We start from the raw sequence: 144,179 nt of genomic DNA, 5'->3' as shown, positions 1-144,179 counted from the left end.
CAAGATAAGCACGATCAACCGAGCCCTCCTCCCCCACCCAGCAGCAGCCTCATGTTCAGCCGCGGACGCGTCCTGTATCGGCAGAGCAAACGTCGAGCACGCGACAAAACGCAGACTATCATAAATTATTCAGCCCGGCTTTCAATAAATAATGAGCAATATTGTACATTTATCGAATTCGATTATTTATGCGGCCGAGCTACGGGTACACGCACCGCGTCCGGAAACAACCCACCATACACACGCACCGGCATGCCCGCACGTTGCACATATTGGCCGTGTGTCCACTTACAACCGGCAAACTAACGCACACACAAGCACAAGCACACGTGGCCGACCAGTAGTAGGAGGATTGCACCGCGTGTGCTTTCGAACACCTTGCGGCCACCCCCGAACGAGCGTCCATCGCTCATAGGAAAAACGCGAAAGCTTGCAGACGTACATGTGGACAGCGATATGATAGCATTATTTATTTTCACCGGCCTCCGGTGGTGTGTGTTTTGTGTCTGTGTGTCGGGTTTGGGAATATTAAAAAAGAGCCTTCCCTGAAACACGAAAGGACACTCTCAATTGATGGAGCTTATCTTTGGCCCGGCAGGACAGAACCCGCGGCTGTCCATCGCGAGCTGGCCAGGAACTCCGGGAATCCGGGATGTGTCCCACTCCTACAACAGGCTACATCTTTTTTTAGTTGCCGGGCCGCTGTTCCGACTGGTCCTTTCCATCCGGGCAGATCCGGCGAATGGACACACGCTAGTGGCTGCAAAATTCATACCCATTTTCGCTTTTAACGCTGCCGGCTCTTTGAACGAATTTAATTATTTTCATTCGAGCGATATTTGTTTCTATGGTCAGGTGGTCTTGCTCTATTTGTTAGATTCTTGTGTTTCTGGCTTCCCTGGTTTAGTTCACCGTTCATTCGCGTTTTGACGAATTGCGGGACATATTGTTTTTCGTTACAGATCGACTCTGGATGTTACAATCCGAGCATAGGGAACAAAATTGACAACACATTGCGAGACCACTCGGACATAGGACAGTAACCAGAGACCATATTATTGCTCGTGAATATTGCAGCAGCCGGTTCACATTGGCGAGTGGTCATGGGTAGGGACGGAAGTGAATGTTTTATGTATTGACCTAGCCTGTTCCGGAGGAAAATCCAAGAATTGTTCATTTTAAACAAGATATATTTACTAAATTTTGAAAACTTGCGTGTTTTTAAATATAATTTAAAAATCATAAATGAAATCAGAGAGAAGAAAGTTCATAAAGATTTTAATATTCCATAATTGATATAAACCAACTTAAAACGTCCGTAGGGTAAGCATTAGTCAATGAAAATAAATTAATTGTGTTAACCAAGCAAAAATAGAAGGATAGTATCGTGAGAAATGAAGCTAGGTCGTTCATAATCCACATTTTTGTTGTTTTCTATTTAACTGTCATTGATGTTCAGTTTGCAAGCTCAAGATGAACCATTTTGCAATCTTGTTATTGGATGAAGTTGTACGTATATCAGTTGGGGTCCGCGACAGCCGAGCGGTAGCGCCGGTTAGAAAATCGGCCCATGGGGCTCACCACCTCGACTCGACGGCGTGGGTTCGATTCCCAACCGAGACCGGACCTCTCGGAAGTCTCGTAAGCCCTTAACGGGCAGGCATGACCAAGAGGTCGTTACGCCAAGAAGAAGAAGAAGAAGAAGAAGAAGAAGTGCGTATCATAAACATATGTGTAATATATAGACAAACTGTTTACATAGACATAGCATTTGAACTGTTATTATTTTTTTCTAAGTAAGACCGATTTATAAAGCCATGTTATTAGTTTTCAGATTTTATAATAAATGTATTTTTGAGCAAGGTTGCTACCATTAACAAGTTTTTAGGATTCCTAAATCACAATAATGGCATTGCATCAAAGCTCTTCACAATTTAAATGAGTAATGAAAGGTAATTTGTGAGATTGTTTCCTTACATTTTGTCACATCGCCAAGAATAGACTGAAACCGAGAAAACAAATAAGACGAAAGATTGCAAAGAAAATAATTGCTTATGAGAAGCTAAAGAAACTACATCGTGTAATATTATGCGCAGAATATTTCTTATTCCTTTTTCATAGCTCACATCAATATTATTAACTCGAGCAAATATAAATCCTCATACGGGGTTTGCACAGTGCATACATTTGGCAAAAAGGAAAAGCAACAATGAAGATGTCAGAATGGCTTTGGCTTCATATTTTTTCTCCTAATGCTCATCCTCACCTTTCATACGGCGGCAGGTTGATTGAGATGGTCGCAAAACCAAGCATTTAGCGATGTGATGAAGTGGTCGGCTTTGACTGAAGTATAATTCATTTCGTGAAACAATGGTGCCTCATCCTCCCCCAGTTTCGTCACAGGATAACAATATACTCCGCCGGGCGTGGTCGGTGCTACTCTGGCAGATCGCGTCGGATCATCTCACCGGCGGTTGGCGGCCTGGGACCGCGGCCATCTATTTGCTCTGCCATCATCAGTATTTGCGATGTGATGATACGATCAGGAGAACCGCCTGCGCCATATGTTTCCCGAGCCCGACCCAGCCGGTGTGCGATTGTCGAATTTGGTGCAAATCTGGCCCCGCACGCCGAACGGACTGAAGCCGTGGGGTTTTCCTGGTTTTTCGCGCCCCATTCATCTGAAACCACATTTGTCTCGCTAACGATATCAAGCGGACGGAGTCCCCATTCTCGCGGGTTTGTTCATTCGATCCTAAGCGAGCGTTCATGGGTAGGAGTGTGTGCTGAATTTCCCAGGGAAGGGGAGGGTTCACCAAATCGCAGACAGACGCTCGTGTTCGTTCACGTATACTTGGTTTATGTGCCGGTGAAAAAAAACCCGAGAATGATTTATTACACTTTTCAAATGATGGGAAACAGCGGATTGTAAATTGAAACATCCATTAATTTACGCTACGCTGCAAATGATTTTTCATGCGATGCGTTTTGCGCAAATGACACAAAATGTACGAGGGTGGGTTCGTAGAGTAGTGGATCGTGGGTGAACTTTGCTTGTTTTTAATTGTTTTTGCTTCGACGTCATTAAAATGTACACTTATAGTGGATAGGAAAAGTCACGTAATCATGTGAAATATTTTTGCTCGAAGAAATTATTGTTTTGCACCTTTTGTGTACGCATTTTACATTTTTATTGACACTCTAATAAGGAAATTGAGTCTGAAATCCATGTTTTGTTATAAAAACTTTGATTATTTTGCTGTTCTTAGTGAGTTTATGAGAGTTTTCAGTTTATTCCGCAGTAAATGTGGCATCAGATCGGCTATTCATAAATCTTGTTTTATGCCTTGGATATTTACCAAATACAACGAAAATAATAATAAAATTTATAATGAGCATACGTTAATAATTTCTCGTAAACATACATAAAACTTTTGAACAGTCTGCATAACCTTGAATCGGACCATTACAAAAACTATTTTCCTCCTTTTTTCTTTTTTTCCATAATAATTTATGTATTTGTTCTATATTACCAAGGGAGGTCTCAACGAGGCGTTTATCAGACACGATTTGCTATCATATCTAACGACGGGAAGGCTTTTAAAGGACACGCGCTGCTGCACCAACGTAGGGTAAAAAGTGTGCTCTTTTGCGAGCGTATGTTTATTTGTTTGCAAATCGCATGCCATTTGGAACAAGGTTCTAATTTTCCCGCTGCCAGTTCCAACCCGGACCACCGTCTTGCTTTTCCGCCTGTTTTCTGCCCCAAACGGTATGAGGCGCTAGCGATCCGGTGGAAAAATACTCGCCGCGTTGAGAGGGGCAGAAAAATAAGGAAAACCGCTGCCAGCTCGTACTAAACAGTTTGTCGAGAAGCCATTTTTCATCGCGTCGCTTCCCGCTCGTTAGAGCCGCTTTTCAACCCCATCCGTTCGGCTGCTGCGGGTCCTTGAGGATCGCTCGCTTAATGCTGACGGGTTGAGGCTGAATATGACGGTAATTAATTTCATGTGTAGCATTTCCAGCACATTTTGTTCGGTGCCTTCGTCCGTACCTTCTAAGTGTTTGTTAGATGTTTGTTTGTTCGCTTTGTAACATCTGGCTCAAGGCCAGATGATGGTCCAGTTTAAAACGGTCAGGTTGGCTTCGTCCGGGGAGAACGGCAATACAGGGGGAATCAAAAGTTAATGAAAAGATTTGTCACCAAAGGTTGCAGAAAACGTGTCAAAATGAACCATTTGTCATAAAAGGGGAAGCATTTGTGTTAATCAAAATGACAGCTGCGTTTCAATTATGAATTCAAATGTGATAGAAATAATGAGGAAATCTTCAGCAGCAGTGCTCCTTTTGCAATTTGTCCTCGCACTATCGCGAACTCGCCCACACCGACACAACTTCACGCATAATGATAGCACCGGAAAAACCACCTCGATCGTGAAAGGCTGAAAAAGGCGTTCGCACTGGAAAAAACCCCATCATTCAAGCTGCACCGGAAGCCTGCACCCGGAAGTCAGCCCGTGCGTCTGCGAACCACAAATAGATAAAACAGTTCCCCGGGTCGGAAAAAACGGAAAAAAGAAAACGGATTTCCAGATCAGCGTGGAAAGCCGTCGGAGCGGTCATTGAGCTCTGGCTTCGGTGAATTTGTCCCCACGGACACCAACAGCATTTCATCTGCGTTCGCCTAACGGCAGGTTAGATTTTCCTACTTTCGCTGCTCCTTTTCTTTCCCCCACCCCCTCCATTCTCATTTCCTGGTACCCCTTTTCATCCATTCATTGGACGAGTGCGCTTAACGGCCTCGGCGCTCGAGACGCGCTGCTTTTTAATTCATTTTAAATTACCTGCGGTTATTTACTGACTGCCACATTTTCCGACTGCAGTCCGACTGGCGTGCGGTTCGGTGGGAGGGGTACGGTGCACGCCATAGTTTTTCCTTGCTTATCCCTTGCGCTAGTGCTCTCTACCCCGCGGAAGCGAACAAAACCAAGCAGGTGGCGCTCGCGCTGGATGGTGATAATTAAAAGTGGTACGTTTATCTTTCGCCGGATTCGCCATCCGACACCACCGACCGGGGTCCGGGGTTTTCGCACCCGCGAAGGAAACGGAAGGGGAGGATAAGTGTACGGTAAGTGCACGTTTAAAATTGTTTGACGTTAATTTACCCAACAACAATGTAATGTTCAATTGACGGAGTGATTATGGTGAGTTCTGCATGAGGAATGCGACCGTTGAGTTTCCCTTGATGTGTGGACGCATTAAACTGGGAAGAGTGTTTAATGCGTTCGCACCTACTCGGTGCAACATCAAGTTTTTCCATTATGTTTTTTTTTATCTATTTATTTTAGTTTTGTTTCACTGACTACGAGAGTTTTCTCGGACGCTTTGGGAATGATTGCTAAAAGCAAATAAAATTAATTAGATATAAAGGAACCTATCCAACAAAAGCCCACAAGCAAAAGCGGCATCATTTTAGTTTAATTTAACACTGCCCTTTTGTTGCCACCCCGAGATGGACGTCAGAGGTTTGTTTTGTCGATTTCTTTTCGCTTCACCGTTCCATTTATCCATTACCGGAAGTGACAAACGCAGCCGAAGGTGATGATCATGGTAAGTAATCGAATTGAGCCGTTTTCTTTCACCTGTAGCGAGGAAATGGCGAAGGTACTAGTACTGCAAGGGTCCCGGGGATACCGAACGGGGTGGAGGTAGTAAAGTAGAGGAAAAGGACCTCTTTTCTCACACACTAGCTTCAATTCAGCGAAGCATTCCCCTTTCCTAAGAAATACTCTTCGGGGGTCCGGAAAATTCTTTTTGCCCCGTTGTTTGCCTTGTTATTTCATAGTTTGCCCGGGTCTAGTGCTTTCATCCTTAATCCTTACACGGTTTGTTCGTTAAGACTGAATCAACAAATAGACAAAAAAGTGAGGAAACACAATGGCAGGAAGTGAAATGTAATGATGAAGTGTCTGGAAACGGGAGAGCAGACAGATCGAACTGTGCTATTTTGTTGCAGTTCTATGAATTTGTTGCTTTCACTTTTTAGATTTACGAAGAAGGGTTTTTTGCTGTCGTGTTTTTAAACATCTTCTAGCAGGATGGAAACACAAAAAAAAAAATAACATGCTGCCTGTTGCTATAGCTATAACTAATGGTTCTACTCTTTGTTGTGAGGACATTCGTGCGTCTCGCTTATTTCTTCTAGTCAGAGTTAAAACAAACAATTCAATAACATTCAACACTATTTGCTAATTGATCTTGATTTTACATTTCTGTTCTCATTCAATTCACATTTACCTTAGCTTCATTTTGCTTGTCATTAAGCTTGTCCGTTTAGTAAACATAAACTGTCGCATCCCTGCATCAGCGTGTTATGCTATCGGCCATCTTTAATGCATCACTCTTTATGCACTCTCTCGCTTGATACGCGCGGGAAAAATAGACCGGCTGTCAGATTGCGCTAATTCATCCCGGTAGAAACCTGCACCACCGAGGGAACTAATTAAACTGTCCCCAATAGCGCCATTTTCGACGAAACAGATGATGCGGCCGGATTCACGCCGCGCTCCGGGCCGCGGCTGGGAAAACTGGGAAACATATATGTGCCAAAAATTTCTTCGAGCTAATCAATTTCCTGTCAGACCGTCGGTGATGGCTATAAATAATGGCATTGCATCGCGCGATTCTCACACTGTTCGGCCTCTCGCCGAAGGCTTACCCCTTCTATCCTCGCCGCTAAAAGTCGATTGTTGTTGTGCTGGATGATGTTGCTTCTAAAACATGTGTCCATTTGGCGGCACGCGATGTTCACTGCACTTCGTATTAAGACGCATTCGTTGCCATCGGATTGTGTAGGCTTTTATTTTTGCATGCTTGAGTTGACTTGAGTTTAGAAAAATTAAAATTAGCATGGCGAATAGAATGGAACATTTCCTATTGCAGTATACAACTATCGTGAAAAGTCCAATGTGATGTGCTGTAAGAAGTCAACACAATGTACCTTGACATTTAATGTCGTTTTCATTTCTATTTTATTTATTTATCGTCGGTTTGATAAAATTCCGCCGGGGGATCCGCGACAGCCGAGCGGTAGCGCCGGTTAGAACGGCATGGGTTCGAATCCCAACCAAGACCGGACCCTCCCCTGTACGAGAGTTATGACTATCCTCGTACACTTGGGTAAAAAGTCTCGTAAGTCCTTAACGGGCAGGCATGACCAATAAGGTCGTTTACGCCAAGAAGAAGAAGAAAAAGAAGAAGAAGAAGTGATAAAATTAACATTAACGAAGGTATTTTATTGAAACGTATTATTATTAATGAATAATTTCAATAATATTTTAAGTAAGTGATTAAACCAAAATATTAAATAATACTCTGAAACGTTTTAAATATAATCTAACTTCTAGCACACCTAGCGGAGTGTTTTGAACGATTCGTGTTATCCAACATTGTACCTAATGTAATCACAGTTTTTATCTACTATTTTACAAACCTCTGCAATTTCTAATATTTTTATCTTGTCGCAACTATGTTTTGTCTCTTTAATTTATCTGATAGCATAATCGGATTTTATTCTTTCATTCACAAAGCACAGTGCCAATGAAGAAGCTTGATAACAGCTCATGTGAGTTTTTACAAAAAAAAAAAGAGGTAAATAGCTCACAATAAAAAAAAAGTTATTTTAAAAGAAGCTTACGAATGATATTCGGGATTCAGTTAAAATGTTAGGAAATATGTAAATCCTAAGTGAATAAAATGATATGAACGAAATGAAAAATAAAGGTAAAAAAAATTTAAGATGAATTTTGGAAGATTTAAGTTTTCAAGAATATTAGTAGTAAGCAGAACATTTCTTGAAATTCAATGGTTAACAGGATCTGGCTGGCAACCCTATTCAGAAGGCATCAGACAAATGTTTACCGTAGCAGTTGACTGAAAAAGGACTTGACCTTCTGCTAACAGCCTTGGCATGTATCCTTGTGAGAGCAAGAGCGTTAAAGGGACACATCCATCGAGAGATTAGAGAGCGAGGAAGCATTTCTTGGAATGCTGAGTTCTACTAACCAAAACATCACCCGGCTGAGCACCCGGAGCTGCCAAATGGAGCTGTCAGGTGTGCCGAAACTTTCAAAACAACGGAACAGGTGCACGCGTCCTCCTCCGGGAGCCGGCATCTCGGGCGCCCGAGCTGCAGCTGTCAAGGAGCCGCGACGTGAGTGCCGCGTGAGTGCGCCGCCCTATAGAGTAAGCAGGTCAACGTGGATGTGTGCGTGACCCGGAAGGATGCAGTTCAGTGGAATGCCGTGGACGGCAGTATGCACGGCGGGAGGGCTTCGATTTCGAGGCCACCGACCAAGAAGGGGAAAACTGTGCAACTGGGCTAGCGCGCCTGCGCTCTCCAGGAAGCAGGAAGTCCTGCCACGCTCCGAGAATGGCGAGCGTTTCGGCCACCGTCGCCCCCCCCACCTGCCGGACCAACTCTTTCGCTCTCTCGCTCGTTCTCGCTCTCCCGTTCGCCCACCGGAAGTGTGCCAGATACCGGCAATGCAGCAGCGCCCGATGATCTTCCAGCACTTCCCAGCTCTTGGCGTTTCCCCGGTCGAAGAGGTTCGCGGGAAAGGCGGGCTGGATGGCACGATGGTCGTGCTATGTTGTGGTTCCGCGTTCCGGCGGCCTCCGGTGTGGTGTCCTTGCGAGAACCGAACCTCCTTTCGCTCACCGCTTCTGCTCCACGATCATCTGATGAGACGCTGTGCTTCTCTTCCGGAATGTTGCCCTGCCGTTCTCTCGGGCGTGCTGTCTCTCGCCTGTCTTGCTCGCGTTCCTGCTGAAGCCTATGGGGTTTGTTTGATGTTTTGGAACGGACCTCCCCACCCACTCCCCCCACCGGTGCAGCCACCGAGCGAGCGCGTCATCCGCAGCGAATCTCCGTGTCGGCGAGATTCAGGCCGACCAGTCATCGTGCGACCAGGAACCAGGTCAGATGTGTTTTAACTTCCGGGTGCGCGCGACCGTTTCACCAGATTCACGCATCGCGGTGTTTGTGTGTGTATACGCGCGCGGGCGTGTGTGAGAGTGTTGCGTGTCCAGTGGAGTTGCTGCTCCAGCTGCTGGAGCCCTCTTCATATAGCGAACGCGGTGCAAACTGCCGTGCCGAAGCGGAAAACGAAAAGTAAATAGGCAAGCTGCTTTTAATTCACTTCCCAGCAGGGGTGTGTTCCAGGATGTTTCCAAATTTTCCTTCACGCCGATAAGCTCGCGTTGCTCGCAGCTGAAATCGCCCAGGTGAGAGCACGACGATGTCGTATCCTGGCGTCGTTGCATGTACAGATCCACCGTCGCCAAAGAGCGAGAGAATGTGCCGGAGAACGTGCGACGAAGAGAAGTGGGAACGGCACCCTTCGGCCCGGTGTCAACCCTGCGCCTAGCGGGTTCAGGTCGGCACGCAAGTGGAAACAAGTTAACCTATGCCACCTGCCGGTGCCTCCCGTTTTCCGGAGGTGTGAAGCTGTCGATCTGAACATTGCACAAGAAAAAGGGAAAACATTTCTTTTCACTTCAAACGAAAACCATCGTCTTGAAGATGCCTTGGGACTGATTTTAACGCTGACAGACGTCGACTTTGCTTATCTGCAACCGTTCATTCGCGTTTAACATTAACTGTGAAGACGAAATGGATTTTCCCACCAGGAAGCCAGTTCAAAGGGGCCCGGAGTTTGTTGTGATTCTTGTTTCTGATTTTTTTTTCGAAATCAGAGAAAGAGTCCCTGCAGTATTATTTCCCTTCCTCACACCCTAGTTCTGCGTGGGAACGAGATGGAAAAGCAGGAAATACGGATGGGCGTACTCGAAATATGACGAAATGAAAATTACGAAAATCTCTCAACCAAACAATATGAAATGGAAAGTAGGTTCATACAGTGGACGAATGAATGGATTTCGACTCGACAGAAGAGAACCAATAAGGCACACAAGTAGCCCGGAAAAACACGTAAAGAAACGCTGTGGTGCTATCTAAGTTTTCCATCTTTCTGCCCTCTGAAGACGTACGAACAAAAAATATTTAAAAAATCTCACCTCATATCAACACACACGCACATGATGGATGATAACAAAAAACATACAATAACAGTGACTGCAATGTCACTTTAAAAAGATGAGATACCGGGAAAGTGAAGGCAACCCGTTAGTGTTTGCTAACGAAGGACCGGAAAGTTTGCTTTTGTACGTAAAAATTCAAGAGAAAAATGAGAAAAACGTTTCCCCGAAAACCCCCAAGTGGCCGACCGGAACACGGAAATGACCATCGACCAGTGCGGCCCAGGAGAGAGAAAAACCAGTGAAACCAGTTCCGGCATGTGCATGTGATCGAAACGGGAAGCCTCGGGGATGCGTTTGTCGGCAAAGTTGACTCAGCTTTTCCAGATTTTTTTCGTTTGCTATTTCCTGTTCTGTTGGTTCACTTCACCCGGGATTCCTTTTCCCTTTAGGGCCGGTGCAGTTTTATGTTGTTTCTGTGTTTTTCTCTATTATTATTACTGTTTTTCCATAATTTAAATCTTTTTTGTGCACGAAACCGGAAACATAATTAATGCAAAAAGCTCCGGTAAAGTACACCCAAATTCCCCGGAGCTGGACTTTTTTTTGTCTTCAATTTTTTTTGTGTGTCTATGCGTCACGGGAGCGTTTTCCTCCGTGGGCGAGAATTATCCCGGCATGCCGGAAACCAAACCAAAAAATCGGTGTGTTGTTGTTCGCTTAAGAAAGGATGGGAAAAAGAAAAGGAACTAACGAAATAATTACACACGCTTTGCTTGCTGAGTGGAAGCGAGTTTTACCGAACGAAAGTAAAACACTACCCCAAAAGTGTTGCAGTACGTGTGTCTGGTGTGTATGTGAATGTATGCTTCATCCTCCACAAAGGAGCTTCTGGTGCTAGAGCAAACTCTATTCACACGGCTCGACTCAACTCAGGTTAGTAGTGTTCACTAAGTTATCTCCTGCATGTTTATTTAGAATCTTCCCTCTCAACCACCTACCATCATTGCAAACTGTTGGTTTATTTTGGTCTACGTGTGTCAGTGTTTTTCTTGTTCTTTCTTTGGGGTGGGAACCACCTACCACTGTCCTTATTTCCCTCCGGGGTTCGCCATACAAAAGTAAAATGAACAAACTTGGAAAGAAACACGGGACAGTTTGTTCGTGCGGTGCGAGCAAACCCAAAAGAACCGAAACGAAAAGACTCGAGCACATGATCAAAAGAGTTCCCGGCTGGAAAATCGAAGCAAGCGAGTTTTTGCTCCGTCAGCTGAAGACGGAAAGATTGTTTCTTTTCCCAACCGAAGGGCATAATGGGCAGGTTTTTTTTGTGCTTCACCCCACGAACTGTGACTTTGGTGTGCCGAAAACGCGATCGAAAGGGTTTTGTACTGGAAAGCCTCCAAAAAAAAGCTACGGAAAACTACGCTCCGCAATGGTGAAAGGTTATCATAATCTAGCAGCATATTCCAAGCATCGAAATGGCCGTTCAATGGTTTTTCATAACGAAAACAGATAGAAACCAAGGTAGTAAAAATGAGAAAGTGAAACGAAACAAAGTGTAAATGATTATGAAAGAAGTGTAAACCACTCTAAAAAAGTGTTGTAATGTGGTCAGTTGTTCTTGTCGAAATAATATTTATAAAATTGAGTTGAGGTGAAAATTAACTTTACTATTTTGTGTGGAAATCTCTTTAAATACCTGCCATGAAAGAAGGTTAAAGTTAGTAACATTCTTTAAAAATGGTTCATCTCCAAAGAAAACGATCTCCGGAACTGTGTTCAGAAATCATTTTTCGCCACGCTCGGAATTCGTTCGGTGAAGGAATAGGTGGCGTCCCAGAATACACCTCGTTCGCCCGACCCAGACCAATTTTCCGGCGCACCGACAGCAAATGCCATTCCGTGTCGTTGCGTTTCGATTGTGGAAAATTAATCAACTGTCACAAAACAATGGGAAATTTGCCACCCCACGTAATCCGTCCGCGTCGTGGCGCAAATCAACTTTTCCATCAAAACTTTCCAAACTGTCAGCCTTCATGACGCTCGCCAGGCGGTTTGGTTGGGAAGCGGGAAAATGGGGAAAACTTTTTTTTTCTGTATGTACTTGGTATTGCTCCTAACCCCGAAGCCACTTTTGCTGGACCGATTTTTCTTCCAACCGTTCGACGGCATCGGGCGGGCCGGTTGCCAAAGTCCCGGAGTCAACATCAATCGCGCTAATCTGAGGTAATGCTCTCGCTTCACTTAGTTTCGTGATCTCTGTCCGAAGTGTGATTTTTGCGGTTCGGCTCGCACCCTCGCCTGATGCTTTTCTCGTGTCGGAGTTTAATCAACAAGTTTTGGGTCATTTGATGAATTTTCCACACGCAGCGCCATCGCGGGGTGAAAGTTGGTGGTCGAGTTTGTTCCCCCCCTTTTTCCCCAGCCTTACCGGGAAACGAAACTGGCAAAAGGTGAAAATTGTAAGTGGAGACTTTATCCTTCCGAAAAGGGGGTCGGGCAAAAAAAAGGTAAAAGCCAAACCCCATCACATCCGCCGAAGCTTTCGTCGCGCACGGTGGTTGCACAATTCAATCCAATTCGTCAACCGGGCGAAAAAGTGCCGGGCGCCCGTGGATGAGAGTGAGGGGGCACATGTTTGTGGAAGTGAAGTCAGAAGTTTAAAGCTCGGTTCGGTCGTTACTTCCGCCCGCGCGAAGGACCCGTGAAACCGAAACGGCCAGCATATGGTGGTGCACTGGCGCGGAATTTTTCCGACTCCCATTGACAGCTGGAACCAGGGAGGGATGAGTTGTGACCAAATCCCAAGCAAACGGGGGAAGAGGGGGGAGGAAATTTGTGTCGTACCCGTTAGCTGTTTGTTTAGGTCGTGCAATTACAGAATGGGGTCTTTTTTGGTGTTTGTTGGTTGCCGCCACTTTTTCGTTCCGTATTTTTTTCACGGGGGAGGGGTTTTTCCATTTTTCGCCGCGCGAAGCTACCTCGGGTGCTAATCGGATTTTTGATCTTTTGCTTGATTGCCGTCTTTTGCAAAACTCGTCCGAGGCAGAGGTTAAGCCGTCCCAAAAACTGGCATCTGTGGAAAAACGAAGTCAGACATGCAAAAACTGTTAGCTTTTAACCGGCCTTTTCCATTCGCTGCTGTATTTTATTTCTCAATGATTAAAATTTCCATCATCATTTATGGATTTATCATGAAATTGTTCTTGTAAGATTTGTTTGTGTGTTATAAGAACAGTTGAAAAAAAAAGAAATAAAAGAAATATTTTGATGCGCTTCTATCTTGTGGTAAGTATCTCGACAAGTGAACATAATGTTTCTCTTAGAAGTTTAGATCTTTACCTTTGATCGTATCATCATCGGGATAATATAAAAAGTTCGATGTTTGATTGTTTGACATATTTACAAAATTGTGAAAATGTGCTACTTGCTTAATCAATATATTTAATTAACTTAAGAAGGATTGTTAAAATGCCAAAAGCTGTGCATTTTTAATGTGACAAAAAAAAACTCGAAGATATAGCAGTCTGATTTGGATAAAATTTCTCTTTTTATATTTTTCATCATCCATGATAGACATTTACTTATTAAATTTTTGTGATTCATCCCGTGCAGTTTTGTATTTGTTTTCCCAAACCATAAAATGATCATCAACTGTCGTTTGAGGTACATATTTGAAACATGCGGCAAAAAACAGAAAAAAATACCTCCAAAAGAAGCATCCGCTTAGGGGGGTCGGTAAAATAAAAGGAAAAGTGAAACAACATCTAAAAGCCCAAAAAACGTGGCATAAATGAATCCATCTCAGAGGGTGAAAGCAGGTGGGAAGCAGCTGTTAGATGGGGGAGGAAAAAAGGTAAACCCGGGGTACCCGAACCCGATGAAAGGATGAAACGAGTCCTTCCGCGCTTTAGTCGCTGGTGCGCAAAATTTTCCGGCATTCCTTCCAAATGGGTAGCTGTTTTTTTCCTCGTTGTTTTCCTTTTTCTCGCAACACTCAATTTTTGTTTGCTTCCGAGCCCAACTGCCGCAATCGTTTGGGAATTTTGACCCGGAAAAGCCCACACAGCGTTACCTTGCACCCGCCGCAAGCCGGTCTTCCCTCTCTCGCACCACTACACACCTGCTGCGCTGGTATTGTGCGGGAGGTGGCAAAGAAAATCGATTTTTCCTCCGTCGGGGCCAGGGCGCGCGACGGTCGGTACGGACGTGTTTCCGGTGTGAATGAGGAGAAAAAAATAATCCAAAATAATTATTAATGGGAAGTGATTATATTGGAAAAGTAAACAAAACGCAGAAATAAATAAAATCAAATCAGAGTCGAAAACCGAATCGGAAAACGTCCGGACCGGGGTGTTGTTTTCGCGTGAAAGAATGCTCGCATAATTTTCCCGGCCCGTCCATTCATACCACTCGGCTGAGGGATCGAACGGTTCGGATTCAAGGTGGGGCAAGGCTTTCATTTAAATTTCAATTCAATTTATAGACTGACTTCATCACCGGGGGTGAAAGTGCCAATCAATGCCAGAGCCGCTGTTTGGCATTTGTAGGTCTAAAGCGGGCGAAAAGGATTTAAACTTTTGGTGATGCTTTTGGATTGGAATTTTGAAAGGAAACATTTTTATCAGTACCACCAAGCGTTCGATTGGATTGGGTGAGGTCTTATGATTCTCGATGGATCTAATAAACTTGATAAGAAATGTTCCTTTCTTCTATCGGTGTGATTGAAAAATGACTGGAACACTATTTTCTACAATTTTAATATTAAACTTTTGTTCCCAAAATTACTGGCATTTCCCATACTATGAAACCATATCTTAGGTCTTTATTAGATTTTAAATTCATTGCTCTATTTTTAAGACATATTTTCTCTATGAAAACCCTATGATTGATGTAGACAAATGTTACTGCCGCTGGTGCGCGGCATGTAAATGAGTCGTTAACGAAAAACCCCATTTTCGCGGTGGCGTCTTTTAATCCCCGTTATGAAATTTGTCACTTTATTTCGGTTCCGCCCCGAGTGGAGGCTGCGTGTAGCCGGATCCTTCATCACGAATCCCCGCTCGTCCTTGCGCCCTGCCTCCCCTCCCCCCGCTCTCCTTGGGCTTCCTGCTTAAAGCCTTTGCCAGCTGCGGAATGTGACAGGCGCGATCGTGAAAACATTCCCCCCTGTTTCCCGTCGTCCCGCCGCCCTTGGACAGCCGAGCGCGTTGGAACGAAAAATAAATGGCATCCAGCGAACAAGGCTGGCAGGCTGGTTGGGCACGAAAATCCAGCGGTACTTAAAGTTTGAAATCCAATAATTTATTCGCCTCGCATTTGGCCGAGCACGGTGTTCGCGGTGCAGGAAAAACATTTGCCTACGTCTTCACGCTGGCCAAAAACCCGACGGCGAACCGAAGTGGAAGGTAAATAAACATTATCACGAAACTTGGCACACTTGGTTCGGCGTCCTTTGCCGTTCGGCGTTCGGTGGATGCGTAGTTTTGCCCACCATGGTGTTCCCCTTTTGCACCCTTCGCTTCGCTCTCCGTAGCGCTCGCGGGCGCAAGTTTGGCCCGGGCAGCCTTTTCCACGAACTAAATCCTTGCCAAGTGCCTGCGGTGCCTGGATGGCAGAAAATATTGAAAATTATGATAACAGCAAATTGATTCTCCTTTTAACTTATCTTTTCGTTTCGTGCCACCATTCGCTTGGTTTCCGGGTCTCCCGTTCTCCTGGGTCGAGAGTTTTCCACTCTCGGGCAAACTGTTTACCCGCGGTGCTCGTGTCATAAGAAAGCGTCCTCGCGGATCACTGTTTGCAGTTTTACATTCATTTGAATCTTTATTTTTTATGCTCTGGCTCTAAAATTTCCTTTTCATTTTCATTTTGCCCTCGAACGCATCATCGAACCGTTGAAAGTAAACACCGCGCAGGTTGACGGGGTAGACAGACGTAAGTAATTTATTGGAGAGGTCCTTTTAGGTGGAAAATTTTCGCTCTCCTCCGATGGCAAATTCAAAAAGAAGTGTTTGAGCCCCTCGTTATGAGTCATTTGTTTGTTATTGTTTTTCCGTTGAGCACGTTGTCAAGAAAATTGAGTGACATAAATAGTATTTTTCGTAAAGTGTTACTGTGCTTCCCACTTTTGCCACTCTTGAACATCATAACAACTCGTTTAAACTGTAAAGAATCTGTTCGTGTATTTCTGTTTATATACAGAGTCCGATCCATATAATGGAATGTTTCACTAGGTAGAGAAAACATTTTAAAAGCATAGGGGATATTTTCGACCGGTTGAGAGAACTTTGCAATCTATTAATTTAATTAATAGTTTTTTGTCTCATCCACTAGCTTACACACGTTTGTCAAGCAACGAATTTGGTACGATAAAGAAGAGTGGAGAACCTTACATCGAATACTTCACATTGATTAGTCACTTGGGGTTTACCTTAGCGCATCGATTGTTTGACAGAACCGTGCTGAAAAATCGGAGAATATTGTTGTAGTTTAGTTGAAAACAACTAATGCGATTTTTTAATATTTGATTATCTAAAGTTATATCATTCCTTCGCATAAAAACGATGAGTTTTGTGAAGTTAGCAGCTCGCTCCATCAATTCCCCAAGCTGTCTGAAACATTCCCTTATATGACAGCAAAGTTCTCTCAACCGTTCGAAGATATCCCCTATGCTTTTGAACTGTTCTCTCTACCTATTGAAACATTCCATTATATGGATCGATACCCTATATGGAAGGTGAAAAAACAGATCAGTTACGTTATTCTTGGTGAATGGTAAATTCCAATGGTAGTAATCCAACTGGTTTGGAATGTGCCAACACATTTCATTGGAATCCTATACCGAATGTCGATTAGCTCTTCAGAAACAGATACAACGGGAAAACCCCTTTTCTTTACAGATTATCACAAGTGAGGTCCGGGTGTTCGTTATTTCCTCGTGGAAGATACTCAAAAGTGTCCACTTGTGCAACACCATCGACGTTCCGCTCGCTGCGAACACCGAATATTTGTTTATCATTCCTTGTTCGACCTTCCGAATCACTTCACCGTTGATCGAGGTTTATTCAACTTCAAACGACGCAGTGACGCAATGGCAAAACCAGATCCGACACCGTTGGTTTTTCTCGGAAAGGAAGAGCTTGGTTCACTTATGCACACAGGATGCCCGGTCCAGTGTAGCCCCCGGGGGAATTACGAGAGAGACGTTACCCGCACAGCCACCCACAGACACACACAAACACACAATTCAGCATTCCGAAGGACTTGCTCTTGGGAAACTTCCGGCGAAACAGTTTCAAGTGAATAGTCGGTTGGAGGGGGAATTTCTATGCGACGGATAGAAAACAAACCTAACCAAACCGACACAATTCGGTCGATCCTTTTCGGGGTGCTTTCACTGGAAACGGTTCCTTGTGTTGTGCTAGGTTTTCCTTCGCCAACGTTTCTTATATTTCTTTCCTCACCATTGTGCTCACTGTCCCGGAAGAGACCGGGAAAGTAAAGGTTAACCGGTCCGGCCCGACGGCTTCCCGAAGGCAGGTCGACATTTTTATGCCAGCTGTCCGGGGACCTTTGATCGCTGCCTGCGAATGCGAGTCCGGTCCTTTCGGTCACCTGCGCGACCGGCGACTTTGGAAACCACTTTTATTCGAACAAAAGTGTCGAGAAGAGGATGTAAGCTAACGGACGGGATTTGCATGATGCGAGTCGAAAGATGGCGGGGAGGCGAGTAGAGATTTTCTATCCCAAGCCATTGCAGCAACCGAATAATCGAACGGTCGGTTTTTTTCCATTTTTTTTGGGAAGCTTGGTTGATATCGGAAGGCGATAAGCGGTGGAGCGGACGGAACGAATGAAATACGGAAATCATGTTGAGATTGAGGTTTTTCCCTCCCCACTTATAGTATCGCTTTTGACTCGCCTCGGCCAGGGGGAACCGGAAGGACTTTCGATTTGAAAATTATTTGCTCACCAACACCGGGCAAAAAGGAGGGAGGGTGGTAGAACCACGAGAAAGGGGGAGAAAAAACACTAAACGAAGGAAAGATGGATGATGTTTTCGGCTGGAGCATTTTATTGTGCTTGCTTAATTGAGCGTGTCGGATCGTTATCGTTAAATTGGGTCCGGTGTACAGGAAAAACAAACGATTAAAGCCAGAGCGGCTTGCCAGAGTGAGCCGGGTGGGGGTTCCGGGTTCCTGGTTCACCCACTTGAGATTCCTTTATCGATGCGACATTGCCATGCATCGGGGCGGCAAAACAACTGATCAAACTTGCACGAAAGTTGCAATTTCATCGAATGCTTGCTGGATGCGGGTTTTCCACCTCACCTCCAGGGACAAGGCAAAGGATAGCTTTGCGGTGGAAACTTTGTACCGGGGATGTTTTGATTGAGAGAAATCGAGATGCCAAAGGTAAAGGGTAGCTAATGGCCGAGTTCTGCACCTTTTGTTTTTTTATGTCGAACCTTTGGTCTTCTATAAATAAATCGAACGGACTGCATTGGGAGCTGGTTGATCTTTCAATTAAGCTCGTTGCTATACTTTTCTCTTGAAGTCAAATAGATCAGAAAAGTATGAGAAATTGCTCAAACCACAAAATTGTCATTACGGTGTTCGGTGGTTTATAAATTGTGATTGTATAACTAATTAAATTTAGATGAAAACATGTATTGAGGAGAATGGTTTATTAGTTTTAGTAAAAATCTAATAGATGTCCATAACATCATATTACTATTTACTTGACTATCAACAACAAGTGTTTTCAAGTTATTTTCATGGTATTTGATATCTTGCATATTTGTTGTACACTGGAGGAAACAAGAATAGCACCACCCTGTTTTTTGCCAATATTTTTTATATTTCCATAAAATTGGAGCTTTTTCGAGTTTGATACGTTATTACAATCAGTTTCACAACTTTCCAGTGGATTACGGTCGCATGAACGTGGGCTAATAACGTTAAAACCCAATAATTCATGAAAACGGGGAGGAAATAAAAATAGCACCGCTTTGGTTTTCTGCTCATCAATTGAAGATATTCTAACAGAACCTCAATTAAAATATAGTTTAATGATTTTATTAGTAAATATAAGAGTATTTATATCTAATCCCTTCAATACGCGGTGATTTAGAGGTACAAAATACATTTTTTTCAGAGAGTTTTGCTCATGGCGCTCCCAGCATTCACGAATACGAATTAGCACGTAATTGTTGCTTCATTGTTTGACATTTGAAGTCAACCACGATGACCATGAATAGGCCAAAGGTTTTTTATGAGATTAGGATACAAAGAGCCTGCTGGCCACCTTGATAGTTCCTTTCTTCTGTCAGGAATCCAACCTGTAGTTAACATCAACTCATGGAATCCGGTATATATTTATTGGAAAACGAAGTCTAAGCTCATCCAAGATTAATTTTGTTCAATTAATCTTGTTTCTAGTACATCAAAATTCATTCTCAGTCAGATGCATGGCAAGGTAAGCTTTCGCTGCAGTGAGAGAGCTCCCCATATCAATGGTTTAACACCACCAACGTTCCGGCTCATTTCAACACCAGGCTCTTGTTGAAGATCTAGCTAAAAGTATTGTCAAACATGTAGGAAACCAAGAATGAACTTTATTTAGCCTGAAAAGAACTTTATTTCATTCGTCGCTGCAACAAGTATACCTTAAAGCGAATTTGAACCGATTCAATGCATGTCACTCTGTCATGTTGGACTTGCGGAATCTTTGTGGCTACTTTTAGTTTTCCCCGCTCAACGTAATTTGCTGCAAATGTCTTATTGGCACCTTAAGTTGAATTCTGCATGATTTAGAATCACTATTCGTCCCTGGTTTGCTCCTTATTTATACATTATTCGCATATCCATCTCCGTAAGCTGGGTTTTACTCCCGCGTTGGTCCTTGTGGCCGTCGTTACCGGAATGTTTCATCAACCCTACTGCTATGATATGTAATCGGAAGGTTTTTAGACCGATAGCCCTCTGCTACCATGGTCAGTTTTGATGTTTAGCTCGGTTTTAACGAAGCGATGCTGTTCCTGACTCATGTCTTCTAAATGGCTTGGAAAATCAAATAACAAACGACTAATAATGTTTAATTTCTATAGTTTAGGTTCCATACTAACTACTAATATCTTAAAAACCCATTTAAAATTAATAGTTTTTAAATATCTTCAATTGGTGAGCAGAAAACCAAAGTGGTGCTATTTTTATTTCCTCCCCGTTTTCATGAATTATTGGGTTTTAACGTTATTAGCCCACATTAAAGCGACCGTAATCCACTGGAAAGCTGTGAAACTGATTGTAATAACGTACCAAACTCGAAAAAGCTCCAATTTTATGGAAATATAAAAAATATTGCCAAAAAACAGGGTGGTGCTATTCTTGTTTCCTCCAGTGTATAAGGTATTTATCTTATGAATAATGCAAATGTGTTATGTAAGTTTCAAATATTCTAAAGGTTGTTTGAAAAAATCTGTTTGTACACTGTTATGAACAATTTTACATTTTTGTTGTTTTTCAAAGCTTTCCTCAAATTTCTCTCTGTATATGAAGGTTGCCCTCAATATTCATTAAATGATGTTTGTTTTTTTAATCCTTCAAGTTTAAATATTACTATTGTTTGTATATTCAATTTAAAAATTACCCATACGCCGTGAAGGCTTCACGAGAACACCGATGGTATAATTATTCTTCTTACAAAATATCTCAATTCTGGGATCGAATAATTTTCTTGAATTTTTCATCTTCACTACTATTAGGATCTTTAGGACAAATTTCTCAACAACCAGTGAAGCTTGTACGCCCTGGCGATGCTCGGTGAAGAAAGAATTGATCGAAGAGTTATGGTTGTAACTATTTAGTTGAGAGTTATGATTTAATTCAATAGCTACAATAACGACATATTTAAAATGATTCCCGGTTGACAGAAATTTAAATTTTTGCTGCTATTATGTAGTTCCAGCAAGAGTCCCAGCAATCTGCCATGGAAAAACTTGCTGTAGCTACATGACAGCTGCAAAAAATTTGAATTTTTGTCAATAGGGTTGATATTTTATCGATTTCCCTGTGTTGTATAAACCTTGTTCTATAACTTTGGTTAGTACACCTTGATTTATTTGGATATGGTTGTCTTGTCGTGTTTTGTAATGCATTACCTCTGTTTTGTTTTTTCAAACAAAGTCTTAGACATTAAACACACGCCCCGCACATTGAAACGTCGAATTACCGGGAAACTTTTGATTATTCAATTCCGTTGTGTAATAAGAAATGATGGTGTTTACATTTATCTTGCGGCTGTCGAAAGGCATCTGGCATCCTTCTAAGAACCTTAACCAACCCCGCAAGTAGACCTTACTCCGCACCTTGAGACCGCCGAAGCCGTCGGACGGATGGCAGACGAATATGTAATCAACCAAACTCACACACTGTTTTTCCATGCCACCCTTTTCCGATCGCACGGAGCCGTGGGATCCGGTAGAAAACTTTCTCCAGCAGAATCTGCCCGGCGTTTTGCGTGCGTGACACATACAGAACACTTATCACTCCCGTGGCCCGGACCCATTTGCGGATTGCACGCCGACCATGGCAGGCGGCAAGTTTTTCCCGGGTGTTATTAGCAATTTGCGCCATCATAAAGCTGAGGGAAAAGCGAAAGTGAGCGGTCCGAAGAAGCTCACGACGAGGAAAATGTCTACACTCAGTTGCAAAAAAAAAACATAAAAATCTCACACTCACACCAATCGGATGCCGAAGCTTGCTGGGGGCTGGTTTGTGTTGGAAAACTTCCAAAGACATTTCTGTTTATTCGCATGTCAAATCTAAATCGCGCTCGCAAATGGCATCGTGGCACGTTGGCGCTGGTCAAACAATCGACCGTCGGAAAATGTTTTACGGTGTGCGGTATGCTCGAAAGAGGACGTGGTGGAGAGGGAAGGTAGTGGGGTGGTTCATTAGCATGTTTTTTTGCGCCCCATTTTTGGACATTGACTACTATGGCGTCCATCTTCGAAGGCGTTTTCCACCACCCCTCCGCTCGGATAGCCTCATTTTCGGGTGGTTTTTAGGTTACGATGTGACACTGTTTTTCTTCGCGGGGAAATGTGCTGTGACGCAGACAAATCCTGACCCCTGCCCGGGTTACTGTTTCATGATAAACAAGTTTCGGAACAACGTTTCCGAGGAAGATGGTGCTAGTAAAAGCAACACGTCCCGCCAGGTGAGAACGAGTGAAATGTATTTTTCAACAGCTTTCCACGAACACCGCCCCGTTGGGCTGGTGGACAGATTCGGACGGACGAATGGTGTCCCGGCGGTTGAGAATGATTTGACAGTTGTTGACTTCGTTGACCGACGCGTAGGAGGAGGTGTTTGATGCATCATTTATAGCCGCGTCGCCTATGGAACATTCGTCTCGTTCCTCACCAGGGGGGGAGGGTGGGGAGAGCGAGAGGGTGGTCGTAATCCCTGTTGGGTGAAAAAACGCGTAGCAATCCGCTTCGTCATCCACCGTTTTGGGGTCCCCCCCCTCATCCCTCGAAGAGACTCGCAGGCGTCTCCCTTGGGTACGTGAGGGTTTTCGAGCGGGCCATGAAAACACGCCATGAGAATAATGTTAATGCGAAATCAATCAAGGCGCATTTGAATAAATCCGTACGCTTCCCGCGCCCCCTTTGCTTGCCCCTCGGGACCGTCGAGAGAGCCTTTCCCGAGATCCTTCGCTGAGGAAAGGACGAGAAAAACTAGCTCCTAGACAAGGAAAGCCGGAGGAAAGGCAACGTAATGTTTATTCAAACAATGGTGGACGCCTGGGGTGTCCATTTGAGGGGAGGAGCTGTGAAAATATGAGCTCGACCGAACCTCGTACCGCCTGGTCAAGCGGCTTCCCGGCCCACCCCCCGCCCAACTTGCCGAGCAACTAAAAGCCATGAGTGGCGAAAAATCGAAGCCGGAAATTGTTATTCGTTCCGAGGCAGAACCGGAAAAGCTTGGCCCGGTGCTGTTTTCCTTCTGTTTGTTTTGCGTTCTTTGTTTTTCTCCCTGTCATCACCGTCACCCCTAGTGGTTGGGAAATTGTTCGGTCTAATTTTCTACTTTCGCTCCGGCTCGATGCTAACTCATTGTCCAGCTGGCGGAAGGCACTAATTGGGTGTTGCATTACGACCGAAGGCCAAATTCTGGGGCAGATGTTTTATATTACTTCTACTTAAAGGTTATTTTTACCAGAATCGCTAGTCGAACCGGTATGTTGCTCAACAACTCGAGGCAAACCACAAATCGATGGCTTTGGGTGCCCCGAAAGATATGCAATTGCACGTACTTTTCAATCGTCCTTTTTTCCTTGCAACTGATCGACTACTTTTGGGTTTTTTGCGCTCAGCAAGGAGGCACTTCCAAAATTGATTCCCGTAGCTACCGTTGCCGGCCCTTCTGGGAACCCCTCGGCAAACGGTTCCAAATGGCGGTACCGTTTGGGAGGAATTTCATTCGGTGCCGATTAATTCACCGAAGCGTACCGCCGGCCCGGGTGAGGGAAAAGCAGGAGCGTCTGCCCTTGGCGAAAGTTCCATTGAACGTGCGAAGTATTTTCAGCGGTTCTCCGAAACGTTCTCGTACGACCGGCGGCTCACCAAATCAGCTAATTGAGTGAATTTCTGTATCGGAACGGTCGGGTTTTGCCGGGGCCGGTTTGCGCCGGAGCGTACGGGCTCTCAATCGCCCACATTCCTCCCGCTCATTCCGGTCAACCCGGTCGGTGGTGGGCGGTTGAAATTGATAATTTATATATTCTGAGCACGCGACAGAATCCAGTGCGCCGTAGGTCTTAACCCACAGTCCCCGTCGGAGGTGGTGGGGGATGGGGGAAGTGGACTGGGCTAATGAGCCCTGCGGAGGCCACCGGGAGGAGCTACACGTTACTGCCGTAAGGAGCCATCAATAACTCCATCGTTAGGGCAATGGGGTAAAGTGCTTCGGGCAGGTTCGCTGATGAAGTTCCGTAAGAAGAGTGGGCTTCCTTTCTCTCCAGTCACTAGATTGGCGCCTAATAGCGTAACCCTCACAGTTCTGGTAAAGCCCTTTCGAGGGCGAGAGGGGGTGGAAGACCACAGAAACTGGCCTGGCGGAGGGTTGGCGGGCCTGTCGAATCAGAGGGGAGGACGGCAACTCGGCTATTAATGTATCTTTAATACCCGATGAAAATGCTGCGGCGGAAGAAAAATTGGCACACTTGGTTGGGGACATTTGGGTTGAGAGGGGGTGGCGCTCCGACACACACACACACACACACACACACACACACACAAATGGTTGACCAGTGTTATCACCCGAAACGGGACACAACCGTTCCGATACCCACCGAATGCCCAGCAGGGTGGACGCCATCGAGAACCGGGGCGACAAATCTTGAATTGTAATGCGGTATTAATTAAGATAAATTACTTCGTTGATCTTGAAAAATGAAGACAAAGGATACGGCCCCCAGACTCAGGCCCGGCCCGTGGCTCTTAATCGTCTTAAGTGTGGCCGGGTTCGCTTCCGCCTGTCCGAGTCAATTATGGCAAAGTATGTTCCAAGCGGCTTTTTTTTTTGCTGGCGACACTCGATAGTTCTTTGTCATACCGGCATTGTTTCATGTTTTTCTTCCGCTTGTGCTTTGCTTTGTCCCGGATTTTGGTTCGGTAGCGTTCCGACAGTGCTCTCCGGTGATTAATGTTGGTATTATGCTGCGAACTATGCGCTGCCCCGACACCAACGGTCGGCCAGGCTGGAAAACTGACAATCGTTTGATTTGTACATCGGTGGACAACGGCTGGTTCATAACGGGGCTTGTGTTAAACTGTTTGACGAAAGGTTTCACAAATGAAGACGAATGGCGCGGTAGTGTTTGGACTAAGAGATAACATCTTGACGATGCTTTGCTTGACAGAAAAGAAGCGAAAAATGACTGTGTGGTGATGGATTCCAAAAAGTAAAAACTATACGATAAAAAAATCTCAATTATCGCCCCAAAAATTTTAATTTCTCACAAGAATTGGGTTCATCAATAATAGTTTATATTTTTAAGCCTGCAAATAAATTAAGAATTGCTTTCGACATTGAAAATTCCAACAAAAATATGTAATTACCAACATTATATATCCAATCATTATTTGTTTTTGGAGAAATAATATCAGTAACATTCTTTGTTCCATCAATATTAGAGTGTTCTTAACACCATCATTTTTAAAAACAAATTAAAACCCCTAAAATCAGCTAGGAACATCATGTTGTACACATGCATAACTCGCCTTTTTCGCTAGCATGTTATAAGCATTACATAAGCTATATTATAAGTAATGAAAGAAAAAGGAAATAGTATATTTTTCGTGTTTTTTAGCAACTGGTGTATATTAAAACAAATAAGATGTAAAATATATTAAAGAGCAACTGTGAACATTCTAATTAAGCAAAACTAAAAGGGTGAAAGTTTTTCGTTTGTAAGAAGAAGTTAAATGAACGGATCTCTACATGAATTATAATCAACTAGACCAACAACTCTTGATTAGGCTTAGCTCAAACACATGCAAAAAAATGGTATTATTAAACTGCTTTCGAGAACTGCTTTGAAGAATTAAGTTGGAATTATTTAAGTTTTTTGATTTCTTGGTTTTTCTGTACATTTCATGACATGTTCTTTAGCTATAATACATCGAATTTGAACCTTCTGGCAGTACGGCTTATCTCAGTTGTTCTGAACCAAAACAATAGTAAATAACATAACCTCCTTATCATACGACGTTACAAAAAATCAATCCTCATAGCCGCAAGGTCGTATACAGTGTAATGCTAAAAAACCGAACCAAAAGTCTCATCCATACACATCTGCAGAAAGTGTAATTTTCTTATCCGCTCATTTTCTTCTCCCACAAAGTGCACGTAAACTTTTCCGCCCGCACTCGCCCGTCCTTTCCGTGCAAGTCAAAACAATCCTGTTTACATTATTTCGACCCATTAACTCCGGACTTCTTCTGCGGCCACGTCTCGTTCGCTTCCGGGCCGAATTCATCATCTCACTTCGCGAAGTTCCGCATGGATCGACAATTTGGTCCGCCGGAATCGGGGAGCTTTAGCCTTCGGCCACATCTTCACCACCACCGTCACCCCCACACAGTACGAGTGGATTCGTTGGTTTGGTTGGGTTTTGGGGGCCGGGGTGGAAAGTACGGCCAGCGAATTAACAGCGCCCGCAAATGTGGCCTCCACGGAACCGCGGCCGCTTCCTCGGTCGTTTTCCTGCGCAAAGTGAAATCAAAATTAATCTTTCCAAGAAATGTGCCAGCGGCACTTGAGGCGCAATGGTTCGTACTTTTTTGTTTTTCCGCTTTCAAACAACATCGCTCAGCAGGAGCTTAAGCAGTGGAAAGGTCATTGGAGAAAGAGGCGGAGAAGGGAAAAGGGAAAAGAAATGAAAGCGATATCGAATAAACTGCCCGAGACGGAAAGAGATGGTACCGGGTGGGTTCTAAAATGCCCCCAATCACAGTTTGGCGAGGCGTAAAAATTGTCCCCACCCGGCAAATCTTCTAATTATTTTTTAATGTAATCCCCTCGTAAGACGCGATGTGCGCGGAAGTCGGCATTAGCGAGCCCGGATTTTCCGTTTCGCTTTTCACGCCACGGCGCTGGTGATGGAAAGCTGCCTTTCTGGCGCGGACCGTGTCGTTGATGGGTTCTCCCTAACTCGAGTTTTTTTTTTCCTAGCCAGCGTCTGGGAAGAGCTGGGAGAGCATGGGTGACGGATGGAATCGAGTGGAATTTGAAACGGATCATCAATGAGTGATGCAGGCCCACCCGGTTGTCGAGGGAGGGGTTGTAGCTTGGAAAGGACAGATGTCAGGCCACCCGTAACGAGACGGAACCCAGCTTTAAACACATTTCAAATCAAAGGATAGACGTCAGACGGTAGATGAAAATGGGGAGAAAAAATGTAATTAAGAAAAGCCACCAACATTGCCAACGCTGAATGAGGGAATATTTTTAATTCACAAGAACTAGCTTGTGCTAGCAGCGAAGGGAGTGGAAAATGGTGTTCCACTTTTCACATTAATTGATTGCAATTAAATTAACCCCGGCTTGAGATGGGACCGAGAAGGAATGAAAAATTAATGAGTTAGTTAACGTGCATTAACCCCCTCGTCGGTCGAATTTAAGAATGAAATCGATCGCAAATAACATCTTAAGTAGAATGGTTGCACATACTGGATATATTCATCCACCACTGGTTCACATTCATTTTGTTTGTATGCACTAAGCCGTTAAACAAAGAACAAACCTGATGACGAATGCGCATTGATCTTGAATAAATTAATGATTTATTATGTTTCATACAAAGCCACTTTTACGTAATGAACGTTTGATATGACTACACAACTTTCACAATTAGGAAAGAAACTATTGTACTTTTAATTTAAAATATGACAAGTGTGGTAGTGAAATTTGTTCAACTAACATAACTTTTTCATTTGCATCGATACACGAGTGCTTGGACACAATCCAGACGATGTGAGTTCCAATCCCTGTAAGAGAAGACTGACTATCTTCCTACGTAAAGGGGAAAAAATTAGTAAACGCAAACAAAGAAGAGAGCTGATATTGAAATTAGTAAAGTTTTGTGAAACTGAGGGAAAATAAAACATCGTGCAAAAACAAAACACATACCTCAGTTTGGTATATTTCCAGTTCTTTTTCAATATGTTATCAAACTGGTGGTATAATTTTATATTTGATTGTTTGGCTACGATGTTTTCGCAGTGAGCAAGCTTATTTTGCATTAGTTTAACGCCCCAGCGATGCTCAGTTAAGAAAAGGTGGGGAAAAGAGTAATGGTTTTTTAGGTTTTACTTGAGTGTTGCGGGTTTACGCTTGTCTTAAAACTATGTTTTCAACCATAGTTCAAGTATCTTTCTATTTTATGATATTTAGTTATTTTGATTGTGGCACATTCGAAATCATTGATATTTCTTCGATTTCCCTGTGCAGTGTAAACCTTGCTGTATACCTTTGATGGATACACCTTGACATATGTCGCTGTCGTTGGATTAGAATGGTAGCCAGTGATGCACACATACGCGAATTGAGGTTTATCTTTATTCGAACCATGTATGAGTCTCAATATTGTACATTCTTTAGTTTGTGGAACACAAATGCAGATTTTTTATGATGTGTTTTTTTTTTGTCAAGAAGTGTGGGAATCGTACATGTTTGTTTTGTTCGTGTTAGTAAAATGTGAGGAAAGTTTTACAAGCGACGGTTTAGTATTGATCGAGTTTTTAGTGAACACGAACCTCCATGCGAAAATTTTTAACACATTAGAACTAAACGAAACAAATTTGCATAAACCAGCAACAGGTGTCTTTTTTGAAACAATTTTCAAACTATATTCAAAACTTACACATTTTGCTTTCTATCACCGCAAAACACCGGCCGGAGTTATCAATTTTCACTAATGGAAGGCACACACTGAAATCGTCGCATATCTCCATTCATCCAAGGCCAAGACTCGGCTGAGTTCGGGAGATATCCCACCGTTTGCTTACAATTTCCCAACCAGCGACAAATCGTGCCACGTGTGTACCGTTCTCAACCGAGGACGTGGTCAACGATATTCCCCGGATGTGTCCCCCACGGACAGTGTCTGTGTGAGTGTGTCGGCTAATGCTGGGCAAACGTCGTTCGTCTTGTCGAAGGTTGGCTGGACGCTATATGGCCCCGTCCGTACCGTCCGTACGTGTGCGGGCCAAGAAATAAATTATATTTGAATTAAATATTATTTTAAACTTTCCCGCATCCGGCCATCCGGTTCCGGTCGGTTTGGTACCGGGACCTAGTTTCATCGACGATCCGACGAAGGGACGTCCCTTTTTAACGATGGCTCTACGGAGACTGACCATCGAGACTTTTGGCGCTGCGGTGCGAGGAAGGTCCGGGCGAGGTTGAAGCCGGTGATGGGGGTGGATTTGTAGCATACTTCAGCTCAGCTATTCCCTACCCCCGGCCGTCCGGGTCGTCCAGGATCCGTTTGGATTTTGCAGCAACTCCTGAAAGGTGCGCCACAGAATGGGTCCGGCGAGTTTCGCCGGCTGTCGTACGGATCGGATGGATCTGTCCCAAAAGAGTGCTTATGCGGCACTCGAACCTGCCGGCCGATTCGAACCTCGTTGCGAGATGTGGAGTGGTGCGCACACAGCCACACACAAACACGCTGGATATTTGCCACACCCGTCCCGTAGCAGGTCTGTCTCCGGCTGGATGCGGATCCATCTATTGGCACTCGACTCGTCAGCATTGCAGAAGGATACCGGGTCTGTTCACGCTACCCCCACGTGTCCCATTAGGGTCTCGGGTCCGTGTCGGCACAGGGAACAGGGTGCGGGACCGGAAACCGGACCGAATACCGGGGCGCAATAGCTTTGGGGCCCAGCAGAGCGCCGCAGTTATTCTACAATTAAGTACGAAGGATAATTATGATTTAATGGATAGAGCCAGAGCCCGGCTTAAGCGGAGCGTGAAGCAAACCCACCGGGACTGCGAGGCCGGCACGTGGGGGCCGAGCAGCTCAAGGAGCGGGGTGCCATGGACAGAGACGGCTCGACACGGTGCGATGCTTTAAGAATCCATTATTTCTAAAGTTATCACCAATTAAACGATAACCTGATTTGTGTGAGGTATTTTCTGCAATGGCTGCATTCACACGATGAAAGAACCACGCCATTGAGACAGTGTTGCACGATTCCCCGGCGACAGGTTCGTTGCGCACTCCCATCGGTCATTCCATCGTAATTAATACATTTGCAAAAGCTTTTTAAGGAGATTGTACATGATTGGGTGCATTCGGGTGGTGATGATGAGACGGCTTTTAATGCACACCCTGAAGAGGGTAGCAATTTGCTTCCTCAATCAAAGAAGATATGCCTGATTGTACGGGGCTGAAGAGAAATGAAAAGAAGTGGAATCATTAAGGAGATTTGCATCAACTACTCAAAACCGTAATCTTACGTGTGTTGAAGAAATGATAGTTAGCAAAGTGCACTTCGTTTTAAAAAGAGATGCAAAATAAAAAAGAGCGGTAGAGTGAAATTAAGTACTTTAAGATATAATACCCATGTTATTAAAAGTACAAACATGGAAAGAAGGTTTTCAAAACATCATGTTTGAAAAAATCATAGAAAACATGTTAATCCTATCTAGAATCATGTAATCTAAAGCTAAAACTGTTTTTGTGAAAATAAAATAATGATAAACTAAAGAACATTATAATGAATGTATAAAAGATTGTACTTGAATACAGAAAAATATGAAGTCATTTCATTTATTAACATTTTTAATCTATATTCAATTGTGTGCTTAAGAATAACATTTCTTTATTGTATTGTTTACTTACAGGTAATATCGTCGAGCAGCTTAAGGAACTTATTCTTCGAACTTATGGATGATGTGAAATGCATGTGAATAGATTGTGAGTACAAGTTGCAACACAATATCCTACTCGTGCAAGCACCTCCACGTTGGATGCCGTTTCCGAATGCATCATGGCAAACGTTCTCTGACCACAATCGGATTTCTTCATCTTCCAATGACGTGCTCCTTCGTACCGACGTGTAGATACGATTCGGAAACCTTAAACAAGCTCTCCGGCTCCTTTGATGCCCGTAGTTTCCCGCTCGGTGGTGGGTGGAATAATAATCTCCCCGAGGAACATTCGGCGCGCCGGCTGGGCAAGAAAGTACCGCCGTTTGCTTTGCTCAAGGAATCGTCGACACCCGGGATCGGAGCGGTCAATACATATTTCCAGATGGAATTTCACCTGAAGCAGCTTTTCCGATGGTTCCGATCGGCGGCGGGACTTTCGCCGCCGCAAACGGTTTCAATTCTGTCGACCGCAGACGGCGCAGTGCTTCTGCTGCTGTTTTTGCTTCCAGTTTCTGCTTCAGTTGCCTCCGCTGCCGTTGCTGCTGCTAAGCCAACATCAAAGGCCCGGTTTTTGGTGGGAGGTAGCTAGTGTGCCTCGGATGCCGTTCGGATGGAAATGCTCGGGCGGTGGCTGGTAGAGGTAGAATGTTTGAGCAAGTGTGCCAAGCTGGCGAGAGGCTGGCTGGAAAGCTGAACAACACGCCGACACATGAACCGGCGAGTCGAGATTGTTTTCCATCGTTACGGGGGGTTTTGCTGAGGACGATGGATTTGGCTACACCGGGCTTGTATGCATGTTTATGGTTGAGTGCGTGTTTGCTTGGAGGATGCTAAATTTCCAATCACGCCCGCCACCTCGTAGCAGCTGGGACGGTTATCAACCCACCTTCCAACCGCATCAAAGTTTTACCCAACTTTGATCACATTTTCCGACATCCAATAAGCGTGGGCTTTTCCGTCCCACGTTTTGCAGACAGTTCAAACACCATGCACCAGAAAAGAATCTATTTGTGTTGCTAAATGTTGGGCGCAATTCACTGGGGTGTGTCTTTTAAAAAGCTTCTAAACGATTCGCCGGCGGGCATCGGAAATACAAGAGCAGCTTAATGTTGTTTTCTTTGTGAATTTACTCCCTACTCTCCCCCCATCGTCCCTTTGCCGTACCGATCGATTTAAGAGTCGCTCGGCTGCAAAATGATATTTGAGCCGATATTATTACATTTACTTCAATAGCCTTCCAGCAGCGCAGAGCCACAATCAAAATAGCTCCAGGGTGAATTCCTTCACCGGCGAGATGTTGAAACCATGTTCGACCGAGCGGGACATATTTTTTTCGTCCAAATTTTTCCTCCTCCGGCCCTAAAGGACCGCAATCCAATCAATCAACCAAACCGGGGGGAGGTAGTCAACTCAGCCGGGGAAACTTGCGGGAAAATCAATGTCTAATAAAGCGGAACAATCCGATTTACGCTAACGTACTTGTGCTGCTTGTTTCCGTTTTCGAAACCAACCCATGCTGGGTGAGCTTCTTTTCCCATCGACAGTTTGTCACACGGTTATCACTCTCCGTGTGTAATTTTTAGTGATGAGAATAAAAACTCTTTTTAAAGCTTTGAATCAGAGTGAACAATCATCACGATTACTCTAATCTTTAAGTCACTCATTTGTGATTGAAACGTGTAAAATGATTTATTAGTCGTTGTGGTGATTTGAATTCTTTACAGGGATTCGAATCCCAAAATAGTGAATTAGTGGGCAAAAGAGTTACTAGTCGTCATAGAGATTCGAATCACAAGTGAAGATTCAAATCCCAAATAGAGATTCGAATCTCAAGAGTGAATAAAAGAGTTGCTAGTCGCAATCTCAAATAGGGATTCGAATCCCAAATTGTATGTGTATTCATATGTAGTTCGTATATTAAGTCCCAGTTTGGGATTCAAAACTCTCTATCACGACTAGCAACTCTTTTACTCACTCATTCTATCTTTTGCGATTCGAATCCCTGTTAAGGATTCAAATCGAGAAGAAGTAACTAAAACTCTCCGTCAGGATTTAGGATTTAAATCAATCATTCATTGGCAAGATTCAACCCACTCGTTCATTCTTACTCAGTAAGCACATCACTAGTATTTTTGCTTATGTGTGGGATGAATAGTGGGATTTCGAGAATTAGCATGCTTTCGAGAAGTGTTGCCAAAAATTACCTTCAATACCAAAATAACTTCTCAAAAATAAACATGCCCAACTTAGGGTTCTATTTTCCGTTCCGTCCGAAAATATAGTAACACTCTCATACGCCAAAAACAGAAACAGTACACGACGCGCACGCGACAGAGAAAACGTAAATAGAACCTCCGACCGCCGACCGCCAGTTTGGCACGGAAAGATGACCCGATTGGGTCACACTTAGGCACGTCCGGCTCGTGACAGACGTCTCCGGGTCTGCCTGGCTCTGGGACCACTTAGTCCAGTCTCAAGGGGCACTAGATCTTAATGACGGAGGTGACGACGACGGTCATGCCACGAACTTGAACCATTTTTGTCACGCTCTTCTCACGAGCGTTGTTGCGTTCGTTGCTCGTTTGGTATCATTTTCAGTAATTTTTGAAGAACCATTTTAAATACGTTTCTCTCATGAACCAAGTTTTTGTATACATTTATTTTATCCTTTTTATCCTACATTTGAATAAAAAAAATGCTTTTATTCTAGTTCAAAGGACCTGTAGTAAAACTCTTAAAATAAACACACTCCTCACTGTTAAATATGTTTGCCATGCAGGCAAATTCATGACGGAGGAGGAATTATTTTTCACTTCTCAAACTGCAACCATCATGTCTGCTCATGGACAAGGTAAAAATGGAGGAAGGAAAACCTCTACCCTTACCCAGCTAGTTTTACTCCTGTGGGAACTTCCGTTGCGGGTGCCCAAGGTGATCGTAAAAATAAATCCAATTTTCCAGCTTGCTCGTGACAGCAAACTTTACCCCAACGGATGCCCAAATGAGTTACCTTTATGACGAGGAAACATAAAAACAAAAAATCAAAATAAAAAAAAAACAACAACCTCTGCACTTGATGAAGGTGAAATCCCTTGTTTTGACAGTATGCCTTCCGAGGTGGCACGTTGGCGTACTGGAAAAGCGGTGGAGAAAGGCTTTTGTTGTTTTTAGTAAGCAAAATTTAATTGCATCCTGGACTCGTCTAGGTAAAGTTATTTGAAGGGAAGAATTTTGTTAGTAATGTTCCACCTAATCAAATTGGAGAACATGAAAGGATCTGCTTCGATCGACTTTATCGGATGTGTTCACAAGGAGGGGCCTCATCGAAGAAAAACTAGTTCCCATAAAGCTCGTTACGCAGGCCGCATCGATCAATCCGGGTGCCTCCGTCAAACAGCAATTCTCGGTCTCTCGAAATGGTAATCCATGCCTTGACGGGCTACGAGAACGGCCGGACTGTTTCAGATCCGTCGGGAAGATACGCCGTGGCGGGTGAATCCCCCAGTAGGAAACGATTATAGGCCGGAACGAGTCGTACATCGGGATCGATTCTTGCCTCTCTCGGGAACGCACATTTGCACTCAATATTCGTCAGCCGATGAGGGATTTTTTTCCTGTTTTCCTTTTTTCCGACCGTACCGAGAACCGATCGAATGCAGTTGTCAATGGGCCGCTGCAGCCCTTCCGCACCTTCCCGCACGTCCAGCTTTGGGCCCGTAATTGATGGTTTGTCGGTTTCATCAATGCAACGAAAAGCAATTAAAACCTCATCTAGCTCTAGTGCTTGCCATGAATGGGAAGCGGCCGTCCAGAGTGCTGCCCGGGCTAATGCGAATACGAAAGCACTTTCCTGGACATAGTGGACAGTGGAGGGCGGTGGAAATTACGGAGAGATAGGCAGAGTGCGATAGGGCAAAAAAAAAACCCACCTCTTCAGCAGGCGAGCTCCAGGCATGGCGATGTCAAGCCCTCGCAAGCCTGGTGTGGAGGCCCCGATGGGCACCGAAAAGTGCCTTTCGTTGACAATTTTGTGATCTGTCAGTGCCGTGCCGACTGGTGTCATTATTGCGATTGGAATCGAATTCGGAATAAATCCGGGCGCTCTGAGCGAAACGGAGAGGCTTTTTTGTGCTTCTTCTTCCCCGGGCCGGGACCAGGCGTGAAGATGACAGGAAGTAACCAGTTTTTGCGACAATGTGCGCCATATTTCGGTGTGCTTTGAATGAACCTAGCGTAACGGGATGAAGTAAGGGCTGAACGAAAGTGTGGGTGCTGTGGAAGTATTAGCACCGACGAATGCTTTTGAAGGTTAGATTATTACGTAGAAATCCAATATGCACGTTTGGGACAAACCTGATGGATTGGGAATTTAGTTCACTTTTTTTAACCAAAATATCCTTTGAAATCAGTCTCAGTTTCTTCTTGGAAAAAGAATCCGAAAGAGCATTTAATTTGTCAGAGATGTTCAATATGTGTTTGTGTCCAAATTGATACACATCGATTCTGCGTCATGAACGTTCTAGAAGACTCTTGTCCAGCTTTTGCTCGATTACCTTGATATACAATTGTTTTTCATACAACATTTAATTTTACAGCTAAGTAACAGCATTTGAATGAACATCTGGTAATAAGGCTGTGAAGAATAATTTATCGTTGATTAAAATTAATTTTCTATTGCATTTAAACATACATACTGCTGATTTTCCAAACAATTTCATTTAAGAAATTCTCTTTCTTGTTCCTACGTCTGCGTTCCTTCTTTTTAGCACACGAGGCTTGGAAATTTTGCTTGCTCAAATACTTAGCTTTTTGTGCGCCATTCCGAAATCAACCCCTTGAGAATGTAACCCAGGGCTCTTGGGGTATTAAACTGTTAAAATCGGAATGTTCTTAGATACGTAAACCGGATTAAAAATATGCTTTTTCAGATGGTTCGCTTAAAAGGTTCTATTCTGCACAGAATAAGCACCGATCTCAAATGTACTTCTTCTTTCGTATCTAGTGCAAATGGAAAACAAATGAACAATCATGATCCCAGCTCCTGCAAAGCGCGAACTTTCAAGTATACGCTCATTCTCGGAATTTCTCAAGCGGTATCAGATTTGTTACAATCTGCGAGGCTGTAGAAATTGCTTGGATCGAAACCGCACTCACGTTACCCGATGTTTTTTTGGTACGTGAATCGCCGAATCGCTTAAAGAACAAAGTGAAACACAGATTCCAGCGATAGATATCATTTCGGTACAAGTGTTCATGGTATCAATTTGTGGTTTGATCGGAGAGCAACGTCGACAAGATTGCGCTACGCGGTATCAAGTGATGGAGTTTTCCCTGAACCCAACACACATACACACACGCCATCATTACGTAACTAATGGCGTGGGAAAAGGGCGTTAAAGCGTCTCCTCCCGATAACACCACGGTAGGCCATGTCGCCGTTGTCGAGGGATGGGAATGCGTTTCGATTTCCGAAAGCAGCGATAAAACGACCGGCGTTTGTTTTGCCAAAGTAACGTGATACTTTAAAGTGTCGAATAAATTGGCGTCTCGAAACGGGCGGCGCTTTTCGCCATTCGATCCCGGTCGTTCATCAGCCGGGGCCTGCCATAAGCACACCACTCGAGCCGCACCGAGGCAAGCAAGTGCCCACCATTCTTGACTCCGGTCGTCCTCCGGATTCCTTTCCTTCCCGGCTCGGCTTTAACGCGCTATTGCTAATGTTTAACCGCATACATAGAGAAAATATGCTAATTCTGCCACGCGCCCCAGCGAGGCCGGAAAGGAGGAAGAATTTTAATAATGCGCCAGCTCTTCGTCTTCGCCGTCGCGCTCGGCTAGGATTGCGGGGCTTGCTTGCGTTGGCTTTGCTCGAACGCGCCACGGCACACACACAAAGCCTCCGGCATCGTCTGCGAATAAACGATTGCGCCACTTTTGGGGGCCTCGGGGCACTTCCGCGCGACGCGGCAGCTCATGTCGATGTAGCCTTTATTTTAATTTGATTTTCACTCCATCCCGTTCGTGTCTCCTTTCGCTTTCCGTCTCCCTCTCTTGCTCACTAGGAGTTCCTGACGGGAAGTACGCTCGCGAGCACGAGCCTGTCGAAACCCGGAACCGGAACTCGACGGCAAGGGCCGAGCATACACAGCACCGCACAACAACGACCCACCATAGGATGTCTAAGTTTATGGTCCTAATCTCTATTCAATTAGACGTAGTGGGCACAGGCCATGGATCGCAAAGGGAGTCAAAAAGTAAAGCAAACCCCTCGTAAAGCGGAAAAGGACGACCGAGGTCCGCCGGGAGGGGGGTATTAATGAGCCCGTCGGATATAATCTTACGATTGCGAGCAATCAGACCTTCCGGTACTGAGCCTGTAACTTTAACGGCTCCCCGGGTCCCGGGATTGGAGGGAAAGCGAAAAATTTGATTCAATAACGTTTGATATCATCGCGCAGCATATCGTTTGCTTTAATCTTTCGCTTTCGTGGCGTACATTAGCGGTAGTAAACATTGCGATTCTATAGCGGGGCCAATGTTCGGCATTTGCGGTGCATCGGTTCAATTAATCGGAGATAAACGGAATGCGAGAAAACTTACGACTGGTTGGAGACGGAGCTTGTAGACGTCGGTATAAAACAAAACCAGAAAAACACTATTGCCTTTGGCTTTAGAACCGTGAAACATGCTAAATAAATCTAAACCAAACAGTTTTCCATAAGAAAATTTAAAAAAAGGAATGTCAGAAAAATGTTAAGGTGATTTAAAACTACAATCAATTCGATAAGTAACATTTTTTAGATTATTCTATAGCAGATTGCGTTGTAAACTGTGTGAACGATGGTTTGATGCTTTGGAAATATATTTTCGTCATTTGAAAATCATTTTATGTTGCAATAACACGAAAAATACATTTAAACACGTTAGAACATTCGAATCTGTTTACAGTGACATTATGAAAAGTGTTAAAAGTATTTGTAAAATATCATAAATTATTAGATGTATGATAAAATGATCATAATATCATGAGTGTGTTTAAAATCTAAAAAAGAATACCAAAAGAAGTTAGTAGAATCTTCTTGAAGGATGGGAAATTGGTATGGGCTAGAATTGACATTGCTTCATTTTAATGAAAACTTGCATTTACGCAAAAGCTTTCGTTTCCCGATGTATTTATCTAATGTTCTGCTCAAGGCTCTGAAATCTCTGAGCTTGATGTTAGATGTTAGAAATGTTTTTAATTACATCCAAACCAATTTGAAAAATCAATTACAGGGATTCAATTTCGTTATATTTATTTTCCTCCAAACAAACATCTGTTACTGACAGTCAATTCGGTATTAACGAGTATTGCAAAAGTTTTCGCAACAAAATATGTCCCAGCCATCATGGTCCATGTAAGCAAAAATGCCAAAACACATTATGGCATTATTCAACAAGCCATTGAAATTCCCCTTAGCGAAACACACTCCTTTTAATTTTCCACCTCCTTCGCCACCTACGCTCCGTAGTGGTTTTAAAAACTTCGGTAAACATGAAATGAAACTCCGCGGTGATCAATAACATGCCGGGGACCGCATAATCCTCGCCAAAACGAAGCTCGGCACAGGGCAGCGATAGAAGCGATGGAACGAAATCGAATGAAAACTAAACCATAAAACCAGAAGACAAGAAAAAGCTGACATGCCCAGGCGTCAGGCAGCGAAAATGGCCGATTGTCTTTGGCTGTAAGTTTTAACGACACTGCCGAAACGATAACCATTTTGTGTTCCACTTCACATCGTGCAGCCGTCTCCGACGAGTGCTTAGCTCGCTGTAATATGTTCTTATGTTTACGAGTGCTTAGGATGTGTATTTGCTCTTTTTCCGTTCCGGGTTTTCCTCGTTTTGAGTAGCGTGTGTGCTTATTTGTGTGTGTGTTCTTGTGGACAGTTTTTTCATTCAACTGCCCCGCTATTCGACCCGCAGTTGGTCGACTCGAGGCAGTTTCATTTTTAACGCGCTCGCTGAAATGATGTTTCCCAAGTTTAGCGTTTGACTGTTAATGCGCACATAAACCTTAAGCGTTTCGAATCTTCTTCCACCACCATTACGCGACATTCCACCAGTTCCCAGGGCCGCGGAACATTTAAAATACTCTCACATGCACTTGTCGGTTGCAAATTTGACGAAACCAGCCACCGGAGCCACATTTTCCCAGTCCAGTCGTTTTTTTTTGCATTTTCCCAACACTGGGCTGTCGTGCTCAGCCCCTTATCGGGGCAATGTATCAGCGGAAAACGAGCGTGTTACAGGCCGCTTCCGCTTTTTCACCCCCTTTACATCACCCCCACCGAAAGCGACCCTTCTCGCAAAGCTTCATGTTGCTTACGATTAACGCACCGCTACGCGGTACTGGGCGCGCAATCGATTCGGGGAAGCAATAATAAATACGTATTTTATGAGTGTTTTAAATGGTTCGGAATGAACGAGGGGGCGGGATGCGCCGCTAGCGGTGGTCGCGCTGTAAAATGCGAACCCGGCAAACGGCGAACGAAACGAAACAGCATCGAATGCCGCAAGGAAACCATTTTTCCCATCGTGTTCACTCCGCTGGGCGGGTGTCTTCCCCGTGGGAGTTGGGAGGTGTTTTTTTTTTTGTAAGCCCGCCCAAGAGCCCGCGGGTAAAGGAAACGCCGCCGGCAAGACCGGGACAATTTGGTCGGAAAACCATTTTTATTGCCGTAAATGACGGTGGACAAGGGATTATGGACGTCCTTCGGCGAAACGCGGAAGGTGCGGTCCGGGAGGCGAAACCACATGTTAAACGGTTCGACGAAATAAGTGCCATGGCGCGGTTCGATTTTCCACGCAGGTCGGACGTTTGGAGGGGTTTGTGTGCGGTTTGCGGCTAGACTATCCGACGTAAATGCATTTGCAAAATGATCCCCAAACGTGGTGCACTTAAAATGTATGTTTTTCTCTTAAAGCAGAATAACTGAGTAAAATTATTTAAATTTGGTTTCATACTTAAATCCATCCTCGAAGATTAGTTCGATTTTAATTTAGAATGATTAATTTTCCTTATAAAATATTAGGTATAATAATCAAAAACCATGGAATAAGTTGCGTTGTTTAAGTTAAATAATCTCAAACATTTACCGATACAACTGAATTATCTCGTCTCTTGCGGGTTATGATACAATTTGCAATTTTTTCTTTTTTTTTTGAGTTATTGAAAATTGCAATTACAGGGCAGTGTTCGACTTTGAAGAAAAAAGAATACGTGATAAAAGGTCCAAATCATCTGAATCTCATTTACCCACTTTATCTGTTGATTAATTTTGATCCGGATGATTTGTCGAAATTTGCGAAAAATTAATTTCTACTCAAGTCCGAATTTTTTATTTATAGTTTGAATAATAATAGTTCTAGTCAATGTTCAAGTTTTCGCTAGTGAGTCTGTTTGTTTACATGTTTTATTTCCATTTTCCTATATAGTTCTTAAAATTTAACTCTGATTTCCCTCAAAAAGGACATCAATTCCGGTTCATGAGAACTTTCTTACAATCGCCATTTGCGTTTAATTTTCAAATTTAAAAGCAAACTTTTGTAGAGCTTTTAATGCAATATTATTTTGAAACTGCATTCTTCATATGAACTTTCTTTGGTATGGAAAATGTTGATTTTGGAATACTTTCCTTGCAAGAAAATTGAATGGTTTTGTGTTGTTTTTTTTCTGGACTTCGCATGAGAACGAAATGCTTCAAGAAAAGAGCATCCCATGCCGATGCACGGTCCCAGCCACGTAAAACATGCTACTGCAACGTGTAGTTGTTGTACCAATAAAAGGCACTCGTCTGGACCTCTCGCCCCAACGGGCACACTGTGGAATTTTGTGGGAAAACGTGGAAAATAGTGCCCACTCACGTTTTCCTTCGAATCGTCGTCCCAGCGGTACCCGTCCCGATGTTCCCGAGAACGAAAAAATCACATAAATGCATAAAATCCGCTTGAAGAGCATCGGCTCGAACCTGAAGGCGACCGGGCAACGCCACAAGCAAAACACCCCTTTTCCCGGGCAATAGTATTTCTATTGCTTAATGGTCCGCGAAAATAGAGAACCGCGACGGTGCTGGAAATGAAAAAAGAAAAGGCACGAAATAAAGCGAAACATATGTTTTTACCACTCGCCGAGGGAAATGAGGGGTAAAGAATGGGTTTTTCCCGACGCTTCCGTTTGCTTCCGACGGACGCTTCTGCGCGGGTAGGAAAAGGGTGGAAGCTGCCGTCGCTTTTGATCTTCGACCGAGCAAATGGAATGCTCAAATGGAAAGATGCTCTTCACCGTGGTCGGAGCAAAAATTCTTTGCATCTCACTTTTGTTTCTTTACTCTTGTGATCTTTCATTTCATTTCACCCTTCCCTGCTGCCACTCCGGCCAGTGAAACTCAGCGAGGAAATACGAAAGCAACGCTTGAAACTCCGAAAAGGATTTTCAATAATTTATCGCCACTAGTACACTTTGCGCTGGGAATGGAATAAAATAAAGTATCCTTAAACTCGCGCGCCCAACCGTGCTGCCAAACGGTTTTTTTTTCTTCTGTTTCTTTCTGCTCCCAAAACGGAAAGCCACGGGAAATGGGCAAAAGAATTATGGATGGATTTATTTCCCGAGACCCGAGCCGGCACTAGCTCTCGCGCCCTTTGTCTTGCCACACGGCGATCGAATATGGTTCGCCTCCACGGTTTCGCGTGTTCTTCGACTGAAAGCGGCACAGCGCTCGCATTACGCGTGTAAGAATTATCCTTATCGGCCGGCACGTCATCGCCGTCCGGTTCCGTGAACGGTTTTGTCGCTTCCTGCCCATTCCCGGGAGCTCGTCCCCGGTACTCCTGCTGGCAAATTGTAAGTATTTATGCTAATTTGCCGTCGTATGCGACAAACAGATCCGCTGGAAAGTTTCCTATTTTCCATCAGTCGCGCCTCACTGCGGGGTTTCTTCGGTCATTTCGCTTTTCTGCTCGGTTCTATGTCACTCATTTTTTTTCTCGACCTTCAATTGGCTTCCGCCGTCCGTCGGGGAATGTTTTCTCTAGTCCAGACCCACTTAATGCCATTCAATTTTTGGTACAAATCAGCACCCGGTTCCCGACCCTTCGGGAGTGGTGGGTGGAGTAGGGGGGTGGGAGGGGGGGGGGGCAAAGCAGTTTGGCTAATTGAAATTTTCGACATCGCGATATCTCAACAATAGCCGCGCTGAGTTGCTATTGACAAAGCTAACAGCGAAAAAAAAACCACCAGCCCCCCACCCCGTTTTTGAGAGCTGTTTTATTATTTGTCCATCGATTCCAATCTCCACCGACAGCTCATGCCATCCACGGGCGTTTCGGATCCTAGATGCGGGCCATATCAGGCGGAAAATATCTTCGAAGCGTGGAAAAAGTTTTTCGCCATATTAGGGACGCCCGCGAGGCGTCCAGCGTGGTGGGACAAATTATGAAAAGTACACGAATGGCGCCCGAAGTTTGTTGGCGAAAGTAATGGCTGGAACCGAATGGAAACATGCTACGTCACGGTGTGAGGGTATGGGGGGGGAGACATTAATTGGAAACATGCTGTTGTGTTTTTTTTTGTTCTTCAATTAGACCACAATTCAATAGAAAGGTCAAGTTTTGTTTGTTCAGGGTGTACTTATTTGTACCCTCATATTGTTTGTTTTGGCTTTTCATCTTGTTCGATAAAAATATTTAATAGCCTGACCCCAACAAGCGCAAAGAATACTTAACGAAGCCCTCCCATCTGGTGAGCGAGTTTTAAAATGGAAACGAAAACTTTTATTGCCTAAAAAAGCTGAAGCATTTTGTTTTGCCGACGCATGTTCTAGTTATAAATTGTTCACTGGTTGCTGGTTTATTTATGTTTTGGTATATAAAAAAATATACAGTTAAAGTCTGGTGTTGTACTGGGCTCTTATGCTACCTCGCCTTGCAACCACAGTAGTCCATAGAAAAAAGGAGGTGAGGAAAAATAATGTGAAGACGTACTTCAGTGCACACTTCACTTCACTACTTCAATTGTTTTACTAAACAACTTTCCTGGTATTCATGGAAAATAGCGTAGGAGGCCTGCATCGTCTCGTGCTCTTGTACAGACGCCTTTTACAAAACGAAGTGAGTTAGGTCTTGCGCAAACGACGTAATTGAGTGAGTAAGATTATGCATGTTCTGTGAGCGAGTGGAAGAGTGCTTGAAGCAAATAAGATCGTTTAACCTATTCACCAGCATGAGTACGCTACATTTCGAAGGCTGAAATGGAATTGTCGGTACATTTTCTGACTTACACCTAGACTAGAAAGTGCATGCTTTGGTGGTCTCTCGTTTTGAAAGCATATACAAAGAAACCGTGCAGAAGAGATGAGATTTTTTGTTCGATAAGAAAACTAATTAACATCAAAACTATACAATGTGGTCTTATTATTGAATAAGGAACATTTGTAGGAAGCGAGGAAAATAACTGCTTTTGATAATTTTTTCCTTTTAAAGACCCTTTTTTTGCAATACATTGCTGCATTTTGCCAAGTTTTGCGCCAGCTCCGTTTTCAGATTTTTCTTCAAAATTTGTTTAATCTATCTTACATTCAAAGCTTCCAACACATCTTTTTTTAATTGTTAGGTCAAAAATGAAACTTGAAATTATTTTTCAAAATATGTTCAACAATAATAAAATAAACGATGAGTATACTTATATATATAAGTATTTGAAAATATTCAAATAAAAACATTGTAAATAGTAAAATATTGTTAATTAAAATTACAATAATTTCTATGATGAATGAATATTTAAATTGAAAGAACAATTCAGACCTAATTTAACGTACGTGCAATGAATCATAGTGAATGAAAATTAAAGGATAGCAATATCGACAATTTGTCTAGTCTAACATCTATGAATTATTTTCAATCAATTAATAACAATCAAATGTTGCCGATAAAATGCATCGATCCTGTTTAACGTTGTGACAATGTGACAATGGTTGGCTCTCCATGTGAAGAATGGAACCGATATTTGTATACAATTGTGGCCCCATAAGAGCATTTCGTTTGAGCGCAATGTAAGGGCTTTCCCCATGATGTAAATCGCTCCATTATAGCCAGTGAAAACACTGCCGAGAAGGAATCGCCCAGGGGGGTGGCCCATTAGGGAACAATCAAGTCGATTTTTCCCGTCACTCGTCACACTTTGCGTATGAAAGCGCAGCTAGATGTCGTGTCGCTTGGAGAAAGACTCTAAAACAGTGAAACATGGGCTCAGGAGCAGCGAGGAAGCAGTTTTCCCGGAAAAGCCACACCGCGTTGGTTGTCTCCGTCAGACGTTGTCTCGCTGCGACATCATTTATCCATACGATCGATTCGATGGCTGGTCGTGTATTGGTCCCAGCGGTCTTCCTGGCAGGCGCCGTATCGATTCTACAACGACGGAGTTCACAAACATTGCAATCCCCACACACCGCAAGCGTTCACCGGCAACGTGCGCGAACAAATCGATGGTGGAAAAATGTACTTCGCAGCTGCCATTGAAAACACTGTCGTTCGAAACCTCTAGTCACCTCGCCTTAATCTACTCCCGACGGGAATTACCGCGCGCAAACCGATCGACGACGACGGCTACAAATCGGTAAGGGCCATCCCAATCCAACCATTTTCACCCGGCTCTGCATCACATTCAGGGAAAATTTGTGAAGAAAAAAATATATAGCAAAAATAAAGACTATACGTGAGATTACCACGCGTGCAGAAGGAAGTGGATGATCGACAAAAAAAAAACTTAAAGCTTAAATGTGTCCATGTTTAGGTTTGATATTCGATAAGACAACAAATTCAAAGCTTTTTCTGGGGATGATACTTTTGAAAATAAAATTATAGTGATTCAAAAGATGTGAATAACATAGTGATAGAGTGACAGCACTAAAAAGAAAGACTTAAAAGATGCGGATAACATAATTATAGAGAGGCAGTGTGACATTTTCTTAAAAGATTCAGAATGCACTTAAATACAGAGTGTTTGGAACTATCATTATATTTTTCTTGCCAAAAAAGAATTGGAATTGGAAATTAAAACAATACTACAATATAAAAACAAACTTACAGTTTTCTATCCGATTTGCATCATCATTATAATAATTGTCTGTAAATCAGTGAACGCAGTTGAGACGCTCAAGAGTGATAGCGAAAACGAAAAATAAAACTTTGATCGACCAGATATCATTCGCTCTACTGAAAATAATTAAATTGGGAAAGGGATAAAAAACCATGATGAAAAATAAGACATGACTAAAAAAACATTTCCTCCCACAGGTCGTGCGTATGAGGGGATGAAAAATGTGTTTTTAATAATATACTCTTCACATGATTGATTTATGTGTGAAGCACCCCTGTTTGTCATAGACGCTCATAACCGCCACTCAGCACCACACGCATCGATAACCAGGTCGGGATTTTCTATTTTTTTCCTCCCTTTCATTTCACTCCACCCCACTGGGTTGCCTTTTATTTTCCGACGCCTCGAACAATTACCTCGTCAATAAAGCCGTTCACCCGATGGGCTGGTTGTTTGTGCGGGAAAATGGCGTATTCCCTATTTTCACCCTAACCGCTCCGGGGAGCCGAACAGGACGCTGTTTCCATCCGGGATGTGATGGGAAAAACGTACCACTCCTCTATCGTTTTTTTTTGCAGCTAAATGACCCTCGTTCTTTTTACAGGCTTGAATGTACATGTGCGTATGTGTATGCAATTTTTTGCTTCCTCCTTTTTCCTCTCAACAAGCTCTTAGCCCCGGTGGTACCGTGGGGTCGCGGGACGGGTCGGGTTGAAGAGTGTTGATCGCCATCTTAGAATGTCCGACGCACGGTGGGTTCAATTTGGCCGGGGTGAGCTAATAGGGAATGTTTCTTTTCATCCCTTCGAAAAAGGTGAAGTATGCTGCAGAAATAAAACACTTTTATCGTCAAGCGCTCCAGTGCCGTTAAAAAGAGTGTATTGGTTGGATGGATTGCTCGAGTGCACGGACACTTGAGTGGCAATATCCATCCATCATCTCGCAAGGATACGAGCGTGGGCGTTTGAAGTGAAGCTGTAATGCTGCCCGCTAAAGCTTAAACCAATGCCATGTCCTTCAATGTGTTACGTCTTCCAAGGGTACGGTGTAATCTGACCTATAAAAATTTGTAACAACGACGAGTCATACTACTTTGTAAGTACAATGTTTGAGAATTTCAATAAATCATTTTTCTGACAAATATAAATACATACATTTCAAGTTAAAAAATCTTCGGTCAAGAACAGATACCATTAACTTCTAGCAAGATGTTTAATAACAGAATTATTATCATAGCTTGAACCATAATTAAACAAATGTTTGCGATTAGTTCAAATCCATAAAAAATATAATTAGAATGTATTTTAAAACATCTTCTAAATTCTTTCTGAAATATTTTTTCAAAACCTAAACTAATACATTTAAATTTAACAGTACATGGAATACATTGAACTCAAACTCAATAATAATGTATGTCAACACAACAACTGAACAAAAATAATCGAATTATTTGAAATTCATAAATTTGCTAGCCTCGCTCACAGTTTTTGAAATTCATGAACGCATAAAACAAGTTTTTACAAGAAAACAAAAATTCAAACACATAATCATGCCATGATGCAACCATCTGTTTGCCAAAGAAATCTTAACCCGTCTAACACCGATCCGTTTCGATATGAGTTTCGAGTCAGCTGCTCGCCGTATCGGTCTCTGGGCCGAGGCGGCTTCTTTGCCAAATGTACCGGAAGCGTTGAGCACACTCGAGTCGCTTCACTTCACAGTCCTTTGTAGTGGCTACAAGATTATGCCAGGAAACTGGCGCGAAGCAGTTAAGGAAGAATGGGTACGAAAGAAGGATGTGAAAATCGACGAGAAAATAATATGAATTTTAATATCTTAACTCGTAGCGAAAGAAACATCACGCCAAGCGGCACGGACGCGCCAAGAAAATTGCCCCAGCAGCCAGATTGGGCCCCGGACTAGGATTTTCCCCCGCTCACTCTTACCCGAATAAGGGTGGGAAACACGGGATGGTGGCGAAACATCGCCAACAACCAACACATCCCCGGACAAAGGGACGACGGTGTCGGTAAAGTTTCATTTCTTTTTAAAATAAATAGTTCTGCCCTGTCCACTCGATCTGGTTCCGCCGGACTTCGACCGGCCATCGACGCTAGCCGTTAGAAGGGAATGTGCGCCAAGGGGGGCGGAGTGACAGCGAACGTAAGGGGAAAATATAATAAAAATATTTTATTCATGGGACAAGCGGCGAGAATATACATTAGTTTCGCCGTGTACGTCCAACCACGGCCGGAACTCCGTTCCAGAACAGCGGGTTGCGGGTAGTGACAGGTTGGCGGTTTGCCTGGTGGCAGGTGGAGGTGGAAAAATTACCGACCGGGAAAGGAAACTACTTTGAGGCACGGCGCCGAAGTACGGGCCTTCAGCTGCAGCTGGAGAACTTTCTTTTTGACGGCGGAAAGTTGGCAGAAACATAAAACCAGACGACGGTGGGCACATGGTCGTCCTCCCCGGGGAACCACGCGAAATCGTACACTATAAACCGTGGCTAGGAAAGCGTGAGTAGGGAAAAGGAATCATGTCCGAGCTGGATTTTCCTCCCAGCAGCGAGCGCGAGAGGGAAAGCGGCCCCGAAAGACCAGCGCCAGCGGTGGGACAAATTTTCAAATGTCTTTTCCGGAAGGAAGTTATTCTTGCACGGAACAGCGTGGTGTCCGAGAGCCGACTGGGACTTGGGCTTAGTCATGGCAACTTGTGGACCCCGCGTGCCGCCGACGGGGATCACAAGGCCGGCCTAACTCGCAGACGAATGAACTTACACACTATCTCTCCGGGGCCGGCGAAAACTTTTCCATCGCTCCCCGGCGACAAATTAAATCGTCATCATTAGCAACTGGGTCCCGGAGTGCGTGGACGGGGGTGGTGGGTACGGAAACCCGAAGAGCCGCTTTTGGCACCGTTTGCGTGCACCGAACTTTACGGATCAAGCCACAGCAGGGACCTTGCTTTCCCGATAGCGGAGCCGATAAGGACGTATCGATGATGGGAAACGGGTCGTAAATTTTCGACAATCCTTCCTACCTCATTAGCATGCATACGGTAGCGATGAGCCGTCGGGAAAGTTGGTGACTTGGTTCAGGTTCCCACTGGAAAGAGCCCACAGATTTGAGTGTGTTTTAGACACTGGCGGCCTTCAAGTGAGATACCTTCACCGAAAAACGGGCCACCGAATTGTTTCGTGTCGATTGTTCGGTAATAAGGTTCAATTACCGCCCGTCTAGCAAACCCTTCCCCACCCATCCTACACAGCCTACGTTGTGAACGGGTCGTGGAAGTTCCTTCCGAGACCGAGAAAGAGCTCCTCTTTCTAGGAACCACATTTGGCAACATTGTCGGCGCAATCATCCAGCAGGAAGTGGCGTAAATTGAGCCCCGACAGTAACATGCTCCATCGTGCGATCTTCCCGCAACCCGAAACCCACTTCACCCCAACGGACCGAAGGGCTGGGAAGGGAATGAGGTGGGGAGGGGGGCTTTGAAGACGGCAAAAGAAATCATCGCGCTTCTCCCGGATCGTCATCCCTCGAGGCCGCACACGCTAAGTGGGCTGTGTGGGAGTTCCGCTTCCGCTTACATCACCAAGCAGGCACCACATTAACACTTTCAAAGCGTACGTCGCCACGCACACATTGCACATTGGGAAAACAAACGGTGCACAAAAGATTTTTTTTTTTGAGTTTACTGAATTAAAGACTTTTAGAGTTTTGAAATTTTAATTTATTGATTAAATTGTAGACAAGGTTTCCTTTTATGATGTTTGTAACAAATATCTAAACGAAGATATAGGATGATACAAAACATTTAAAATGTTTTACCAAGCTTCTTGCGCCCGTTTGGATCACCTATCGAAGTACTTCGGCCGGTCAATAAATCGACTTTTTTCTGTATTTCAAATGTTATTTTTACATTTTCATTCTCTGCTAAGGCCCTGAAAGAAACATAATTGAAATTCTATATTTTTGGAATGTTGATAAATCAATGGCGATCAGAAAACCTCAAATTGTACAGAATTCCTGAAAAAATAGAACAGCTGATCCAAGTAAAAGAAAAGCAATCTTTTTTCAGCCATCCTCTTCATACGCGCTTCCCATAGTGCATAGTGTGACATCACTGAAGCCTCGCGAGGCCTCGTGTAGAAAAATGTTCCAGTATAAATTGTTTGAAAATTTCAGGAGTAAAAAAATTTTAAAAATAAACCGCAAAGCAGTTAAGCAACTTGCGCGAATCCCCGGCGGGAAGGTTGGGGTGGATAAAGGAACTCCACTCCTGGTAGGGTTGCGATTTTTCCGCGCTTCACACCGTGGCGGAAGTGCGATACGAAACTTCTTCAGGGAAATTGATTTCGCGTGGGAATCGGTGCAGGCTCAAATGGTTGCAGTAAGAAGCCTTGGAACAGTATGCGGCATAAATGAGAAAGCCAGAAAGCGTTAACAGTGTGATATTGTTTTTTTTTCTTTTGCAACAACAAGTTGACACATTTTTAATATGAAAGCTCTGACAGAGCATCATGTTGCTGTCAGGGCATTTGAACGCAAACGCAGTGGTTCGCAAATGTATTTTCCATCTCTGCGCACAATTTTATATTTTGTTTGCTTTGAATGGATATTTCCAACCTAAAGAATCATTCTACAATATAATGGTACATTGCAGTGTAAGGACGATTCCTATTTTGAAAAATAGTAAAAACTTTCAGGAGTGAAAATTACTCGCTTCACCTTTTTAAAGTTGGAAAGCGGATGAGGAATGATCCGTGAGCATCCCGGCATGTCTTTAACTCCGCATGTGTTAATTGTACCACATGATGCCAGGGATGCATGAAACAAGCCAGCATGTGAACGCTTTCACGCCATTCATTCCACTGGATGACGGGTGAAGATGATTCCATGCGTCCCATCGGGACACTCCTCCTCTTCTTCAGCCATGACTATGCGTGGCCAAGCCTTCTCGCGTAATACGTCAAAATGAAACCCTCGAGCATTGTGCCTTCGCTCAAGGGTGCACAAATTGACGGGAGGAAAAAGGGCAAATGTGCCACCATCGGGAAGACTGGCGGGATGGAACATCCCGTGTGTGTGTGTATGTGTGTGTGGGGGATAAAATAAAGGAGAATTTTTCTGCGCCTGGATGACGTTGGATGAGTTTTCCGTGAAAAAGAGCTTGTTAAATCTAGTTCACGAGTCACCGCTCTTCCGGTGACTGGCGAAACACGCAACACGGATGAGCTCATGGCTGCTTGCGTCACGCTGAGTGCGTTTTAAGATGGCATCATTTCGTAATAAGAAAAATTACACCGTGTCCCCTTACATGCGCGGTGGCATGTAATAGTTGTCAAGGCGAAATTGAAGTAACATTAAAATTGTGCCGTGACATTGTTCATACTCAGCTGAACCATCGTCAATGTGCAAGAACATTTTATAACATTGTACGCTTGCTCTTAAATTATAAAACTATATTAAATATAAAGTCTTTGAAGCATGACATGAAAACATTATTTTTGCAATTTCAATCTCTCAACCGGATTCAAATCAAATTTGCAATAAATGTTTCAAATCGATTCCATTTTTCGCAGAACCGGATTTCAAAGTTCCTACTAATCCTAGTATCGACAGTTAAATTGATACAAATCTGTTCGAACAAATCCCTTCCAATCAGTTGAGAAACATCGAATCATCGAATCGGATTCCTCGACCGGGTTTTTCTCCATTGGCTAGCGTCCGCTTTTCCACATTTGCGCTCCATTTTTCCTTTAAGCCTTGTTGCCACGTCGGTCCTATACGTATTTGCTCTGCCTTATTTTGAAATTTTATATGGTTTGGTTTCACTACCACAGGTTTAAAGGACGGTTACGGTAATTCACCGATTGCCATAATTTAACAAATTGTAAGCCTTTGGTGGTGTTCGATTGCAAGGATTTTCCTTACAGTTGGTGAGATTTGTGCATCGACTTGTTCGGTGCCGGTTGGGTTTAGTGTTTTTTAAACTACCTTTTCCTTAGATTTTGCCCCCCTCCCCCCTCCCCTCCAACTCCATCGAAACTAGGACTTTTCGCTTTTTCCACAACTTCGACATGAAACCACAACTGCTGAGCAAGTTCGATAATCGTCCCTTCACAAGCAATTTCAAACCCTGGGTGGGAAAGCTGTTGAAACCCGAAGAAAATAAAATTGTAGCAATCTCATCGAGTCGAAGGGGAAAATAGGAAGAATCACAAAATCCTCAAATTTGCACATTTCAATTGCGAGGATAACCATCCACATTTGGGTTGGGCTCGTGCTGGCGGCGGTAGTCGATGAAGGAGTTTCGAGGAGAGGAAAGAAAATAAACCGAAAAAAGTGGGCTCGAGCTCAGAAATCCTCAAGAGTGGGTGGGCCGACGGAAAATAATCAGAGACACATGCAATCCGGGTGAGAGGTTATCGGTAGACTCATAAATCTCACCATTACCGGGCGGCGTGGTAGGAAAAACTCCGTGGCCGTTTGCTAAAAACGGCAAAAGGATCGTTCGTCCGTTTCGCATGTCTGCTCAGACCCCGGCTCGAAAACATCTGAGATATGGGTACTCGCTACCATGCCCAGAACCACACACACACACACACAAACGGCAGTCAACTGTCGAGGAAATTCTCCCCCATCCCACGGCTCGACGATACTTTGGGGGAAAAGCTCGGCGCAACGTCAAGCACGGAAGATGAAAAGCCGGGAAGGAAAAGGTCCCGCTTCGGTTGAATGGGATTTTATTTTGGCAACGAATATGCAGAAGGAATTATCTCTTCATTGCCGTTGTACAAACATTTGAATAAATATCGTATCGTCTTGGCTAACGAAAGATAAAAATGAACCTCGGCCGAATAGCAGGGCTGGAGAAAAATTGATTCGAAAAGGATTATGATGATTAACCGAAAATTCCGCCGGTAGGTGTAGGTCGTTCGGTTGCAAATATTTTCCACTCCGTCGGAAAGCATCGCAACAAAAATGGAAATATCAGTGATTCCGGCACACAATAACGCTTTAGCTTGAGCGGATGTAGGGAAAAAGGGCGTATAAAAGTGATAGTAAGGGTGAGTGGAAAGCAAATTTGATGCGGGTGCGATTAGAAGTCAAATAATTTCACAGAACATTTCATACTTTATTGCAGGTACCTTTTTGAATGGTTATAATATTTTTAAAAAAATGATAAGGGAAGACGTGCTTGTGTACACTGACATGAAAAAGAGTGGTATTCTGCAATTCTATTATTTTCACGTGTTCATCAACTTGTAGTAATGAATCAACGTCAGTTTCAGTTCACTTACAGTTCACCTATTTCTGATTTGGTGTGTTTATACAATTTCATAATATTACATTGCAATAAAGCTAGTATTTTAGGCACGATAAATTTTGATGGCTTATTTTCAAAAAATATGTGATTTATATTGTAATTTTCCATAAAAACCAAAGCGCAGTATTGTATTTGCTGCTATGTTGTAGCTTTGGTTATGCTTTTATGTTTTCTTGTATAGTTCCAATTTTATGTAAAAGTTAGCAAAGTGTACAGTACGCGAAATTTTCAAAAGTAATGAAGTTAACGCGTTAAAAACTAAACTACTTTAATTGACCAGGCTTGAACAGTTGTTAGGATTTGTTAATTTTACGCGCATGAAAAAAAAAATTTAACTTTAAAAACATGATTTTCTTATACAAAATGGGGACGAAACGACTAGGTATTTTATTTATCCATTTGTTACTTATCGTGACGGATTGACTTCACTGGCAATCATTGTATTTACTGTTCTTATTTGATTCTTAGATGCTTTCGATTAAAATAAAATTTGTGTTACTATCGCATTTCGATCAAGTCCTTATCCCGCGCACTGAATGGGGGAGGAAGGAAAAAAGAAATCATCCACCCGATTGGCATCATTGGCATTATCATTTTAATCAACGGTGACAGTTGCTCTCGTAAACCCAATTGGCTGAGGAGGAGTTAAAAGTTCTCGCCCTTCTTGCGCCCAATTCCGTGGAAATTATGCTTTTCCCCACTCGACCCGTTCACCACGGTGATGAAAAAAGACCTACCACCTTTTATTAAAAATGGAGGCGCCTGGTGGTTCACACACATTCCCCACTCCCTTCCGCCCAGCAAAAACAGTTTGTCCCGCGCAGTAATCACATTACAGCATTCTCGTTGCGGCTTGCGTGAAATTTTCATTACTTCGCACTCGTCGTCGTGGGCGTGAGTGTGTGTGTGTGTGTGTGTGAGTTCTTTTCGGTAAGATGAGCATGTGGGTTTTTTTTGCATTTTGTTTGGGTGTTCCTTTGTGTAATAAAAGCCTAAAACCATATGGATGAGGCGCTTGCTGGTGACACCTTCAACCTGCACGTTTCCTTCAACCACGGTGGCTGACGTTCTCCCGCAGCGGATGACATACGTTTGGCAGACAACAGTAGCCCATCTTTTGTTGTGTCTTTGCTTGTGTCTGTGTGTGTGAGTGAGTATGTATGGTGTGAGGTGGCGGATGATAGCAATATAACTGCTATTATTATTTATATTATACGGCGCAGGGTATCATGGTTGGCCCACGACAAACGGCCCGAGTGTCCTCAAACGGGAGAAACAACCACCTTCTCCATCGTTTTTTTGGTGCAAGAAGGTAAAAAACCTCGTGGTGGGAGGGTCGCGAGGAGGCAGAAAATAAAAAGCAATGCGACGTCGGCAACCTCAACGACTGCGATGTCGACGATGGTACCACTACGGCGTGCATAATATTATGAAAATTTATGCGATAATAAATGTGCTGAAAATGGAAGATGACGCTCGGCTCATTCCAAGACGCCCACCGTAGCGCGCATCGCTCGGGTGGTCCCGTTATCAGTGTGCTTCAGCGATGTTGTGGCTTTCGCACACCGCCCCCCTTAAATTCTCTTCTCCAACTACGGTGGGATTATCTCCCCATCCTTCCGAGGGGCCGAAAATTGTGGAAAATTTCACATCCCTTAATGAAGGTACGACACGTCACGGTCGCCCGCGCCGTTTTCGTCCCTTTTGCCGCAGGATGTATGCGGGTGCGGGCTCATCGAGGTAGTTCACTAGAGACTCACGGTGGTCAATCTTCTCACCCCTCCCAAGCTACCGGAAGTAGAAACACCCACCGTTTCCCAACCCCAGGTTATCGATACTCTGCCAGGGCTTCCGGGGGTCGGTTCGATTCGCTGGAAAAGAAGACCAACGAACGAACGAACGAAGGAACGAACTTCACTTGCATAGGTGGAAATTCCCCTCGGGGGTGAACTGTGGTTCGGATGTGACTTTTGGCCTCGGAAAATCTTCTATCGCACCGACCGCTAGACGAAGGGATGGAAACCCCGGTCGGCAGCGGTTCCGGCTGCCTCCGCAAGGCCGAAGTAATGGTGCACGTGAATGTCGTTAATTTATTTGATTTATGATAGTCTCAGACAGCGTGTACGGCGAGTAGCGGGAAAGCACGGCGCATCAATAGACAAGAACCCCGGAACCCGAAGGAGGACGACGACGACGTTGTTGCGATGTTCCACCGTCTTCACTTTCACCGATGGTTTCGCTTTATTATTTTCGGTCTTTCCGAATATATTTTCTGCGAGGGGTGGGAGTCCGGTGGGTTTGGGGAAAAATATGCTACACACCATTACAGCGTGTCCGACCGCTGTCCGGAGCATATTTCGCGTTGGTAGCCCGCCTTCGACCGACCGATGATGTCGCCGAAGGAATGCCATAACACGGACCATCGACATCGACTGATGTCCATAAAGACACGCGCGCCCTTGTTTTCGTTTTCTTTTCCATTTCCACGGTCCTCATCAAACATTACCGCGATGGATGGGAAGCGTCTCCGCGTTGCGACCCGCCGTTTGCGCTGGGTGTTGAGTTTCCCGTCATCGCTTCACGTTCCACCATAAACGAGATCATTATGCAAAATGGGAAGCATCCGTGAGACAGTTCGCACGTTGTCAGTTGTTGTTTTGTTTTTTTCCCTCCTTGCTTTCCACCACCATCGTCCCAAGCAAGTCTTAGATATCCCTTCGTGCCGATTCACTTTTTTTTCATTTTGTTGGTAAATGTTTTCGTCCTCAAGTGCCATTTAGTTAACCCTTCATTTGCCACGAGTTGCCACCCATCGGCATGGGAGGGGAGGGCATAAATGTTTTTGTGGGGAATTATAAAAACAAACCCAAAACAAACGAAGAAAAACACAACCGGTAATGAAAGGCAAACATAAAGAAAATGGGGATACATTGGGCGGGCAAGATTTACTGTCCACGATAAAGAAATTAAAACATGGGAACGCTCGGCTTGGTTGCTTCATTATGGGTTCAGTAATTCGGGAAAATGGCAAACATAAGCCACCAGAGGGAAGAAGATAGGGAGGGGGAGGGAGAGGCGATTCGTGAGACCGCTTTTCACGAGGGAAAAATGACCACCGTTCCATCGACTTAACACACCATTTTAATGATCATCTGCATCTAAAGATAGGCGGCCATATTTTAAAGCCCATCGCCATGAGCCTTTTTTCTTCTCGCTGGTTGATGCCACATTTCCCGAGCGTCAATATGGCCGTCTCTTATTACTCCGGGGGTCACTTAAAATTCCCGCCACCGGGAATTCCCTCCGTTCCTGTTTCGGCCCAGCTTGGTGCATGGTGGTTTTATTCGGATGGTGAGCCTTTTTTATTACGTTTCGCTGCGGCGCAGGTTTATTTTCCGTTTCGTTTTCTTTCCCATGTGTTTTTTTTCTTTCTCGTCCTTTCTCTCACGCTCACGCTATTACTCCAAAAGGTGTCGTTGCGGCGGAACATCATCCGAACGATGATGGAAGTCGTACAGCCTTTCGAGAGATTGGCCGATAAAAATTGTCGGGTGTGGGACACATGAAAATGAAAGTAATAAACATTAATGCACACTCGATGAAACTCGATAGATATGGTCGCAGCTCGCACGGGTGTCGCCGACAGGGGGGAAGCTGATGCCCGGGCTCCGAAGGAAATTATACCTTTTTTATCGATGAAAAAGCACTTGAAGTGTAATGGAGGACCGGTCGGTACGGTGCACGATCACGATATGGCCTATTGTTCTCCTCTGCGCTCGATAGAGCATGTGTGTGGTTGTTGTGTATGTGTGGTTGTGTGACCCGTAAGAACGAAGATTTCTCCCTCCCATTTGCATTTTGCCTTTGTTTTCGGTTGTTTAAATTTATGCGCTGATTTTTCATGCTCGCCTCCTGCAGGATGGAGCCATTTTTATCTGCTGCAGATCATTGGTGAGATTTTCATTTGATATGCAAAAATAATGCGTAATTTTACGCGCTCTCACACACTCGGCGAGGGTAACAGATCGTACTGCATCTATTCGAGGGTGTAGGCTTATTAAATTGTCCTACGGGGAATATTTTAAAGATTGCGATACGAAATTCACAAAAAAGTCCAATTTATTAGATCTCTCGTTGACGATTAATCGATCAAAATCCACTTCCATTGTATTAAGTTTTTTTAAATAAATAATGTGCTTCAAAGAATTTTGTACTCATCACGCTTTTAACGCAACTTAAACGAATAATGATAACTTATATGCAGTGGTTTTGGACTCTTAACAACTGTATATAAACTCAATCGTTCTGATTCATCCTATAACTTCATATTGTTAATGTTTTGTTTTCAAAACAAATTCTCACAATTTGTATTTATATTTTTAGTATTTTTTTAAATCAATGTTTTAACTTATAATGTTTATCTTCCAATTCTTCGTTAAAAAATTGATCTATCCGATTTCTTTTTTATTAGTTCTCTACCTGAATCAATACTTTGTAAGGCACTAGGGGGAGTATTAGTATTAGTAAATGGCAATAAACTAAGTCAGTTTATGTCAAAAATAATAAAACTGTTGATAAAGTTCAAATTAAAGTTGTTCGGTTTTTATTGAGTGAATGTAAAACAATTGAAACTAATTTCATTTCACTGCTTTATTGTTTCACTCCTCTCTGAGTTCAATTTTCAATTTTCATGAGAACGCTTTTAATCATTTTGGCTGTAAGTTTAGTTACGCTTTTCCATGGAAATACAAAACATAATATTTCATCCTAGGCGTGGCACGATAAAGAATTTTCTTTGTGCACACGAATTATTATCGCAATCCTTCTCGTTGATTAGAGAGGATTATTAGTAATAACGAAAGAACATCGTTCGTTTGTTCCGAGGCTGACGTTTCGCGTTTTCCGCCACACTCTACCGACTTGCTGGAGTTAGAACACAAATTGGCCGTCATTTCGGGCGCACGTTTTTGGTGAAATTGCATCAATAATGGAGTGTCATTCAAACCGATTAGCTTCTTCCGAGTCACTCGACGCCGGTCGGTGCTAGGTTCGCTGACTACCACGCCAGAAGATCGTCCACGCCATCCGTACGTCCGTTTGGATTCCGATTGGCTTGTCTGGGTTGTCTAAGCATCCTCGAAAAGGCCAACTGGATATGATTATCGAAGCCTGCCTAGCGACAAACTGCAGTGCTTCAGTCGAAATGATTAGTTGCGCGCCGGGAAAGATAGCGTTTTTGGCTTTGGCGCGAGCGGCAGACCGGCAAGTTGTTTGGCATGCACGTGACTTGCACGGAAAAACGTACATACGGGCAACGACTCCAGGCAAGCAGCCTGACTTGCCGTTACCGGGATGAGATAAATCACTCCAGATACGAAGCAAAATGGTGTGAGCGAAATTCCGCGAAAATCATTGTTGTCTCCGGGCGCGCATACCAAGAGACATAACGTTGTGAGCGCGAATCCGACATGTCCTTTCCTTCAGGGGATCGCGAAGGTACGTGGGCTTGCCACCGACGCCATGCATGATTTCCATAATGACGGCGCAAGGTTTTACGAACCGAGCATCAAATTCACACCGGTCCGCCTTCCTCTTAAACCCGTTTTTGGTCTGCAGGCGCACTACCACACATCAACGTGCCAACCCGCCCAGGTTTCCCCACTCTACCCCGAGAGCGCAGCCAAATTATGCTGTCGAGTTGGTTTTAATATGAGATTATAATTATACACGAAGATTTCGCGCGAGCGGTGAAAACCACCGCAACAGACCACCCGGTAGGAGTGTTTCCCCCTACCCCCTCCCTCCAGGTCACCTCCCGCCTATTGCAGTAATTCTAATTAAATAATTAGGCTCCTGCGGTGCCTGGCCGTTTGAGTTTGAATCGTTTGCGCCACACGCTTTCCGAGGGCGTCTGCATCAAATGTGCCTGGAGCGAAGCACACAGTGGTCGAAAGTAAACTGTGGGGATAGTGTTCACCCTTCTTCGAGGCAAACATATATTACGAACTCATGATAAATCACAGCGAAGGTTTATTCGAATAAATTTGATCCTAATGGTGCTTTTTCCGAAGTGAACTAAAAATTCTTGATTATATTCTTTACTAGTTTGAAGTCCCGCGATGACCGAAGAAGAATTGGTTGAGAAAAGAGTTATAGTATTAGCTCTTTACTTGAGAGTTATGTTTTTATCTAATAGTTACGGCATATCGTTCTACGTAAAAACTACCCAAAGTGGTAGACTTTCTTCGGTTTGTGCACCACAGTTAAAGATTTTGTGCATTTTATGATGTGCTGTTTTCTTGTTAGGCACTCTAGAGATTTTTCAAGTTTGTATTCTTTGTAAAGAATCTGACTATAAAACTATTCTTTGTAAAGAATCTGACTATTTCTATAAAATTTGAATGATTTTATTAAAAAACGGGATTTAAACAAACCTTCTACAACATCTGCAGTAGTTAAATTTAATGTGTGAGTAGTTTTAGAAGAGACAGTATTTGTCAAGATTTTAGTGTATACAAAACGTCATGCTAAAAAAACTTAAATATGAAAAAGATTCTACTTGTTTTGTAAACTGAAAAGATTTTATGAATTTGAAAGCATTCAAGCGCTAAGAAAAACTTAAAAGTCCGGTGAAAACTGTTCATTTTAGAATGTGATGTCGAACAGAATTTTTCATGGTATTTATCACGTCGAGGACGTGTAAAAAATAGAGTTAATTTCTAGTAATATTTGGTATTGTTGTTGTGTTGAGATTGTTAAATTTGTTTTAATAAATGAAAAGCATGAGTTTTGTATTTTCATTTTCTAAATCAGCTCAAAGCTACACTTTTGTTCATGTTAATGTTTCATCATACAATTTTTTGTCATTTTTTTTATTTTTCTTTCCAATAAGCAAAAGCAAATGTAAATTAAATCTTCTTATACATAAATGCTCTGGTAAATTAGACATGTTCTTTTGACTGTGGGATTCATATATTCAAATGAGATGTTTTTTTGTATTAATTTTAAAGTTGTTAAATATTACCAACACCCAGGAGCTAGTAGCACTGTGCAAGGGCAGCGCAGTTAGGCTATGGGGCGAGCATTTCCAACTCGATTTACTGCTCACCGAGCCCCACGGATGCCGGATTTCCGCATTCGCGCAGTGGCACACTTTTATTATTATACTACTCCTAATCACGTTATTTGAAAATAAATTGAAGAACTTATTTCTCGCCCAGCGCTCGCTCGGGCCGGGACGGATGTCAAATACAAACAACACGGCTAGTCCGTGCTTCGTCGTTAGCGGTAGAGAGACCGCTCGAGGTATAATCAAGATGATGATGATGATGGTGATGATGGCGTGGAAATGTCGTTCGCCGTTTGGTTCCCCTTTCGGGAGCAAACCCGTCATACCGGGCTTTGCCGAATAAATAACCTCGCAGAAATGCCGCAAGATGGAAAACTATGTTTTATGGTTTGTGTGCGTGTGTTTGTATGTGTGTTTTTGTGCACAAATGCAACCAAAGAACCTGCGGCAGACCCTTCCTATCGCTCCGGTTCAGTACAAACTACGGACGGAAAAGCCGCTCTAGGACGGATGCAGTCGGTTTTTGGCAACCGTGTACCAGATGCAACTCGCGTCCGCACTTCCGGAACGGTCACTCATGTTGACACCAACGCACACACATACACACCCATGCACCCATTTGGCACTAACGCATCGCCAACGGAAATCGTATTAACATTTTCCCGGACGCCGAACCGCGTGGCCAATCGCAAGCGTGACGAGTCCACTTCATTAGGATGAATAATTGACTTTCGCTGTAAATTGTGGTCATTATTTATTTATTCATATCATTCCATCCGGGCACGGTGGAAAGCGTTCGAAGCGAGGATGAGGACGGCACCGTTTAAATTATGATCCGACGTGGTCTGATTAGTGCGGGAAAAGTGCAATCTGCATGCAACAGAGTGCGTTTTTCGGAAGATGAACGCGCATACTTCTGACGCCTGGAGGGAGGTTTATGAATTTTGCGGCTCGCGATGGAGACATGCATTATGCATGCAATCACGGTTGGGTTTGGTTTTTTCTTCTCGGCTCTGCGATTTGAATGATAGATGATTAATCCCGGCCCATGGCGGGGAATCGGAAAAGTTAGACCACGATTTAGTTGTTGAGCTTAGATTTATTATTCTAATTGTGTGGTTCACTCGGGCGGCAGCCACACGAGCAGAAGCGGTTTTTGATCCACAACATCGGGATGAACACGTGCCACGGCTATCTAATGCGTAAAAGAATCCGTTGTGAAGGGTACTTATGGGATCATTAATCATAATTATTTGGTGTCAATTTGAAAACCCAATAAATTTATTAAAAGCTTACCCCAAATCTTCTTCAAATTGACATTCTGTATTAATAGCATATTCAAACCAGTGCTTTAAATCAGGGGTCGGCAAAGTCTGGCCCGCAAACTGATTTTATTCGGCTCGTAAGAAAATGTGAGTGCTTCATACTAAAACACATCTCAATTTTCATCGGATTTGTTCATGTTCATTCCCAAAAATGAAGATTAAAATGTTTTACGAGGTGTTGTATGTTGAAATATCAAAAGCAATATTCAACGAAAATAAGAATCAAAACGTTGAAAAAAGTTTAATTATTAAATTTCAAATATTTTATCTTTAACCAAATTGTATGTTACTTTACTTTTCAGAAAGTTGACACTCCATTCAAAAGATTACCACTTTGAAAATATTAAAACATAGTTTGTAGTATCCTACCCACACTTTCGGCTTATTTTTAATCATCTGGCGTTTTTTAAGAAAGGTATGAAGACGTCTGCTTGAAATTCATCGAATCGTAACGAGATTGTAAAGGTTTATACAAATTTTATAAAGCTGATCAAACAAATGGTCTCTGAACTTTGTTTATTAACCATTAGAGCAGTAGAGCTCCATTTTGATGAAGATATTCAACGTAATCAACTTCGGGAAAACGACTACGGGAACATTGTGTTTTCCTTTATGGCTACGCATCACCGCGTAAAGCAGCATACCTCACCAAATTAGCATTCGCTTCCCAGTCAGCATTCCGGTGACGGCTGCAGAATCACCTGCCTGGAAGTGTGTTATTTTATCATTTATTTACAAACGGTTGAAACAATCTTGAGACAGCGCTCGCTCGGAAGGTCGAGCGATGAGTTTTCCGTACCTAAAGTACCCTTCCTGGCACCGCTGCGGCCAGAAACTAGTAGTATCAGATTTTATTACACCAATTCCAGCTCGCACAATTTCGGCCCCGCGCCATAAACAATGAACCAATCTGTGCGTTTTCCGAAAAACACCGTGCGCGATAATGAAATAAAGTATTTATTTTTCCATCTGCCACTCTCGGGGGGGGGGGGGGGGGGGGGGGGGAACGCAGCACCTGGCGGGGCGTGTTTGGCGACGGGAAATTGCAGCAAATTTTCCACACGGCAGCATACTCCGGCTTAAAGCTACGCAAGCAGCGAAGCTTGAAGGGTGCTTTTCTTCTAACCGAGCGATGGAAAAACAAAACAAAAACCCCGGAAACCGAGCAAGCGCTGATCGTGTGTTTGTGCGGAACGCTGAGATAGCGGCAAACATAGCACGCCGTGAATAAATCAAAACACACCGAATAACTTGCGTCGCGTGCGCCATTTTTGGAGCACCCGGCTCCCGGGGAAGAAAACGGAGCAAAACGCTCGTCGTCCGAGGGCGATGCGGATTGTTTTTCCGTTGGTTTTCTCTATCTCCGGGTCGCTTGCCAATTGCTACTGTGTATGTCTGTGTGTGCGTGTGTCTTCTCGTTTGTGTGCCTTGGGTATGATCTGTGTATTCATGTGTATTTCTCGTCCGTTTTTTTTCCTTCACAGCGTTCTCTGAAGCGTTCGTTCGGCGGAGCCGGGAGTCGGATCAAAAGAAAAGGAAGCCATAAAATAGAAAGCATCACCCGAAATTCCACCGGGACCGTGCTGCAATCGGAAGCAACCGTGTGCGGTCGAAGGACTCGTGCGAATCGACACCGAATTTTCCGCCAGCCGGTTCAGATGGAAACCAAACCACGACAGAGTGGGCCACTAGCAAGAAACAACCAACAACTTCTGGTGGAAGAAAGAGATTTGCTTTCCTTCCCAACCGTACGGCAAAAGGGGCAAAGGCAGACCGGTGAGGCGGGTTTGTGGCTGCTTAAAAGCAGTCCGATCTCTCGAGAGATTTTCCTAGCGGCAGCTCGCAGCACATTAATGATGAATGCGATACGCCGAACAGCGTACGAATCCCGGAAGCAGGATCTTCAGAGGCTAAGTCTTTGATTTCGAGCTCGAGTCATAGTCGTCGTTGTCGGGAAACTTTCCCTCCCACCCCCTTCGCCGGTCAGTGGTTTTCCCCGGCACTAATGGCATGCGGGTGCGACGGTGCGGAAATGGAAAATGGAGAACAACCGAAAAGGAAATCGGAACTGTGAGGGTCCACCGTGTATGCACTTTCGTGAGTGGAATCGTTGGCGACGGCGTTGCTTTTCACGAGATTTTGCGTGGACCGGAGATCGCATATTGTGTAGAGTGCAGCGAGGAAAAGCGCTCGCGCTTGAAACGAAAAGAAAGTAGCAGCCAGCGGGCAAAAGAAAAACCTCAAGTAGCAAGCGATGCAATTGCAGTGGAGCAAGATTTTAACTTCCGTCTTTGAAGCGGGTTTCGTTCAATGGGGATTCATTTCTTCTCTTCCAGGTCCGAGCCGTTCCGTGTAAGAGTGGTCGGAAGTGCATCCGGAGCAAATTAGTGTCCATCGAGGCGTGTGTTTCTTGCACCGGGCAAGTGCAAGTGCGAGTGAAGTGCAGTTTCGGCAAGAGGAATCGATATTAAATTGTGTAACCGACCCGCGCCCGGAGATTCCGCTCGTGCGCCTCTGAAGATGTAGAAAAGTGGCCGTGCTCGGCGGGAGAAAGTGCCGTATATGTGTATGTGTGTGTGAGAGCACAAAAGCAGAGCGAGAAAAAAAGGAAAGCAAAGTGCAACCGGCCCGAATGAAGCGTCGCGTTACGATCGTGTACAATCCGGTGCAACCGGTGCAGCAGCAACATGGACGCCGGGTTGGCCAGCACGGTTCCCGTTGGGACCAGTCGCTTTCGGTGCAGGCGTACTCGTCGAACGTTATTCCATCAGCATTAGCATCCCCATCCTCGCCCTCCCCCTCCTCATCGTCCTCCCCGTCGAGTGTGATTAGCTCGCTTTGTCTGTCCTGCATGGCATCGTCGGGCTCACCATCGTCATCATCATCACCGTTTAGATTTTCATCCACCTCATCATCGTCCCCGGCGTCCGTGTCGTCCTTCGCGTGCCAAAGGTGCTGCTCAATATCATCCATTTTGAAATCGTCGTCGTCGCCGTCGCCGTCGTCGTCGTTGAGTGCCTCAGAAAAAGCAGCACAAATTGAAGATGCTCTTAATAATAACCACCACCATCACCATCACCATCATCAGCACATTCAGCAGCATAATCACCACCAGCATAAGGAAGCGAGCGGAGGAAATTGCTGCTCGGGCTCGCTCGAATGCATCCGGCATCCGGCGAGGAAAGGCGCCGCGGCCAGCGTCCAGCCGGCGGGACCGACGGTTACCAATGTCACCGGGACGTCGTCGACCGACGGCGCGACGGACCGGCACGACTGGTGCCGGTTTCTGGTCGTCGGGCTAATTGCGGCCCTGTGCTATCTGAACGGCATCCAGGGCGACTTCGTGCACGACGACATCCCCGCCATCACGCTCAACAAGGACGTGCTCGGCCTCAGCCCGATGGCGCAGGTGTTCCGGAACGATTTCTGGGGCACGCCGATGGCCGACCTGAGCAGCCATAAATCATACCGACCGCTGACCACGCTGACGTTTCGGTAAGTTTGATTAATTATTTTCGCACGAAAGACCCGAACCATCCCCGCCACCGCTCCACCGGGGCCGGGGGGTAAGTTTTGAAGTTTCGCACGCGCTTCCAACTTTCCGCCAAGACACGGGCCTTGTTGGTTGAATGCGCAAAGTTCTGGCCCTGCTGCAAAACCCAGGATTAAACATCTACGAGACTACACCCTATATGAGTGTGTTTTTCTTTCCTACGCTCAATTTTGTTTCAAGGCTGACCGAAGAACAGTGTCCGGAAGATAATGCTAACCCCTTGTGTTGGGAGCGGTCGAGGAAAATTAAAAAGATCAAACAATATCCTCCCGTCCGCAAACGACGTGAAAAGTGTGGGAGCCTTCCTTTCCGAGCTGCTGGTTTATTTCAACCATTCCTGGTGAAACGGGTTCCAGCACCAGCTTGACCCTCGACCGGTGGAACCATTTATCAAACATTTTGCGACACCTTGGGTTGCGTCGCCTTTTCCATTTTTCGTCATGGTTCTAGTTTCTTACTTTTCTTTGTTTTTTTTTATAACACTCGCCATTTTGTGCGCTATTATCACCAAATGTGGGAAGTAGTTTTTGAACACGTGCGAGGTGAAACATTTTTCTTGAAAGGTGAATACATTTTACGTGTTTCGCAGTCTCGCAGTGGTTTTGGGGTATATAGTTCGAAAAAATTAATATGCTAAATAGGTTGCAATATTTTTGAAACCTATTTCAATCTTAAATAGGGTAACGGAACCAATAGTGGCGCATTAGGCCATGTAACTAACAGTATGATATAATTAATACAGTGCCAAGAACACACTATTTTACAGATTTATACCAATTATGACCGAATCACGATTCAATTCTGAAAAACATTTATTTTTGTGTTTTGCAATGAAAAATTAACAAAAAAGCGTATATTTCTTCCTAGTCGGTTGTTCCTATCATGATGGTATGGTTCTTATAGTTCTATAACTGAATATATTTTGACTGTGTTTGTTATATATTTTGTTTAAAGCTTATTTTAAACAGAACGGCAACATTACTCTTAGACCAATGCATTGGACTCATAGACCTCTCATAGACCAATGCATTTTACAGTGATTAGCCTTAAGGAAATCATGACATTGGTATGTCATTTTCTTAAATTCTTAAGAAATCCAGCATATTAGTACAACCTGATAGAAAAATATTAATTTTGGAAATTTAATTTATTACGGAATGGAAAGGTTAATCTTTTGAACACTCTTCATAGAACTAGGATTTTATTGCCCTACGACCGCTATTACCAGCACCACTATGGAAGTTGTTAAGTGAGGCCAATTTTTTTTAGGCGTTTACCGTAGACCAGTAAAAGATTGTTCGGTAATTGATTTATGTTAAAAGTTTTCAAGGTTTCGTTGCATCTATCTAGGTTTTATATTTTTTCACATATTCTTCACAATCATTATTCAGATGGTTAGAGTTGCTTTATTCCTACACTTGCATTCCTCTAGTTATCAATTATGTTATTTGTCGAGACGACGTGTAGAACATGTTCTTGTTTTGTATACTGTAGACGTCTGGCCATTGAGTAAAATTTATTTTCAATCAATGGTATCTTAAGAATAATCTAATCAGAAAAGTGTATGTGCACAACTAACCGAAGCGCTTCAAATAACTTAAAAATGGTTGTTATCTCTCTTATTGTTTTCTGAGATATTAGGTTTGCTACCAAAGCTATAAACTATCTTTATCTTTAATCGCAGTTGAATGAAACGCTTGCGTTCTTCATCGATAATAATGAGTTGAAGAAAGAACATTCCGATTCGTTCAATCCCGTGATACGCAGCATGTGTTATTCCATGTTCATGCAATAGTTGAGACCACACTCTGGAAGTGGAGTTGTATGTGGCTTTGATTGCACTTGAACCAATCATAAACCATGCCGTACGGCCGTTGGAAATATGCTTGACAAATAAGTAAACATTTTTATGTGCCATTTGACCATTCGAGATCCGGCTCTTCGTTCGCCTTGGTTTCCCATCGACATGGCTGAACGGGAAATTCCCTGCTGAGGTAGTTTGCACATCTCTCAAGCGCCATTCCTCGGCAGTGCTGAGGGTGGTGTGATGAGACTGCACAATTTCCTGCCGGAGCAGCATCTCCGTCTTGCGTTCCGACGTACTCGATTTGATTGGAGCTGATTGCGATCTCAGTATGTGTTCCCGTGCGTGTACCCTACCCACAAGATTCTCATCTCTCACGTTCCGCTCCCCCTGGGGAAGCGTATCGTCGGTCCCTTTTCCCCGGCAGCTTTGTGCATTTTCCTTTTTTCCACTCTCCTTCCGGTGTATGGATTTCACCCGGAGGCATTCGTCGAAGGCGGAAGTTATGCGATGCGGTCTGGCATGCTGTCATGTGCAGTTTGCGAAAGGAGCAGTTCACGCTGTCAAGCATCCCACCAAAGCGAAAGGAATGGGATGCAATGGTTTCCGGCACGGCAAGCATCATCCGTCGGTGGAGGCCAACAATCCTGTGGTAACGCTCTCTGTATGACTGAGAAAAGTGATCTTTTTCCTGTCCGGGTACCAGTGGGTCCAGTGAGCGGACAGCTTGGAGCAAAAAAGCCGGCAACGGTAACGTAATATTTTCCATAAATCTATCAGGTATGCAGATTATGCGAGTCAGACTCGACGTGCATTGTCCTTCAGTTTCGGTGACTGACGTGAATGTTTGTCTCGCTGGAGGTCGACTATTTTTCATTAAAAAGTAATTCAATTTTAATTGAATTTATATTTTATCAAAAGAATGTTTTCGCAAAATTGAAATTTCATAACATCTCCAATATGAGAGTAAGTTCATGGATCTTAGGAAACCAAAACGAAATTTTAATAAATGTGCAAAACATTTTCTTTAAAACAACTGCGTGTGGATTATGTGCAAGATAGGTGAATAGTAATATTGCGGGGTTGGGTAACATGTTTCCACAATCTTGTTGGATAAAAATTAAGCCTTCATTACGGTTAAGCTGTGGAGCAATTTTCCGGTACGTGTTGCACATGGCTCCGAACATGGCACCCATTATCCAATCCAATGTGCCTCCAGGTAACACCGGTGTAAAAAGATTACTCGAGTCTAATTGGATTATGGAACTTTGGCTCCGGTCAATAAAAGAACCATTGCAAAACCGCCTGCAAAACACTCCGAAGCAGCTGGGCCGGAAACAATAAGACCGGTCCTGAGACGTAAGCCTCGAGAACAAGACGGATCATTAAAACTATATTTTCTGTGACCATTGCCGCAAAGGGGAGGGGGGAGAGGGGGTTCTTAGGGTGTTATATCTAGGTCCCTCGATTTGACTTTCCCTCAGGCCGGCACGTTGCTTGTTTGGTCCATTTGTGTGGTGTAGGCCACGGGGCCTATATTAATACTCAGCTGTTTAAGGTTTAAAACTTCCGCTCGATTTCTGCGCCGTAATTATTTTCAACTCTCCCCGGCCGAACGCACCGTTCCAGGTAGCATCCTAACCCGTCGGGTTAGGGACGAGCTCGAGCAGCCGGTGGTTTAATTACCGAACCCAAACACGGTCCAAAACGTTGTCTAACTTTGCCCAGAAACCACGTTATGGCGCTAGCGAGAGCCTATGATGGGGACCCGTCTACGGAGTTGATGTCTCGCACAGTGTGTTCTTTTCCAACGTTGAACGGGACCCTTTGACTTTGCCCGTGTTTTAACAATTTGTAATGATTGAACAAAATGAAATAGTTTTGTCGCAGTGCAAATTAAGAAGACATTCGGCCATCGAGATTAATGGATGGTTATTACGTTTGGCAACTTATTCATTTCAATTATATCAAGGCTAACATGTGAACTCGACACAAATGCCCTTTCAATTTTTGTTTTTCTATTGAAATTACGCTTCGCTTCGAACGAACGGATAAATGTACCGCTAAAAGCGGTTCAGAATATTTTAATTCTTTTTTTGTTCAACAATCGAATTATGCACATACTCTATTAGACGATGCCTTCTATCGATTTTGATAAAAAAAAAACCTTGTTCAAATGCAAATACTCCTAGTTTAGTGTTAGGCGGGACCCACTGTGCCCTTGAATGCCCCGTTTAGCTGTTCACCAAAAGTAGACCCTTTTTTCCTGTTCAATATTGAAATAACTGGCCCTGCCAACGGCATAACGGGCTAACGATACAAAACGATGGTGCTCCGGACCGGAGGGCCGAACCTTTTTCCGTGCGTTGGATAAAATAAACGTGAGTGGTGCTCGGAAAAGTGCAGCCCGCGCGTGGAAAAGTCACCGAAACCCCGGCTTGGCGCACGGTGCAGGAATTTTCCACCACCTTTGCCGGTAGGCCCACCCGTCTGTGTTTGTGTCATTTTAGCCATTTCATTAGGTTGGATAACGTTCGCCACATTCCCACCCTGAGATCCGGGGTGCGGGCTGGGCGTGTGTGCAAGACATCCTTTTTGCCTCATTTCATTTCGTTTACCGTACCGTACGCAGGCCGTTCGCGGCCACCAGTTTGCACGTCCGTCGGAACGCAAACACTTTTCGCATAATTTATAAATATGCATAAAAGCTTTCAGACTCTCAACCTTTTTTGGCACGCGGGGTGGGGGAGGCGCGGTGGTTTTGGTTTTGGGAGCGCTTGAGGGACGGATTGGTGTTGAAGTTGAAGGATTGAAAAGTGTAAAAGGTTCGCAAGGCTGGATGCGCTCTTGATGCCGCACTCGCACGCTCTCGGACATCCTTTTTCCGTTGGCGCATCGCGACCGAGGAGGGGCTTGAAGGACACTACGATGGTGGGCCGAATTTTAATGTGTGCCTACGGACATACACACACACACTCTCATACATGGTGCGGCTCGTCACCGAAGCGAACGGTACCGCCGATAATGGGGAAATGGTGTGACGCCCAAATTGGAGGCATTCGTGGGAAAGTCCCATTTATTCTCGGTCGGTCGGAAAGTGAAAATCGTGGTCAAAAATTATTATAATGAATGAGTTGCGAAATGAGCCAAGGACGAGGGCAACCGATGGAAACATGTTGGCTTTGTGTGTGTGAGTGTGTTTGTTTGTATGTAGCGGTCGGATGAAATATACAAATTGATGAAGTCAGCTGAATAATGCGACATGGAGAAAATTATTTTCATGCAAATGGAATCGTCCAGGCAGGTGAGTGAGCCTTCTTCCTGCCGGAACATAAATTTTGCATTCAATTTTCTCAAAATAATTGAATGAAAATATGCACTTCCCGAGAAATGTAATTTGCAACAATCCATCGGGACGATCAGCGATCAGAGAATAGTTAAGATATCGGTATAGTGATAGACCAAAGGAAGCTTAATTGGATACCCAATGTTGAGGAACAGTGAATTCTACTGTTTTTCAGTAGAGAGTTTTTTTACCAAACTGTTAGTATTAATCAGTACAATATATAAATATTGGTTTATTTTAGAAACATAGATTACGTTCTATGAGTTTCTACTGACCAAATTTATAAACTAGCTTTAACGTTTTATGATAAGACCGTAGGGAATATTTTATTCTTCTCTAGAACGACTTTTTCCAGCCCGGATTCAATTTATGTAGGTTCCTACTGTTTAGTGTATGCAGGTACTTTACTGTTTAAAAGTTCAATCTAAGACTTTCAATTCCTTCCAAAATTGTTCTAGACTGTGAGCAATTTAACGATGTAGATTGATAGAAGCCTGAGAATGATCGAAATTTTAATCAATACCTTTGTTTAAAAATTTATTACGCCAACAATTTCCGCATTAAGAAATACGCTAACAAGCAAGATAAAGCAATGATAGAAAATTTAATAAATTATTTCTATCTTTTCAAAGCTTCTTCGATTCAAATCATTCTTCAAAGTATTATACAAAATAAAAGAAACTCAATATAGCTTAGCTTTGTGAATTGCACAGTTACGATATAAAACATCATTTTATTTTGAAGAAATGTAGAAAACTAGCGAGTAGAAATAAAAATATTAAATTCAATCCCGGTTTGCACTTCTACCTCTATTGTAATATTTTATGTTTTAAAACATATCATATAACCGGTAAATTGAATTATCTATGGGAAGTAATCGAGAACACCTTCTGTTTGGTCAACTGAAAGAGTAAATGGGGAAACCAACAACGTCTCTTACATATTTTATCAATCAGTACTAGCTGAAGGAACATTTGTTTGGGGGCTAATTGTGCCTAAAAGATTTCTCTCCCTTCCTCCCCAGCCGACATGCATCTTAATTACTTCCATCAAATCACCAGTTTATAAATGTCAATAAAAGAACCATTTCATTTCGACTCCAACCCACTCGAGTGCCGTTTGTCGGTGGCCCCGTTCGGGCGACGCCCGTTATTTATGAGCCATCTTTTTTTTATGGACTCCGCAATGGCCACCCCAGAGACCGGTCCCAGCAGGCGTAGTAAGAGTCAGTAAGTCAGCCGGAGGTTACCGGCAAACACTTCCGGCTCGGAGTCCGGATCATCAAATGGTGAAAAAAGTACCCGTTTGACGGAAAGGGTTGTAGTGCTATCTGTTACGGCCGTTTCGGGTTCTCTTCTCTTTTTCCCCATTTTGAGCTCTATCTTTCCCTCTTTTACTGCCACCAACGACGCTATTAAGAGAGCGCGAGCTGGGGACGGGCCGCAAGAAGGTTGCATCAAGTGATTTCTCTGCGGCGACGCAAAAGTGTCACGCAGAAAGGCAATGAAAGTGTCCATATTTATGTCAGCGTTTTCTTATTGATAGCCTCGTTCGAGTGGCCCCGATGTTATCACCGAACGGGCGAACGTTTGCTTCATGTACGCCAACCCGTACACCGTGTCGGGTCACTCACTCGGGCGTTCCGATGCAATTTCAGTTTTAAGGACGCTGGTTTTAACGTTTGCCAAACGGGAGGGTGCCTCCATCGACGGTACGGATGTTTGCCACTCCCTGGTTTGCCGATCGATCCATGGGCCGATGATCGATCGAAAATCGATCCATTCTGGTCGTCATCTCCCCGTCGGCTGCACTCCGGCCGGAAATAGCGTTCCCTGGAAACGGCTGACGCTGGTTCCCTTTGGCTAGATCGAACGTTTTTCGGCTTCCGGAGCGCATCCGGGTTTGTCCGGGGTTTGATGTATCGGTTGGTGGATCGACTCCCTTGCCTCCCTCCCATATCAACCGCCCCCAGTTCTCTTCGGTCATCCATCTCGGCATCTCTTATGTCACACTCCGAGTCGAGACACCGACTTTCCCAGTTTTCCCAGCCCACTGTGTATGTGATGATTTATTGAAGGCATTTGAAATTCTAATGTAAATTGAAAATCTGTCCTGTCCTTGTGTTTTTCATCTCCTTGAGCATCTACCCTGTTACCCCGTCGTCTCCACTCGCTCCCGGAACGACGAGCAATTGCCGAGCGCACTATCGAAAGCAAACGAACGAACGAACGAATGACAATGCTGCTGAAAGCGTTGATGCTCTCATGATGATATTGCAATCAACTCTTTCTCCGCAGTGCTTCTTTAGCGCCGCCTTTTCGGGCGAAGTTGGGCTGCATCTTTGCTCTGTTTGCCAACGCAAAGCCTTTCGTATTCGTACGATCTTTGTTCTAGTGCGAAAGTCTGGTTGGGGATCATTTTTATTTCGACTCCTGCTTTTTACGTACATTACCAAGGTACACACTTCATCGAGTAGGGCTCCACTTTGCCGGGTGTGCCTCTGTGTGTTTGTGTTTGTATGTACGTTTCTGTGCGAGGATGCGAACGTCCCCAGACGGTGAGGACATTCGGGCACATTCGTTCCCCACTGCAACGTCAGTGAATGCAATTTTCCATGAGCTTAATAATGCTCTCAAGATGATAGTATTACCGGGCAGCTTAATGCCGTTACCCGTGCTCCGTGTCCCCTGGCATGCGTCGCTCTCACCCGGTTTCCGGAGGTGTTCGATATTGGATGTCACCCATCCAACTTTTGGGCACAACTTTCGTGCCCGCTCAGCCGTACGGTGAACGGTGAAACTGGAGACCGAAAAACAACATCCCCGTGTTTGTGTTTGCGTGTGTGTGTGTGTGTGTATGTGTGTAAACTCCCGAAAGAGCCCAAAAAACCCCACACTCATCCGAGTGCATCTCTCGAGCGTGTGGTGTTGAGCCAAAGTCGGGAGGGTCATCAAAGTGCACGAAAAATGGAGTTCGGTTCTTTGGGGGACAGCGAAAAACAAAGACTGTGAGGGGAGGGCTTGCGGGGGACAAGGTGAATTCTCCACTGCTAGGGTGGAGCTACTGAAACTCGTCTTGCTGACGACGGGAAAACTTGGACCCCGGAAGCTGGACCGGGTCCAGTGTCCGCGGGGAAATGGCGAATGAATACGATTCGATTACTTGATGATTCCGTTTTGCTTGGATCTCCTCTTGAAGGTCTTTTTCTCTCCCCCTCCCCCCACCCCTGTCCTATTCGATTCCTTCCGACTGTCGACTGTCCCCGGACGCTGCCATTTCGACCTAAACTTGTGTGCCATTTCAACCCCCGTGGAGTCCCGGATTCGGGTTCGGGATCCGGTGCCGGGGTAGGGATTTGATTTTCGAAGTTACGAACAGCCCACGTTAAGTAACAGGCGGATGGAAAAACGGGCGACAGAAAAGTTTTGCTACCATCCGGGACCCGGACTTTCTCGGTTGTGGAGAATACCAAACCCACATACATGGAATGCACACACACACACGCACGGAGGTACATACATGCGACCATCGGGAACATTGGCATTGATTATTATGGTTTGCAAAACAGACAACTGTATTACTGCGATCGGAAACTCGGGAAGCTGGGATACGACATCGAGGACCTTCCTTTCGAGGAGAAAGTGTATTCACGGAAAGGGCATAAAGAAGATGGAAATGAGAAGAAGGAAAAACACTCCATTCGGAGTTAGTTTGCATAGGAAAACAATGCCCGAAAGATAGTTGTATGGCAAAAACTCTTCCTACATTCATTTTCCGACCCCGCATCGCATCCGAGTTGCCTTTCCCAACTCACCGCCTTTTCCTTTTATTATCTTTTGTTTTCCCTTCCTAAGCATATCTTATCTCCTCCTCGAGGTCACTGTTCGAGTACTTTGTTTTGCGAGCCGCTGCTTCGGGGGAAAGTTATCGGTTTTCCATTTTTCTCGGTAGCTGATCAGCATAAACCGGATCATCGATAGGGCACGGCCGGAGCTCGTATTCGAATTTGGATAGTTTTGCTTTTTGTTTTACCATTTCGGGTGTTTACTATCGTCTTTCATCCACTTCCATCCAGATGGGATGGGATTGGGAAAGATGTTTTCACCACAGGTTTGATTTTACACCCTCCCTCTGCCGCCCGAAAGGCTGTGATTGAAATTTTTTCACCATAGCAGCGGAAAGTTTTCCAACTTTGTAAATTATTTCTTGCCATCACGGTGTGGAAGGAAAAGGAATCGGGGGAAATAGTTCTTCCGCCGGCATCGACGAATGATTGTGATTCGCCATTTTAAACTTCTTAAAAAGGTAGTATTTATTTTATCGATCGTAAACTTCCCCACCACGGTTTCGGGCGGAATGAAATGATAGAAATAATACAAACAAAGTTTCCTCCGATATCCACCCCCCAGCCCCAGTCTTTCGCTCACCGGAAGCGGACGCAATCGTTCTAGCACTTTTATAACGAAATAGAGCGCTGAAAAAAACTAACGAGCACTGCTCCAGTGGGTCGTAAAAGAGCGGAAAAACTTTCACAATAACTTTGTGTAAGGTAGTAAACAAACAATAATAAGCACACTTCCGGTTTGATGAATCCCTCGCTAGCTAGTTCAAACGAATGGGGTGGTTGGTTTGGGTGTGTGTATATATATATATATATATAGATAGATATATTTTTGTTCATTTTTATTCCGAAAGACTCTCCAAACTAGGATGGGTTTCATTTTACTTTGAGTTTTCATTTCAACTCATCTTTTCCTTTCTCACTCCTCTCTCTCAATTGTAGCTCAATTGTGAAAAAACGTCGCAAAGCGACGACGCGCCCGAGTTGGGAATTGTTTTAGTTCCATCATCATTCGTCAGATGAACCAACAAGGTTTCCTTTTCCCGATTCCGAGACGAAGTACGCTTCCTGCACTTCACTACTGGAATGTTTGTTTTTTTCTTCTGCATTTTGCTTCACCCCGCTGTCACATAAACATTGTCAACAAAATCAACAAGGCAACGGTTGCAGTTCGGTTTTGTTGGTAGTTTCAACTTTTCCTACTCCTCGTTTTCCCGGCCGACCACCCCCGTTGGCTCGTTAGACACTCACTCACTCCCGTCGAAGAAACGGTGTGGAACTTTGCAGCCAAAGTAAGTTGGTTTTATTTAATCCCCTCCTCGCCGCTCGTCAGTGCCGTCGATTTGTTCTGATGTTTAGTTCCGGCTGCGAAACATCCATTCCAGGATAACAAACCGATTCGTGCTGGTGGAAAATGGTGAATCGCCATGGAACGTAGCGAATGCGACGCGCAGCAAAGCAATTCATTAGGAAGGTCCGAATGGATTCGACTCCCTGGTCGGGGTCGGTCCGGGCAAGGCAGAGGTGGAGGGTCCGGAGTTGTCTTCCGGATTCGATCAGGAGTTGAAATTTATTTTCCATTACATTTCATCACGACACTGCGGGCGCGCATCGTTCGCTGATTCGCTATCACTACAGTTTCTTGTTTGAATTTGGTTTCGTTGCTCCGGGCGCTTCGCTTCGCTTCGTGTTTGCTTACCTGTTTCTTCCCCCACCCCCAACCCCGCCATCTTGCGCTTTCTAATGTAACCGACCATTTGCTTTCCTCGTACCCACTTCCCCAGGCCCAAGGTCAGTCGTGTCGCGTAGCATTCTACCCGAGGTATCGTTCTTTCTTTAAATGCTTTCACCGCATGTTTTGCCCTGCCCTCGTTTCGTACCCGCACGTATATCGTCATCTGGTGGGATGATTTACAACGAAGCACAGAAAATATCCTTGGGGCAGAGGAGAATTTGATCACACTGGGAGTTAGCGAGATACAGGTGGACATATTTAGTTTTCTAGGGGTAATAGAAAAATATGTATGAAAATATTAAACGTAAGCCAACTAACTGGACAAGACTGTTTAAATTGTCAAATTAGTTGTTTGGTGTTAGGTTTGGTGAACTGTCAAAAAATATTGATGAATAATCGCCTTGTTTTTTTTTATATTTGAGTTATTTTTAGGTTCAACCTGAGTTAGGATTTTATGCCGTTCCAGCCCAAACTAACGGAATATTTCTGATTTCGAATTTGGTGCTAATGAAAACCTCGAGCTGAACCTCGGAAAAAAATTGATTAAAGTCTTCTAACTTATTTGATATTTTTTGACTGATTAAATTTTACTTCTATTAATTCTTATAAAAATTATGCATGCACTAGTTGCATGTCATTACGAATTGAATTGGAATAATTGTCTTTATTTCTTTCAAGTTTCCAAAATTAAACCAATTAAATTTGGTTTATTAACAGTTAATACAATTCGGTTATCACGAAGAAAGCGCTTCATTAAAACACGCATTGCAAACTTTATCAAATGAATCGATCGGAAAATTTGGGTTTTAAAACTTTTCTTGGGTAACATCAACCGCAGCGTATGCCACTGTGCACAGCGCGACGCGCTGTTTGAGTTCCGGTTTCATAGCAAACTCGGTCGCCGACGAATGTTGACCTCCTCCGCATCCTGTTCCGTTCGAGCGTACTGAAGCTCGTCCGAGAGCGTGAGGATTTTCTCCGAATGGAACATTTCCCTGCCACTGCGCACCTACATCCACACCATACTGGTGTTTGCCACCACCTCAAATGGGTTTGGGGGTTGCGCGGTGTGCCCTCTCTTGTTGGAGGTTTCGGCTGCGTGTTTACCCTGAATTTAGTTCGCTGCGATTATTTATTCTGTCATCCGTTGTTTGCCATTTTATTCCCTCCAATTTCCAACGGTACGCACTTCACGGAGGGCACGGGAAAACGCTTGTTTGTTGACGAGAAGTGTCCCAGCTTGCTCACTCGACGTTCGTTTTGAAGCTTGGAGGGCTCGGTGTCGTTCATTCCTCGGACCGACGTGCGGTAGCAACCGGATGGAACCGGAAAATGGCCGTATTTTGCAAACGGGGCATGGTTGTGTAGTGTAATTTTCCACGATGGTAAGAGCGCCGGTACACAACCGTTGGCCCGGGCCAGAGGGCAGAGTTGGCGAACCTAAGCGCCTCGGGTCAGGTATCTGACAGTTCTGAAATTTGAAGTGAGCATCGGTGGAATTTATTCAACTTAAATCGCGTCCTATTGGTCCTGATCTTGAAGGGAAAACAGTTATGATAAATTGTCATGGTTTATCAGTTGATGCCAATTATTTGCTATTCGTTGTAGACATTTCTTAATGTAATTTATCTGACATGTAAATGCTCACGTCAGAATGTCTATCCTCCCTCATTACTTTCGGGAAAATGTTCGCCTCCAATGGCCTGCTTGAGCCTTCGCACAACCTTCCACGAGACCACTTGTCGATGATATGACAAAAAGGTACCGACCGGTCCATCTATTCATCCGGCTTGTTTACCGTTCGCACCATCACGCAATAAACAAAAATGATCTACTCTCAGCATTTGTGGTTCTGTGCTGCTTGATTCGTAATTTTTTTTCAGCGTTTTGTGCAACGATTTCTTTGGTAAGAAACCCTGCTGTGAAGGTTGAATAAAACGCAACCCTGCGGGCTTCATTCGAAAACAAAAACCCATCCAGCACTGTCACTGGCGTTCTGTCAAGCAACTGATTTTCCCACCCGTGAGGCACCAGGCGCCTCCATCGGAGCCGGCGGAAGGCCGCGCGGGCACGTATCGGTATCGGGGCGGATAATTTATTTATCGCATTACTGCTGGCAGTAAAATTAGCCGTTGCATGTTATGACGCAGTTTCCCTAGCTTGAGCCATCGCGAAAATGCGAGGGATTGGCGAAGGGATGTCGTCTCGGGGAAAAACATTTCGGGGGCTAGACGACAAGATAAGTGATGGGCGCTGAGCAGGAAATTTGGCAGGACCTTCGTCATGCAGTTCGGCATAACGGAGTATAACGAAATCGGAAGCCCTGTAATCGGGAACCTCACCGCCAGATGCCGAGGAACGCTCCATTTCTGTGCTGTTACGCAACCGAGCTATAAAGAATTTTGTTGGTTATTTTTCTTCTATTTGTCCAAACGGCGGTCGATCAAACTTGAAGCTCGCAAGACACCGGCACTCAAATCCTCAAATTCCGAAGAAATATCATAACGTAACAAGTCTTTGTCTCGCTGCCAAGCACGGTTTCCCGGAGCGTTTCACTCCAGCAACCCCTGATTTATGGTGGGTAGGTTTGGAATTAATTTGTCATAAAACAAATTAGAAGCAGTACAAATTTATTGACAGGAAACAGCAGTTTGTCGTTCCCACGGGTGGGGGACTCGGTGGACGCGGACTATTGAATGTGTGCCCTCGTCCATGGAAAGAGTATAAATACACGAAAAAAGCATTACGCTGGGTGGCACGTTAGGGATTCAAAGAAAATTAATAGATGCAGTTATGGGTTTGTTTTATCAATTTCGATTTCTCCGCGAGCAGAATCACAAAAGCTTAATGCTGTGAGGATTATTATCGTTCTTTACACAATTCACGGTAATATTAAATGCTTTCCAGTTGTTCAATATTATTACCATCAATCATACATAAATTGACGTTTTTAAAATGAATTTTCAATACTCTGGAAAACTACTCATGAAATAATGTTTCTGACATGGATTTATCATTAGAAAGATTTAATATGGTAGAAGCAAGTTAAGCGTCTAATTATATATCAAAATTTTATTATAATTTCTTACTGTTGAGAAACGGCTGAACGTTTAGATGATAAGAAACCATGTTTACCAATTTTAAAACCATCCTAGTTTCCCGGTGGTTACCGTTTCTAATGAAACTAGTTCAAAAAAGCTTTTTTTGACCAATTTTCATCCCATTGCACATAAACGACAAAGGAATGGCTTAAACAATTTGTCAGTCATTAAAAAAGCTCCTTTTCGATTCGTTAGCTAGCTGTCGCAAATGTTGATCATCCGGAAAATGGTACCATTTGGATGGAAACTCGTGCGCATACGGGTAGAAGATTGCTACCACAGTTAATGCCAGCCGAGGCTGCCGATGACTGCCGGCACTCATCGAGCCCCATCGAGGGTTGCAGTTTGTGGAGGCCGAAACACATTTTCATCGAATTTTCAGCAGGCAGAAAAAAATTAACTCACAAAAACTTCAACGGCGCGATGTGATGTGAAAAAAAGCAGCGAAAAAAAGGCAACGGAAAACCATCCACTAACTGGACATTCCGTGGACAAAAAAAGTGGCAAGCAAATTTTACAATACAAAATAACTGGCTACCCTCGCGAAAGGATGAGCTGAACTGCACTAAAAGTGCAGTAAAAACTCATGCAGACACATTTAAACCAGATGGCACATGCACAGCAGCAAGAAAAAGAGGAAAAACAATGAAACGGATGCAATGGCGGCGTTTGTCTACCCAAAATGTTTCCCGAATAAGCTGTACCATTTTTCGGTCGGGCGTTTTTCTCGTCATTGAAAAGACTTGATGTTTTTTTTCGGAGAACAAGGGAGAATGAAACGGAATGGAAAAAAAGGATGAGGAAAAACGGGAATGCCACCCCGTCGAACCCGCCCCCGCACGGTCCGCGCAGCACATAATCATACAATGTGTCACTGCGTCAGCGTGTCCCCGCGTGTGGTGGAAAAAGACACAAGGCACACACAACCACACACACACACGTGCACACACACACACCCACGTCGGTTCACCTCGGGTGGGCGTTGGCAGGTTTTTATTATTTATTATTCCGGTTCAGCATTATCGAATAATAATGATGTTAATGTTCAAAACATAAATTTTCGTTTATTTTCCGCCCAGTTTATCAATAACCCATTTTCGTGTGGCGTGCCTGCATGCCACCCGCACCCGTTGTACCGCGTAACCTGTTCCCATCGGATTTACGGCCAGGGCGAGCGATGCCGGAAAACCACCGTCCGAAAACGGGGTTTTCCCACACCGCCCTAATGGGTTTGACGCTCGCTGGCGTTGAGTTGTGGCGGAACCAGTTCGGGCGGAAAACGCGTGACCCAAAATGACCAGCACGCGGGTCGTGCACGAGGGGGGAGGGGTTAATCGTTACACTTGCGGCGGGGCTGGACGAAAACAAAGTTTGAACAAAAAAAAAACCCTGAAAGGACAAACCCCGTTGCATCGTCGGAACGCTGTTGGGGCGGACGCGTTTTAATGAAAGACCGTGAGCGCATAAATCAGCGGTCACCATAAACGCCATAAAGCTGTCAGTGCAAGTGCCCTCGCTTAGGAGGGCGGTGGAAAAGCGTGCCCGTTGGCGCGACGTGGAAGAAAGAGGGATGGCACACAAACGAAACGACCCGGGGTCGGCTCGTGGATGGTGCATCCCGGACGCAACTGTCTTCCGGAAGGAGTAGGTTCCTCATCAACCCTCACCCTCTGCGCTTCTTAATTTCCCAAACGAGTTTTCCGAAACTGCGCCACCGCCATCTGCCGATGGCACGAGGCCGACGGTGACGATGCGCATTTCGCAAAACTGCGGCGCGCTGAAAATTTGCCCGTGTTGTCACGTTATCGCAAGCTTCCGTAACGCGTAACCTCCACCCCCTTCCACCGTGCTTTGCCATTGGAAGACATTTTCCCGTGGCAAAACTTTGTCCGCCGGTCCCAAAAGTCCCTTTTCGCGCACCACCCCCACCACCACCACCACCGATGCGTTGTTGATCGTTAATAGATTCATTAACGATAACATCGTCGATCGAAATGAAGTCGCATTCTGCCGTTTTTTTTCTTCCAGTGTGTGTGTCTGTGTGTGACCCGCCACCCTAAAGCTGGAAAGCAAATCGTTGTGTGTGTTTTTGAGCCAGTGAACGAGGGTGCGGGGTTCTCTTTCCGGTTTGTTTTACCACGAAACGGCAAGGAAAAGCGGAAATTCGGCAACCGCTCCGGGTCGCAGGAGTTAGTGTTAATTACAGCCAAAAGTAAAAATCATTATCATTAGCGCTCACGGTGGAGCTCACGAAAACCAGAAGTCGAAGTAGACGAAATTTTCCTCCCGTCGTCCTACGCGGAGGGAGCACGCCGTAGGGGGAGTGCAGTGAAAGGAGGAATGACCTTAATTATAGTTACTATTCAAATCGGGAACTCCCGTGCGGGAACTGACCAGCCGGGAGGAGGGTTGAGGGAAGGAAAACGATGTTGGTGGCCTGGACCGGGAAATGTGTTTATCGGTGACACTGGCTGTTTTTCGTGGGTAATTGGATGTTCGTTCCCAGAAGCGGTCATCCGCTCGAGAGACACCACGATGGGAGTCTTTAGGTACATTACTTTTTTTTTTTTTTTTGATGTTTTGCTTCGTGTTAGGCCAGTTTTCGGTGGGAAATTCGACCACCTAGTGTGAATGGAAGATAATCAAAAAAATATATATAAGTGCACGTTGGAAGCCAACAAACGACGACGACGACGCAGTTTGATGGTTTTGTAGAAAAGCGCACCGGTAGATAAGTGATTAGTTGAGTTTTTTCCCCGAGCAAAAACACAAGCAACGATGCGAACCGAACCATTACGCCCAACCGCTCGGCAGGCCAGCCAGCTCGTGCCCGGGGACGTCATTAGGACGGCCGTTCGCTGAAACATCAAAGAAAAACACACACACACTTGCGCCGGAGCGTCCGGTCATCGCTTGATCAGATTTGGCCTCGTCGTTTCTTTCATGTGGCCAACGTCGTTATCGCAGCACACATACTTCACGTTCGAAGCTAATGATGGACTGGGCCTTCCGACGGCGTTCCGTGCCGGGGGAAAACCGGGAGCACCACTCCCGGGCGATGGAAAACGCTGCTTGCGCTAGCGGGCGGTATCGTTTAGCTTAACAGGAACATTATTGAGACATTTCAATCAAAATGTTACGATTACGGCTCCCAGCAGGGTGGGAAATTCCACGGTGTCCTATGGAACGATGTCATACAAGCAGTTTGTATGTTATTTCCCACACCACCGATGTTGAGTTGGTAAGCAGACGTGATGGAATGCTTTTTGTTCGCACAAATTAACAACTTAAAGAAACCGTGTGATTCGTTTACTGAGGATATAAAATTAGTTTTAAAATATATTCATACTAGGAGAAGCGAATTAAAAGTTCTAGGAGCTCCGAGCCGCTAACTGTTAGAGACTCAAAAAGACTCATACACTACATTCACCATACATTTTTTCATTTGAAATTTTATAAAACTTCAATTACCGTTAAGCCATGAAAAGCAATCAAACCAAGATTAAACTACATTTTCCCTAAATGGTATTTGACTGTTTGATGTGATTTATATGGCTTATTTCAAGCGAAATCGTCAATAACTTTTCAACAATCCATTATAGAATTTTCTATGAAGAAAATTGATGAAACACTCATTTTTCACATTTTAATTGACTTTGCAGTCGATTTTAAAATGAAAAAAATGTTTATTGTGAAATGTCTGAAATTTAAATTTTGAAACGTGCAACGTATTCCCAAACTATTACGTTGATTTTCCATTTCTTTAGAAAACTCTTTAAATTGGTCATTTCAATATACATAAGTGAACCAATTGCTTTATTCCAACCTAGAGAAGGCTACGTTTGGTGACCTTTCCTGCATCAAAGTTAAATTCAGAGAGTTCAACTACATCGTTCTAACACTTTCGTATTCTTCATTTATTTTCATGCGGAAGTAAATTCACTAACTAGTCACGCATTTGATAAAACAAGTAACTTTTTGGCAACATAATTTCAACATTAATGTTTAAAAAAAAAACATGGGCACAAAATATAAGGCCCTCGACAGCTCGGGGCCCCAAGCATCTGCTTAGTTTGCTTACCTTTTGATCCGCCCCTGTATACTATTAAATATAGTATTTAAGGGCAACATACAAAGGACATGGATTTATAGTAAAACCATGTAAAATTGAAAAACGTTGAGAATTAAAAATCATGAAAGCGGAACTGCATTAATTCACATTGCATATTCTATCATTCAAAAGCGTAGGATCTGATTGCGGTTCCCACAAACAAAGTATGGAAGTGGTTAAAAGCATTGCCCTCAATTACTCAACAATAGCTTTGCAGGTAGACAAGATTCGCTGTAAACTCGTGCTCCCAGCTGCCAACTCCCAAACCCTGCCCGATCCCTGTTGTGGTGAACTATAATCAACCTGTAATTTAGCAGAGTGGCGATTGTAATGGACCACTGTGGCTTTCGCACGAGAAGGCAACTCCCGGGGCAACCAGAGGTCCTGTACTGCGACCTTTCGGTGCCGAATAATCTCTTTCGGTTGGCAGTGCGGATAAGTTGTAGAGCATTTGTAACAAAATTCGACACGAGAAGGCAGTGTGGGATCTCGGTGGGAGTGTGATTGACTTTGATTCCATTTTGCAATGCAATAAGCTCGGTTCAAATGTTTCATTCATCACTTCCGGAGTGCACACGCCGGTAGAAACTGTGTTCCGCCCGGCAACCATCCCGTACGCAAGCCGTACGCAAGCCACATCGAGGACCAAGTTTTCGGGCCAACTAACTTTCCCCCTGCACGTTTCGCAACGGGTATGAAATTTAATTAATATCGGAGCATTTGAATAAGCTTCCCTCCCGTTGGCCGGGAGTAGGTAGGGTGGGGGTGTGGGTGGGCGGATGTCTGGCAAGTTTGTAATCTAGTAGATTCTAAGTTTACCTACAAGTTGGAATAGAATTTCCAACCAGTCACAGGGCTGTAAGAGTTTCTGATGAAAGTCAGGCGGAGCAAAGCGGATTGAACCATGTACGGCTCTTCGTATTAGTGTTTACTAGAACAGCGTACAGCTTGCAAGCTACTCAATATGATTTTCCAATTTTATGCTAGCAGCAAAAATTCGGTTATATACTTAAGTTTAGTGTACACTAAAACCTCGACTAATAAATTGTTATTGAGTTTTGTGTACACAAAAAACTCGACTTGATTCTGAAACTTTCCACACATTATGCTTAGCCACTGCAGATGTGGTTAGATATTTGTTTGACCACTGTTTTTTTAATAAAGTCATCTAAATCTTACAATTGATAATCAGTTTTCAAAATCAGGCAAACAAAACAAGCATGTACATATTCTACACTTCTTCTCAGAAAGCTAGCACAGCATAAAAATGCACAAAATCTTTATCTGTGTTGCACAAACCAAAGACTGCCTAGAACTCTCTGTAGTTTTTAAAACAATAGTCATTCGCAGCAATTACGGGGTTTAATTAATTAGTATTAACTCAAATTTTGAGTCATGAGTAAAACAAAATAAAATCATTTAAAACCCCTTCTACGGTTGATCGGTTTTACTTCGTTTTCAATTTGGCATTTTAAAAATTTTGTTATAGAAATTGTTATATTTCTTAAGTCTGCTTTTGTCTATCGCATGGCAAATGTTACCGAAGATCACAAAGTTAAACAGTTAAGTTTGCCATCTCCTTTTATTCTCTGCTCAGTTCTCTGTTTTGTTTTTGGGACTCTCTTGTTTTTCAACTACTCCGACTAGTTTCATCAAAAACATATTAGAAACATGCATAACGTTTGCATTAAAAAACAAAAAGACAAATTTTCATAGGTGATAAGAAAAAAGTAAACCAAGCTAATTGAATTAAGTAGGTTTTACTGTAAAGTTACATCTTTTTAGTATTTTTAAAAAATATTCCGACGGCCAGTAAAGCGGCCGTACGATCATTGGCCGAAACTTTAGCCATAACCGACAAAACCGTTCATGTTTTTCAGTTGTTGTGTTGCCTCCATGACCTAATACTACGCCGTATTCAGGTTTGAAATGTTGAAACAGATTCTACCTTTAAGTGTTGTAAATGTTTTTTTTCAATTGGTTGTAGTTGAGAGGAATAAGGAGTTGAGAGGAATATATTTGACCGGTTCAACTCAACGATTGATATGGTTGTCAAACCATATATATGATATGAGGGTATATGATACAGTTGTCAAACTTGTTCTCAATTGAAAAAAAATGCTACTCGTTATTTTGCTTTTAACAGAAAGTAGCCAGTGTTTTCCTTTGTTTGCATGAAAAGTAGTTGAAATCTATCTTTTTTTTAGTGCAAATGTTACAACAAGTGCGATTAAAATGTAATTAAATTGATCAATGATAGAAGTACATAAAACCGTCGTTGAAACTATTTAAAGCACCATTGCTAGTGGCAAATGTTGGCCACCACTTCTTCCTGTCAATGGCCCCACAAACAAAAAGGGGCAATTTATAGTTCATTATTGAAATGGATTCAATCACGAACGAGCGATGGCTGCCGCCCGAACCGGCTCCACCTCCCGGATGGTAATACATTACATCACAACCGTGAGCTGCACCGGGCAAGGATTCGCAATTAGAGTGGCCCCGACGCCATGCTCGGGCTCGAAGAACCGGAAGGAATGCCATCCGGCAGTGTCCGTCCGGTCGACGCCAGGGCGATATCGTGATCTACGAGATGACGGTGGGCCTGACCCAGGGGTGGACGAGGAGGCAGGCGACGGCACCGAGGGCCATCAATCAGGCCCGGTAGATCTCGGCTATGCAGTGATTTAGTTTGTCAACCGAATGTGGAACGGTCGGGCGCCTGCCGGAAGGAAATTCATAACGTGTAAACATAAATCTAGATAGCAATTAAGTTGGCAATAAAATCAAAACGATAACGGAAGCCCTCCCAGACGGTGTTGACGGTGCCGGAGGTCCGGACGTGGGCCTCCTACCCGGTGGGAAGGACGGTTGCACCGGGTGCCCGATATCGAAGCCAGGTTGTTTGAATAAATATGTGCGTACGGGTGAATAAATAAAGACTTTTCGGCTTCACCGAGCGCCAACTACTTTCAGTGCCGTGCAATCCTGCACCGGAAGGGGGGTTCGAGGTCGGGAGGTGCCCGAGGAAGAAAGTTTGCCCAGCCAGGGCACTCCGGAAGCCCGACCGGACGCATGCTGCTGTGCTAAATACCGACCCGGCGATTATGTGCAGCGAAGCCGTGAAGTCCGGAAACCGAACCCCTTCATGTGTGCCATAAATTTAGCCACGGCCCAGGAATCGGTAAGCCATTTGCGGTTGTGTAGACCAAATCGGTTAATGTTTCAACTTTACGACTGGGCAAACCGCCCGTTTCCCGCCACCCAACCCAGCCGAAAGGGAAAAGCACGATGGAGTTGCCGGGGCTTGAGTGGCGCTAGCGATACCGATCGGAACGGCGCACGATAACGTGGAAACCATTTAGAGCGATTTCCTTTCCTGCCAGTAATGCACCGGGATAAGGGCGTCTGAACGTGGGAGTTGATTGGTGGCGAGGGAGGAGGGAGTATTTTCTCAGGAAATTCGAACAAGAGCCTGGCGGTCGCACAGTTGTTTACGTCCGTGTTATTCTACATTTATGTACGAGGGCCAATTTGTGTGGTTGTGTGGTTACGGGTTTTGCGAAGAAGTAGTCGCCGTGCAGTATCAATTGCTGCACCCTTACCCTCTCACCGTAACCGACCCCTTTTCCCCTTTTTGCACCCGACGTACGGTCGCTACAAATTTGACGTTTAGGCAAACACTCGATCCTGCAACGTTCTGTTTGCCGAACGTTTAGGAATGTGTATGTGCACTCAAGACGGTATTTGAGCTGGGCTCGTTTGTCGGCTGATTGATAGAATTACGATTCCTACTTTGTGCTGTGGTAAATTGGATTTGATTAAAATATGAAATGATCACTTCGCCACACAACCATTGTTATTTCGGTGCATCCGAGCGACGGGAATTTCCGTCCAAGGCTCTTGCTTTGATTTCCTGGTATTTGCTGAGAGCTACCCGCATTCGATTCGATTACGCAATGGAAATTCCGAGGATATTATATCATATCCGAAGAGGCTTATGCAAGAGGGTGACCATGTCATCGGACAACACGATTGACTTTTAATCAAAACAGAAGCTTCAATTAGGTTGATTACAAGACATGGGTGCATGCAATTATAACACTTCATGCCAATCTAATTGCCTTATATTCAATTTTACATAGAAAAGATCCATATTAAAGAACAGAAATAAAAATTCACAACTGAAACATATTTGTTTCCATCAATCGCCTGCAGTTGAAGCGTTTAAGTGGAAACATTTATATTTTTTCACACTTATAGAAAATCGGAAATAGTTTCTCTTCTGGGACTTTTCAATCAAAAATGGAAAATGCTAGAGATTTTCTTTTGAAAGAAACATAAAGAGCGGCACTACTTTTGAATTCAGAACAAGGATGACAACTGTACTTAAAACTTCAATCAATTGACTTTTGTTAACTTTTTTCCCATCGCCGATGAAAATGTGTCTATTTTTTAATGCAAACGTTAAGTTTCACACCTTCTTCAGAAAACGATGAAAATTTGATAATTGTTTACAAAGACAAAAAAACCTTTATTTTGTTATTGTTCTTTCTCCTTGTTTAAAGTACAGAAGCTTTCAAATTCATTCTTTCAGAAGCTCACGTGAAAAAGATCTTTGTTCTACTTTAACCCTAAGGACATCTTTTTTCGAACGTCGTTAAACATTCGACTCGGCTGATTGGAGTTGAAGATCACTTTAAGCAACCACAGTTTTATTTTCAGTCGCAGAGGCGCTCTATGAAATTTTGTTTATTTTTAAAATAATAAAATGTTTTCAAAAGCACGAAAAGCTCTTCTTAATTTTAATCAAAAAATGCATTTTTCCGGGTTCATAATGGATTCAGAGTACTTTTTATACTGATTCTTCCTTTCCTGTTATTATTTGGGCTTCAATATAAGTCGGCTGGTTTACGACAGTAACATTCTTTGTGCGCGTATAATTCAATTATTATGATAATGGAAGAATAAACACATTTAACAGCACAAAGAAGGGTTGGACTTTTCTCTCAGTTTTTCCTGCTTTTCTCATGCGGTGTTGTGTATATCTGCTAATCTTGTCTGCTTGTTCTTTGTTCTCTCTCTTTCCTTCTCTCTCGGTTCACACAGGCTCAACTACATAACCTTCGGGCTACGGTCGATATGGTTTCACGCCACCAATGTGGCCCTTCATGCCGCCGCCACCGTCCTCTTCACCCGCGTCTGTCTCACGATAGCCGGCCTGCGGCGGAATTTCGCCGTTCTGGCCGGTGTCCTCTTCGCCGTGCACCCAATTCACACCGAGGCGGTAAGTATCGTTCCTCTCACCCTCACCTACCCACCTTCTCTCTTCCCTTTCTTCTTCTGGTTTCGGGACTCGCCACATGCAAGCAAATTTCGCTCCATCCCGGCTTTCGTAGCCCGACAACCGCAGGAAGCGTTATCCCCAGCGGAAGTGCAAAAACGTACAAAACTTCCGGCCAGCGATACGCGACCTCAGTCCGAGCCAAACATGGCACAACATGCGGTCCGGACAGTACGACACACGCCCGCTTTCTCCCTCTGCCCTCCTGGGGTTCCGATGGAGCGGTCGGCCAAACCGCAGGCGCCAGCTTGAGTGTTCTCTCTGAAAAGCCGCGGCGGCGGGGGGTGGGGGGATGGGGTTTGTGAGACGAAGGGGTCATGTTGCTGGCCACAGACAAACAACGTGGCGCTGTGTCTTCTGCAGACTCGTTCACGGTTCTCTCCGAGGGGAAAAAATTGAATCTGAAAACTCGCTCCAAGGAGCTGAGCATCAAAATAATAATAGGTAAAATGCAGGAACGAACCGAAGAAAGGATGGGGGGGAATGAAAATATTGGAAAAATGGTTCTCCACGCGAAGCAACATCCTTCGACTGATTCACGTCGTGTTGTGTCGTGTCCAAAACACCGGACTACGAGCTTGGTGGATGCAAAGCGGAGTCCGGCGAGAACCACAAACACAAAACAAACACAGGCGAATTGAATCCCTGGGAAAGGAAATGGGCCAAGATTGGCCCGTGGGGGTGGGCGCGCGTGTGTCGAGCTGTGAAAATGGCGCAACGGAATAAAGTTTCATTCACACAAAACGGAAAATAGTTTGCACCGAAGGCAAATGGATTTTTCATGCCACCCTTCCCCTTTCTTCCTCTAGGAGGTTCTGCTTGGGTCAGTTTAATTTTGTTTTATGTTTTTGCTCCCCGCTCACATATGAACAAATGAAAAATTGTCGCTCACAGCTGTCCGTCGTCCTGTCCGACATGGTGTTCTTGTTCCCGGAATGTGTTTTTCCCTTTGACCGGCACACCGCGTTTGTTTCGGCTACCGTTAAGACAATGCAATGCCATGAAGCGAAATAAAATAAAAAAAACCTGCTCTTGACAACCCACGGCCAGATAGAGTCAGTGCAACAACCAACTTGCCCGCTCACTCACACCACTGCAGTGACATTTGGTGGCGTTTTGGTAATGGAGGGAACAACTTCTCGGATGCAAGTTCTCAACCGCATTTCATGGCTACGGTCCGGTCGTTGCTGCTAATCGACCAGGATTCGTCCAAAACTGTCAGGAGGACGTGTATCGTGTAGGAAATATTCTTGAAAGTGTTAGTTTATTTTTTCATTTATTTCTGTTGAACACTAACGATACAATGTGGTACAAAATAAATTATCGTCTGAAAATAAGGCAGAGCTGAATACTATAACTAACCACACGTCCACTTCTTGTCATGTCATAACAAAATATCATGTGGCACTACTGTGTACTTTAAAGAAAGTCTGTCACAAACAAAATATGGTTCAAACCTCATTGTAGTGCCTATAGTTATGGCAAAGCATTTGTTAGAACTCGTCCTAACGAACGCAACCAAAAAAGAATCAAAAGCAATTAGCGGAGACTCTTTCTCGAGCGAATAAAAAATTTAGCCTTTATAACTTCCACAACTGACCTCAGGAGTCATCAACACTACGATCCCGGTAACCTGTCAGCTGATCTATGAAGGGTTCTTTTTTGGCGTTGGTGTATATTATCGATCTTTTCTGCGCCAAATTGACAGCTGGCGATAGGAACGAGTGTTTCTAACAGCATTATTTAAGTATAAGCTGAATTATTGCGGCTGATTCAATACAGCCAATTGATATGAAATTCTTAACTCTAAGTTCTGCTACCAGGAAATAAATGTATCTTGTAAAATTGTTGATACGTTAAAATATAATGTTTTATCTGTTTAAATATGTTTAAAAATTATTTGCTAGTTTTTATTCTACCCGTAATGCACAAACTTAGTTCCACTCAAACATCATTTTAAATTCTCTTTAAAATGTATGAACAGTGAAGTTAGAAATATATTTATCTCAGCTTGTTTTAAAAGCCATTTTGTGACGCTATAATCTACCCAGAGAGCTTCTTCAAAACTCTTCCGAGTTAGATGAAAGCAGACAAGTTATACAAAGGCGCTTCCTGAACGTAGGATCACCAACTACACGGCAAAAACTATGGTTAGAAATGTATTCCCTCCTGAATATTCAAGCCCAAGTCCCGAAGATGCCAACCCAACGCTACCTTGAAAACTCCCCGCAACCGTCGTTAAAGGCCAATAAATAATCGAAACTTTTTCCATCGCTTTGATCCGGCAGCCTGATTGGGGCAAGCTGCCAGGGTGCATCAGATGTCTTGGGATTAGAAATCCAGCTTCATGATAACGATCGATTTCCACAGGGTGTGTGACATGCGCTGGGTGCTGGTGGGACGTCGTAACAGACGATGTTCTTAAAACTGGCTTACCTTCCGCTTCCAATCATCGTAAGTCGTGGCACGACCAGAGCCCGACGGGATGTACCAAACGTAGGTTCGGAAGACTGCCGGGGAAAGTAAATCAAGCGCACACTTTTCTCATCCGGACGAAAATCGATAGCTTAAAACTATCCGCCGTTGGCGCGGGTGGGCGATGGGGTACACCGGTGACACTTGCCATTCGCCGCCAGCCGATGGTGCCCTCTCCGCTTGACGTTTACACACCTCGACCGTGTCGATGACACTCCACCCGGGCATGCCAAAGAAGACGATGGGTACGATTATCTTATCGGTAGCGCATCCGCTGCAAGCGGGCGATCGAACGAACGGTTGCATGCGGACGCCTGGGGGAAAGGGCTGAGGACGTATCGACGTGTCAGGTTGGTGTCGCTTCCGGCCGGCTTCCACAGTTTGCGCTCCGTGCTGGCGGGCGACCGATCCGGCGCTGGCTAATAGCTACAAACAGACCGTGACCGGGCGGGACAAGTGTCCGGAGCCTTCCCGGAGCCGGCAGGCGGCTCCAAAATCGATCGCTTAAATTGACAAGTTAAATACCACAGCACGTTCTTCGATGCTGGGGCAACGTTCTGCACGTTCCGGCCATCTCCTAAATCGAGGCCCGGCGCTTTCTCGGTCACCCGTCTTGGTGAACCTGCCCCTTCTCGATGAACTCTCGCCATTGAAAAGTTAAACCAGCTCGTACGGGTACATGGAAAATTTTGCATTTTATCCTGATTCGCTTTTCTTGATCTTAGTGAACTTTTATCAACTTTTACATCTTGTTTATTTCAATGCAGGTGGATCAAATAATAAGTAAAATTGCTTTTATTCCCATTCCTAATGAGGACTAAAGAGTTTCATAGCTTTAAGAACTTCTTCCATACTGCGATATCATAAAATTTACCATGAAAAATGTTTGTGATATAATGTGTTCTCAGCATGGCATGCCGATAACTAAACAATACATGATGAAACGCTTCGCATTTGCTTGATTTCCAAACACCACGCACCACCAAGTCCGGTTAGAACCAGCGGAACAACTACGGTTGGACAGTTTCCGGTGTCCACTTAGGGGTTTCCGTTCTACTTGGCGGCCGTCGTCAAATCAATGGAAACGATTACGACTTCGCCGGATCGTTAGTCGGAATCTAATCGGTCATACACTATGCTACCACGAGTCCGTGGTCTCGTGGTGGTGGAAAGAGTTGAACCTGGCTATAAAGGAGCCCGCTCACCGATAACGACACACACACATTTCTCGAGCATTTTCCAAGCTTTCCACTCGATGACCTACTGAGGAAGAGGGAGTTGATGGATGCATCGCCATGGATGGCTAGACCGGGTGGGACAGAAACCGGAAACCATTTTTTGTTCTTCCGTGGTGAAGGTGGAAAATCAATACGCCACCCACTCGCCACGCTGAAGATGGTGGTCGATAATTCCCAGGTGGAGGAAGACGGGTGAGTGCTTAAATTATCATAAACTTCGCCGGCCAGGACCGGCGAGGAACGCGAGGCGCATTAGTGACGATTTACAACATCGTTCGGGGGGTTTTTACGATCCCCAGAGCTCGCCAGAATCGGCAATTAATCGGTCAATCGGTTGTCATTAGTGATAAAGGCGCCAGCTGATGAGCTTTCCAGTGCGGTCGACCGTCTCAAACCTAGGTGGCGGTGTTAGGGCGGAAGGGGGAATTATTATCGATTATTTTCTCGCTACCTTCTACGCTCTTCTTCGGAAGCAGAAGTGTTTCCGTTTTGAATCCATCTGCTGGGGACAGCGAATGAGGTTTCGGAGGTTTCTTTGATCAAACGGGACAGGACCCTGAATTGACTGAATGACAAAGATGGTCTGTGTTTTTCATTCAGCAAAATCATTCTGCTTGCTCGGCGGTTCCTATTGATTGTAGGAAACGGTTCAAACGGAGCCATACTCAAGATTGACGTTTGAATCAAACATCAAACGTGGCGACGATCTGAAATTTCCGATGGGGTGAGTGTAATATTAATAATAGTAATAATAATAGTAATAAAACAACCATATCAATCAATCTTAAACAGCCTTCTCATAATAGCAGAAGCCACTAGCTTTTGATCTTGATTGACGTTTCGGGATGCGCCTTAACTGGACAAATGAAGTGGATCAAATGAGAAGCGGTTACGATTTCCAGCGAAAGCTCGCCTTCAAATGGTTTGGTTTTCATTATGATAGAAAATTGAATCAGTTGGGTTTACTTTGAAAAGGCCCTTCCGTTACTTTGAAAAGGATTGATGATCAAATTAATTCAAATTTAATTCAAAATAATAGAAATGAACAATTCGTTTGAATGGAACGATTTTATATCTCAAACAATCTATTCATTTACAATCCTTTAATAGTTACGTATCTGGAGAAATTGGAGGTCGTTTGTTACATCTCCTAGTACACAATTTTCCATTATTCAGAAATGCGCTTAGTGGATTTGAAACTCAATGTTATGTTTCTCTTATATTTATTATTACCATATTATTTTGTTATTGTTTCTTGGACTCTTCGAATTAAATGCTTTTGTTATTATTTCGCGCTGTAAATCGCTTAGTGGAACCTGTTTCCAAGATGGTACCGGGCACACGCCGCTCGGCTTGAGAAAACTTTTGTTCGGACTTTCTTAAAGTTTCAACCGGGTGTTGTTTCACTTTCTGCCCTTTGTCTTCCGCCCCCTGGACAGAGCGTTGTACAAAACCAATTTCGTTTTATGATCACGGCCGGTGCTGAAGCGAACGCACGATGTTCTAATCATGCCCGGAGCAAATCTCAAATTTTATGTCTTAACATTTTGGGCCCTGTTTCGGGTGTGGGCAAGGTCCTCCTGAACCCCCCTCCTCCGTACCCTCCCCTAGCATCTTCCGTTGCTCTCCACTCGCACACCTCCGATTGCTTTCGTTTCTAACCATCTCCGTGTTTCGGTCTCTTCGCTCTTGCAGGTGACGGGCATCGTGGGACGTGCCGATGTGCTGGCGTGTATATTCTTCCTAATTTCGCTGCTGGTCTACCACGGGTAAGTACGGGCCGGATGGCCTCCAGCTTATGACAAGGCGTCTGACTCCGCTGGCCCCCGCAGTTGCTCGGAGTAGTGAAGTGAGACTTCCAATTTTTTGTTTTGTTTTTGGTTATGGTGACCTCCGAAGAAAACGCTCTGCGTGAACTCGTGCTGTCATGGGATAACACAACTTCACTCCATCGAAAGTCAAGAACTGGAGCTCAACCGAAAGCCTAACACGTCCGTCAGTCTTAGGAACGAAATCATAAACGTTCAATTTACGGAACGATTCTCCGAGGGAAACTTTCCTACATTCCTCGGTTTTCCTTTTCGTTACCCTCCCATCTTGCACATCCCCCCGAGTGCGAGGTGGAAACAAGTTTTTGTCCAGTTTTACTGCCTGTGCTGAGCATAATCCGGCACGCGATCACACCCTCCGCGCCACTCCACGGTTCCTGCGGAACACCGCTAGCAAAGAGGTTAGGGCATTTATGCTCCAAGCCGGCTGACCATTACTTGCCCTACAACTAGACCACGATGATGTGCTGACAGCGTTTTTCTGAGCGATTTTTATTTTAGCAAAAACTTGTTTTTACCACTATATTAGCACACGTCTTGCTCGTGCAGGGAGCGGAAAAGGAAGGGAAGGTTGGGAAAATAGAGGAAACCCACCAAGAAAATAAAATCTTCTCCCTTGAAGTGGATTCAAGGGAGCATGGGGAGCGCTGGTGTTCGGATGGATTAATATAAAAACCTACACTAGATCTAGTGCGAAAAATGCTCTTTCATCGCGCTTCTTTTGCTGACTGAAGCCACAGAATGTTAATCTGACCATGCATGTAAGAACCGATGAGATAATCTGGTAAATTTGAGTTAATAACAGGGTGTCATACTACTTTCAACAACTCCCACCATAAAGATTACACATCGTCGCTAAGTTGTTTGAAATGTGGATTTCAAATGTTTGGATGACGTTAGAAAACTTTGGGAATTTATAGAATTTTGGAAAGTTTGTTTTCGACGTGGTATTTTTCGTAAGTCTTTTATATGTTTCTTGTAACCAAAACCAAATTCAATTCATTAACATAAATAACAAACTTAAAGGTTTATAATTTTCATATTTTACTTGGATGGTTTCTTATCTTCATCTCAAAGATGATATCAAATGTGAATATACTTTATAAAATTGTATATTGATTTTCAATTCTTTTGCTTCGATTTTTTTTCCTTTTGCTAATAGAACTAACGGAGGCTAGTTGAGAATACATAACTCCTAAACTACCCTGAATGGAATGTTAACATCATCATCGTTCCGCTAGCTCGGTGTAAAGCAAAAATGGTCGAAATTGAGTTTTTTTCAGCTCTTATCTGTTCAAAACCGCTGATGAGGATCTAGAAAAAAAGTGTGCGCTAGAAAGATAGTATGTTGAGCAACATTTCAAAAATAAAATCATATGTTTGCCATGTTTGAGGGTCCGCGACAGCCGAGCGGTAGCGCCGGTTAGAAAATCGGCTTATGAGCGCCGGGGCTCACCACCTCGACGGCGTGAGTTCGAATCCCAACCGAGACCGGGCCCTCCCCTGTATGAGAAGACTGACTATCCACGTACAACAGGGAAACAAGTCTCGTAAGCCCTTAACGGGCAGGCATGACCAAGAGGTCGTTACGACAACCTATAGAAAATGTTAAAATCCACATTTTGAAAAACAATTTGTGACGTTATTTGTTTTCTAAAAATTATCAAATTATTTTTCAAAGGTAGCCTAATTTATAAAAATTTTAGCGTACAGCGTTTTTTCTGAATTTACATGATACATTTTGAAAGAATAAAAGTTGAAAAGGATGAAAATTCGATTCACATCGATCTTTTTTGCTTTACACCGAGCTAGCGGAATGGTGAAGTGGTACATCACAAATTATAAAAAAAAACCGAAAGATAGTCAACAAATATACTAAAAAGTAACAGTTTATGGATTTGAAAAATCTTCAAAAATAGTGAAGTTATACCGTTTTAAAAATAGGGGTCAAAATTACCCCTAAAAAGCATTCGGGCAAGTTTCCAAAGCAATGTATTCTAGTGCTAATGAGTACAATATGTACCAAACAAATAGATGTTTATATGAATAAGTTCTGAATACTTTTCAAGCATACCTTTTATCAACCCTACAGCCTGAAATCGGTTGACGTGCTACGAAGGCGCAAATAGAGGCTGAGGTTAGAAAACGTTTCCATTCCCATCAACCTTTCAGCACAATTTTCTCCCGTTTCTGTGTGGAAAAATTAATTTGAGTCACAAATACGAGGAAGGACCAATTCATACGCATTTAGCATAATTGCTCAATCGTTACCATTATTTTGCAAATGTCCTTTTTCCACTCCGCTCAGTATAAAAGCTTGAACAGTTTTGAAAAGAAAAACTGGGCTCCTCCTTCCATCGCCTAAAGACCCTTTCCCCATCCCGATTCTTTGATCTAAATCGTTCTGACGAAACGTTTCGAGTTCGTTTCTAGCAACGAATTAGAGTGCCAAATCATTTTTCCATTCACTTTAATTGTGTACCACCCAGTTTCCTAACATCGCCTCAACCGCTACCATTTCCTGAAGTTTGCCCACGAGGGATTTGGTAGCTGGAGTTAGCGTAGAAGCAAACTTTTGCTGATAGGTCATCATAATTCGAGCAATTAGTGTGTTTGACCGAACGAATTGCACACTCAACCAACTCGTTTCGTGTGCGCAGCCTGTGCCTTCGAGGCAGGAACGAGAAACGTCAAGCCACACTCACTCAGCCCATCGGATGAATTATTCACGAGGGTAGAAAAGTCGGCATTTTAATTTCTTCTCCGAAACTCGGCCCGGAAAAAGGGTAGGAGGTCTATTGCAAAAGGAATACTTTTACGGTTTCATTTACGACAACCCTTTCGCACAAACCCGGGCTTGTGAAATTTCGCCATTCGAGATTGCAGGTGTTGACCTTTTGGCAATCCGTATTTCTTACGGTTTTCGAAGACGCTCCCCAAGCCGTGCGCTCTAATTAAAACGAACAACGATGACTTTGCGGTGGCTGCTCGGTGCTGACGGGCGCACGAAAAACAAGTCAAGCCGGCATGCAAAAGACAAACCCCGGCCCCAAACTAGGGCTTCCCGGGGGAAAACAATTGGCAAAACACCAGCTGTGTTGCCATCTCCGGTTGGAGTGGGACTTCTTTTAATGCTCAAACATAAACCTTTACTGTCCGCCCCATTCGCTGGAACGGTCCCCCCGAGCAGAAGGAATCGCTTTCCCGGAGTGGAGTGCATCTTTCTCTTCATGCGTTTTTTTGTTCTGTCTCTTTAAACAGGGAAGTTTCACGGTTTTTACAGCATGACCGAGTTTGTTCAGTTGGTTTCGTTTTTACAACAGCTGGATGGATGGTCTGGCACGGATCGAAAGAGGAAAGAAAAGTATAACAAGTATTAGGCAAGTACAAGTTGATTGCATGGTGCACCCAAGCACGGAGTGGAGTGTTTTAAGAAAATGAAAGGAGAAGTGCGCGCGTCGGTGAAAAGTTGCATCGAACTGCAGTTTCTTTGACGCTGACAGTTCTGAACCCCCAGCACACCGAAACATTAAATGTAGAAGATGGCAGATGGGAAATGGTGCATCAGGGGGGCGAGGGTGGGCAACACAAGTTTGCATTACTGGCTTCGTTTCAGTTTTTCTTGTTTTCTGCACATTGTTGCCCTCCATCATTCTCGGGGGAAGCCACTCAGCTCGTGGGGGTGAAATTTTTCAGCACTGAATTTTCAAACCCCCAACCTCCATGTCCTTTGTCCACGATTCGCTTCACCATGGTGAAAGCTTGTGTCGATGGAACGGTTTCCCTGTCGTCTTGTTGGCAAATGCAGCGCGACGCGAATGAGAGCTACTTGCCAAAGAAATGACAATGCACTAACTTCAACCCGACCCGACCTGGGGTTGGGGCCAGGCAACAACAAAAATATGGGGGGAAAACTCATTGCAAAGCGAACGAAACGAAAGACAAAAACCCCCTGGCCTCGTGGGGGAGGGGGGGGGGGAGACTTTAGGGAGCGGTGTTTCGGGCAACGAAAGCCGCTTTTTCGCGGATTACAAGTTGCCCCAGCTCGCAAAGTCCTGCCGTCTCGTTAGTTTAATTTTTGCTGTGGCTTTACTTAAGGGTTTACTTCCATTATTCGACCCCCGGCTTTTTTTTGTTATGGAACAATGAACAGATGCAGATGCATAATCTTTGTATTCCACCATCGTAAAATGAATGACTATTTTGCAGATCATTTTAAGAGTTTCCCTCATCATCATTAGTGCATCATACCAACGAAATGGAGTTGGAAAAAATATTCCAGTTAATTAAATAATTGCCATTAAAACCATGCATCCGTAACAAATCATTAAACCGCTCTTCAGTAAGGCACTGTAATGGATCATTAACAATTCAGTACTAATACAGACGTAAAGAGTTATAATTAGTAGGACAATCACTCAACAATTACAAACGAGAGTTTTTATTCGAACGTTGTTGGATGTTGTATCTCTTAATAGGACGCGATGAACAATGATGTCATTATTTAATTTGTGGTCTCATTTCGAATATACAATACGTGTCACTTAATCGAACACCTGATCATACCTGATTTTAATTTTTTTTTGTATTCGGTTCATGTTCACAAATTTGTTCAAATTTGTCATTAGAGGCTTCCGTTACTCGAGGGTTGACTATAACAACAAGGCTACCCACTATACAATCTATCCATTTTCTGTAAGATCACCTGGATTTTCACGACTTTCAATGAGAATATTAATAAATTAGCTCGCCCTCGATCACTTTTTGGTAAAAACCTGCCAAATTTTCATAAACAAATACAGAAATTGATTGTTTATCATAGCTTACCAATACTAATAAGATAAAACCGTAAAAGTCCATTCAATGATTGCCCAGATGCTATAAGACCAGTAGCGCATTTGATGAAATAAAAACCACTGATGATATACTCGTGATAATCGTGATTTTAATGAAGAAAACCTAGGAATGGAGCCGGTTAAAGCATAAATTGTGTCATTTTGAGTGAGAAATGTTGGAATACGAAAGAAAATCTGTCCATCTTGTCGATACATTCAGGTCGATCTTAATTATTTTGCAACATCCCTATAGGGGCTGGTAAAACTGCAAAAACATTTCATAAATTACATGTTTGCATTTAAAACAAAAGTATTTTAAACATTACTTTCAAAAAAGTTGCCTAGACTTTCCTTTAATCGATGAAAAAGAAGTACATGACATTAGTTGGACGTTTTTTGAGCAAGGATCTTTCAAATTTTAATCAAACGTCCTTACAAAAACTAAGCAAAAATGAACCATAGGTCGATACTGGGACAAAAACTCTGACAAGAAACTACTTGAAGTTGATCAAAGCAATTGGGCTAAGCTGGGAATCGATATAATTCATTTTCATTGATCATTTATTACATTGGTGAACATTGCCAAAAAGCTGATAAGTGAGTTGCGCTAGAATAATGATGCCTGATTCATATACAATATTGCAAATATTATTTTTGCTCATTCAAACATTTATTTGAGTTGGTACAAATAGTTTGAATGACTACTGACGAGGTCTGAGGGAAGAATAAAATTAATTTTCCAATAAAAGCCTTGAGTGACATTCATGCATAACGTATGCTGCTGTTATTAAAATGTCATTCTCGACCTGGTCATTATATTATCTGAGATGACTAGCAGAGATTGTATTTATGTATTAAAAATACGTGTGCTACCATTTATTAAGCAATTTTGAAAAAAAAAACTTTTATTCGAACAACTTATGTATACCAGGGCAGCAAACAAACGTGAATTTATTCTATTGTTCAGTCCTAAGTTGGGTCACAATGCATTGGGGATATAAAATTATCTGTACTTATTAAAAGGAAGATGGTATGCAACGCCAGTCGAGCTAGTACAGCGCATTCTGACACGTTGGTCAACCTTTGAACCATCTTTGCTAGTTAACTCCAATCCATATATGCTAAATTGAACTATTCAGATGATTAAACTGTTTGATATTTACAATTATCAAACTCTAAAATTTATTTTGCCTCCACATCAGTTTCGGACAATGCCGTGTAAATCCATTTGTTTTTATGTTGTCTTATAGCAGCTGGACAATCATTAAAGGGCACTTCCAACGTTTTATCGTATTATTTTTGATACGCCATCAATTTATGTATTGATTATAGCAAATTAGGCAGTTTTTAACTAAAACAATCTCGAAAACGAGCTAATCTACTACATATTTTAGCTTTTTTTTATGTATGGAGTTCGATGTACACTAAAAACTCGACCAATACTGAACCGTCACTTCTGAAACTTTTCACACATTAAGTTTAAGTACTGCAGATGTTGTTGAAGGTTTGTTTGATCACTATTTTTGATTAAATTATCTATATTTTACAATTTAAACTCAGTTTTACTAACACAAACAAAACAAGCATGTAAACAAATGTCAAGGTGTATCCAACATAGCTACCCTAAGGTTTATACACGGGGAAATTCATGAAATTTCATACATTTAAATATGCCGTTATTTTAACTAATAAATTAATTCAAACTTTCAAGTAAAGAGTAAACCCATAAATCTTTTCTCAACCTTTTCTTCACCGAGCAACGCCGGGGCGTCAAGCTAGTTTATCAATATTTTCACTGAAAATCGTGAAAATGAAGCTGGACAGAGTGTAGATACACATTATATCACAGTGTTGTTCATTTTCACTGTTGTTTACATTTATGGTTTAACATTTTAAACACTTCTCCGATGTTGCCGTGACACTTTGCTTCATTAAATAATGATGCTAATGGTTGTGTGTGTCCATCACAAGTGACGAGTGGCAAGTTTTACTACGTAACAATGCTTTGGTTTCTTGCAGACGCTGCCATGAGCCGGACATGAACTCGCTCTGGCTCAGCATCGTGCTCGGTGGCTTGAGCATGCTGGCCAAGGAGACGGGCATCACCGTGTTTCTGCTGAACGTCGCCTACGACACCTACCGGAACTGGCCGGCCCTGAAGCGCGCCATCCTCGAGATGCGCTGGAGCGAGGAGACACACCAGTTCGGGCGGCGCGTGTCCCGAGTGCTGCTTTCGATGGGCGTCCTGTTGGCCGTGCGGCTAGCGCTGCTGCAGGGCTCACTGCCCAAGTTTTCCCAGCAGGACAACCCGACCGCCTTCCATCCGAACCTGTACGTCCGGTAAGGTCCCCAAGTCGTCGGCTGTCGCCCGTTTCCGATGTACGATGCTAATCTCTCCGTTTTCGCCCACTTCGACAGCCTGCTCACCTTCTGCTATCTGGCCGCGTTTAACTGGTGGCTGCTGCTGTGTCCCTCCACCCTCAGCCACGACTGGCAGATGGGCTCGATCCCGCTCGTCACGACACTCAGCGACCCCCGCAACCTGCTCACGTTCGCGGCGTTCTGCGCCGCCCTGCTCTTCACCTACCGTGGTCTGATGGATTGCGAGGTAATTAAAATATCAATTATTTATTGTACTTTTCCGGCTCTCATCTATTTTTCCCGGGCTTTGCCGTCGAGCTTCGATCGACGAGCGCAACCATTTCTCGTACCGGTGGCGATGTTTCAGTTTTAGAACACGATGGAATCCTCCCTCTCCCCCCCTTCCACCTTCGGGAAAAATGTTCGATTTACGATGGCACCGTTTTGGATACTTTCCATCGACTCACAGTTTCGTGGCGTGTAGTGTCATATTTCCATCCTTTCTATCGATTGGATGTAGTTTTTTGCTTTGTTTTTGTCCACCCCCTCGTGTGTCGTCTCTATGTGAAGGGAGAAATGTTATGACCATCCCGTGCAATAACTCGTTCCCGCAATGATTTATATTGCACGTTCGAACGAGGAAAAGATTGCATATTTGCCCACGGTTTCCGATGCGTTTGCCTCGGTTTCCTCGCCACGCTGCGCCCACTTTCCAACTGCCTATCCGTTGCGCCGGAACCGATTGCAATCAACTGTGCAAATATTGTATCGTGTGCGGAACACTCGTTCGAGCTGCGCTTTGGTTTTCGACGAATCGGCAAACTCGTCTCGCGATGGATGACATAGCACAAAAAACACCCCCTCCGGATGACTATCCGTCTAAATTGGATGGATCCGTGGCTGGAAAGCAGGGAAAAACGAAAGCCAAAACCATTCTTCAGGGAACTGTGGAGTGTTTTTTCTCCTCCCTGCGTTCGGATGCCGAAAAGGAAAGCTTTCCGATCGATGATGATTGATGTAATGCATCGAATATTTATTGAAACGCTGCAAGCTGCTTATTGACGTTAATTGGCCGCTTGGTAGAACGATGGTGGAAATTCGTCGATTGATTCGCCGATCGTCATCATGTTCGTATCTATCTGTTTTTGTAACCCTCCAACCCAAATCCTCCCTCTCTTGCCAGCTTTTTCATTCTTTTATGAGCACTTGCAGTTCGTCGTTCCAAACGATTCAATATATCTATCTGATCGTCACCGCATGTTTTCCATTTTGCGACTGTTCTGCTTGTTTTACAATTCTCCCCGGTTTTTTTTTACTATTTCAATACCAGATGGTATCGCTGATGGGTGGATTTATTCAAACGATGCACATGCGCGTAGAATAGTTAGCAAATTAATTAAGCGCCTCTGGAAAAGTGGTCGCGGATTATCATCCTAACGATGGGAAAATAAAACTCCTCTGGGGTGGATGGAAAGTGATTTATTATAATTGTTTCCTTCAAACCAATTTGTCTCCACCGTACGTGACTTAGTTTCTATACTTGTTTTAGCACTGTACTAAATATATTTCAAATAATAATCAACTTCCTTGGTCTGAATAAACTGGTGAACTTTGTATTCTAGTAATTCTCCTCATTAATATCTATAATACGTACAACATACTGTTTGATAGTGCTTTAAACTATGTTTTACTGTGCTCCTAAACCATATTCACCTAATTTTAACTCTTTTGTGCTGGAATGTTTGTCCAAACATTGTTACCACTATGGAACCTTTTGTAAACCTCGTCTTTTTAAATAAAACATTTAAATTTCGTCACAAGATACCCTCCTATTGACCTTGTTTACGCATTTTCTGCAAAGACGCACCACAGAATCTTGCCGCTAACTCCTAACAAACGATAACACCACTTGGTGTCGAAGGACGCTGACACGCATACATTTCGATGCGGGTATTGTGACAATCTCCGCCGATTCTGCCAATCAAGGATAACGATGGCGTGTCACTTTAGGTGCCCAATGTTCATTATTCACCCCGGCAAGGCAACAAGAAGTGGCACCGGAGGGGCTGATCGAATAAAAACGAAAGCAGAATAATCAATAACAAGATGGATTTTTTTTATTGCGAGAAAGAGAAATCACTGGCAATAAACGTATTGGTGAGAATGAAAGATTGGTGAAATGTCCTTACGAAATGCTAGATTCAAAAATAAACAAAATTTCCGGCCAACGGGAGAAGGACACCATGTTGAGTGTCGGGGATATTTTTGTACTTCACCATAACGTTTCGGCAGGAAATGGCGGGAGTCTTTTCACTGACTACGTTTCACTGGGCCTTAGATTGATTCTGTTCTCACCATTGTAGGACCGAGGCCTTACCAGATTCAATTCCATCCCGTCCGTTGAAGATGGAGTGGGAAACAGGCAAAAAAAAATGTGTGCATGATAAGATTCCGTTTCGCAGGAACCTCGCAGTGTGCAAGCATCCCGTGACTCAATACAGTCAATCTCGGCGCCCACCCCGCACAGCTCATTAGAACAAATGGGCTTCATTTCCCAATCACTCATTCTTAATTTTGTCCGGCCTGAAGCCGCCGTTCCGCAACGGCTCACACCAAATGATCCACCATCAGTGGATCCTTCGTCAGGAGTATTCGATACGGCTTGGAACCGGAAGCGGCACGAACATCTTCAGTGTGCTTCTGTAGAATCCACACGAAGCCGCGCAGAAGACGAAGTGGAGTAGGAAAATCCAAAATAAAATAAAGACCTTGATGATGTAAGTGATGCCGGCACTTCCGGTACCGTTGATTTATCTCTCGTTTAGGCAGAGATTTTTCTTCCGACCGCCTTTGCGCACGCTATTTCCTAGCCGATGTATTCTGGTTCATCTAATTTCCTCGATCCCAAGCACTCGGTGAAGTAGCGAATAACATCATCACCCAAGCCCGTCGCCTTCACGGGTTTCTCCCCCGTGCGTGGCATCGCAGCCATTATCCATGGCTGCGCCGGATACCACTTCACAGGGAACCGACCGACCTCAAACCCACAACCGAGCGCACTCTTACGCGTACGTCGACACCTTCCGATCAACATCAGCCCCGTCCGTCCTGTAGTTAACCAATATTGCGAGGGCTCCATTCGATTTAGCTTTCGTAAGCGATCTACCGCTGCAGGAAAAAAAAACATCTACTAAAGGCGGTTGCAAGGTAACCAGAACCACATCATATTATTCTGTTTTAATGCCTCCGTCAGAAAACATCAGTTTCAGGCCTGCTACCTCATTACAGGCAGAACCGGGGAAGGGGAATGTACAAACCGTCGATATATTGAAAGAGGCTCAGAATGGCGTTTCACTAACATACTAAGTTACCAGGAGGCACAGTGAGAACAAAGCATAGGTTTTATGGTAAAAACCAAATTGCTGCCATCAATTATTAAGAAATTTTATGTCCTCCTGTTGGCTATCAGTTGGTAATCAGTGCATGTAAATATGAAAATATTGCAACTAAAACTGATTTCACTTTACAAATTCCGTCAATGTTTGTTTGGTATTAATTGTCAATTTGTATTTGTTATTCGTATACTTGGAAGATTTTATTCCATGAATGCTTTATGGTTCCTTAACTTTGTGTTGTTGTTACGATGATATGCTAGAACAGCTCTCCACTTCAATGATGGAAACTTTTAGGATTTATGAAAAGGTTTATATTTTAGGTTTAAGTTATTTTATGGACCGAATTGTTGACTATCGCTGGATCTATTTTGATGTGATTTTTCGGTGCTGTTTTGGCACATTTTGGATTGACTATTGCATGTAGTTCCTGTGATTGATGCATGCATAATGTTTGGTAGGTTTATTAGACAATTTTGTTTTGGGCCAAGAGTATGTGCTGTAAAAATGTCTCAAATTGCAAAATTATAAAAATTGGCTCTAAAATAAATCCCATGAGATTTTAAAATATGGCCATTCGTCTGTTCAAACGCATAGTGATTATTCGCTTGTTAGAACCTGCGTCAGATCAGTAGAGTTTCGTATTTTCTATCGCTATACCTCCGTCTATGTGCTGTTCGTCAAAGTCCTCCGCCTGCCAGTTCGTTGATGTGTGTGGTGCTGCTCCCGCACGACCGACATATGCGATGATGTGTGCGGCCGGGCCACACTTCACCATTTGCTTGCTTTTATGTGTTATCAATCAATCAAGAACAACCTCTCGCTCCGTATGCTCCACACCGAGGGCAGTGCGGCCGACGACGACGACGACGACAACGAGTGCTCGGAGTATGTGCTATACCCAGCACTACCTCACTTGCACACCCAACCCCATGGTTGTTAGTATTGTTATTTGCGGCTGTTGATTGATGGGTCGCAGCATCGGCTGGCGGGTCAAAGGGTAAAAGGGCGGGCCACAAACCGACGGGCGGTTGAGCGCGCGGGCGGGCGAGAGGAATGGCGGATCCTTCGACCTTTCGATGTGAAAGAATTGCTCCGACGAAACGGTAGCAGCATCACCCGACCCGATGTGCTCGGAGAGATCGAACAGACTGCCAAACAGCTGGAATGTAGCAGTCAGTAAATTGATAAGTGAATTAGATAAATGACGTTTTATGTAACTTTTACTTTCCGCCGGTGGCTTACACTCCAGCCCCAATGTTTCGTCGGAAAACCGTGTTGATGGCTTTCAGCGCGTTAGACGCTGGGAAGTTTGGTGTGCTATAAATTTTGCGACTGCCATTCTCGGCCTTCCGGAGTCGAAGAAGTCTGCCAGCGTTTCCCGGCGTCCACGAACCCTCTTCGGCGCCCGCCATGATTGACAGCACGCCCGGGTTGTATTGGTTTTTCGGGATCGCTGTCGGGGATTACGTCAGCTATAAATTGTTGTTTTCGGAGATCACGGCCGTATGATCGTCGGAATAAACTGTACTGCTTGTCAACGCCGGAGCTTTCCGCCCGACGCCAACGCTCGGATAACCGATACCGACGACTGCAAGAGCGCCGGAATCATGACAGCATAAGATAAATGATGTGCTCTCTCCTTAGATCTTTGGTCATCCGGAACAGATTGTTGTGCGAGTTATGCGAAAGCTTTTGTCGTTTGTTTGAGAAATGTGGGATTTGTTTATGGCGAAAACATTCGCTGCTGCAAGTGGCAGGTGACGTGGACTTTCTACACGCGCGATAGATTGTCGGATTGAGTCATTAGTGTCATTTGAGGCAGAGCTCGTCGGTGCTCTTTTAGGAAGATTGAGCTTACATCATGATTCGCTTGTTGTTACATTTATTTATATTTACAAAGGTAAAAATCCTACTACACCGTCACAGCTTGTATGTTCGGATGTTAGTGTAGACATTTGATTTTGGAAAAATTAAACATATACACACATTTTGTTTGATTTATTCTTCAAGTTTGTTTTTTACATGAGGTCTGACATTGTACTAAACCTCTTTCAATTAAGAACATGTTTCTGGACAATCATCCCCCTCGCAGATGTCACAGATGCTTTGACTGTCTACTTCGTACACCTTTATCGCTTGCAAATCTGGAACAAAACAACATGTCGTTTTACACTACTACTTCCTTACCATGTACAGTATTTTTTCTTACCTATTTCGTAGTAATCATACACGAGTACGTAAGCAGGGCGTTTAAGTGCAACCTTTGCCCGCCTGGTGGCGGTTACGGTGAAGCAGTTTTTCTCTGTTCCCATGTTGTCATAGTACACCACAACGGACGTTCCTCCGAAACGCGTCTCGATATTCTAATTGAAAAGAAACCAGCAAGTAGAGGGATCTATATCTGAAATGGTTTAGATGACCACCTACCCGGATTGGATTCAGTTTGGATGCATTTGTAATAGGACTCCGTTCCACAACGTAACCGCTCGGAAAATTTACCTCCACCAACGCCATATTGGAGAGGGTGTCCGAGAGCCTGGGAATATAGCTGGCACACACGCGTAGATCTAGCTTGTATCCGGAGTTGGACAACGTTTTCTCAAGGTCCAGAGTAAACTGGTTCGAGAGGTTACGACGATCTACGCTGTACGCGTAGGTAAGTTCAAGCAGACCAAAGCCCATTCCCGACACGGAAACCGCAATCCCGGTGATGTCGTCTACAGTTTCCTCGTGGATCATCCGGACGAGATCTTGACTCGAGATACGGAACTCACGATTGTTGTTTGCGAACCGTAGCTGAACCGAGTAGTCATTTCTTGAGGGGGATATTTTTTGCGCCAAACGCGTCAGCGCTCTGAGCCCGACGAAGGTGTCTTGCGTGCGTGGGAAACTACCGGTGACGTAGCGCTGCTGCACCAACCACCGCATGATTTGCGTTCCCTCGATGTACCTTTCCGTCTGCACGAGTGACAGCAGTGCGTATGCGGTGGTCTCGATGCTGCCTGACTTGCGCTCCCAGAACATCTCTGTACCATTTTTTCGGATCGTAGACAACCCGATGAGTTTTTCCAGAAATGCGTTCTTCGTGCTGTGGCCTTGGAGCGTCAGCGCGTACGTCGCTATGGACAAGTCGTATGCATCCTTCGTGGCCTGTAAGTTGCTCGTTAAATACTGGATGCCCTTTTCGATCACCTTGGTGTGCTTACTCGCAGTCTCTGGATGCTCCAGGAACGCACTCAGCACAAACGCCGTTAGTGCTATGCCATTGCGTAAACCACCCTGCATGTCCTTGTGGATGACTTGTCCGATCTCGTCGAACCGTCCGGAGCTGTGCTGCTTCGAAGCGAGCCAGTCGTACGCGTTCGTCACCTTGCTAGCGTCAATCTCGGATATGTACTTCGACGCTGCCTGCAGCGATTTCCCGACGAAGGCAGTAAGGAACACACTTCCACCGCTGTGGCTCCAAACGCCATACGAGCCGTCGCGCTGACGGTACCTCAGTTGATTCTGGTAGCCCTGCCGCAACAATTGGGTTGCTTTATTGATCAGTCGAGTGTCTTTCGAGCCAACCGCGGTGAGGTAATCGAGTACGACAAGGTTGGGCACAAAGCGCACCATTTGCTGCTCCCCGCAGCCACTCGGTACGCTTAGCAGATTCTCCAGATTTGCGGCAACCGGCGCAAGCAGATTTGCTGCAAGAAGACGATACTCATTAGTCCCTCGAAGACATCTTTTTCATTGAGAGGTATTGGTTTTTACATACGAGTAAGAGAAAATTTTATCCGCTTCGAACCAGTATCAGCCTTTTTGTCCTCAGTATGTACCATCGCGTACGTCTTATTCAGGTACAGGTCGTGGGAGAAGAACCGGGACACCATCTTCTGCTGCGTCAAACTCTCCGGTTCTACCCGAATAACACGCTCGATTGTGTCCGTTGCTTGGTCGATGGATGCCTGCACCCGTACCAACATCTCACCAAGTTTCCTGGGTTTCACCAAAAACGACACTGGCGTTCCGGCTTTAGCAAAGGCGTTGATAGTTTTGCTGTAGCTGGTATCTGTGAATGAAAAAGGATATTACGGATAGCATACGTTCCCAAATAAAAGGCGAACCTACCTACCCTTTACTGAGCGGCCAATAAGCTCAGTCTGATTGCCCACATTGTACAGTGTCACGTTGGCTGTAAACGTTGAGGCGTAGTTGTTGAATACGATGAACTTTAAAACCACTACCTCACCGCGCTTGATAGAGTACGGCAGATTGTCCACGATGTAGAATGGTTGGGTGGTCGTAAACTCGATTGGGCGTTTTAAAATTCCAAGTCCGAGCACGGGGTCAATGGAAAACCCAGTAAGATGCCAGGCGGTGGTCGAGTCCGGTACAGTTTCCTGCAACAGCGCGGTTCCTTGCGGACCGATGGTCAAGTTTTGCCACAACCACGACTCCAAAAAGTTAGTTCGAAATGATACGAACTTTTTTTGAGCACGTTTCTGCTTTGTTGTACCAAAGCGCCCTGAGTTATCGTTAGCTAGAAATGAAACAAATGTTAGTTAAATATTTTTTTTAAATAGATTTTGTTTGCTTTGGCAATACTACCGAATGGAAATATTACATCGCTGGTAGATCGTGCGAACAAACCAATGCTCTGAAAATAAAAACACAAAATGTGAAGGCACACTCGATTTAACATTGGTAAGCCATCTATCTTTGCAGCTCTTACGTGAAATACATCAAACTCGTTCTCGGAGAGCTCGTGAAACCCGTCAAATGCATTCATAATGTCTTGAAAGAGCAGATCATGATCTTCGCCGTGTTGGAGCAAACTTTTGTCGTATGCAGCCAAAGCGACATACGCATTTGGGCTACCGGTCATGCTAAGTTTAATTTGGCTGCCAGGTTTCATTTTCTTTTCATTCAGCTTTAAATCAAACTGTAAAGAAAGTAAATGTGACTGGTTTGTAAGTTCGGAAGGACACGATGTGTGTGCACTTACATTGTTTCGAAGCTCATCGAAAACGATTTCAGCGATATCGTACAGTACGACTTTGTCCACCACGGTGACCACGAAAACTTTTGCCTTTGGCATCAGTTTACCGACGCCGTCGAGCTGTAGTTTGTATGAAGTCGCCTGCTTCGACTGTACAAACCCTGTGTCAACTATGTTTCCTTTCGATATCACGTAATACATGAAGAAAGGTAGTTGTTTGTTGCATTTCACCATCAACTGGACCGAGCTCTTTGACCTGACGACAAAAGAAGATGTTTATAAATATGCATGTTGTACTATTTAAAAACAATCTCAGATTTCGCTATGATCGAGCTGTAAAACTTACACAGATACTTGCTCCACTTTAATGAAGGCATTTCCAAACGGTTGTCTACCTATTTGATCATCAACAATTTCTTGTCCATCAATCAAAACCTGGAAAGAAAACCGATTCAATAGTGAGTAAAGATTTTGAAAATAAGAAAATCCATCGCTTACATTCAATGTAATTGTATCTGTAGTATCTTTAGGATGAATAGTTAGTTTGACTATTCCGTCCTTATTACTTTTTGCAGTTTTTTCAACTTCGAAACTTTTATCAGAACTATCTGAAGATTGCCCTTCAATTACTTGAACCGCAACATCTTTCGCAGGAGTACCATCTTGGAGCGAGATTCGTAGCATGTAATTGAAAGGGAAACCCTGATGAAACATTGGTGTTTCATAGATTAACTCCGCTTGAAACTGTCGTTTGAAGATTTTAATATGTTCGTCTTTAGTCACAGTTTGATCTGGAATGAACAAAAATATAGATTAAAAACCAGAGGAAATATTTCATCTTCAATCTCTTGGATCGCTCTTACTTGTATTCTTCTGCGTGAAGGTTACACTAACGCGTGCTTCAAAAGTATCCTCGATCATTTCCAAAGGTGAGTTAAATCGGAACTCGATCTGCTGCTGGCCGTACAGGTCGACTGATTTTGAATGCTCCAGTACGTCATCGTCCAGATACAGTTTCACCTTGGCCGTGCCTTTCACTGGCTGACCAGTATAATATTTAGCCGCAACAATAAGGCTTAGCCCCTGATGTTCAAGCAAGGGAATCACGGCAGGGAAAACCTGCACATCGAACGAGGATAGCACATATTCCTTCACCTGAAATGCTTTTGATGCCAGCTGGTTTCCATCCGAGGTCACATTGATGGTGTATGCACCCAGGATTGGCAGCGGTGATATTTGAAGATCACCCTCGAATACACCTACGTGCAAGTGTCCTCTAGACCATTTGCGAATCACATTTCCATTGGGATCTTCTATGGTGACTTGAACTGTTTTCACAGCCACCGGAGGCTTCAACGCAGCGTCCAACACGACAACTCGGAAATGGACGCTATCGCCAGGCTTAAACACGGGTTTATTCAACTGTATCAAGCCGGACAGGTTCTTGTCTAAGTAAACTAACGATAGTTGCTCATAAAAGCTGAAGCCAACTTGACCAAGAATAGAAAATTTGTATTGACCAACTGGAAGATTTGGAGGAACCTGCAAAATTCAAATGAGTTGAAGCTGTTTTCTATTTTATGTAATTTGTTGGTGCTAAATTGTTGTACACTACCTCAAAGTTTACGACTGTATTTGAGTTATTATGGGCGAAAACAGTTTTAGACAAATTAAGAACCTCTTTTTCATCGTTCGTGTAACCTTCCATTCGCAATAGAATATTGACATCATTGGACCGCGACTTGAAGTTGCTTATCACCACGGTGTAGGCTTGATTGGATCGAAAAAATTTCGGCCCCAGAACAAGAAGCCTGTAAAAAATGTAAACGTTTGAATCACACCAATCACTTCTCATCCCAGCTGATTTCAAGCCGCTCTACATACCCATTGCTAGTCGTAATCAGTAAAGCAAGAGCAAACGCCAAAACAATCGACACGGATTGCCTTGCCCAGCTCATTTTTTTGAGAATAAGTGAGACCTCTTTTATTCGCGCCAGTTGTGGTCGTACTGAACCACCTCTTCTTATTAAATTGCTCCCAAGCGCATCCAGCTGCTATCGCAGGGATTTCCCCGGCTCTAAATTGATTTTGGTAAAGCCCGCCTTATCGCCGGCGAATGGAGCGCCAAGAACATCGTTGGGTCAATTTGATTAAACCGGTGATGCTGAGAGCGTATCGCTCAGTTACTGACATTGAAATCTTCATCTTGAAGGTTCAACAAATATGTTTATAGAACTTGGTTTCAACATGTGTGTGTGTGTTGAATCATTTGATCATTTTTTGTAAAATATAATATATATATATTAAACTTGGCTACTAAAACTATATAAATATATTAAACTTGGGATTCGAATCCCAAGTTGTGATTCGAATCTCTATGGCGACTAGCGACTTTTTTACCAACTTGTTCATTCCTTTGGGATTCGAATCCCAGTTAAGGATTCAAATCAAAGGGAGTCACAAAAACTATCTGTTAGGATTTAAATCGTTCATTCAATATTAAGATTCGAATCACTCACTTATTCTCACTCAGAGCGCACATCACTAATTCGACTGCACGATATATCCACCCGGAAAGCTTACCTCTGCAAGTGCCATATTGGACCAATTTCCTTTTAATTTAAAATAAAACTCGCACAAGCTTTTTACTTCAACCCGGGAGCTGAAGTGGTTTTAAATTTTACGAGAGTTAAGTTATATCTGTTGATATAATTTTGCAGATCCAAAGCGTATTCGTATTCATCGTTCAGTAACCCAGTAGCTATACGAATATAGTATAAGTCGGTATTTTTTTTATTTAAGAAAACATGTAACATACTGTACACCCCTTCCAATAACCTTCGCTTGAGTTACTTTGGCATTCTCATACTCAAAACATGCGATCAACTTTTACGAAGATAATGCAAATCCGTTTCCCGCATTGCAAATCGGTGTGATCAACGGTTCTAGTCTAGTCAAAGCCTCCTCTTGATAACCATACGGACCTTAAGAAAACATCATTGATCAAATATGCGTTCTTTGAATCAATTGCGGTCAGATAATCGAGCACAATGATGTTTGGCACAAATCGTACCATATTTTCCTTCCCAGATTCGATTGAAACGGTAAGCAGATCATCCATGGTTCAAACGACGGTCGTGGGAATGTTTGATGGAAAAGGAAGGACAACATGGTCTTGCCACAAGAAAGTGCACAATTTACAAGAAAAGAGAGCTGTCGCGATCCAACATCCGCTTTTACATTGCTGTGCAAAAAGTTTCGAATATAGGTACAAGTTGTCATCCTATTTTCACCCGGTTCTTGATAAATTTTGAAGACAGCTTACCTTTTACCATCGCTAAAACTACTTTAGCTACTGTATGTATTTTCCCGTTCAACAAACAAACAACTTTAAAGTACTGCTTTCCTTATTTTTTATGCAATCGAATAATATCCGATCTCTTCTGCTACGGGCCTCTTTGTGATCATTTTGGACCAACAACGAAGTAAGTTTGTTAGCAACCATAGTTGAGCTGATTAAATCGCTCAAATTTATTTAAAAAAAACCTGATCAGAAAAAATCTGTTGAACTGATTAAATCGTTTTTAAAACCTCAAGCAACCACCAAAAATCCCAGCAAATCCTAATACATTAACATGAAGCATTGTGCTGTGTACTAACTTTTTGTGTAAAAATGAACTCATTTTCTCTGTTTACATATAACTTGTATTCTCCGGTGGATCAATGGGCTGGAATCAAGAAGAATTATTGGTTGACAGATTACTTCTCTTTTTAGTTGGTGATAGTTGTCACTCATATACAAGTGTACCATTTTGGGCATCTTTTGTGGAACTATCACTGAATTTTGGACGGAATTCGGATTGTCTTCGTTGCAATAAGTTTCGATAAGTATCGAAAAATTCACATAAGGAATGCTTGGGTTGTAGTTGCTGATTGTCAAGCTATAGTTCTGATCGGCTCGAATGGTTTTAATACCGGCAATAATGATACTAATGTGCCCGCAAATAAATTAACGTAACCTCAACTCTATTTATTGATTAAGTAAGAGTTTAACTTAACTTTCCGATCAAATGGCATACATGTAGGAATGCAGGGGCAGACACGCACAGAATTAATATAAAAGAGGCGATCCCCGGCGATAGAGATAGTCTCAATTGGAACTTGGAACATGTGAAAGCCGGAATAAAAAGAAACCTGAAGTGAGGTCCGTCTTATTCTTCTTCCTACACATTACATAAATTAAAACCACCAGAACGGCTGAAAACAGTGTTGATTTCATCAGTGATCTATTACACCACTATGGCGTATGTCTATTACACACACGTACGTATGGCTAGATGATTGGGTCACGATGGACTAGCAAGAAATAGAACTGAAGTTTTGACAGTCATTATATGCAAGTTTACACTTCTACTGATAACCAAATGCCTTCAGCTTGTTTTGGCAGAGTCCAAATGTTCCCACAACTACATTCATCACACAGATTGGTATGTTTGTTATCATGTTAGCATGACCCGAATCGAAGAGATACAATTCTGACTGGTTTTTTGGGTATCCCCTAGAAATAATTGTTTTTGCTATTATCAGGAGTTTATAATGAGACAGTATGTTCTTGCAATGAAATAGCACTGAGAGAACGGTTGATTGAAGACAATGTAAGGTAATGTAGGGCAAGATGCCTCCTTAATCGAAAAACTTTATTTTCTTCTGCTCCTTTCATGAAACACATTCAAATTTTTAATAATTGGCTTTTTAAATATCTTGTATTAAACTAGCACAGTTTTTGTTAAATATGGTTTCTAAGGCCCTTTTGGTTAATAATTGTGTGGAAAGATTGCCGAAACGATGGGGCAGAATGCACCGCGACGTAAACAAGGAGCAAGACGACCCTTGTTTGAAAGACAGTTTTGGTATAAGTTCGTTACTGATTTTCGAACAGTTATAGAATATTTTGATCAATCTGTTTATGACATTTCAATCTGTTTGCATTTTCAATGATAGAGCGTCTTGCCTCACCTGGGCCGACGTATTTTGTAACAATCTTGGGACGGTTCAATTTTTGTCTTTTAGTTAAAATATTGAGATGTATTGCTATTTGTTAAAAAAACATATTCAGGTACTTGAAAATGCCAGGTTGATTGCTAATAGTAGAAAAGTAAAACATTATTAATAAATCGATTGATTCTATTTTTTTTTCCTAGTTTTCTTTACGATATGATAGTGTTGTGCCTTGAATGTCTCATAGGATGTGCTAGATACGTTAATAAACACATTCCTTGGCGTTATCTATTTTTAAATTACTGAATTCAGCTTAAAACATATCAGTGCATCCTGCCCGATCGAAGCATCTTACCCTATATTTCCCAACATATGTTTTCTTATTTAATACCAATACACAGAGAAAGTACAAAGGCAAAAGATCTTAATTTTATGTTTGAGTTTCGAAGTAATTGCCAGAGGTAAAATATCAAATCATATTAAAAATTTGAAATGTAATTTTCGATACTTCTTTTTCTTTGTCATGGCGTAACGCCCGTCTGCGGTCATGCCTATCCGTTAAAGGCCTACTAGATAGTCGTGGATCATCTGCTACTAGATAGTTGGGACCTACTAGATAGTTGGTCCCTACCGCATTCGATACTATATTAAAGTTTAAAAAACCACATATTCTGCTTGTTATACAAAATGACTAACCATACATAATATTTGCATGTATCTGTTTTATTTTATTGTGTGAAAACGAATAAATATTCTTTCCCACTATAACCACAAACATTCTTGTTAAGTAGTGTTACATGAAATAAACAATTGACACTGCGGAGTCATTGTCATGCTGTTTGTCTACCGTCATATCGATTCGAAAGTATGTTCATCAATTGATGAAAATTAAATTCGATTTCTTATAATCTTTTAAGCAATATAAATACTTTTGAATCAAAGTGATGTTCAAATTCTTGTGTGCTCGATGTACCCAATACAACAATACTAGCTGAATGAGTTATTTTTGTTTGTATCAACTATCAACATTTTAGAATTGTATATGATGTTATCTTTGTTTACTTACAATGATTGATTGTTCGAACATGTTGATATAATTGTTTGTTAGATTAGTTGTATCGATAGACCACACCCTGAAAATCGGAATTCAAAGTATATTGTTTCCATACACCGAAACATTTCAACCTGAGAAAAAAAAACAAGCAAACTCTTCAAGGTACGGTGTGTAACGTTATGAATAAATTAAATAAACTTTTAGTTAAACTTTCCCTTCGCTGGTTCTGCTTTTCGCGGTGAAGCTGAGACCGTTTGCGACAAGGAATCTTCGTTTGTCGAGCTTGCAGATTCGGTGGAACACCCTGTTCGCCCACTGCTTTTCCCAGTCCGAACACGTCCCGAACCTTGCCGTAGCCGCCGGTTTGGATTTCTGTTTTCCGATTCACCAGCCATCATTACTCTATTATGGGTTCCTCAAATGACTTCTACGGGGCGTCCGGGTTTATTTGTGCGCCGGTGTACGTGCGCTTGTACGTGCATGTTTTTCTGCATGCTCCCACCCACCACGGGAACCACCTAAAGCGAAAGCGAAAAACTTTCGTATCTCATTCGTATTCATTAGGTAATATATGGACCGGTGGAGCCGTGTTGTAATTTTTTGCTGGTGGGCGGAAAACTTCCGACGGGATGGTTTGGGGTTGGAAGCGTCATTCTCTTATCTCGGGCGGATGGCACGAATGCAACACTCCCGCCCAATCTTGGCAGAATGGTAGAAAGAAAAGGTATTAAGTGCTCAGTGGATAGGAAAAATAAACGGCTAGTCGTCGCTTACGGAAGCTTAAGCTGCTTATACACGACAGAGGACTTCAGATGGGGCAGAATAAAGGTAGCATCTTCGGTTATGTTTGAGCAGTTGGAAAATTAAAAGGGGTTGCCTAAGTTTTTCTACCATCATGTATTCAAAAAGAACTTATTAAAGGTGTTTCTTATAACCATTGACGAAGCAGTGTGTTACAAACATAAGAATTTAAAAAGCGGACTCCACCAATCGTTCCCGATCTACCAGACCTAAGGCGACGCTCTAACTTGAGTCATTGGAGTCTAAAAAGTGGGTGTTTTTACGATTCAGAATATTCTCTGATTTTACCATCCAAAGTGCGGAGAAAATCTGCAATCAAAAGATTTTCGTTCTCTGCATTCGACAGGAAGGGTAGAGATTTTGCTTTCTCAGCCATTCCTTCGTTCGATTTCTTTTCATCTTTTACTTCACTCATCACAAGATCGTCTTCCTTTCGCTTTCGCTTCGCTGAACTGCCTCAGATGTGTGAATGTTTGTGTTTGTAAGAGGGCGGGTGTTTGTAAGAATAAGATTGTTCTGTTATGTTTTATTTTCCCCTCCTGTTGGTGTCTCATTCTTTTTCCACCGTCCTTCTTTTCGCAGCATCAGCGTCACGTGCCGGTAGTATTAGGGTTTCTATTATTAGTTCTGCCGTTCCTGCCCGCCACTAATCTAGTTGTTACGGTGGGCTTCGTTGTGGCCGAGCGTGTACTTTACATTCCGAGGTAAGTGTTGTGTTTGTTTTCTGCTCCCGTTCTCGGAAGCTCACACTTTTTTACATTTTACACTCTTCTCCTCGTCACTCTGACAGATTGGCATTGTTTTTCATTTAAATTTACTTAAATAATATTAAATGTAATGTTATGAAATTATGTTTGCATATCATATTGTTTCCGTTACATTTTATACATTGAAAAAAGTTCGGTGACTAAGAAGTTTTGATTTGATAATTAACTGTTCGGTTAAGTTTTGCGAAGCGAGGATGGCGTTTTGAAATATCCTAACACCAAACTTTTTATCATTTTTTTAAAGAAGTAACATTTTCCACTCAGCCGTTTTTGCAAATCCTTTAATTTAAAAAAAAACTAATAACTATAAGAAAATATCATTTATTTAATCTTGTATTATTTTACCTGATTTACTTAGACTATGGGAGCTCCCTAAAATCTTTTGCCTCAATGATACTGTTTGCAAAACCCTCATTAACTTGTTAAGCGTTGTATTTCCCTTACAAATTTGATTTAAATAACGTTAAAATTTTACTTCAGTTGCAGTATCTGATAAAAAATATTAATTTACAAGACCTGTAAAGGTTTTTCAAATTTAGGAAATTACTTATTGTTTAGTCTTATCTTGCATGAATTAAGTGAAGAAAGAAATTAAATCCATATATTGATTAAATAACACAGCTGGGGTCAATTGTGTAAACTTAACATACATCACGATATAGTGTAGTTTGTTTTATAAACCGTACATTCAAACTGACTCTACCTTGATATTTTTCTTCCCTGTTCCCGTAGCATGGGTTGCCTGATTCTAGTTGTATACGGAGCTCAGCGGATCTGGGAGCGGTCCGTTGCCCTGCGAAAGCCAATCGTGTTGCTGGGCGTCATTCTGTTGACCGCCGGAACCCTGAAGACCATCGCCCGCAACCAGGACTGGAGTTCACGCGAAGCCCTGTTACGGTACGGTATCGGCTTGCTTGCCACAAATGGAAATCAATTAAAATGTTCTCGCATTATGCTGACCCGTCACTGCTCTGCCCGTGTTCCCTCCTCGCCCAGGTCCGGCCTGAAAACGTTACCGCACAACGCGAAAATGCACTACAATTTCGGCAACTTCCTGCGGGACTCGTCACAACCGGAGCCGGCCATCGCTCACTACCGCGAGGCACTGCGCCTGTGGCCGTCGTACGCCAGCGCCCACAACAACATCGGCACGCTGATGCCACAGTTCGCCACGGCCGAGTATCACTTTCGGGAAGCGATCAAATATTCATCCGAACACATTAACGCCCACTACAATCTGGGCCAGCTGTACAGGTGAGAGGGGTGGGGGTCGGGAATGGGTCGTGGGGGTGAAAGATCAGGGTCCCGTCTGATCGATAGTTCATTTAGCCTGCGGTCACAACCACCCTCGGATGGAACGCTCATCAACGCGGTTCGCTCTCGAATCCATGTTCTCAATCGCATTGTTTCGCGCCGTTTTTCCTGCCGTTTCCAGCGAGCACTTTCCAATTTGTCCCTTGATTCGGTTTTTGCACACCAACCTCTCCACCACTTCCCCGGTGCGCGAACTGAACTCATGTTTCACCGTCCTGCGGCCGGTCAAGTGCCATGAGTGGTGGAATTTAATTAGGGAATTTGGGATTACGGCACATTAAATGTTATTTCTCTGGCCTTGTCCGTTCTTGGCCTGTTCGCGGTGAACTTTTACGACGCGCCGTCCCTTGTGCTTAGTTTCGTTTCGTTTTCTGACTTATCCCCGCCGGAGGGGGGGTTTCCAATTTTTTTTTCCCGCACACCAATGCTCTCGGTTTCGGTAATCACTTAGAAGACAAGCGGAAAGATAGACCAAAACCGGTAACGACTGTTGATTTTTGTCGCAGAGTTTAAAAGTTGATTTTACGACACACCAATGAGCAAGGAAAGTTTTGTTTCTGTCTGCGGTAAAACACTGTTGTCGATTATATGTATCTCTAACGGTGTGAAGTTTGGATGGTTTAAAGATTTAATGTTTATCGTTGGAATTAACCCATTTTTTAAAGGGAAAATGAAATAAAATTCTAAAACACGAAACATTCAAACAGTTGCTAACCACTTTAAAACTTCATGTTTTGTTCTCTACTTAAAAAAAGACCATGACCGTGTTTTTAATCGCTTTTGCAGAACCAATGAGGCGGTAAGGTTACCTTTTTCATTCCCATTCGACAGCCGTAACGCCGAGCGTCCATCAAAGAGTATCTACCCTCGAAAAGAAGAAGGTTTTTTGGAGTTTCTTTTCGGTACCAATTTGGTGCTGCATTGCTTTGCCGAGCGACACGCGACCCCTCCGAGACGTGATCGTCCCTTGGATGGGTCAGGTTTTTCTCTAATTTATAAGATTCAATTAATTTTGCCATACTACCAATTGCTCGATGCCATCCAAGAAAGGGTATGGAACCACAGGAGGATGCGGAAAAGGGACTTTCGATTCGATTTTCCTGAGACCACTGAGCTTCCTCCTGCTTTGTTTGACTCTTTCCAATGGGTTCTAGGTTCTAGATGTGCTCTGACACAAAAAAAAGACCCATAAGCAACCACTTCGCCATCGAGGCAACTGTAATTGTGATGGGGAAAATTAAAAGCACGAACTCCCGTTCCCAGCTGGGAGCTTTCGTGCAGCTCTCTTGGTCGTGCGATCATCTCGGTCCGCTCGAGCTCGTCACTGTTACGTTTCTTTAATTATACTTTAATCCTATCGCTTGCTTAAATCTTCCTGCTTGGTTTCCAGCTCCCAGCGGGTTGCCTGTATACCGCTTAGCTGTGGAAGACGTTCGCTTTGGTGCTTCGTGTCTGGGTGTTTCCTTGCTGCACAAAGCGCAGCTATTTCACTCGGCGGCACACTGTGTGAAGAAGTTCATTTAAAATACCTCCATTTAATGATAACTTCAATAAATAACCTTACAAAACAACTTTTTTATCTTGTATCAAAGCTTTCTTACATCATGACTCAAATTCAGGTGCGCTAGTATTTTGTCCACCTGTTGTGGCCCATTGTGAAAATGTCTGAACCTGTTTAAGGCAAACCCAGCCCTTGAGTAGCTTAAGCATAAGAAAATTTGCCAGCAGTAACATTACTCCTCCATAGTGTTCCTATCTCCATTTCGCGAAACGCTCGCCTGGCCTATGTTCATGCTCCTCGCCAGGATTGGTCCTTCGGGATCAAATCCTATTTCCGTGCAGTGTGGGAAGCCCCCGGGTTAGAGTGCTCGAATGATCTCCCTCTCCTTCGTGAACAGGTTTCACCCCGCGACGAAGCCAAAGAACGAACCCAACGCGGGCTACGAAGCAGGTGTTCTTCTACTTAAAAGATTAGTACCAGCTTAGAAATTATAATTGCTCCTCTGGTGTGTTTGCTTTAATTCCCGCCCCGAATGTGTAGCGTCTTCGGGATTGGGTTCGCTTTCCTTTACCACGCCGAGCCACTCTCCGTCTGCTCCGTGCGAAACACTTTCGTGCGGGAACATATTACTGCACTGCCGTCGAAATGGCTTTCCGTTCTTCGGCTCCGTTAGCGAGTCCTTCGAGTGGCACGTTTTTAAAAGGATACTTACACGCGGGCCTATCTTGCACACGGCATCTAGGGCCAACTTTCCGCCCCGTCCGTCGGGCTTTGTTTCCGTACTATCATGTCAAAGAGTAATGAAACTTAGTCCACTATGTAATCTTGTCTCCAGTTTCGAGCGTGGTAGGGGCCACCTGTGGGTGGAAAGTTTCTCTTGATCAAGGGATAGCTAACAGATACTGGTGATTACGCCCTGCCCCGGGTAAAGCTAGAACGTCATTTGCCTGGAAGATACTTCCACTTAGGGCTCGATGTAAACTTATTACTTTGTGGTTTGAAATGAGTTTTGCATGTTTTGAAATTCTGAATTCTATATTACTTTAATCACAAACATTAAAAAAAACTGTAGTGCTAATGGATTTCCAAATAATTTTAAAACAAGCTTAAATGATATAGATAATGAAATAGGTTACATATATTATAGAACTATGGAATATTTACTCATAACCTAACTGATTTTGTGCAATCGTGAATAGTTTGATGTTTTTAGTAATTTGTTGTTGACGATAAGAAATTTAATTTTTATCTTACTAAAACAAAATGACATCTGACCGTATCTGTTTTTAATTTAATTTTTTAGCAAAATTTTGAAATAAAAAAAACAATGGTTTTTAGTGAATGCAACTACTCTTAATTGAAACAATTATGCTAAAATACAGCTTCTCATTTGATTGATTAGACATGCAGATTGTATTGAAATCACGTCGCAAACTCTTTACAATGAAATTAATTTTTTGTTTGTTTGTTTTTTAAATACGTTTAGAATATTACCCATAAATACGATAGTTTTCCTGGAAACTATAGGATTGTAAACTAAACGGAAATATGTTCCTCTCCATTAATCCTTCATTTTTTATTAAATTTTTAAAGTAGAAGCATAATCACAACGAAACCAATATTCAAGCAAATACTTTTTCCCATTCTGATCATGGGACGAAAAAGATGTGAGATTTTTATCTCACAGCAAACTTTTCGTGTTGAAAAATTACCCTATCCCCGGCTGGTGACAGATCGTGGCAATAGCAACCCCCGCAAAACTCGTCAGCATTGTTCCAAGAACTCTGACACCACACAACTACGGCACTGTCCGGACCCTTTCTCGCACGATACGGTGTTGAAAGTTTGACCAAAGTTGACCGATCATGCTTAGTCAACATCGTGACTGAGAGTCGTTGTATCTATTTCACAACACAATTGCTTCCCACTACTTTTACTCTGCATATGAAAATGCTATTCGTTTGAACTGTTTAGTTCTTTCATAACTAATGCCGATTTAATACAACCTTACAAACAGCTGTCGGTTGGTTGTCTAATCTATCGTTGCTTCTTTGATTGGATTATTTTGTTTCTTCAGTCAACGATAGCTTGCTTTCCAAATTTGATAGTCTGCCAACGAAAGCCTTTTTAGCCGTGTCATCAAAATTAACGACGCCCACAAACCGTGGGCAAAACTTTTGGGCGCAAGAAGGGAAAAATTCGCGCCATTCGACGAATCGTAGTAAAACAAGAACAGCTTACATCATCATCTTCACGATAATGATCGTCGTCATTATTGGCTTTCCGCCCCTCACGTTCCAGCCATCTCGTTCGCGAAGAAGCTTCATTAGAAAAAAAAGCAGCCATTCTTCAGGGCCACAGAGAAAACCGACCGAACTGGAACCCACTCTTTTTTACTTTGTGGTGCAAACGGGGAAAACTCTTGTATAAATATACTTTCCCTATTTCCCTCCTAGTTTTTGTTAAACCAAGAGCTACAAAAAAGGGTACTTCCTTTACCATTCATCCCAGTTTGGGGCTCCTTGGAGTGGTTGATTGTAAATAAGAGGAAACGTGGGGTGAAAAGAAAGCAAGTCGACCGAAAAGGAACACAGCGCCGTTTCAGCGCGCTTTTTATTTACGGTAGGAGTTAGGAATTTTATTTTCAGAGCAATCCTAAGGAAGAAAAGTAAGGGCGTACGGAGGGACGAGAACGGTAGGGAAACCGATTGCAGAAAAAAAGCACATTGAATGAAAAGGATTATAAAATATTCATAGCTGCTCGGTAAGCTTGAAACCGACCTGTTCGTACTTTCGCTTTGATTCGTACTCGTTTCTCTGGCGCTCGGTTCCGGTTTGATGGCTCTGCCGCGGAAAATCTGGGATGGGTGGTGGAAGCACCACGAAGAAGATCGGTTAGTTGTTGCGGAATTGCGTGGTGGTTGTTTTTCTAGCAATTTGGCCCCACACCGCTATTAACGAACGCCCGGATGCGCCCGATCCCCGATGAAAGGGAATCCATCTGATTTTGATCACATCGAATTGCGCAAACGAACTGAGACCGTGCCGCTACTGTTGGGACGAATTACGAGCAACATCCGGTGATCAGGCTTCTCGGCCATCGAACGTCGCCACCGTTGCCACCCCGAGACGTTTCTAATCAATTTAATCCTCTCGTTCACCCTTTCTCCCATTTTGCACGGAAAGCAGGAAATCGAACCGAACGGCCGACGCCGTCCGGATGCTGGAACGGTGCATTCAGCTAGAGCCGCTGTTCGCGTCCGCCTACCTCGAGCTGGTGAAACTGTACAACGCCGGGCAGCAACCGGCCGCCGCCGGACAACTTCTGGCCCGGATCGTCCGGCTTAGCCCGTATAATGCGGATCTGCGTCGACAGTACGGTGACTGGCTGCTCGAACAAAGTATGTGTCAATTATTCACCATTAAACACCGACTTACGTATGTAATGATCTCAAAGCACCCAAGGCTTCTTTATCATATGTTAACCGTAGCTTATCGACATTGTTTGAATTATGTTTTAGTTATTCATTGTTGGAATAATATTTTAACTACAACAAAGATATTAAAAGTTAACGTCAATAAATTAAGAACGAAAGATTGAGTTGTAAATTTCACATTTTTTATGTTTATTACCTCCAATACAATTTTTTAATATAATGTGATGAGAATTGTGAAACCATTTTAACTCAATGGTTTCTTTTTTATTTTTTAGCTTTATTTAATACAGCTTTTTTTGTTTTTCGGGCTATGGAACTATCTGTACCGTTGTTGATTTTTTTTTTTATTGTCAAATAATTGTTAGCACCTTCGGAATGTTGATTTAAATTAAACTTTGATAATGTTGAATTTTATATCTAACGACTGCTTTACTCAAAACCGAACCCCTCAGTTAATTAAGATGCTCTTTATTCTTGTATTTGAGCAACAAGGTGGTTCATTTGTCTTATGTTTTTAAATTATTATATTATTTTTCAGTAAAAGATAAAATCATCCGATGAATATGTAGTACTGTTTTTGCATTTAGTTAATTTTTTAGGTCTCCAATAGGCCGTTGTTTCTTTTACTCATCTGTTTCATTCCATCCAACTCACCTTAACGGCGTTAGGCCATGATCAATAGCAATGTGCGTTTCACATTGTCCCAGTTGAGCATCTTTTTTTTATTTGAGCCCCTTATTCGCAACCATTTGTTCTCTTTTCATGTCCTTTTCTTTACTTTACTCCCGCATCCGACTTGAACCGATCCGGTCCGCTGGTGCAGATATGCTGCTGGAGGCGTTCAAACAATACCAGGAAGGGATCAGAATAATGGAAACTCATCAATTATCCGTGATTGGAGCCTGCCGCTGCCTGCGCCGAATGGGACAACAGTCGCGATTACATCAAATGGTGCTGAGGTAAGTGTTACGTGTTCCATCACGGAACCGACCCCTTTCGCTAGCGTCTCTTCTCGGAGTAAGATCCCTTCCCAGCTTCCCAAATGGGTGATGAAACAATTTCATTTCGAGCGCACCGCACCCGAACATTAATCAATCGTTTCGCATGAGCGCTATTTGCGAGCGTCGATCCATCCGTTCCCCCTTGTTTGGGGTGGTTCGATGGGGTGAAATGGTACGATAATTTTGATTGTTTAACAAATTTCACAGCAGCCTGCATCCATCGAACGGATACGCTCGATTTGACTGTGTCGATTGTGGGGCGAAGGTTAGTGTGGAGAATTTGGGATGATATCAGATGCTGGAAACAAGAATCGGGGAAATTATCCGAGATGCAATCAGTACAGCGTTTGCTGAGAGTGAAACAATCCTCGTTGTTTGATGAAAGCATTTAACCTCTTGTTTAAGATTGCCTTGCGGTTTGCGCTGGATTTATGTTATGTTTTTTATTTTTGAAAATTCAAATAGTATTTTGTTTGTTGGAAAAATATGATAAACAATACTTTTAATACTAATGGATATGATTGTTTTGGGATGCAGAATTTTTTTTAAACATAGTAAAATAATTCATTAAACAAAGAATGTATTTCATATTTGCAATAAAAATAATAACAAATAAAAATAAAGTGAAATTTGTTTCCTTGCAAAACCGTCGATGTGGAGCAGCTAAATCTTAATTTTAAAAGATCAACCAACTACCGTTTATATAATCCAAAGGCTGATAGTTTCCATTAACGGTAAACTCCATAGGACATGTTTCAATTTCCTTCCAGCATGCAAAGCGCGATGTTTGTTCGATATCACCGGAATTGACTCTGTCAAGACAACCGATGTCACAATCAATGTAATATTGTCACGATCAAATGAATCACCTCGAAGCCGTGGCACAATTTGTAGCCACTGGATATTACAACAGAAATTGTAGGCACCGAGCATGAGAACGAAAATGTCCGGAAGCCAAGCGTAAAAAGCTGCACTCAATCACGCCCGACGAAAGCTTCATAAGGCAGAAAGTAATCCTTCGGCCAGGCATCGGGCGGTTTGCACCTTGGTGGCGCAAAACCACAATCGTCGTACTCCCTCTGCGTAGCGCAATGTTGCAAACGAAGTGCGTCCCGATGGCGTCGGTTACGGGAGGGGCATGTGCCGCGGTGGAGAATAATTTATAATTCATTTCCTTCGCTAGCAGAGATGACATTCTTGATCCCTGACACCATGATATTCCGACGGCGACAACGACGGAGACTGTCGAAAGCCGGGACGGGTTTTTGTCGGATTCGCACTTCGTCGGAAGTCGGCCGTACCTCTGCTGCGTGCCTTGAGTACGGAGACGATAGTGTCCCTGAGGGTTGGTTCGGATTCTAGTTGGAAAGTGGTCGGGTGGCCTAGTCGCCGACTACACTTGGTTAGGTGCCTTCCGCACGGTTAATAGAATGCGAAAGAGGAAGCAGAAAGCATCACTGGGCCGAGCCGGTGCGAAGTGGCAGAATTTACGATCCCTTTCGTAGCAACGCACTGGAATCCGCAGAAAATCCGGTTCCATTCAACGGATTTCTATTCCGTATTCCGCAGTGCGAGCCAAAAAGCAAAACTGCACCGAATGGTAAAGTAGTTTGAGTTGAAGAACGGCACAGTCCAAATGGAGTGCCTTCGCTCGAATGGGGACCGATTTTATGTTCCGCCTCCCAGCCTTTCCCACCGGCTAGCCCTCCATTCTCGGGAACTTGGAGCCCTCGGAAAGCGGAGCTCAACTCGTGGCACCCAGACAGTCAGAGCCTCCCAGCGCCCTACCCTAACTGCGTCTTCTTTTTGCGTCCATAAATCTTTTTCAGATGGCAATTTATAGTTCGCTTATCGAACGGCGGCATTCCGATACAGAACGATATCTATCTCCGTGATTGGAGCATAAAGCACGAGCTTCGCAACCGGGCGATGATATACGACAGCGGGAGTACCAGCAGCTCCACCGCCTCCACCACCACCTCGTCCACCACCAGCCCTGACACCGTGAACGCAATCGGTGACAGCTATCCCACCGCCGGCATCCGACCGAAGGAAGACACCAGAAGCGGCAGCATAAAAGATTGCGTAAGTGATTTCGTGCCGGCCTCGTGTGCCCGAGTCGAGCCCTACGGCCTGGTTTCGGAATGGGATTGGAGGAGAGCAATGTTGATGGATTTCTTCTATTTTTATGTGTTTCACTTCTCATTTTTATTCGTTTCATTTCGTCGACACTTGCCGAGGTGCGGAGGCAAATGGAGGCGCCTGGTGCTGCGTAGGAAATCGTGACCGACCGGGCGCCTCCATTTGCCACGTGGAACATTATGAGGGTTATTTGATATTCACGTAGATGCAAGGATTATGTTTTCTTCTTTATCGATTCATGGTTGCTTAAGATTGGTTCGGTGTAAAATTTGAAATAAAACATTTTGTCATTTAAATATTTTGTTTAAATGTAAACGCTTTTAAACATTTTTTAAAATAACTTATCATGTATTACACATCCAGAAGCACAACACGATAGTAGTTTTGACGTAACTACATTTTATTTTCTTTAATTTTAAAATGAAAAACCAAGTGACTTGAAAAAGGCCGCTTAACGTTCTGTGTGCTTATGAAACATAGAAAACTCGTGTAGGTTAGAGTATTCAATTGGTTTTGTTAATTGTTCATATCAAAGATAAGGTTTTCGTGATACAAAACAAGTTTGCAAATAATTTATTGTGATGACCGAAGTACACAAATAGTTATAACCAACTCATACATTTCAGTGGAGGTGCCTGGTGGAGCATAGGATATCGAACTCAACTGGGCGCCTCCATTTGACACCTTCGATGGATATTTGATGTGGACGGTTAGCAATTTGTGATTTATTCAGAATCAAATTACATTAGGTTCAAGAATAGTTTTCTTATTGTAATATTTGTGACTGCGAACTAAAACGTATTTTATTTTGATTTAGCTTTACTTAAATTCAATTAAATATGAAGCTTTACTCATGTGAAATATTAAGTATTGGAAACATTTTACAATATAACTTCCAACAGATTTAAGTCAGCTCATATTTTCATTGTGCATCTCACCATAAACATTCACATTTTCATAACTCCTGTGTTCGTTTGGTTGGGCAACCTGGCGCCTCCATTGTTCTCTGGTTATTTTATAATATGCTCTACTGTGTTCTATTTTAATCCCTAGGCTGCAGTTTATCCTGCAAAATACATTGACGAAACGGTGGAGCACAGCCCAACCCATGCACCATCAGAATCGAGCGGAATAAGCATACGAATACTTCGAACGCCACACTGCAACCGTTCCGAGCATCTACCCAGCTCGTTAAAGAGCTGCAAGCTGGCGGGTGGCACCGTGCACCATCCTCCCGTTCCTGGCGAGTGCAAATCTTCGTCCTCCTCCTCCAGTACTGAATCGCCAACGAGTTCATCCTCGAACATCAGTAAAAACAATGGCAAATCGAAAAAGTGGTCCAAAACACGCCACAAACCTAAGCGACAGCAGCAACCGACCTCAACCAGCTCCGGAAAGCTAGATCCAAACGGTGCACTGGCTCCACTGTTGGTTTCGAATCTCCTCGATAAGCTCTAACCGGCCCAAACGCCGCCAGATGCTATGGACGAACGAGGGAATGGATCGAGCCAGACGAATCCGCCCGGATTAGGCTCGCCGACGTCGGAGTCGTCTCAGTGATGTGATCGAAAGTGATGATTTTATTTCCAAACCCCCCCACGAAAACGATCCCCCAAGTGGATCACAGATCCACTGCGCGGGATATTGAACTGACTTTAACAAGCAATGGAACAAAACAAAACGAAACTAAACGAGCGAAGCAACTGAACATAATACTATAAATCGCATTATATTCTTAGCGCAACAACGCAAGCTGAACATAATAATCACTATCCGGAAAAGCAAGCAACGGAGCAAGAAGCGAAAGCGCAAGAGAGCTACAACAAAATAGCTCCAAACATGTAAGTACTCGAATTTGCGCCCGTATACTTAGCGAGCTGTACATTTGGAACATTCGGTAGTTAAACGCAAGATTATCTCGCACCGGACGCAATATTTCAAAATTGAATTTTGTGGTGAGAGAAGCGACCATGTAAATACTATACAGCTATGGCAAGGTAAGAGTGAGAGTACGAAACGAGACGACGATAGCGATGAACTTCGTTTAAGTTTTTCGATTATCTCTCATTTGATCGCAGCATTGATAGTGATGTAAAAATTCATGATGCATAAATATAAGACTGTAGTGCCGGAACAGTATAGGGATGGTAGCATGCTTTTGTCTCACAAATTGAAGGTTTCTACGACGCCAAACTCGAATAATTTATTTTATTTTATTCGTTGAAATATCTGAGTAAAACAACGCTCAAACACGTTTGATATAAGAAGTAATTGAGCTTGGCTGTAAATGCTTGCTTTATCGGTTTCTAATTTTAAGTGACATTTGGGATTGATTATTTTAAGGATGCTCCTGCTGGATGCAATCTTGTGGTTTGAACCGTGAGCATACTTTTATGATGTTTACTTTTCCTTTCCCAAGCATTCAATCAACCGATGGCTGTATCTGGGAATTTAACAACCCGAACAAGAAAAAACTTCATTCAAGGTTGTGCAAACCGGTCCCGTTCGGTTAAGGGGCGTTGCATCTTTTTGGCGGCGTAAAATAGGACACTGAAATCGAATTGAAAATCAACAAACCTAGAAGGAAACGTAAAAGTGGAAGGTACAGGAAGTGAAAAAGGAAACATTGAAAAAAACCTGCACACCCAACCAAAAAACAGAACAACCTCTGCGAAAGCAGCATCCAGACGATGAAAACGCAAAAAAAATAGGCAAAAGCAAACACCGCGCAACGGCATGCAAATGGAATGGGATTTCTATGGATGGCACGGCGTGTAGGGCGGGCGGTAAATTAAACGAACTGTAAATAGAAAACAAAAGCGGTGAGGAAAATTGTTTAACGAAGTAAAACAATTGCCCCACAATGGTGCGGCATTACGCTCAGGGGGTAAATGCCCAACCGGGAAAGACGCAAAACCTCACTCATCGAACGCGACTGGAATGAGAGTGAATGGAGGGAAACAAAACAAAATCCAACAAAGGCACACCCGGTCGGCACAATTTCGATGAGAAGGTAGAGATATTGTACCCAGTTGAGTTAATTTTATTTATTCCCCATGTATTATTTGAAAACGTACCAAAATACTGAACAAAGTGTAGATGCGCCGAATAATAACGAATTTAAAAGCTCACTCCAGAAGGCAAACGAAAGTAATATAATCTTGGTATAATTGAGCCAGCCAGAAATGAACAAGCAAAACGTTAAAACTGATGACGTTACACGTCGGTCAATGCTTTTAGATTCATTTACGAGCGAATGCGTTAGTCGCAGGCTTTTGATTCGTGAGTTTGACAAGTGAAACTCAATTCACCAGCGTGCACGCCGATAAAAATCACCCATATGCAAAAACGAGAACAAGCAAAATACGAAACTGTACACATGGTTTGCAAATGAAACCACCACTATACAAAACGAAGCTATCATAACCCTCGAGCGTGAAGAATGTGTTGAATGGAAACCTTAACGAAACGAAAAACCCGAAAACAAATACAGAAACGTCAAAAGATAAACTTTCGCTGTCAGGCAACGCCTACTGACGAAGGCTCCAAATTGGATGCAATACAATAGCACTCGCTGACGGTTGAAGCAAACAAAATAGGCGAAAAAAGAGGTTAGCGAACAAATAAAGCAAACGAAAAGGCAAACACAACATGCAAACGGATGTCCAAATGGTAGGGTAAAAAGGTAAAACAATACTGTAAACCGCTGAAAACGATCAGATGATCAATAATAAAACAGGATTTTTCAATAAAATTTTCACGAAAATTATCAACCGAAGGTGTGCTGGAATGGTTCTATTATTATTCAGTTTAATCTAATTTATTTACCATCAAGCTGCTGTCCGAAAAAGAAAACAACTGTTGGCACTTCACTTCCTATTTTTTTTTTATTTTCCTTTTATTTATGCTGCCATTCCGTCCCTCTCTGTGCGTTAAACACGAAAGCAATTTACAAATGGTTCAAACGCACTCGAATCCCATGGACACGTATTTAATGCTGCCCCGTAGTGGTGACGCTTTTTCCTGCTTTTTCACCTTCGCGCAGTTGTATAATGAACAGGAGGAGGAGGGGAAAAACCGTCCCCATGATTGACGAATGCACTTGATTGACAACTCGTGACAATGCCCGGTCCGTCAGGTTGACGTTCCACAATGGCCGCAGCAATATACCGGGAAATTGGAGAAAACCCATCACGATAGAGCATGATGGAAAAGGGCACTCATTCAGTTGCAGCAATCGAGTGAAATTGTCGCACGGTGCAATTGCATTATCGGGTGGGGCTCATAATTCAGTTACGGTGCAGAAGGGTGAGTTTTATTTCTGAAATAAAAAAGGGTGTAAAATAATCACATAACTTAGAAATAAATCGATTTCAGGGGATTCCTATTGCATTGTTCTAGAAATTTTAATTTGAGAAGGTAAGAAATTCCTCTATCGCTAGTTTTCTTAAGGGAATTTGTAATCCGAAAAAAAAATTACCAACCCTGTTTATGCATTACGTTACACAACATTTCAAATGAAAACATTACACTAAGTTGTTGGAAGTTGGACATATTTTGTTCTCTTTTACCAAACATCATAAACTGTAAAAGATAACCACTGTACAGCGGGAAAAGTAATCGACAAATAGAAAGAAACTTCCCATTTCAGGCACACGTTTCATCCGACAGGCTCCTTCCCTTTCGCAGTCCACGACCAAAGTCCATAACTCAATCAAGCACCGTAATGACCAGCCGGCACAGGAGACAACACCGGGAATGCGAAGCGCATCGATCGTGCCCGTAGGAAGTCCTTGTCGGTGAGAAAATAAACAAGAACCGTCTAGAGGAAGGACTCGCAACGGACGAAATATGAGGAAATATAATGAGCTTGTGGTACGTGACTTTCACTCAAATGGTGACAAATTAAAGTGGACGAGGCAACACAGATACCGGCACCGGTACGGGTAAGACAAACCATTGCCGGTAATGTTGCGAAAAGTTTGATATAAACTAACTCTGTCGAAAGAAGAAAGCGAAACGGCAAGGAAAGAGGACGGCTTTTCGGAAAGTTGTGGAAAAGATGCACGCCATCGACGAGCGTCTCGGCTGGAGAAACGTTGATAACGTACCAAAACGAGAAAAAAAAACAACGACACAACACAGCACCAAGCGTACCTCAGGCCAAATTTGCTGGACTGAAAAAGCATCGAGACCGGGAATTGTCCAACATGCGCAGCATCGGAAGAAGAGGATTTGGTGGGGGGAAAAAAGGTGAGGGCGTCGAAAAAAGACACGATGGCTCCCCCTCAGCATCCGACGTACACGTTGTGGTGCAATCAGGACGAACGCCGTCGTTCCGGAAGGTTCGAAACCGTCCGACAAATGGCGAATGAACCAGCGTCTGCTTCCGGCCTGCACCCGAGGTTGTCCTTAACAATCCGAAAGTTTGCCCGACCGGTCGAGAACCTTCCCCGGCGGCACCTTATTGAGATGAGGGTTTTCAGAAACACCCGAAACAGTTATGAAACAATCTAAAACAACTCGTAAAATCCCCACCGATGTCCGGGACGGGTTCGAAGGGACCGAGGGTAGCGATGGGCGCTGGGAAGCGTAGCCGTATATTCCCCAGCGTTGAATCAAAAATTTCCTCAACCCTGCGAGAACCCCTTTCGAAATCCCTGGCAACCCTGTCCGGTGCCATCAGCACCATCTGCTGGCGTTCGTTAGAAATTCTTTCGTTTGGCAAGCAAAGGGGCTGCATGAGGAGATGCACCAGGGCAGGGTGCAGGAAGGCGACACACAACGCAACAGCAACTGCTGAATTAAATCCAGCCGGGACCTCGGGTGAGATGAAAGCGATAGAGCACACGACACACTTGTTTGCCCAACCGGTTGTCATGTCTGGCTGTCCTTATTTAAATCTTTACCGTTCCGGGACCTCGGTACTTGAATTCCCGAAATTTAATCAAGCTTTTTCACAAGACGCTAACACATAATCAACACATACGGAAGGGGTTGGAAGCGGTGCCTCCAGAGGGTATGCACCATTCAAATTTTGATAATTTTTAATTTCACATACCAGCATTAACGCTGTTGACAGCTAATTTACTTATTCAATAGTGTTTGGCATGGTGGAAAGGATTGCTCTCGAAAAAGATCTGAGAAAAGCGTTACCGTTACCCGACGCTGTTGACAATTTATCTTCTATATTTTGCGGTCTCCAAAGAGGACATTGAGATGTGGAAAAAGTATAACCAAAGTAAATCATAACAAAGCAAACATTAACAGAAAATCAATTAAATTTCATGCCGGAAAAGGTCGTTTTGAATAAAATACTTTCTTCGAAATAGTCAGAATTAGATTCGTAATAATACAAAATGATGATTTTAATAAAAATAGAATATGGAAATGCAATTTTGTTTATGTTAATGTCGGTTTAAGTCATGTTTTGAAACATATTACATAACTCTTTCATAACAGCCATCAATCTCTTATATTTATTCAAATATTCGTCAAGGTGCTCTTAAATAAAGTTATCAATGTTGTTTCTTTTTGTTTTCGTTTGCTCGCTTGATAATTACCATAAATTATAAATATTTGGCGGAGATTTCTGAAAAACCTTTGCATTTCATATTTAAGCTTTAAAAGAAGTGTTTTATCCAATTTTATACACTTTGAAGATGTTTCATCGAACATAATAAACAAAATTATGCTACACAAGGTGTCATTCTAAAAGCGGTTTTATACAAATTGTCATTAAATTTCTAGTGTTAACAAAAACGTTCATTAGAATTTTAATAATTGCTGAAAAAAATGGCCTTTGTCGATGGCATGTTCGTAAATAGCGAATCCGCAACAACGAAATCCTACAAATAATTGCTAACATTTTCTAATGGAAAAGTAAATTCCAGGTAACATTATGGTTCATTTACACAGTACGATTGCCACAAAGACATTTTATTAACATGGTATTGCATTTTTTACTCTATATTGAAATCCAACCTCCCTGAAGGTGCCTCCCATAGGTTCATTTTTACTATTTGCGTTGCAGGCTTCTGCGTTGAACCATTCGTATCGGCAGGAATGAACAATTGAAACAAAGCACATTCCAATGATGCAAATCCGATCAAGTTTTTCGATCGCATCGAAAAAGCTGAACAAAATTTTACAAGGATTTGCATAAATTATTCCATTGAATGTGTCCGCTCGCTCGGCATAACAAGATCCGCATTCCACCGTTGGGGATCGAGGTGCAGCCACGTGTGTAGGTGTGGTTTTTGGCGCATTGAAATTAAATTTTAAATTCAATCGATGAATTCGGTTGGTTGAGTTGACGTTTAAGCGAAATTTATTTTATTTATTTTTCTCCATTCTTATACACATGCAAGTTGAACTTGTAAGATTGAACAGTGGCGGGAAAATGCTGAAACATATTGTTGAAGCACATTAAAAGTTACAACTGTCTGGTAAAACAGTGTTAATGAAAATTGTTAGAAAAAGGAGGGGTTTGTTCAGTAGTTTGCACTTTAAAAAATGCTACATAAAATATTATTTCAAAAGTTAAATGCATATAGACTGAGAATTTACTCTTTGCTTATTATTACAACATTTAAAAATGTAACTAAATGTACCAACTAGAAATGAAAACTATTCTCACTTCAGCAAAAATTATCAACTTTTAAGTACATATCCGTTACACATCCTTTAAGTTTCATTGAGTGGAATCGGTACGACAATTTGCATGCTAAAAGGGTAGCGAGAGATCAAATACCACACCACACACACCCTGCCCAATGGCCTCAACGATATCGAATGCAAAATCAAAAACCGATCCGTTTCACCATTGCCTTCCAGTGCCATTACGGTGCGCCGATTGCGAATTGCCACAAAGGCACGGCGTGTGTAATCTTGCTAAATTATCGGAAATCGGAAACGCTCATCACCGAAGGGGTGGCTGGGTTGAACAAAAAAAAAACACTCACACATACATACAAACATACACACATCTTTTTTTAAATCAACCATTCAACTTGGAAAAACATGGGAAAAAGGAGCCTTTGTGTGTTTTGGGGAAAGGATGCGGGCGAGTTTAAAATTCAGATAGAAATGGTCTCACTGAAAGGGTTGCGCATCATGTGATTCTTTTGCATCTTTTCCAACGGACTCTGGTACATCCGGTGGAAAAATGCATGGTACATGGTAGCATAAAAAAAACCTGATCCATTGAATGGAAAATCGGTTACCAAACGGGATGGGTATCGCCCCGGCGAAAGGGTCAAAGTTCGAAACGGTACGTGAGTTACTAGCCTTTTCCATTTAGCATGCCTTTGTTTTCCCACCCTTTTTGTATTTGTGTGTGTGTGTGCGCGTTCCCAACTACTGGCCACCAGCATTCCGAGCGAAGGAATCTAAACAACGTGCACCGGAAACGCAACTGTCGTTGCATTTCGCGACCGGCTCGGGTTTGTTCGTCGAGATTGGTTCTTAACCCGCTCAAATGCATTGGATCCTCTTTTTGGCCAACTGTTTCACACACTATCGGGGTGGCTTTTTTTTTTGACCCGGCGATGAGGACGAGTCTTACTGAGCAAGGTCCGACTGGAGCTCCTCATCTCTTGCACCGGGTGTGGACATAAATCTTGCACGGCAAAATGCGTTCCAGTCTGGTCTGCGAGACAACGGAAGAGGGGCTCGGGTGGAGAAATCCCCAACGAAATCACAGCCCGAGTCCGGAACAAGACATAGAGATGGCCCGACTTGTGTTTTATTTTCTTCCCCCTGACAGAGAGAAAGGAAAGAAGACTGCAAACTTACTCGCACTCTCACAACGCGCCATAAAAACGGGAGCCCAACGAGCCAAACGAACCGGCCATCAAATGGAGTCCCAGTTCGGGCGGAAGAAGCTTTGTGCGAAAGGATACGTTTGGAATATGAAATCGCTCCCTTCCGGACGCTGGTCACACCGGTTGACGGGAGTGCACGGGAATGCACTCCGGAAGGAGGCTGGAGACGGCTGGCGATGGATGAACCTGACCTCACTCCACCATAAACACTTGGTTTTTCGTGGACTTGCGACGAGGGTCAAGTAAATGCTCGCAAGCTGGCAAACTGCGACGATAGTCCGGAAAGGGCAATCAAACTGCCGGATGAACAGTGAAACGGAATGGAATGGCCAGAATGGGGAGAAAAGGCCAGCGGGTGAACTCCGAACGATATCTAGCCAAGAGACAAGAGAGAAGAAGGAATAAAAAATAAGCAACGGTGCCGGAAATCGGGCAAAGACAAAAAGGCCACCGGACAAAGAAGCCGGAGCCGGGGAGTACAAGAAAAGGTACAAATATGCTTTCGTTTTATCGCGGCTCCAGCTTTGAAGCCGGTTCCGCCGTGGGAAGATGGCGACGGGGTTTCCATTCACCATTCAGCTGGCCCCGAATGGCAATGCGATGAGGCGTGCAGCCTTTATTTTAACTGTGCAGCCGGTGTCAGCGTGCTTTCCGTTTGGACATTGCGCGGGATGCACCGTTTGCCGTAGACACAAACACCGAGAGTCTTTTGCCCGAAAGTACACTCAAGTGCAGGATAATTGTTGGAAGCAAATTTAAATGTGTGCTTTTTTCACTCAGACTGATAGCATGCTGCAATCGTAACTACTTCAATTCAACTGTTTTACTATATTGATGTTAAAAAGCAGAGTGTTAAACAGTGGCTCGGTTGCGTTTACTGATACACTCTTGGAATGATATCATTCAGTATATGGATAATACACAATTATCCAACATCCCCAATATTATTGTAATTCACAATTGACTGGTACTTTTTTTAAACAAATGAATTTTTTAAATTTTACTAGAAATCCGTTACAACTTTCATAGCTGAAAATAATTATTGTAAAAAGAATTATAAATGTAATCATGTCTTTTTGTTGATATCAAAGCGTTTTAACACTAGAATCCAAACTGGGGTCATTTTGACCCCAACGCAGTTTTCGATTTTAATATCTCGAAAACGGCTGAATATTTTTACAAAAAAAAATAAGGCTTTTCTTAAAATCCAAAGTTATATCTAAAACAAAAATTTCAGATTTTTCTGTTCGACCAGTTCCGAGAACCAACGTGACTATACCTAGAATGCTTTTTAGGGGTCATTTTGACCCCTACTTGTAAAACGCTATAACTTCACTATTTTTGAATTTTTTTCAAATCCGTAAACTGTTACTTTTTAGTATATTTGTTAACTATCTTTTGACGTTTTTGGTTTTTCGATGAATTTCTTCATAATTCCGCTAGCTCGGTGTATAGCAAAAAAGGTCGAAATTGCGTTTTTTTCAACTTTTATTCATTCAAAATCTTTGATGTCAATCTAGAAAAAAAGTGTGCGCTAGAAAGTTAGTATGTTGAGCAACATTTCAAAAATAAAATCGTATTTTTGCCATTACAAATGACTCCATAAATTGACCGCAAAGATTAAAAATAACGCCAATTCTCATAGTAACGCATCGCGCATAACGCTTCGAAACGCTCGCGTACGGAATAACGGAACAAAGCGCAGAACGGAAACTTCCTATGGAAAATGTTAAAATCCACATCTTCAAGATCAATTTGTGGCGTTATTTGTTAAGTTAAAACCATGAAATTATTTTTCAAAGGTGGCCTAATATATCAACATCATAGCGCACACTTTTTTTCGTAATTTACATGATACGTTTTCAAAGAATAAAAGTTGAAAAGGATTAAAATTCGACTCATAACGATCTTTTTTGTTATACACCGAGCTAGCGAAATGCTGAAGTGGTACATCAAAAAATTAAAAACGCCAAAAGATAGTCAATAAATATACTAAAACGTAACAGTTTACGGATTTGAAAAATCTTCAAAAATGGTGAAGTTATAGCGTTTTCAAAATAGGGGTCAAAATGACCCCTAAAAAGCATTTGGGCAAGTTTTCAAAGCAATGTATTCTAGTGTTAATAAAACAACAACGTGAAGTAGCGATTCAAAGACAATTTTCTACGCTGAATTAAACGAACCGGTTACAGAAAAAAATCTGTTCTCATATACTTTCTAAACAACCAGGATTTAAGTGAATGAATATCAATTTGATGGGCGACAATCCTTATACTATGTTTACATGATGTTTTCTTTGCGTTTCGTGTATACCTCAAATTCGCCAATCGCTACAAGAAACATCATATACAGTGTTGATTTTCGTCCATAACTGTATATAAACTGCAGAGAGGTTATGCGTAACATAGAGTAGTAATGCGTTTAAATCTTATTAACACTCATTAAAAACTATCGCAAACAACAATGCTTCGTACACACGCACTCAATGTTAAATGTGCAAAACTTTGCAAACTATACTTATCATTTGTGACAGCATTTTACCGTTTACAAAAAATACTTTGCACTTCATGCACACTAAACATCAAAATCAATAATTTAATTTTCATCCTTTTATACTCTTTTAATTCATGTTTTTCCAAAGCATGTTTTGACTCATTTAGAATAGATACGATGTTATTTCGACATTGACAAAATTATGCAAAATATCTTAGATGCAAAAACATAATTCATTCATAAATTTAGTACTTGCTCAAGAGCTGTTTTGCCCAGTGTATTATATACTATTCATTGTGTTGATCAAATATTTAACTATTACATAATAATTTAAGTTTTTATATATGCTTCAGTTTGAGATGCAGGTGTTTGTTAATTGTTTGAATAATAAATTTCTTCTATCATTGGACAGTTATCGAAACCGGTATCCTAATTATCAACGTTTTTTTGTTTATGGTTATATTAGATGTAATAAAATAAATCGATGAAAAAACATACTAAATAATTTTTAATAAATTGCACATCCATTTAAATTCTAGATAAATAAGAAAATGGTCTGATTGGACTTTTGCTAGTCGTGGATGCAACTGTTGCGGCTGCAAGTGTGCTGGCCTGCTTCGGGAGTGAACCCCTGGTCATTTGTCTGGCCACGGCTGGTCGTTGCTTCTGGTCCACCCCGTTCCAGGTCCGTCCTCCTCTTGGAAAGTACGGGCATAAATCTCGGCGGCGTTGTCTTCGGGTCCTCGCCCGACCATCCCGACCCATTGTTGACAGCGGTTAGGTTAGCCAACAGGATAACTTCTCGATTCCTGTGCACCTGCTTGGTTGTTTGTGTGCTCGTGTGTATGTGTGTGTGTGTGTGTGTGTATGTGTGCACATGCGATAGAAAAGACAAAAGATGACCAGTAAAGCCGAGCACGAACCATTCCATCGTCCTGCTCGAGCGCAAAGTTCCTGAGACCGTTCCGATTCGAGCGCCAGGAGCATTATTGCATGGCGGTGGCATAACTTTGTCGCTACAAATGTGCACGCAAAGCATGTGCCGGGACGGACCTACACATGGAGTGCATTTCTTGCAGCCCGCTGTTGCAGTTTGTGACGCTCGTTAGGTGTTGTTCGGGCACTTGTCGCCGTTAAATAGCATCAGCAGGGTAGGGGAAACCACCCCGGGACGAGCATCTACGGATGGTCGTGAGCACTGATTCCGGAAGTGTTGGTGCGAGTGTCCAGATTAGGAACGATTGAAATAAGATGATGCGTTTAAGAAGTGCATGGGGTGGGCGATAACGTAGCATCACTTTATTGCGCTTCAGTTGCGAAAGTTGGCTTGAAAACATATTAATCTTACCATTTGCGGAGAAGCTTAAAGCGGCAAAAGCTTCCTTGTACTGGAGAAAATTAAATCGAATCTTTTATTCACATAATACTTCAAATATATATGTTAAAGGATTTTTGTTTTCGGTCGGTTTAACTTGAATGTTTTTTATTTGATTGTCTTGATTTCAACTAACTAAAACCTGCAAAGTATAAGAACATCCAACGTCAGAAGATAAACTGCTGACGAGTGACAAACAACATCTCTTCCTGCTCAACAGTCGAACGTATGTAAACCGAATTTGCAGAGCTCTTAATTGAGTGCGCTGATTATTCGGTATTTTAACGTTGGCTGACGAGGAGCAGAAACGAAACTGCCAGCTCCCATGATGGATTGCACAATTTACCATCGCATCACCCTATCGCACCGTACATCTGTCATTGCGGATGAAAAACACTCGCTTATCGCACGCCACTCTGATGCGAGATCCGTCAACAATCGCATCAGGTTTTTCAGCTTGCCGGTGGTATGTGTTTGCCGAATTTGAATACACATCCCGTGCCGCGGCGCTGGAACCCAGATGGAACGAGATACGGCACGTCGCGGACACTGTGTTTGGTTTTGTAGTTTCCGATAAGGACGGAAAGGCAAACAACATTATGCAGAGCGTAACCAAATTTCACCCACGGTCCATGGGCTGGTGGCTAAATGGAAGCGTGGGAACATCATGGGCACTACGGGATGGGGACAGGAGGGGAAGAAAAAAAGAGGACACGTTCATCCCAGCTCGGACCTGGCAGTTGTTACGTTAACCGGTGTAAAACTGCACGTAGACCGAAAGGACACGCAGCACCGAAAGGGAGGGAGTCCGAAAAAAAAGAATGGACCACAACGGAAGAAGAACCATGCAACCACGAACCGGCCGTGGAATCCATTGTTCTGCTCAGGCGCGGATGTTTGGTTTGCGAAATTAACGATGCAAACTTACTTACTCCGGGCCCAGGCAGGTAACCGCTGCGAGTAAACAGGTAGAGAAAGGTGGGGCAATGTGCACTAGCATATTTTTCGTCAAATGCCAAGCATCCGAGAGAGAAAATAGTTAATGACATACATAAGTTCATTGACGTGTTTCGTAAATCCTTCATGAATTATGTAAAATCAAGTGAACATTCAACAGGCGCAACGAGAAAATGCTATTTTGGTCTATACTCTAGGCACAATACAACGCATATAAAAAATAGAACAAAATACTTTAGTTTTGATTTTTTATGGCCAATCAAAGATTTACAAACCTGAAAGTTTGACTTTCCTTGAACACAAAAAAACCTTTAACTAACAGCGCATTTCACGGTTGAAATTTGGATTAGCAATTTTGAGTGACGTGCTAAATGAAGCTTTTGAAACATGACTAATTGCAAAAATAAACTATGATGCTCCCGAGAGAATGCGAGGAAATTTGAAATTTCGAAATTCGCCCAAATTGTTCAACCAATACGAAAAACGAAGAAAAAATAAAATAATAACATAATTTCAAAATACATTGGGTAAAATGCAGTAAAAATTTACTGAAAAAAAACTTAGCATGAACCAATGATCACATGTAGTGATACCCTAAGAAATACTAAAGAAATGTTGCTAACGTGTATACTGAGCTGGTCTTTGTGTAAAGTTATTAAGAATAGATCATTACAGAAAAAATAAAACGCTAGATACGATTCTAAGCGATGAAGTTGTCGTGACGAGATTATTATAAGATTTGATGTTTTCATTTTCTGATAATCTGTGCTCTTGAAACCGTAATTTCAAAACATAGTCCAAAATCACAAGCATGTTGAAATATATACTAACAAACCCACTCACATCACATACGTAAGTTGTCATCATTTAAGGATCTTTTACTTCTCTAAACATTTTCAAAACTCGTTTTGTTCAATTGCTAGGGGAAAACTAATTAGCAGGGAAAAACTAATTTACCATCAACCGCATTTTCAATCCAACTTGCCTAATGCATAAAGTTGAAGGAATTTCAAAACCGGCAAAACATGCACCATGAAAGAATGGGATGCATTAATTTCGTGTCTGATTGAATTTAAAAGCGTTACCAGAATCGCTAAATTCAATCGCCTTTATCGAATTGCGATGCATTATTTAATTTGGTATAGAATGAAAACTATTCAAATTAAAACACAATAGATATGCCCCTCTCCGTTCGCCCCGCTAGTGAACCGGGAGGGCCGCATCATTTTCCATTAGATGCAGATTTTTCCGCACGTTCCTGGACCTCCTCTAACCCCCTCCCCGTTGATAGAGGCATCAAAAAGTGAGCTGTTCAATATTAATTAACAGTTTTCAGTACCAGATCCTCCTCGGGCTTCCGGTGCCTTGGGCCAGAGCTCTGCTCCCAGTTCAAAGCATTCGGGTAAGTTTTGCCACCACCCACTTCCAGCTTCCCTTCGTCTCCTCATCCGTTGCCCGGAGTGGTTTGCACCGCTACGCCATTTTCCCTTCGTAGCAATTTAACTAGTTCCGCCGGCCGTAATTGAATGAGGCGAAATGAAAAGAGCAAAACTTTCTGCCAAAGAAACATTTCTTTTTCCACCTCTCCCCTTTCTACCCGTTCCCCACCGCCTGGCGAGGGCTTTTCATCGGATGCGTTCTCCATTTTTAATCGGTATTCAGTGCGGCGAAAGTTGTGTGGTGCAAAAGAAAAGCAGAATCCCACATTCTGCACATTCCATTTCCGGTTGCCTCTCTCGTCCTCCTCGTCCTCCTGGTGGTTCTTTATCGTTTCGTCTCGTCTTTCCTGCCTTCGAGTTCATTTGCTTTCTCCAATCGCGTTAGCTACACAACGCGCCGGTTTTGTTCCCCGGGGGCTGCCAATTGAAACAATGCTCGTACTTTTATGCTTCATTGTTGAACGATTGTTCAGCTCATGTTGTTTTTCCTTTCTTCTTGGCTATCCCTTTATCCGTTTTTCTCACCGACAGCTTCATTGGGGAAATCGTTGAGAAAGAAATAACCAACAGTGTAGGGAAGTATCTTCCAACGCAAAAGGGTTTAAATTTAAAACCAAAAACCCTTAGGCCACTACCACCGCTATCTCACTCTTGGACTGCATGCTGCACCTACGCTTGGTTTAGCAACTTTTCAGTCACCCTATGCTAGCCTTCGTCTGCTGAAGATTGGTTTTCCACAAGATTTCACCATTTTTCACACCACCACCGAGCAAAGCTAACGCTCCGAAACGGGATGAGAAAAAGCGTTCCTATTAGCCTATCCGTATTTCACTCGAACTCGAAGCTGCTTGCTGTAAAAGTGCATAAATTTCTTTAATTTCCAACTACATCTTCGGCCGCGGATATGGGAAGCTTTTTTTTTTCTCCCGCGAAGACTCGCCTTTTCTTTCCTTCCCTACTTGAACCGATAATGAGATGAGCAGCGAAGAAAGTAATTTTTATGAATAGCCGAATAGTGGCGAGCAGATGTGGGCGAACAGAGAATATGCTGAGCTGACTTTTCGGTATGACGGTGGCGGTTCCTTTATCCCCGCCTTCGTTCGATCCTTTTTTGCTCATCATACCTTTCGGGTATCTTCTTTCGGTGGCCTGTGGCGCCGTGGTTGAATATTTCTCATTCCGAAAAGTTTGCGATCGCCGTCGCACAAAAAAAAAAACTCGTGATCTTTTGAGGAAAGAAAAAGAAAAGAGACGAAAAATACGGATGCCCTGAACAAGAGGTAAATTTATCGATCAAGGAAGCGCGACGTGGGCAGATTATTATTCAAAAGTTGAGTTTGGCAAATCTGGCGGAATCTTTTCGCCGAAGCTAAATGGTGTGAAGGGGCAAAAACAGAAGAAGTAGAAAAGTTGAGGGAAAAAAAGCTTGCCAATTTCACCCGAACCACCCTCCGGCGGACTCATCTGCAGCTGAACCCTGGTCCGGCAAGGTCAAACAAGTGGAAATTATTAATGGACCTTTTTTTTCGGGAAGGAATGGAAAGGAAATGAGCTCACCGGGGATTAACCGGCAGTGACAGCAGTTTTCAATTTTCTATTTGACTTGATCGCATCCCCGCTGCCATGTTTCAGTTTGCTTTGGAGTCAGCTGCCCGCTCTCGCACCCTTTTACATGGCCAACAGAGGCACACTTTCCGGCCGGATGGTTTAATAGTTGCCCCGTTTTTGTTACTGCATCCGGTCGATCATAATTTTCTCACGAACAAGACGATTCCAGGCATCGCGGGGAGTGCAAAATGGCGGCAACCTTGTAGGACCCACATACATTACAACAAAAAAGGGGGCACGGAACCGATGCCAAGTCACGGTAAAAGCCCTGTCGGGACGATTTATGTTTGCCAGCGCCTGTCCGCTAGCTCGCGGAACTGCCAACTCATCTCTCATAATGTGTAAGTCAAACGGAAAGAGACCGGCATTGAGCCACCTCGCATTCGCTGGCGTTTTACTCAAAGTGTCCAAGAGTGGTTTGCAGGAGAACTGTGGAGCACAAAAAACCAAACCCACGACGTCTGGTTTTAAGGGTTGTGCCAGACAAAATCGAGCCAATGACGATGCAAAACACGGGGAAAGTACGTGCTGCAGAGATATCTCCGAGGAGTGCGTCACGGTGGTGTTATTCTGCTTTTCTTGATCGAGGCTAATGTAAACATAGCTCCTGAATAAACAATTTCCCCTTAACGGAGAGAATTGAAAAGAGGCATGAAAGTAAAACAAAAGCGAAATGCTTTGAAGTTTATGTGTCATTTTCAGTAAAGTAATTTAATCCAATACTATTCCGGATGATTTTTGAAAATCACATCCCGCTGTTTCAACAGGCTTTGTCAAAGCTTATGATTTGATATTAAAATTAAATTTGATTTGATACACTTGTTTACCTTGAAGTCTGAAATGAAAAGGATAGTTACAACATTTGGATAATGCTAGCAAATGATTCAATTGTATTCAACCTCAATTATTCGAAGCGATTATAACAGTTTCGAATGATCTCAGAATGTGACAGAAATTAAATTTTTGTTTCATGACAGTGAAAAATTGTATTCGTCTTCTAGTACCAGAAGAGACGTAAAGTTGCACAATACTTTAACACAACCTTCGTTATTATATTTCCTAATTGAAGTGGAAGTTTATTATTTTTTCGTTGCTGATAGAAAAAAAAAAAGATATCATTCGTACTTATGCTGGAAGTAAGCTTGGGTTTCCGCCACCTCTATAACTATTTTTCAATTTTTGAACCATGTTCTTTACTGATGGCTTGTTAGTTCAGGTTTTAAAAAAAGATTTTTGTGAACAAAGTACCGTTACTATGTTATCAGTAACACATCCATTTTAAAATCTGATAAAAATAAGAAAAGTATCAATTTATGTTCCGACAGGAATAAATTTTCTGCGAATCAAATAAATTGTGCAACAAATAGAATTTCAGTCCAATTATTTTACTCAACATTACAATATACAAGGGTTAGTAACAAAATCTCTGATTTCTAGTGCTTCTAGTATGAACTTCTCATCGGAATTTGATATGTTTTACAAGTTTCACGTGATGAAATGTTTCGTGCACGATATTCTTATCAAGGGATTTTTCTAGAGAAGGTGTTTTATATGCTCCGTGAGAGTGCTGAATTTGAAAGGTTTTCCCTCTTCAGTCAAAAGAGATAAAATCGCAATCGGAAGCACGCTACCCATTTCGTTTTCATGACAAATGATATTCAGTCACCTTGCGAAAAACACAAATTCACATGTGCAAATCACAAACTGTGTAGCACTGGAAGCCTTCGATATCAAACCGTTCTAACATGGCTACGGTGACAAGTCAGCAGTATAACGCACGAGGATAAAGCCAGCGATGGCCGTAATAGTAGAAAGGTGAGGTTAAAAGGAACACCACGTATAGAAATCAATTTATTACAGTGGAAGATTCTAACACAACACCGTCTTCCGGCCTACCGTCGCCCGATTCCATGGGACTCCACAACAGCTAAAAGAGATCCTAACAATGTCATCCTTTTGGACCGAGGCAATGGATAGCTGACACTCCATGTTGTTATTAGAGCAGAGCATCGGGATTGCATTGCCACCCCTTTTCGAGTGACTCTTGCCGTATTGGAGTAGTTTTTATTTCTATTTCTCCGACCATGTACCAGCGGCGTAAAAAGTGCCTTGTAACGGACGGGTTCCAAGTGCGGCCGAAGAAGAC

At 43.2% G+C, this 144,179-nt stretch overlaps 1 protein-coding gene across 1 annotated transcript; it reads left to right on the top strand.

Moving 5' to 3' along the window:
• Window positions 1–62,998: 62,998 nt before the first annotated feature.
• LOC131285641 (protein O-mannosyl-transferase TMTC1-like) lies at window positions 62,999–126,794 on the top strand. The gene is made up of 13 exons (XM_058314499.1): window positions 62,999–63,529; window positions 63,620–63,861; window positions 86,967–87,144; window positions 92,610–92,683; window positions 99,598–99,918; window positions 99,997–100,186; window positions 115,757–115,878; window positions 116,674–116,838; window positions 116,938–117,195; window positions 121,946–122,157; window positions 123,017–123,152; window positions 125,024–125,279; window positions 126,390–126,794. The coding sequence occupies exons 1-13, from the start codon at window positions 62,999–63,001 to the stop codon at window positions 126,792–126,794; spliced, it is 3,090 nt and encodes a 1,029-aa protein (XP_058170482.1).
• Window positions 126,795–144,179: the final 17,385 nt, after the last annotated feature.

The sequence above is a fragment of the Anopheles ziemanni genome, chromosome 3 (genome assembly GCF_943734765.1).
Source record: "Anopheles ziemanni chromosome 3, idAnoZiCoDA_A2_x.2, whole genome shotgun sequence".
Taxonomy (NCBI): domain Eukaryota; kingdom Metazoa; phylum Arthropoda; class Insecta; order Diptera; family Culicidae; genus Anopheles; species Anopheles ziemanni.
The sequence above is the reverse complement of the archived record's forward strand: the minus strand, read 5'-3'. Positions and strand labels throughout refer to the sequence as shown.

What these genes read in the sequence shown, in the direction of transcription:
- LOC131285641 (XM_058314499.1), top strand. Translation starts at nt 62,999, where the DNA reads ATGAAGCGTCGCGTTACGATCGTGTACAATCCGGTGCAACCGGTGCAG. An exon ending in TCACGCGAAGCCCTGTTACG is followed by an intron (nt 116,839 to 116,937) that starts GTACGGTATCGG and finishes CTCCTCGCCCAG; the next exon opens with GTCCGGCCTGAAAACGTTAC. An exon ending in TTACATCAAATGGTGCTGAG is followed by an intron (nt 123,153 to 125,023) that starts GTAAGTGTTACG and finishes AATCTTTTTCAG; the next exon opens with ATGGCAATTTATAGTTCGCT.